The sequence below is a fragment of the Lichenostomus cassidix genome, chromosome 3, assembly GCF_008360975.1.
Source record: "Lichenostomus cassidix isolate B80296 chromosome 3, HeHo_3.0, whole genome shotgun sequence".
NCBI lineage: Eukaryota > Metazoa > Chordata > Aves > Passeriformes > Meliphagidae > Lichenostomus > Lichenostomus cassidix.
In genome coordinates, this window is record NC_139483.1 from 56,087,416 (window position 1) to 56,195,793 (window position 108,378).

The 108,378-nt window shown below is 36.8% G+C and overlaps 2 protein-coding genes across 3 annotated transcripts in view; one reads left to right on the forward strand and one right to left on the reverse strand.

Moving 5' to 3' along the window:
- Positions 1 to 7,477, reverse strand: part of PLG (plasminogen) — a 24,415-nt gene extending 16,938 nt beyond the window's left edge. For both annotated transcript variants that reach the window (XM_085055884.1, XM_085055883.1), the window contains exons 1-3: positions 7,321 to 7,477; positions 3,960 to 4,095; positions 1,477 to 1,583 (exon numbers count right to left, since the gene is read on the reverse strand). In XM_085055884.1, the coding sequence (XP_084912010.1) occupies positions 1,477 to 1,583; positions 3,960 to 4,095; positions 7,321 to 7,369 (292 nt within the window). In that variant the 5' untranslated portion in view covers positions 7,370 to 7,477. The remainder of the gene's footprint in view (positions 1 to 1,476; positions 1,584 to 3,959; positions 4,096 to 7,320) is intronic.
- Positions 7,478 to 21,326: 13,849 nt separating this feature from the next.
- On the forward strand, positions 21,327 to 103,238 carry AHI1 (Abelson helper integration site 1). The gene is made up of 25 exons (XM_085055887.1): positions 21,327 to 21,413; positions 25,994 to 26,065; positions 26,893 to 27,014; positions 30,295 to 30,905; positions 31,361 to 31,518; positions 31,816 to 32,029; positions 32,946 to 33,132; positions 34,642 to 34,737; positions 36,187 to 36,369; positions 37,312 to 37,449; positions 38,069 to 38,201; positions 39,174 to 39,297; positions 41,445 to 41,674; positions 42,715 to 42,818; positions 43,647 to 43,765; positions 46,675 to 46,805; positions 48,023 to 48,163; positions 48,919 to 49,121; positions 57,479 to 57,596; positions 78,725 to 78,783; positions 84,241 to 84,306; positions 86,599 to 86,761; positions 88,148 to 88,245; positions 98,472 to 98,551; positions 102,095 to 103,238. Exons 2-25 carry the CDS (start codon positions 26,056 to 26,058, stop codon positions 102,330 to 102,332), a joined length of 3,726 nt encoding a protein of 1,241 aa, XP_084912013.1. The 5' UTR covers positions 21,327 to 21,413; positions 25,994 to 26,055; the 3' UTR covers positions 102,333 to 103,238.
- The last annotated feature ends 5,140 nt before the right edge of the window (positions 103,239 to 108,378 follow it).

Genomic DNA, 108,378 nt, shown 5'->3' on the forward strand with positions numbered 1-108,378 from the left:
CTCCTGATCACAGTAAGCAAAATCAATAGTATTACTTACATATGAGTTACTCATTCAGTCTTTTAGCTTTGCTACTTGTTAATTGATCCACTCGGTTTCCCTTCTAAATAGGAACTGCAGAAGATTTCTTAGTATTACTTAATCATGATTTATGGAAAGTCCCACCTGCTTCTGGGTATAATAAACGAGCTAATGTTCTAAACATTGAATTACCTACAGAAAAAATTCAGCTAGCCATAGACTTCAGATAATATCAGGTTGAAAAGGATCCTCAGTGGTCTTTTGTCCAGAGCCCCAGAAATAGCACACTCAGGTTCTAAGGTGGATGAGACTGCTCAGAGATTTGTCCAGTCAATATCTGCAAGGGTGAAGGCTCCACAGCCTCTCTGGGCAATGTGATGCAGAACTTACTCACCTTTCTGTGAAAAATTGCTTTCTTATATCCACAATGTCTCTACAAAATCTCATTTGGATGTTCAGCTGCAAGCCAGCTGAAGCTGTTGAACTACAATCTAAAATCTCCTTGCAGCTGCTATACACATGGCATGATCTCATCCCACAGGGAGGGATAAGGGCAGATTGACAGAAAAGATGCAGTTCTCCAGACCTCTCGGGCATTTACTGTGTAGTTATTGTGATTCTTGACTTCTGGTTAGAAACTGGCCCATCGAAACAATTGCATGATTTTCAGCAGCTGAGAGCTTGGTTCATTTTAGCTTTTGATGCACCTTTCTTTACTGAAGGAGACCAAGGTCTTGAGTTAATATGGTTTCCAATTTTTGAACATTTTCAAATGCATGAATACTTTTTTTGAAGTTACGAATCAGCAAATGGTCAGAGACAATGTTCATGAAGTCATTTAACACAGAACAGTAGTAATTCTACTCAAAGTTTACCACATTATCTTATATCTGAATGATCCCTACAGAGATCTTTTCTCCCTTGTGTATCACTAAAGTCAGGGAAGAAGCACAATGAAATCTATGTTACATTAAAAATAAACCACATTCTTTCTTCCTTGTGTATAGGTAGAGCTCCATGCTTGATCATGTAATTCAAAAATAGTCTTAAAACCCAATTGTTTCCTTGCAACTGGCATAAAGTGATAATTTTTAAAATGGGATAAAAAAATTGGATAGCTGTCATTTCTTAGAGACAGACTTCCCACTTTCAGAAAGAATTAAAGACCAAATATATTTCTGTCAAATAAACCTCATCTATGACAAAAATGTTCATAAATAAAATATACACAAAAGGGGAATACAAAAATTCATCATTATGCCATCATTAATTAATAATAATTAATTACTTACTATTAATTATGCCATCAAAATAAGAACAGGATAAAAATTAATTAACCAAAATTAATAACTGATGTAAAAACATCATATAGCAATATACAAATACTATAAATATTGATCATTTTTATGTGAAGTACAGCCCAATAATATAAAAAAGACATAGACATAGACATACTTCTTTTTTCATAAAGAACTGCACTTGCTCTTCTGAATACCATTGCTGTTTTGGTGTTCTCAGTCAATGTTAAACACTGTTGGTCTTTACTGGTAAATAAGAAGGCCCTGTTGAAATTAAGAGGAGAGAGCAATGTAAGAAACAATATCTGAAAATATGCTTATTTTCCTGAACACATTTTTGAGTATTCAGTTATCATTTTACCAAGAACTACAGTTCAGTGATATTTAAGACTGAGAAATCTTTTCAAATCACTGAGTATTGCAGCTCACATTTTCAATGGTGGTTTTCACTTCTAAGTGTTCATATCAAACTTAGGTGGAAAGGGAGCTACAAGAACAAAGGGATATGTAACAAGGAATAAACAGTTTATAACCTGCCAGAGGTTCAAGAGACCACATTGGTGGGGATATATGCACAAGGCACCTTATATAAAATATATTAGTGGTCATTCAAGGAGTGAGACATTCCACAGCATGCAACAGTTACCAAGGAGCAGGTAAAACACAATCCAGGACCTTAAATTATCTTGTGGTAACTGTTCTGAATCTTTGCACATGAAGCAGTGTAAGCATTTTGTAAGACATAACCTTTTGCCTTTTCAGCAAGTGCCTACACTGTAAACTGCAAAACTGAAGCAGATGGTGTAGTCTTTACAATAGCATTTAAGGAAACCTCCTGACAGGCTAACTAATTCCTACAACTGGCTTTTCAGAGCCAGGAAAAGAGCAATAGCAGCATGGCATTCAGTGGGTAGATCCATACCAGGAAAGCAAATACTGACAAAGCACATTGTGCAGCCCTGCAACCAGGTGGCATAGCCCCAGTGTGCCTGTGCTTGTAAATTCACACAGCCTCTTCCCTCAGGAGAGGGATCACATCTGGACTCATTGCTGGCAACCATACCCATCAGGGGTCTGGAGAGCACTGCTTGTCCTGGGTCAAAATTACACTGGGGCTGTTACCCCCAGTTAAGCCAGTTAAGCTGTCAGTAATGTTAAATTTGTAAGTAGAGAAGTAACTAAGGAACACAGCCCAATCCACCTCTAAGGTGGGATAACAAGTCTGAAGTATTGATCTGAGCAGATTGGTCTGAAGAACTAATATGAGGATGCTGCAGTGCTGGCCTGGTCTTAAAGCTCTGCCTAACACCTTTCTTCCCTCAAATCCTTCCTGCCAGATTGCACCTGTTCTTGCTTGACTGTAATAGATCTCACATAATTAATTAATGAGGCAATAACCTGATGTTATTCCAGTGCCAGGTGATGGTAGGCTTAGACCCCGGCGCAGAAGCTAAGGAATGATACTGTGTCTGAATATGCCTCAAAAGGGAACAGTAATTCCCTGAAAACTGTAAATGTATAATCTGAATATATAGACTTGACTTCTCTGCCTTCCTCCCTGTTCTCCTGAACCACGTGCTACTGAATCTTTGCCCTCTGTGGTTTTCAGAGTGAAGCTGGATCAAAGGCAGTTGTTGGTACTTCACACACTCAGCACGCCTGTCATCTTTCAGGGTTACACCTTTTTAAAATAAGTATCATTTTCTCTTTTGCTTTACAACACAAAGTTACAAGATACATTTAAGAAGTCAGCACCAGTGTACCCCTGCCTTGAATAAAAGCACTAAGTAGAACCAAGTGCTTGAAACAGCACTGCAGACAATCAGTTTGCCGAGTTCAAAAAGGTGTGCTGCAGATGTGGTAGATTGAGATCTCATGAAGGCTTGAAGAGAAAGCCCCTCTGCCCCATATGTGAGGACTGTCCCCCACCTGAATGGATCTCTCTGCTCACTGCTCCAGTTTCCTGCCATACTGCTGGAGCTCAATGGGCTCTGAGACTTTGGAGCAGGAGATAAAGAAGCCTTAGCCTCAGAGCAATAGGCTCCACAGGGGCAGGAGACTGAGCAAAGAGCAGGGGTACAGACTCATCAACACCTTTCATGCTTTTTAGCCCCTTGAGCCTGGTTAACATAAGTGCAGAAAGGGCCAGGCTGAAAGTAAGCTTTAGAATCATTGAGGTTTTGGCGTTTCTTTCTTAAGGTAAATAGAAGTTACCTAAGTCCAACTTCTAGTAAAACACAGAATAATGGTTTTATCTGCAAGATAGCTTGTGCAATGAACATAAGCAATGCCATTATTGCTTCCTAAATTTCCAAGAAATTATGACTCTTTATTGCAGAAGGAATGCAAGAGTCTTGATAAAACCATATCAAGTTGGTTTGCAGTATGTCAAGCTATGCATCAAGATACTGTAAATATTTTCAATAAAAATTCAACACAACTTTTTTAATTTCTCTATTTCTTCTGTCTTCATCTATATGTCCCAGGCATTCTGTTTCTACACATTTTTTGTTTTTCCAGCAAACCTCAAACCCACACATACTCACAAGGAAACTTCTGAAAGTTCAGACTGCTGATAAAAAAGGCATATTGTTCCATCACCTTCAACAAAAGATATATGTGGGAACCAGTAGAAATTACCTGCAGGCAAACTTGTCTTCATTTTCACATTTCTCCGCACATTCTTCTTCACTATTTGCTCTATAAACTTGCTTCATTGGGTTGAGCAACCAAGCTCCCTCTGTTTTCACATATCGGTCTAGGATGCTTCCTTGCACTAAAAGAAAAAAGAAAGAAAGGTGTGAAAATGGGAATGATGATATCATTTATTCAAACTCTTACATTCAATTCTTTGTCACCTAGTTGTGTAACATCATCATTTAGGTGCTGGAATAATTGGGTTAATGGTGACAAACTAAGGGTAAATCTTCCCTTCTTGGTATGGTAAAAGGTAGCATCACTAAAAACACAGTGCAGGGCAGGACAGAAAAATGGCTTGAACAGTGCTTTGTATCATACTGAAAGTCATAACAAGTAACACAAACCCATGGTGTGAAGTGATGGGAGCACAGAAGATGACCCAAGGAGCAAAAGAAAGCGAGGTGTTTCAGAAAGAAAATATTTGGCATGCCTACTTTGGAGAAAGTGGAGAAATGGGGCTCAAGAAAGATGTGAAACAATGTTATTCCATTGCTGTCCATCTATCCACATGGAATAATTTCAGATTTATCAGTCACCTCCTTTTAAAGGCTCTTACTCTGGCAAGAAACAAACCATCCTCAGACCCTGGGGTTGTCAGATGTTCAATTTGTCATTTTTGTAATAACACTGTACTGAACTTACTTAATAATCATGGTTGCAGTTGTTGCCCTTCATTGCAATGAATTAATGCAAGACACTAAACTGGTAAATAAATTAATCTAACAGCCTCTGGACTACAGCTGCAAATATATAGGATACTAAAAAGTACAGCTATGTTTAATGGTAAACTCAAAAAAATGAACAGTCCTCCTTGTAAAGGACTCTGCCATTTAGTATGCTCCTGTCACAGCTGTGCAATCTCTGAATTAGTGCACAGCACTGTGACTTTCATGGCTTCCAGCTGCAGGGTCATGGAGTTGTATGAGTCCTGTGATTTTTACAGTTCCTTTATCAGGGGAGCATATGACTATTCTGATGAACATTTGGAACCAGAACTTACCTGTTCTGTAGGGTTTCAACCCCAAACAGACACCCTGGCCCCTGGCCATCGCAGGACATCTCAGTCCTGCTCTGTGTTTTTGCTCCTGGCCTTACAGGAGCAAATCTCTGAACAAAAGGCAGGCAGGGGATGAACCAGACCATGACTGGCATCTCAGGCAAACCAGCAATGCTGCAGAGAGGAACTTCCTGACTTTCTCTGCCCCCTGCCTGTCTCAGCCATGGGCCAATGCCAGCTGAGGGACAAAAACCCTCCTTGCCCCACTCAGACCCGTGGCCTGTGACCAGGGGCTCCCCTGGGTTGATCAGTGATGTCTTTCCAGCTGAGAAAGGCAACAGCTCCTTCTTTCCTCAGTAACACTCTTTAGTGTGAAGCAGACCCATATGCATCCTGGTATGAAATTCCTTCACCTGAGAGATAGCTTAGCCTGTAATTAGGTATTTTCTTAAAGATCATTTTGCACCTAAAAGTGGGAGCTTTTAGGGAAAGGGAAAAGAGGGATAGGGAAAAGAGCCAAATTATGCTTCCTCTCACACAATTGCAAAAGCAGAGAAGTTACTGAATGTGTTTTTCTGCATGTAGAGAGGGAAGAGTTCATCCCTAAGGGCTGGCAGTTACTTTAACAGTATGCATGGAACAAAAGGATAACTGCTGGAAGAGAAAAGCATAAGTGAAAAAGAATACAATGAAATTTCATGTGACAGGCAGAGGAATCATTGATTCCACTAGTTATTTCAAAACAAAAACATTAAGAAGAAATTAGTTTTGAGAGAAAACATTAAACTAGGTTAAGACAATGTCATAGGGATGCTGCAATGCTCTCCACAAGGAAAACGAAAACAAGTAAAGAATTCCTGTTATGGTACAGTTTCCATGCAAACTTAATTCTGTTCTGTTTTGACATTTTGCAGTAATATTGTCATTATTATTATAGCATTCGATTTTAGAAATATTGACCAAATTGATTTGGGTCATAATATTTTTTACCTTTTATCTTATATTTACATGGCAGGGCATAATACCTTAAGAAAAAAAGGAAGGAAAATATGCAATCTGAATAAAAATGCAGTAAATTTTCATGCTACCATTTTCCCTCCATCTATGGTATTTTACAGTCTCAGAAAGATATGTAACTACCTTATTCAGAAATGCAAATATTTACTACCATTTTACAAAGGATTTGCAGACAAAAGTATAGCATTTCAGTTAAAAGTCCAAAGTGTATATTTTTCTCCCCCATATAAAATTCTTACTTAATTGAGAAAGGTATTTAATTTGAATAAGGCTGTTCTTTTGCAAAAACAAAGCTTAGAAACTAGAATTTAAACATACAAAAATTCTTAGCATTAAATAACAGTTAGATTTTTTTATGCTGGGGCATGTCTCTAGTATTTCCAGCTAAAATCTACCCATACATTTTCCTAACTGTTACCTTCTCCTATGTTTTTAAACTACACATGTATAATGTTTGTTTATTTTATTTCATCTTTACATATGCATTAGCACACTCATACATTATTTTTTACTGCAATCACAACATACTGTGTGGTTATACAGATGCCTGGAAGAAGATGTGTGGTCTGAATATCAGTTCATTGGAGTTTAAGATTTTCAGGACAGAGAATATTGATAGCTATGAAATTCATACAAATATATCTAAAGAGCCCAATTCAGTTCTTGTGTGTTACAAATTTTTTGGCACCACATTGAACAAAAATATCTTTGCATACCAAAAATATCACAGAAACTAACACTGATCAGATTTGGTCTCCCTATCGCATGGAAAGAAAAATTTACCATTAAGAACATGGTCATGAAAAAGACTGAAGCTGCAGTATAGAACAAACTTTCCTTTCCTTTGTGATTCTGTTTTGCACAAGAATTTAAAAAAAAAAAAAAACAAACCCAATCAAAATAAGGATCACAGTAGTTGGCAATAACGTAGAAAAAAATCCCCAAACCTAAGATAAAAGGCTGCTGAGACCAGAGACAGCCATGTCTTTGTACAAGCTTTTTACAGGCTGCTTCCCAAAGTTGTCCCTGTCTCTGGCCATGGGAATTGTTTGCCAGGAGCCATTAGCTGCCCATGCAAACACCAAGGCTGCTGCTTTTCTGGTGTCTCTACAGAACACGGCCCTGGAACAACCACAGCTCTCACTCTATTCAGCAGCAGCTCTTGCTGGCCAGCAAGTCCCAAATCCATCACGATCCAGGGAAATTGTGATGCAGGGATTTGGGGACCTACCTTGAAGTGTTTGGCCCCAGTCTCACCTAGGCAAGCAGAAGGCAAAGGACTCTTACCTGAGCCGAGAAAGAGCAGAAGGAGAAAGGAGGCTTTGCTAATCCCCATTTTGGACCAGCTGGAGGTTGCTGGAAGTCGTGTGTGTCTGTGCTCAAAGTTTTATTGACTCGCACTGGAGTGAGGCAGCATCAAACAAACAAGGCAGGAGGATTAAGTTAATCATTCTCCCATGCTGTTCCCCCCTTGCTGTGGTGTGGCTGTTCAAACAACCTTGAATTGGATGGATTACCAAATCAGATTCAATCATTTCTACTGGATGCTATTAAATGCAAAGGCACTTTCTTGTTTTGCAGGATATGTTTTGTTCTCAAGTGGTTATGTCTTCCTCTAATAGAGAAAAGACAGTAATAATGTTGCTGGAAAGCATGGGAAATCATGTGTCCAGGCAGAATTTGAATTTCTCTTGACACTAGAGTCCCAATAGTAAATTCTGCCATGCATACCTGTATTGATTTCTAAGGAGCAACTATTTAATCTCATGGTAAGCATGATTATAAGACTCAGATAATATTAACTCTGTATAATAGTTTGGTTTTACTTCATTATTAAAGAATTCTTTCTCTGCTCTCTCCTTGACCTACAGTTTTCTTTTTATAATTTTTTTTTATTTGGGAGTAGGACTTAATTTTAATTTCATTTAAACTTTAGATTAAGAGGATACTCTAAACCTTAAACATTAGGTTGAAGAACAATAGGTAGCAATTTAGTGTTCTCCCTTACCACACACTTAACTTCACACTGCATGCACAAACTCTTCCAGTGAGGGTGTCAGACTTTGCTCATCTGTGTGTTATCCTGATTTCAACATCAGCTCACTCTGCATTTCCTAAGCACAATTTACCTTGGAAAAGTTGCACTGCAGTATCATGTCATGGTTTCTCTTGCATTTTAATTCTGTGGTGTTGCTTCCAAACAGCTTATTGAATCAAATGTGCTAGTGACTCACCAGAGGCAGGAGCGGGATGAATATTGTATGGGGAGAGCAGACTTGAATGGACACTGCTGGATCATGCAATTCACTCTTCTGCAACTGAAGGCCAAGAGTTTACAGAATCATGAGTTGCTTCTAAAAACTAATGAGGGCTATTAACTTCTTAGTCATCCTGCTTGCTTTCAGTAGAAGTTGCATTGTGTTGAGGGCTTGGGATAAAGCTAGGAGTGCAGGAGTAAATATGTGAGAGAGGCATTCTAGCCTGAGAACCAGATTTTCTTCTATTTTATTGATTATGTGAAAAATCTAAAGCTGATCCTTCTTGTGGTCCTATGCTATTTTTCTCCTCTTGGGTAGTATAATACCATGTCATTTGGTTGTTTCCTGTGCTTGAATCTCTTTTAATGCAGCTTGTGAACAACAGCAAAGTGTGGGATATCTGTAGAGGCTTGGGACACCATTGTTAGTCTAGGCAAACAAAGTAAATGGGCCAGGGAGAGGAGCTGATTGAAGCTGCACTCAGCTCAGGGAACACTTGAAAGGTGACAGGAAAAATGGGTCGGAGATAATGCAATTATATGTGGGATCTAGCTTATCAGGTTTTAGGAGCCATTACTCATTGGGAAAGAAGGATAAAACAAAGGAGCAGCATACAAAGAAACTTTACTAGCAAGCAGGTTTTTGAGAGCTGTTCAAGTCTGGTTTAACCCCATATGTTTTTAAAAATTTTAACCCCATTTTCAATTCTTGCTCCAGATCCTGGTTTCCTTGACTCCCTGGCTACAAACAGCCTCTGCTTGCCAATCTCTGTGCCTCCTTCCCATCATATATTATCAGATAGTGGGCTTTTTCCTTACTCCAATGCAAAATTTGTTTTCTGCTCATTCCTGCCCTCCCCAACATCTTTGGCACTGTCCCCATTTTTCTTTATCCCCCATTTCCACTGAGGTGCCCCTTGGGTTACTGTGTTACAGTGAACATCTGGTTGTAAAAGTCCAAGAAAAAAAGCTGCAGAAGTGGGTGAGTGCAGTTGTTCCTCCTGCATGGAGAGGTTTGAAAGGCTGTGAATCTTAACTGAGTTTGTAAAACTCATCAATAAACACTATGTGTTAGAGATTTTAATCAGATTAGCTTTTCCCACTGATTTTCAAAACCAAAGAAGCTAATTGTGGTAGCCAAAGGTCTGTTAACACATGTCCAGGATAGTTTGGGATGCATCATGTAAGCAAACTCTTTTGCAAGCTTTCTTCATGTTTTCAGAGTCTATGCTTCTTCCTTACAGACTATAGCAATTGCCACTTTTAGGCTTGGCTCTGGCTCTTCTCTCAATCTCACTGCCTCAAATCTGATTAAAATGCACCTACATTGGTGTGGATGCTCTGAAGAAAGGAAAGAACACTTGTACTGCCATTTCATTCAAAGATGGCAATGCAGATTTGAAGAAATCTTATTCATCTCTGTCTTAATGGGTCTGATCCTGGAAAACCAGACTTGAGAATATTGTCAGCAATTGTTTCTGGTACATAAACAGTCATTCTATAAGTTTTCCACGAGAAAATGACGAAACAGAAGTGTCTTTCATCTGCCACACTGGCATTCCTCACTGTTGTCTTGTGACAAGGATGTGACCCATCAAGGCATTGTGCTTGAAAGGCTCTCTTGTAAACTGTTGATTTATCCTTTTGTGCCTTTCCTTCTCTCCTCTTTTTCCTCATGGATCCACACAGTATCTAAATCTCTTCCCAGTTCTGGTCTTGTGGTGTTTGTTCTCATTTATTTGATCACTGTGAGGCCCACCCTTAGGTGGAAGTTTATCAGATCTTATTTCAGAGTCAGGGTACATTAGTTAGCACAGTGGTTAAAATATAAACAATGTAGGAGGATTTTTAAATAGAAGTTGACCCTTGAAATTGGGTTTACTGTAAGTTCAGAAAAAATAACCCCACAAAAGAAATTGCAAACAATGTCAGAACACAGAGCACAATTTTTTTTTTAATAAATTCACTTAAACATAAATTCTCTAAATTTCAGAATCAGAAATTGTCAGAAAACAGACACTTAGATATCACTTGCCAAGAGGAAAGAACCAAAGGAAGGATTTTGTTATCTTCGAAAATCTTCAAGGCAAGGGAAAATTTCAAAAGGCATGTCTAAGGCATTGCACATCCACAAGACCAGGGTGAGCATGAACATACTGCTCCAAACAGTAATGCCATGACATAGAGCCATGAGCACTGGGAAATAAAGAAGGTATTTTTACTGTCTTTTCAAACATAACCAGAAAAAGCAACAAAAGTAAGACTTACATAGCCCTGATTCACAGAGCCAGAGGGAACTTTGGGCAGCAACCCCAGATGGGTAACGTGGATGACTTCTAACAGCAGGCACTGCTGAATGTAAGGTAGGGAGGAGTTTGGGAGGGTGAAAGGTAGCCAAGTTAAAAATAAATTCTGTCCTTGCTCTGCACATGAAAGAACACAGAGGGCAGAACACCAGGTAGATAAACTCATCTCTGCAATTTCTGGCCACAGATCCTAATGGATCCAAGGAAAGGAAAGTGACAATAAGGAGATAGAGGAAATTTTTCCAGCAGTGAAAGCTTCTATCTTTGAAATGTTCATTTGTTCTGGCTGCTGCCAAATGTAAGAAACCAGCAGAATAAAGTCAGATAGACAAATGAGAAGAAGTTAGGGAGTGAGCAGACTGTCATCTTTATAGTAGAAAGATCTAAAAAACTGATTACTGAGGTTTCTGCTTTGCTGGAAAAGTGTCTGGAAATACAGGGACTGCGCAATTGCCTTTAACAGAAGTTTGGAGAGCATTAAAGCCACAGACAATCTGACTGCCAGCACTTAGCACGCAGTGTGCTACAAGACTTTGTACATGAGGGACAACTGCATTGTGTTGCTGCTAGACAATAGAGTAAAATCATTCTTTGTTTCCCAGACAGAGGACATCAGAGAAACCACAGCTAAGCTAAAGGGTGATGGACAGCAGAGTGACCCTGTGTGCAGGTTTGAGTCCTACTCGAGTGTCCCAATATGCAATGCCCAGCCCTAGCACTGCTTTAGGAAGTGGTGCAGCAGAACAGCTGTGGAGACCTACTGTAGCCCACTCCATGTTTCTGTTAGGGGGAGCACATCCCACACCAAAACATGTCCTTCCTTGATTTTGTTATTCTCCTGTGTGACAGCCATACTGCTGTCACCACTCTGCCTAAAGAGTGCTACCCACTCTTTACATGTGGGGCTGCACAACACAAACAGAGAAGCAGCACATAACAGGGCCTGAAGCAATCCATATGTCTGATTTTCTTTTTAGTTCTGTGTTCTTGGAAGAGTCCGTAAGAAAGTATCTGTTTGTATTCAGGCTCCTCAAGGACTGGTGCATGCCAGGTCATGGCTACACTTTTTTTGTGTTTAGCAGCTGAGAAATTCCTGTCTCTGCTGTTCCAAGTCACAGGACTCAGCTGTGATTGCTGTTCTGGAGACCATGCAAAGGCAGGGTCGATGAACTCTTATCAGTCCTTCCTCTCACACCTGATGGTGCAACTTAACCCTTTGTGCACTCTGTTCAAAATGTTTGGAGTTACTGGAGAGTCCTTCCATGAGGATAAGGCGATTTGGGAGCAGAATGTGGAAGAGAAAATGAAAAAGAGAAGCATAACCATTATTCCACTTCTGGTTTGAAAAGCAGAGGAGAGACTTTGTGGAGAGATTTTGCCTTTTACCCAACAGTGGTCCAAGTGCTTCCAAAGACCCCTGCAAATGTCTGCTTTTGTAAGGTGCTGTTCTGGTCTTTTTCTACACACTTAGGGAGGTATATGCAATGATCAGTGCTGCAATGTTTTGTTTACTGATGGTTCCAGCTAGGGACAAAACTAGCTGTCTAGAAATGTCACTGAAATAGGATGAATGTTTATAGTTTCTTACTTCTATGGCAGTTTCAGAAAAGATGGACAAGCCACATCCATTTTCCACACAAAGTGTATGTTGAAATTTCCAAGTGCATTTTCTGCCTGTCACTTACATGCAGGTTTATTTCCATGCTTGTTCTTGGCTCATTAACTTGGATAAAAGAGAGATGTTCTAACCAGTTTAATCTTATTGAAACTAGGTGCTAAACGGGTAAGGCAGCAAATGATGTCAATATTCCATTCAGGGCTGTGTGGAATGGGATCAGCTCAAGACACTTGAATGAGTGAGATTTTCAACAACATGTCAGCAAGGTGAGAATATTACCTTCAGGTTTAGTTCAATATTTTAACAAATTGCATTTGTGTGTGTGTGCATTCATATGTGTGAGTGTGTTGATGTCTTTGAATATAACCTACTATAACATCTTTGGTTGCAAACAGTTTATGAAAGTGTTTATGACAGTTCCATTTTAATGGATGTTGTACAAAACCCCTCTATTCTTTAATCATTTGTATGTTCTTATGCAAAAAGGCTTTGTCATTGTATTCCACAGTTTGCGTTTGCTGAAGACAACACTGGACAAGTTGCTTGGGTCTTTATTTCCTGACTCTCCTGTAAACTCCCGTGTTAAGATCAGGAAATTTTGCACTAGAAATCATGGAAAATTTTACTATCAGCTTTATAATTTGCTCCTGTTATATTTTAATTCAAAGTAAATTTCTGAAAGATATTCCATTTATATGTGCCATGTGTCCCAAAGACTGCAGCATATCATGTTCTATTTTTGCCACAGAAAGTGCAGAAATATAAGATTCATCACAAACAGTGGGGTGGAAGGTGGATGAAAGTGGGGTAAAAAGTTAAAGAGATGATGCTCTCAGCAACTGGAATTATCTTAGTAACTTTTCCCAAACTTGTTTTTCAAACTTTACCACACCTTCCCTAGTTACAAACTACCCATTAATCTTCTGATATCTTGTGTAAGATACCTTATTGAAAATAAATGCTTTTCTAGCACTTAGAAAGCTTTTGAGTTTTGCAATTGTCTGCAGGCTTAAAATGCAGGAAAAACAAAATCCAGTGGTACTTCATTTAATAGAATGAGGACACATAGGTCACCAAAGCAGACCCAGACAAATGAAGTGAAGAGGATGGTACTTGTGTGCCAAGGATGCAAGTGCTGGTGTTATGATCAGAATCAAGGTCCAAGTTCCTACATTCTATACAATGTATTGATGCAGTCCTAGTAGTAATGACACAATCCTAGTAATCAACTGTAAATATGAAAATATGTTTATTATTTAGGCCCATCAAAAGGCTGGAAAATGCAGGAAACCTTGCTGGAAGTATCACTACGTGCCTGAATTAGGACAGACAACTGATAGTAAATCAGTAAATCTGCTAGAGAATAGATAAAACTGCAGTCATTTTCTCAGGTGGAGAAAATAATGCAAGATTTCCAGACTGTATTCTCACAAAACCTAAAAAACTATTCCAAGTCACAAAATGACACATAGAAAAGACTCAACTATGGAATCAAGTCAAAGAAGATTCACAGAATATTGCAAAGGGAAGGCCTGACAATCTTCAATTCCTGAGAGCATCCTGTAGCAAAGGATGGACTGTTAATGAGTCACACGGACTTCTGGGGAAGAAACCTGATTTCCAAATGTGATGCATAATAACATGAAAATTGTTATACTGACAGTGACACCAAATCTAACCAAAGAGCATTGAGAAGTACACCGAAAAAGTGTCCAAGGAGATAAGCCTTTTTTAAATTTTAAAGTCAAGAACAATAGCCTTTGGTTTACATGAAACAGCAGCAGTATTTCAGTGACAAACATGTGGGGTTGTTAGGTTCCACGGGGAGTATGCTGCACATCTGTCCTGTTGTGATCTGTGCCTTTCAGGCAGAATGAGCAAAGCCTCTGCAGTCAACAGCATCACCTAGGGGGGCAGATCCCCAGCAGGCACAGTTCAGCATCTGCAAGCAAAAGACAGTATCAAATCCCAGAAATTTCCATTTGACAGTGCCCATAGGACCTGCAGAATATCTCACAGGAACCAAAAGAAACAGGAACAATTTTTGGGTCTGGCCAATTATTACAGAGAATTGGTGCCAATGTTTTTTTAAAGAACAGCACTACTGGCAGAACTTTCAAAACCAAGAGTACATGGGGGATAGAAAGCAAGTGCCAGATGGCAGCAAGCCGTTTGTGGGCTCTGTGAAATGTTGTGCTCAACAGGTTCTGAAAGCATCCAAATTTGCTGAGCATACTGACCTCCAGAAAAGCCTTTGGGGTTATAGCATAACAGGAGAACTAGGGAGAGACACACTAAGTACCATACTTGAGCAAAAAACTGGTACAACTAGGGATTGTACTATACTAGTGACAGAGCAAGGGCAGCTGTTTTTGAGTTGACATTTCATGTTTGAAATGCTCCAGCCTTGTCTCAGTGGTTGATTACTGAGGGAGGTAACTGGTTGATTAATGGGGAAGGTAACAATAGGCTGCAGAAGTGGCTGTAGGCTGAAGCATGGTCCTCTGTAACAGCCTGTTCAGATGATCGCATAGAAAAAAGTGGACAAGAACCACCACCATTTCCAGCTCCCCTGGGTCAGAGTAAAGGGGTCTGTGGTAGTGTTGAGAAATTGAGAAATTCCACATCAAGGGTGACATGCTTTAAAAAGGTAGCCTGTTCTTATGGTGGTGGGGATACAGAGCTATGGGCAGACTGAATGGAAGGCAAGCAGGAGCTTGGCGAGGGGAACAATATTCAGGACTTGGAAGGAACCCAAGAAAAAGGTTTCCAGTCAAGAAAGTCTGTTAAAGAAGAGCTATTCAAACAGTATCATAAGGAGCTAAAGAAATTTATGAATGGATCAGAATGGAAGCCATAAATCATTGATGATTATCAAGGAGTAAGCAGAGAGCCTGCAAATATTTTATTTTTTTCTATCTGAAGCTTTTAAAAAAATTCCTAAGTTTTCGCAGAGCCTGAACTCTGTAGGGTTCTTTATAGCAATAATAAAATACCTAAATACTAGATATAGATTTATAATATACTTTATATCAGGCATTCAACAGAAAGACTAAAAAAAATATAGATATCCTTGTTCAGATTAGAGATCCATAGCAGGTGTGCATTTCTTTCATATGTAGGTCAATGCATATTCTATTTGGAAGTGGTATGTTTTTAAGTTTTCTTCGCTAGGGTTGTGAGAGTGGCTGGAACTGGTCTCAAAAAGAAGCAGACTGACTATATATTCATCCAACTCCTGGCAGCTCCTACACCAGTCCAGCTTTCCATTTTCTTACCCAGGGCAACAGCTGGGTTTGGCTGCTGCTTTGTTATTCCTGGAGCTTCTACAAGAAAGGGAGGCAGATGCCAGTGATGGGTACAGTGTCAGGCCTGCCTGATTTGGAGTAAAGTTCCTTGCACAGGGAAGGTCTTGTACACAGACACAGGCCAGCTGCTTGCATGCAGCAAGGACAAAAGTGGGTGTTTGAACACAGAGGAAGCCACTTTCATGAGTGGGACCATGCCTCAAAAGAGAGGGGTGAAGGAACCTTACAGCTGCTGCCACATGCAACACGCTTGACTTACACAGGTACAACACAGACACTCTAGCAGACTGTAGCAATTGGTCAGGTTGGCTATTGCTTTGCAGGCATTATGCCCAACCAGTAATGGTATTTATTTAAGATTCTTATGAATTATTATGTAATTTTGAAAACAAGTTGTAAAACCATACTCAGAATGTTTCTGACACATGGTCTGCTTTTCAGAAAAGTTAGCCTGCATCCAGATTCAGTGGGAAGACACTGCATTCTTGATCTAAGAAACAAAACTAGGAATTTGGACAAAACCAGGATTTGATGGCTGGGTACAGTCCAGTCCCTAAGAGGTGACTCAATGTTGGAAAAATCTGTTCTTATCTTTGCTGACCTGAAGTCCTCCAACTTCTGCCTAGGGAGGAAAAGAGAGTATAAAGTGACTCCTCTGGTAACGGAGACACTAAGCATACAAACAGCAAAATAGTGACAGGAGTAATACTGTAACTACAAAGGCCTCAAAATGGGGCCGACACAAGGGTTTGAGAGTAAAATAATTGGGAGGGGGAAAAAAAGTTGTTTCCAAGCATCCAGGCCATTCTCTTGGTCTGAAGATCTACCAGTCACAGATGTGGGTACAGCCCTAGATGACTGTGAGACCAATTACACACAAAAAATATATCCACTGACCTGCTTATCCTGAGCTTATTTTTACCTCATTGATGTTACCAAAAATAAATCCACCACAAAATTCATTATTTTTTACACTTCCATTCATAAATTCAGGGTGATACATATTTCATTTTCAAGTACAGAGAATACTATTAACCATAAGATAGGGTTATTCAGGAGATCAGTTACTCTTTATTAAATCTTACTGTATAGCTAATAAACAGCCCAAAAGGAAAATAGTTTAATTATGCAAAAATGCACTAACCGTACAAGGGGAACAATGGTATTTTGAAAAGCTAAAAAGTATCAATGTAGCACTTAGTTACGGGAACATTCTAGCTCCAATAGCTAACATTTTCAGAACACTTCAGAAAAATTAGACTTAATGACATGTACTGTCACACTGCCATCCTGTGGCAAAGTAGTAAAAGTTTTCTGGGAACATAAGAGTTTTCCAAATGATAAACTGCTTTGAAAAAGATTTAGCATTCTTGTTCTAAGGACAGGAAAGCTCTAGTAGAGATTTAGATATATCCCAGGAGATGTTGCTCAATATACTCTAACTCTACTGAAAACACAGTAAAATATTTCTTCAGAGGGTTCATGACCTTATTGTCTGGACACACAGTTTGAACCTGTGGCTTCTGAAACCTAGTTTTCTGGCAGTTAAACTGAATGAGTTTACCTTATTTTCCTCATGATGCAAAATAAATGGATATTCTAGTACATCGAACATATTGGTAAACAATCTGAGATACGAGAGAATGTTCACGTGACTCTCCTGACTCTCCTAATAACTACATCCATTTAAAATGAAAAATAAAACTGCTTATTAAAAATTTAGGAGTCTTACATTTGCTGTTAATACAGATCCCTAGGATTGTGCCACTTCATAATTCCAGCCTTCCTTCAAGTCTCTGCATTAATATGATGACTAGGACTTGATTTCCTTAAAACATTTTAAAGTCCTAAACTGGAAACATGTTCAAAAAATGAAGAAGGAAGTAGGTTTCTTTAAATGTTTTGCTGAATTTTAATGTAAGATTTTTTTTTTTTTTTTGCTTTTGGCCTACAAGTGAAAACTGTAGTAGACTGTGAAAATTTTTTTCTGTTATTACAGAATTTTAGCTTTGGGAGAACTGCCACCCACAAGAAATTGATAATACACAAGAAAAATAAAATCCGTGGTCATAACTGCTCTTATACCTACTCTGGAGAAAACTTTGAGAAGGTAAATATGGCTCAACAAAGTCAACTAGGATAAAGAACATTCTTAAACACATGTAAAAGCTCTTTTCTGGGAAAGGATTACCTATGTGCCCCTCTAAACTAAGGGCACTCACTTTAGGACTAGGAGACGAGTCATGGATTGAACTATCACGGAAATCTTTTCAGTTCAAAGACTTTCAGATCTCTGAGAAGATTCCACAGAAATTCAGATGTCCAAATAAACACATACATACATTTCTACTGGCAATATCCACATATTTGGGGCACACCAGCTTTCCAGCATAGTTAGTCCTTATGACTTGTTTTCAAAGCACTAGGAATTTAGCATACAGGATGCAATAATCTCAGGATGCAGAGCATCTTGCACAAAAACTGGTATCTAATTATTAAATAAATTGGTGATTGACTTTAATTTTTGACACTTCTTTTTTTAATCAATATCATACATTTAAAATTCTTCTTTCAGTTGCCCCATAAATTACTCAAGCTTCAACTTATGTAAAACAATCAGATAGTTTGCTCTGAGTACCAAATACTAGAAACCCGATAATGTTTTGCTATCAAGAGAAAGATTACCCATTGATCAGTTTAACAATTAACTTCTGCCAAAATATCTCTGTATCTTTAGAGCTCTCCGAGTTCTCCAAGCCCAGATCTTGTTTCTATTTTGCACACTCGAATGAGACCTAGAGGTTGTCCGTGCATGTGGCAGATTTTACCTTCTGAAAGACGGGCTCTGACAAGAACCTTGATCCATTCTTCATCATCCTGGAATTCCTGTAAGATTTTCAGAATACATCTGATATCCACAAACTTTCTACCTGTACACTACAATATGTCATCTTTGTTCATGTCCCTTTCTACTTCCCACACATCCCAAATGTAAGATAATGGGAAACCTTCTCTCTACAAGCCCATGCAACTGAAAAATCAGGTGAACACAGTGAGCATATGCTTTTGAATCCACTGAAAAACTCCACGCATCTATAATTACTGTTCTGTGTTTTTCAAAAGTCGTGCTTTCCTCCTTCTAACAGAATAGGAATTGGACCATTGTGTCTGCTTATGAATAGGATGTGCTGTGTTTGGAGCATGTTTTCTTTTCTTTGGCCTGTTCCGTATGCCATCAAAGTACAGACAAAACTCATCCTGTTATTCTTTAGGTGCTGCTCCTGACTTTCATTGCCATTGCAATAATGAGTAAAGTCCAAATATTTTTTTTTTAAATTTCACTGTCAGGAAATGGAAAAAAATAGATCTGTGACACTGAAATACATATTACAACATCTTTAGCTGTAACGAAAGTGTGATTAGCAGCCCCAGGAACTGCTTAATATCAGCAAATCACGTTATGTACTATGCAAAGTACATCAGAAGAAATGTAAGACATAGGGCCTCATAAGAAGTAACATGGGGAGGAAAAGTCTTCTTTAGATCAGCGTGTCAAACCTTGGCTAAGTAGCTTTCTATATAGGACATTTTTAATTCCAGACTTGTGATTTTTAACTATTACAGGATAAAACTACCAAATTTAATACAGACTTATCAGTTTTATATATTATTTATAAGAACTACAATACTGTCATCTGTCTGTACCCCCAAAAAACCCAACTAAACAAGTCAGCTAAAGAGGTCAGATGTATTCTCTGACATGGAAAATGGGCCTGATCACTACTTGCTTTTAAGTCTCAGACTGCACAAACACCTGGTGTTTTTCAAAGGTGTAATGGTCACTGAAATCTTTAAGACATTCTTTTGAAATGAGTGCTCCTGGAAACTTGACACAAGCTTGTGCTAGTAATAGAAAACCTGTTAATGTCTAGTGCCAGGCTTATTTAGAGGTCTTTGCAGCCCATTACTGCTGCTGATAGGTCAAATTACACAACATCAAATCTGCTTTCTATGCCAATTAAAAACGGCTGGTTTTGAGTTTACCATTACTGAGCCTCCCAGCTGCCATAGGCCACTCACTCTGCCAGGCTCAGCATTTATCGAAGCCCTGGCGACTTCCGTACTCCTACATTTTGACAGATTTGAAAAAGTAGGAACTTTCTTCGGTTTTCCTTTCAGAAAAACCATCTGGCAACAGCCTCTACATTTACCATCTAAGAATTAAAACCCTGGGATTTTGTATGGTGGACACCAATCCACATCTTAGGGGGTAACCATTTTGTCACGTTCTCTATGCTAAAAGTTGGGGCTAGAATTTAGATTAGAACTTTTCTGAAGCTGCTAGGCTACAGACATAAAGTGTGGCCTTTGACTAGGATGTTTACCTTATGACTAGATAATTTTAAGTGTCTTGGTTACTGTGAAAGCTAGCACAAGATCAGTCATCTAATTATCCATCAGATATAAACATAACAAATAATGTCACAACTATACAACATAGTAAGGAACATCTGGATCTCTAGTCCAATCTCCTGTTCAACACAAGGCCAACCTGAACATGAGATCAGGTTGTTCAAGGCCATTATGTAATGGAGTTTGGGGTACTGCCAAGGACAGAGATATGAAAGAATGGAGATATACTAAGGATAAAAAGAAGTACAAGAAAGGCTGAGGCATTGGTTTTTGTTTGTGTTATGCCAAAGCAACTCAGGAAAAAGAAATATCCTGACCTATCGGTTGGATGCATGTAAGCATTTGAGAAAGTAGAGGACAGGTAAGTACAAAAAGAGATAGTAGTGCCTGTCTCTAGTAACACTTGAGGAACAGGGAAGCAAGGTTTCAGCAGGTGCATTCTTTTGGAAGACAGTGTAATTCATTGATGGAATTTGAGGGCCACAATGCTTGGGAACTATGTCACAAATTCAGGATCAAAGGCATTTGCTCACCTCTAGTTTGTGCAAATTGCTGTCAACTAAAGGTTAATTTTACTCAACTTTATTTCTGAGAAGAACTGACCACATTCATCCAGTCTTGCATTAATTTCTAAACTCTTCTAATGCACGAGAGACGTTTGACATCTACAGTTTTAATCAATTTTTACAGAGAAGAAATGAACATACAGCTTATCCATGACAACAATGGTAAGTTTATTAGCTAATTATCCCTAAGAGGGAAAAAAAATCCCCCAAATCAGTGCTTAAATCAACCACTAAATGAGAAAAGAAGTTTCTCCAGTATATGTGTAGCTCGAGGACATCCATTTGTGCTGCCCTTTGCAGAGAGCTGGTGTCCATTCCAAGCACTCGCCGTTCGTCCTCCTGACGCCAGCAGAGCCCATCACCCGGAGACTTTGTTCTTCCGCAAGCAACTTCTGACAGTCTGATCTCTGAGAGCTAATATGTACTTTTGACACTTAAAAAAAAAAAATGGACCATCAGGCATCCGTGGGAGGGCTTCCGTTTCTAATGCTTTTCACTTTTTTTTTTTTTTGTTGTTTTGTTTTCATTTCCTAAATTCCAATGTCACGTTTCCAAACACGTTTCCGTAACCATCTCTGCGCAGAGCTGGCAGGCGGAAGGAGGCACCGCCGAGCCCAGGGCCGACACTCCGCCGCGCCAAGCGCCCTGGGCTCACAGCGCTTTGCCGCCCCGGGCGGCGTGAGGCGGCGCGAGGCAGCCCCGGCTCCCGCGCCCCGCCCCGCCGCCCTGCGCCTGCGCCGCGCCCCGTTTCCTTGGCAGCCGCGATTGTTTTGGGCGGAACCACCCGCGCGGCGCTGCGGAGGGGGGCGCGGGGGCAAGGAAGAGCCCACTGGCGGAAGGCGGGGGGGAGGCGGGGCGGCCGCAGTAGCCGCCGGGCCACGTCGCGGCCGCCACGGGAGCGGACGGGCCGAGGTGAGCGATGCCCGCGGCGAGCGATGCCCGCGGCGGGGAGCGGGGCCGCGCCTCGGGCCGGGCCCCGCCGGGCGTGTGCCGCCGCTCGGTCCAGTGCGCGGCCCCGGGGGCGGGTAGGACTGGGTAACGCCTCCCGCCGCTGTTCCCTCCCCCGGCTCCCCTTCCCGCCCCGGGGCGGGGGGCTCGGCACGGTCGCGGCCGCTCTGGGGTCGCGCCGGGACCGCGGCTGTTGGCGCGCGCGGGCGGGGATCGGGAGCGGCGGGAGCGGCGGCGGGAGCGACAGGAGCGGCGGCGGGAGCGAGGGCGGGCTGGGCGGCAGCCAGCGCGGGCAGGGGAGCGCGGGCGGGCTCGGCGCGCTCCGGGAGGCAGCGGGAGGGGGTCGCGCACCTGGCGGAGGTGCCCCGAGTAACCCCCGAGTAACCCCCGAGTAACCCCCGAGTAACCCTGCCGGGCAGGCGGAACGGGCGGCCTAGCGCGACCCGCGTGTTGTCACTGTCCCTGTCTGGTCCCGGCGAGGCGCGGTGGCACGGGGCAGTGCCGCGGGAAGCCGTAATCCCCAGATCGGTGGTGTTTCCCCCCCGCTCTTTACGGGTGTTATAGTTCACTCGGGTGACATTGCGTGGGAGTTTATAGTGAACATACAGTGCTTCTCCATGCCTGGCACCTCGGGCTCCGAGGCGGGGATGCTCCCTCGCATGGGGAATGCGCGTCTGGATGCACATCACATCCGCGTTGAATAATCCCGTCGGTTAGTCCCGTTGTGGGAATGTTCCTTTATCGCTTTTAAATGTACCGCTGTTCTTCCCGGCAAAGCAGAATGTCACACTGGAAATTAAAATACTTAGGGTGGTCTCTTGCTGAGAGCACATTTTCATGATTATCATCTAAGATAAGGCAGAAACTTAAAACTTAATAAAGTCGGCTGCATTTCCTTACGTAAAACTGAAGTCCTAATTTTGCCATTAGGGCAGACAGAGTCTGTTCGCAACTTTCTCTTGATGAAAGGTGCCAAATTTCTCGGGGAAAAGACCCAACAGCTCCTCTGAAGTACAGCTTTCTGATATATTAGTACTAGAAAACTGAGGGTAGCACCAGCTTTTTAAAACCTTTTTTTTTTTTTTAAATTAGTATGAGCGCAAGGTTTTTACAGGCACATCTAAACTGGTGGAAAACTACTGCACTTTTATTAGTGTTTATTTGGCATGCAAGGACAGAGGTGTTTACTTCGTCTGTCAGTTAAAGCTGTCTGTCAGTTTTCTGGACTAGAATACTGAATTTTCATTAATAAAACCAGATAGGTTTTTGATGTCAGATTTATCAAGAGTGAAGAGGAACAGATTCATCTCAGTGTTACTTTGCTGTATAATTCTGGGTTGAAGCTCTTTCACATCTCAAAGTAGTGATCCCTACATGTAGCTTAATTAGAAACCTACTAGTAAAGCCCAGGATTTCTCTCTATGATCTAAAAGGTGAGAAGTAAACAAAGCCTGATGTTTTACTTGTTTTCAGCCACTGAGGTTTATACTCACTTATTTCAACAAAAAGAAATGAGGAATTTAGTTAAGGAAAATCTTAAGTGTGCAAATCTATTTTGAGAGCTCCATTTCCTAAATGGTCATAATTAGGAAATTTGTCACTTCCTATAATGTAGTGCAAATTCTGTATGTTCTGCTCATTATAGTATAGGTTTGATTTATATGTTTTTTAATGGCCGGTAAAAGTGGGTTTTGTGTATGGTGACCTTTGTGGCATGTTTAGCATAGAGAATTATTACATATGTAGAATATAGCAACTCAGTGAGTATTGTAAAATATTGTGAAAAGAGCAAGAGTTTCATGTAGAATCACTTTTATTACATATAAAATGTTGGAGAAGAGCAAACTAAGTTATTTTCAGGAAAATATAGTAATTCTTGGAAATTTGGGCTTTATGAATTTATTTTCTGGTTTATTCCTGGTGGCTGGAATATGCCACTGTCCCAGGTAGGTGTTTTTGTTGGTCCTGTATTGTCTTATATTTACTAACATGGAAGAGATCCAATCTGATCAGGCAGAAATGCATTTTACAAAACTAATGATAACTGAGCTTTTTCATATTGAGGCATGGTGGTTGCTGAACTTTGATACATGATTAAATCTCTCCTATTTTAAGGTGAGATTACCCTAAGTAAACAGTCTTGTTCTTATCCTTGTTGATTAATGATCTATATTTACATAAGCCTGAGAGTTGCTTTAATGCACCATGGCAAAGATCATGAAATTCTAAATTGGAAATGCATGTTAAATAATAGCACTGTCATTAGAGGACTTTATCTCAATTTTACTGCTACAACAGGGTAGACCCTTACTGTGTAAACAGTGATGCACTCATTGGTCAGTTTTGGAAATTATGTGTTTTACAGTGAGTGCTTGTAGACGTGAGGTGAGCCTAGCCTTTGGTAAGACTGTTGTTCCATTATAATCAAGAGTATCTGCAAAATTAATTTTTTAACCAACCTATGGGTTGTTTGGTTTTTCTGGGGACTAATTTATTTAACCTTTGACCAGAAACTTATTTCCATATGTAGAATAGGCATGCACTTTTCTCATTTTGCTTTTGTGCTCTATATTGTCTCTCATATTTTTTGCTTTAAATTTAAGAGCACTTAAGTATTTAATTTCTTGTTTGTAATTAGTTTTTGAGTGTTGAGTGTTGAAATCACTCACCTAATCATAAGATAGTTTCCCCTGTTCCTGTGGTCCTCAGCCAATGATTAAAGTGATAGAATCTGCTGTATTTTATAAATGTATTTAATTTTCTACTCTTCTAAATTGTTTCCTATCCAATTGTGAATTGGCTACTTGGAAAGCAGCACTTAGTAACTGTAGCACTTTTAAAATTCCCAGTTGGTGTAACTAAGTATAAATTGTAAAAGCAGTTTTATTTTTCAGTGGTGTCTTCTCTTTTCATTTATTGTAAGAAGTGTTATTTTTAACAGTTATTGGCTTAGTTATGACAGTAAAGCTTTGCTTTAGGAGTCAGAACATATTTTAGGTGATGAAAATATTACAACCTCATCAGTGTCATTTTGAAGCATATTCCAAAACAGCACTTTTTTTTTCTGTCAATGAAGTCCATTTGGCTGTTCTTGCTCATTTCAAACATCCGTAGAGATGTTGGATACTTAGTATAAGTGCTAAAGACATGAAGTAAACTAATTACTCTTGGCATCTGACTAATCAGCTCCTCTATAATCCCAAACCAACCTGAACACTTTGCCTTTTTTCCCCCTAATTTGGTTTAGTTTGGATAGCCAGCAGACCAAAGCACTGCAAGTAATGAGCGTGAAATGACCTGAAAGTAACAGGCCTGTGCAAGCAATGCTGTGAAAGAGATGAGAGAGATAAGAGGGTTTCATGTGCAGAACTTGGGGACCAAAATGTAGCCTTAGCTCTTTCCTGAGCTGGTGAGATGTGTGTGCCCAGGACTGATTTTTAATGCTGAGGCCAAGTGCTGTGTTTGGCTCACTTCACTGCTGATGAACTCCCTCAGCCTCAAACCTCAGTGGCTGCAACTGCGTATTCATAGTGATCCATAATAACTCCTAAACTGTATCCAGGCATAGTCTGGGTGAGTGGTAGGTAGCTTGGACCAAAATGGTGCAAGAATAATGCAACCACACATCCTGGCAGTATTTAATGCTCTGTCTTAATTTGTTAGGATCCCTGTAGTCTGGGTGTCCAGTGAACGTGAGTTACTGGTGCCTAGCAGGAGGTGTTAGCTGTGGAGAACTTGGAGCTGTTCCCTGATGGGCTGTGGGGGACATAAGTACCATGGCTCATTGCATGGAATGCTAAGGGGAACATCACACCTTCATAGGAACCTACGTTTCATTAGTTCCACTGTTTACAAAACAGCTCAGCTCTTTGTATTAAAGTTTTTTTGTAGAACAGTCTGAATTTTCTTGATGAAAAGATAAAGCTGTGTAATATTTTTATTTGCCTTCAAGCTTTGTTTTGATTGCATTTGCAGGCTTTCCTCCACAACCAGGAGGGCCTAATATTTTTTTTCTTTAGAGGAATGAGTTTCATGTAGTTGCTTGTCTGCATTATGAAAAATACGAATGCTTTATGTAAACATAAATATTTAGAGATTTATAATAAAGTTAGATTTGCCGGCAGATATTACCCTTTGCATTGAAAGCTATCAGCTGACTACAATGTGACTTCCTCAATGGTGCTGTCAGGATAGGAATCTGATTAAAAAAGCTTCAACATAAATCGTTTCATGGGTCATTATTATTTAAATAAACTGTTGGCTTTTTTAGAAGGTTGAAGGACTGCAGTGCTCAATTATTTTGTTACTGCCCAGAAATATAGCTAATTAAACTGCTGTAGTGTTGTTTTTTATTTACCCTCAAATAATAAGTATCAGAGCTGGCATTTGATAGCGGAAAACTTCTTATAATTTGGACAAATAGGGAAATATTTATTTCTAAATAAAACATACTCATCCCTAGTATTAATTAACACAGATTTAATTATTAATTTCAAGTCTATAGACCACTTATGCTAATGAAAGTTGTTACATACTTTAAATAGAATGGTGAATTCTGAGGAAGAAGCAGCTGTTGTGTTGAGCCGCTTCTAACTGAGGACTGAAAATGCGAGCAGGTAAGGATACTTTGTGTTTGATTTCCAATACATATTTTATAGTTAGAACTAGATGCAAATGGTAGAAGTTATTTCTCTCCTGTATAAATCTTTAGTGCTGCATTGGCTCCTTTTTGAGTGCATGATTATAGCTGATTTTCAAAGTCGTGTCATTTTTTTCTTTGAAATTCAGGGTATAAAAATTGTAGAGACAATGGTAAACATGCTGTAGCTGAGGATTCAACAGCCATTTTCAGTGGTGTGCCAGGTTGCATTTTGAATTCTTAGCTACAAATTAGGCATTGCCTGAGGGGGGCTAGAATACCTACTGCTTCAAGGGTTGAAATGCAGCTGGTGGCGGTATCATGATTCATAGAAAGGCAGAGTGTCAGTTCCTGGCTCTTACAGGTCTGTCTCAGGATGGTGCTTCTCTGGGTTCCAGACCCAGTAAGAAGAGCTGCTACTTCTGGAAATCAATGTGTCACCTCTGCTTAGAAAGAGGGAGAGCAATAATCTGTCCTCCGCTTTGGCTAGCCCAAGATTTGTGCTGATCCGATGAGCTTGCTCTTCCAAATGTGCTTTCTTCAGGAAACAGAGTAGATGGTGCTGACTTCAGCAACAAGTGAAAGACTAATGTGTGTGTGTGTGTCTGTGCAAAGCTGCTGAGTTATCCTTGTGTGGGTTATGTTGTCAGTGGAAATTCTTAACTGAATACTAAGTGAATTTGTTGGTAAACTTTCCCTGATAAATAATTCTCATCCTTTGCAATTTTAAAGCATGATTATGCGCTTTTGTAAGCAACAATGATTATTGAGATAGAAAATCATAATCTCGATTTCTTTTTGCAGTTGAAAGTGAGGCAAAGGCAAAAACCAAAGTCCGCTTCGAGGAGATCTTCAGACGCCATGCTGGCCTAGCAGATGCAAAGAAATCAAAGAAAAAGAAGTTTGAGTCTCAAGAGAGTATTGTGGTGAGTTAGAACACATGCAAGCTTTGTTTAGTTGCCTTCCTTAACAGGAAAAAATATCAGGAAAATGTAGAAAGGGGATGTAAACATTTAAAAAAAAAAAGAAATGTAAAGTATGTTTCTACATGTATCCCGTATCCCTTGTTTATTGTGGTGTGGCTTTTATTTTTTGTTTGTGTACCAGCAATGCGTCCTTCTAACTTGGAGGTATGCCAAAATTACATAGACTATAATACTGGTAAAAAGAAAGTGGCACATGATGCATGCACTCGTTTACTGTCCACCAGTATTTTTTCATCCATTCCCTTTTTTCATAAAAGTTTTCAAATTCAGTACTCACTTTACTGGGAGATAATGAGATGTTTGAGGGCTAGGAGAATTATGTCTGTGAAAGGATTTAATTTTGACAGTATTAAGACTGTGTAATATAGGTATGTCTGTCCAATGCAGCTGTGAATTAAGAGCTGATGAGAAACTATAATAATATTAGAGATAATAATTAACTGTTAAATTTTCTACTTTATTTTTTTTTCTTTCAGTTTGATCCCAGTAATCAGTGAATTTTTGCCTGGACTGAGCTTTGTGTCTTGAGTGTTTCTGTGTTCACATGATGACTTTTTTAAAAGATTTTGACCTTAGCTTGTGACTTTGCAGATTAGGAAGGATTCAGTCATCCTGACTTTATAATTAGATGACATTTTTGTTTGTGGCATATCTGTCATTAAAATAGCCTTAGAAATTCCTCTGAGTTATGGTTCACACTGTAGTCTTGTTCCTGAAGAGAAGAATAAAAGTTCAATAAGAGTCTGTGTATACCTGATTATTGACTTGGAAGATCTGGAATTTGAAAAGAAAGCAATTTGCCTAGAGACAAATGTTCTGGGTTTTTATTTTCTTCCTGATAGGTTTTATGTTTTCAGTCTTTTTTATTACAATTGTATCCACATCAGATTTTGGAAATGAATGTTCCTTCTTTAATACTCATTTAAGACAAATTAGTGGTATTTTATGTAGTATCATAAATCTTACCTGTAGTTGCATATATTAAGTATATTCAGAATAGATATATTAAACTTAGTATTGCTATTTGGTCTTAGATTCACAATTTGAAGTTGGATTTTGTGTAGATTTTTAAAAATTCCTTGATATAAGTGGTATTTAGTCAATAGTCTATACAAAGAATCAACTTGATGTCTAAAAAATAGCTCAGAGCATTAGAGGGTTGTTTTTCCTTTTATGCTGGCATATGTGTAAGTAAAAGACTAAATTCTTCTTCAGTTAAGTTTACTTTTTTATGAATTGTGAATTTTTAATTCTGTAATTTATAAGTATTTTGGAGTATATAATTGTATGTTCATATGCAATTAGATATTAATCATAAATATTTTAAAATTGGTTTCCATTCCAGAAGTCTCTGACATGAAACACTAGTGTTTTGAAGTTAGGTAGGAACACTTAAAATCACAGTGACCTGAATCAAAACTTAGTGGTATGCAAGCAAATTAAGAAGCATTTTTAGGATCAGTGTGGGAGCTCAAATTTCCAGCTTTATTGAAGCTATAGATTTTTACCAATCAAAGCACTTAAAAACTAAGAGCTTGAGCAGGACCTGTGATGAAACATATTACTGACCATTTGGAGTATTTCCTTAAAGCGTGGCAACGTTGCAGGAGCTCAGGGAGGTATTTTCCATGCTGGTTGCATTCAAGTAGAAATTTCTGTAAAAACTTCATGAAATAAACAGTCATTTCTCTGTAAGAAATAAATGTGTGTGGGAGTGGAAGAGTAGGTAGATGGAGGAGGTTGGCTGTTTTTGTTCCCATTTTCTTCAGTTCATATGATTTAACTGTATAGTTTCACATATCTTGAAATAATGTGAAGTTTGTCAGTGATGGTTAGCTTCATGTCACGCACTTGCCATAAATGGTCTCCCAGCTTTGATCAGAAACAGGTCATGGTTCAGAGCCTATTTCCACTTGAAATGTTCCAGTCTGCTTCCTTCCTTTGTCTTTGCTGTAGCCTTTCTTAAAGATTAATAAGACTTTTTCTCTTATAGTCCAGTGTTTCTTTGAAACCTGAGTTAAGGAGCTGCAGGGGGTTGCTGTGGTTTGAAATGACAGAAGTGAGGCTAAGGAGAGTGCCTGCCCGCTTGCCTGCTCTGCTCTGCGTGCCCATTGCCTGGAGAGCCTTCCTGGAGAGCAGGGGAGCAGTCTGGATGGAGGAGGAAAGGTTGATACCTGTAGGGCAGGATGAGCTTGAAGCCACAACTGATAGGAATGAGGGGCTTGTAATAGAGATGGAAATGCACACCAGCTGTGGCCAGTGAAAGCTCTGCTTTTTCTGGTCAATAGCCACTGGGGCAGTGGGCGTGAAGCCCAAAGGCATGGTGGAAAAAACAAAGAATTGAGACAGTCAGAAAGTGAATTTGCTAACATCCCTTCTAGGGCAGTCACCATATTTATTTTTTACCAGTTGTGCCTCCTATTACAACTTGTTAGAATGAGGCAAGCCTCAGATTGTGCAATGTCCAGGTACATTAATCTGTCTGAAGTCAGCATGAAAATGATTGAATTTATTCGGTTCCATCTAAAGTCTGTGGCAGAAAAGGGGCTGTTTAAAAATGTGAAATTTTCTACCAGATGAAAAGGAAGATCCACTTATGGAGGCAAAAATTTCTTCCCTAGACTGTAGTCTGATTAGATTACCATATTGGGATGGACAAGCATTGGTGACTCAGGTTTTGTATTCAAGGCAGGGACTGCAACAGATTTATTTGGTTTGTATGCTGAAAGGCACTGAATAGTTGTTGGTATTTCCACTGGATTTTACCCCTTTGTTTCTTGTGTGTAAAATAGGAGAACTGATAATAGTTGACTACAAAATTGATCCACACATTTTCTCAATGTTTTCTGTCAGAATTTGATAAAATGAAAACATTTGTTTTTGTGCTGCATGTAGTCTTCAAGTTCTCCGTAGTGTAAAACACTGACATCTGTTTGTGGAGTAGACTTGTTGATTTCCTTCTTAAGTTAGATATACATAAAAGTCATATGAAAACATAGTGAAACATTTAGGATGAGGTGCCCAAACACCAAATTTTTTTTTTCAGTGAGAATTGTCTTTTGACTTTCAAACTTTCACTTGTCAAATTGAAACAACAAAATAACTACGTTTTTGCTTTAGTTTTAATTTGTATGTTGCTGAAGGAATAACATAAAGTGCAATATTTATCCTTAGAACATGATTTTTGTACAAATATGTTTTATGTTCTTTTCATTTATAGCTTGATACCTTTAGAAATAATATTGATCTATCTAAGGAAAGTGTAAATGATGAAGCAATTATAAACAACACATATAATCCTGAAGTAGAGAGCCCCAGATTTACAAAAAATAAATTGAGAGAGAAAGCATCAATTGCAGAGAAAATAAACAACGATGTTGTTAGTGGAGAAGAGAACAAGCAGCCGAAGTCGAATAGGAAGAAAAAGAAATCACTGTTACAAGACCAATTTAATGAGGAGGAAGATTTATATGAAGCTAAATTGGGGAGTTTTGAAAAAAAGACTAGTGATTTTCCAAAGAAGAAAACAAAAAGTAAATCACAAACAGATGTACCTCATCAAGAAGGTGATGGAAAGATCAAAAATTTCTTGACTGAAGTGAGAAATGTAACTGAACTAGAAGAAGAAGAGCAGCTGATTCAAGCCTATCAGCTGCATGTGGCTGAGGAAGAGGCAAATGCAATTAAAAAGAAAATGAGGAAGAAACTTAAAGAACAGATGTCTGAATCTACCTCCACTGTTCAAAGGCATGAAGTTGCATTGAATAATGAAGTGGGCAAAAAGAAGAAAAAGAAGAAAGAGCAAGCAGTTTTAAGTGAAGCTGAAACAAGGTAACTTGACAAACTGTACACTGTGTGTCTGTGAATCTTAAGCAAAATATTTCATTTTAAGATAGGCAGAAGCTTTCTGATAAATTGTTCATATTTTCTAAGTCATTGACTGGATGATTCTGTTATGAAAAAAATAGTATCAAATCCTTTCTCAAAAGGCTGTCATGATTAATATTTAGTTCACAGATTCTTTTTAACTTTTTAACTCTTAAAATAGTTTTGTGTATGATTTTTATTAGTGGTAAGTGATGGCCCTGATCCAACAAGAGCATTAGTTTAACTCTATTCACATAAATGGTTCTGCAATTGTCTGGGAATTAGGGGGAAAGGAAAGGGGGAGAGCAGTGAAAATGACAAAGGTTACAGATTTTCAAGTGGATTAATAATGGCAATGAATAATTGTATCAATATATGCAGTGGACTGCAGTTGCTGACAGTGTTCCATTACCTTGCAGTGCAATGTCCCTTTCTGAGCTGCTGCATCATCCAGAAGAAGGTGGCAATGAGATTCAGTCACTTGAAAGAGTATTTACATCAGAAGGACAGAAACTGGAGGAAAACATGGATAAACAGAAACCTAAAGCAAAGAAGGTTAAGAAGAAAACCAGAAAAGGTCTGCCAACAAATGCTAGAATACTGTACTACTTTGCTGTGCTTTTTTTTTGCTGCTACAGAAATATTTGTCCATAGTAGTAACACAGAAGTGATTGAGCTGTTTGAGTTACTTGTATTTCTTTAGTTACTTAATGGTACTTTTGTTCTTCCAATGCTGAGGCCAGTTTAGGTGAGGAAGTTTATTTGATAAGTCAAAAATCTTGAAAATTGATTTACTATAAATAGTTTTGAGTTGAGACATAGAAGTTACTTTGTTCCAGTAATGTCAGTTTATTTATTTTGCTCCATTTTCTAGAAGAAACAACGGAAGTTGCTGCAGAAAATGAGGAGGAAATCAAGGATTCAGAAATTTCAACTCAGTCTAAATTTGGTTATGGCGATGATCTTGTTTTGGGAGTTTATATCCATCGATCAGATCGACTTAAAATTGATCACTTGGTATCTCATCCTGTGGTTAAAATCCATATTGTGGATCAGAGAAGTGGCTTATATGTTAAGAGGGATTACAGGTGACTTTTAATAAACTGGTTCTGTTATCAGTGATTACAATAAATAGGTATATTCTTCCCTAGAAAATTAAATATGAAAATGAAAACAATGGGGAATTTCAAGCTTGTGTAGTTGTTCATTAGTTTCTGCATTGGTGATAATGTGTATATATATACCTACAATAAATGACGGGGATATTTTTCTTTTCCTTTTGGCACTTTTAAATGCTCTACACTGCTGTTTTACTCTGGAGACTCTCCAGGGAAGTGGTCACAGCACCAGCTTGTCAGAGGTCAAGAAGCATTTAGACAAAGCTCTGAGGCACATGGTGTGACTCTTGGGGATGGTGCTGTGCAGGGCCACGAGTTGGACTCTACTCCTTGTGGGTCCCTTCCAAATCAGCATATTCTGTGAATCTGTGTTATTTGCAACACGGTTCATTCTGTATTCTTTCCAGAGACAAAATTTCGTCATTCTCAAAAACATGTAAAAGCCAAGATTAGAATAAGTAAGGAAAATTCTTGTAGTATAAGTAGCGTCTGCCTTTTCTTTGTTATTAAGAACTTTTAAAATCCTTAAATGAAGGTTAGTTCTTTATATTTCTAATTACTTCAGTTGCCTATTTCCACTGTCATTATGCATAATGTTCCTGAAACAAAATTTTAATGGGGCTTAAGCAGTAGACTCCACCATGATAATTTTGCATAAATTTGCTAATAGGAACTTAATTGTTGGGATTTTGAACTTGAGCCTGTAGTTTTCTTGTATACATTGCAAATTGTCATAAATTTTGGGTGTGTTTACAACACATGTTTTCTAGAATCAAACAAATAGTGCCTTACATATTTCTTGCTTTCAGTAACTGAAAATACAGTTTTGTTTGAGGTTGTTTTTAAGTGCTCTAACAATTGTAATTCTTTTGAAATTTTCAAACAGCCAGAGGGAACTTTCATCTTGCGAACAAGAAGTAGAGCACATTCTTCCTATTATGACACAACCTTGTGACTTTAGAAAGTCAAAATCAACAATTCCAGAGTGGGAAGAGCAAGTAATATTTAATGAGCGTTTTACTTACTTTATTCAAAACACTGAGGAAAACCCTCAGGTTATCCTGTTTTTTGAGGTAAGAGTAAATATTTTGCATCTAATTTATGTACATTCTAATTTTTGATTTGTTTCTTCAACAGTATATATTTGACTGATGTTAGGTGTTTTATTTCAGTTAAGCTGGGTTAATAGCCTAGCTTTAAGACACAAAATCAAGTGAAGATACCAAGAAGTGGGGGTTTTATATAGAAAAGGATTGTGTTTTGATGGTAGTAAGGAGTACTAAACTTTCTTATATCAGCTCTCAAACTTCTGGGAAAGGCTGGTAAGATATGGAAGATACCACTCTTCTCACTTTCTTGAAATCTCAAAAGAGGTTTAAGTACAAGAAACTCGAAAGGTAGAATTTGTCTGTGTGGTAACACCTCATTGTATCAAAGGGCAAGCTATTGCATTGTTCCCATTAACATTTTACACATCTACCTCTCCTGTCCCAGTCTTCATAAAGTAATTATTAATTTATCCTCCAATGCAATTATGTTTAAAGCAAAATTTTAAGTTATATATTCAATGTAATTTTGGGCTTATGTATTTCAATGTCTGTACAGAGAGATTCTGTAGTATTAACCTCAAAATGGGAACCTAATACAATAAATATTTCTTCATTCCTCTTTTTTTTCCCCTATTTTGAATAGGTTGAATATGGGTTGAATAAACTATATGTTTATTAATGTTTTGTGATGGTTATAAATGAACACATTTATAGAATTAAGAGTCACTGGTTGCTTGACATAAAACTAATTATAATTGTATGTAAAGATTCTTCATGGAAATTGTGCTAACGTTGGGACCAAAAGTATGATTACACTGAAAGAGGGCTGTTTGACTTCAGTGTGATTTATGAAAAATCAATCTGAAGAAAGTATGATTCTAGGGCGTTTTTTGTATACCAGGTAAACTTCCAGGAGTAGCTAAATAAGAGAAAATTCTGGTCCCTCTCTCATGGGCAAATGAAGACTCTCATGGGCATCCCTGGAATTGTTCCAGGCGAGGTTGGAAGGGGGCTTTGAGCAGCCTGAGCTAGTGAAAGATGTCCAAGCCCATGGGTCAGAACTCTGTGATCTTTGAAGGTTCCTTCTAACCCAAGCTATTCTATGACTGACCTATGACAAAACTGATAAAGCTAGGAAAGGAAAACTGACTTTTTGACTGCCATTTTCCATCTAGATTAATATGCAGCTGGTTTCAGCTGTCAGATTTGTGATCTATGTGATTTCTGAGCTATTAAGAAAATTACACATTGGTTTTTCTCTTTTATTGAGACATAATGGGAGCAAGAATAGAATTTTTAAGACTAGACATGTTCTTTTCTAATGCAGGTCATAGTCATCACATAAATGCATAAGGATCTGTTATTCTTAATTTCATATTTGTGTGGAAGAAGCACTGGTTTTGTAATTTCTTAAATTAAAATTGTTTAATTTAGTGAATTGCATCAAGCACATTTTCAGCAGTTTGGTTTATTTCATTACTGTGAACTATATATTCTTTAGAAATTCATTTATATTGCTGCTGATACTTCTAGGTCCTTGATTCTCCAAGAATGCATGAAGTGAGAGCCAGCTCTGATGTACAAATTCAGGAAGGTTGTTACCGAAAAGTTTGTTGGGCATTTCTAAAGGTATTGTAAATATTTAAATGAAGAAACAAAATTCAAAAATCCTTTTCTCTGAAAATCTCTAACTGTACTAAGTGGAAAAGCATTTTTTAATGTTTTCAGCAAGAGATGGAAAAAAAGTCTTTGCTTGCTTGGCTGTTCTCTCCTTTTCCTCTTCTTTCACCCCATAAAATCAACACAGTAACAAGCTTAAGATATTAAAGAGTATGTGCTTTTCAAGAAAGTATAGAATGTGTAAGATTTTTGTTTATTCATAAAGTATAGAAGGTTGTTTTCTTTTAGGGTTTTCTTTGTGTTCATGGGATTGTGAAGAAATGAAAAATCCACTAGTTTCTATACCTCAGCTTTTCTGTTTTCTAGTGGCATTTTCAGTTGTCCAGTGTTTGAAAAGGCTATTTAACCTGATTATAAAATGCTCCTTTTCAGTTGCAGATTTTGAAATGCTGTGGTAATTGAGATACAAATGTGCCAAATGTTAGGTATGGGTAGTTTAGCCAGCACCTTTCTACCCTTTTAAGAGAGACCTGAATGTGTCAATTTGTTGAGAGCTGAGGATTGTTTATTTACACCTACTCCTGTGGGTGGTAGTCATTGACAGTCATTGAGCAGTTCACAACATACAGGAAGTGTGAAGAAATACAGGAGAAGATAATGGCCTGCAAATTTAGGTGAAGGGATGGAGACCTTCATAGCAGTTCAGTACAGAGATTCTCTTGAGCTCTGCCCAAGGTGAATCTGCCAGAATCAGGGGTCTGGTATCCCATGTCTGGGTGCAGAGCTGGTGGGGGCTGTGCATCCAGGCATTCAGTACAGCCTACTCCTGAACAGAGGGAAGAATGAATTTTCAGCTCATAAATATGAATGAAATTGTTGCCTGTTCTTCCTTCTTACTGCATCTGCCTGCATTATCCTTTCATCTGTATCAGTCAAAGTAGAAATGTCCTGAATCAACATTGATCCATGTTAATGGCAGTAGGTACATTTATTCTTCAGTTCAGTAGGGAGGATTCTGTCTCCTCTGAAGTTGGAGAGGTTTCTACACTGTGGTATCTTCTGCTCTGAACCAAAGCCTTACCAATGCTCTTTGTTGTAGCATTCAAAGAGGACAGATTTGGAAGAAGCTGTTTGTGGATTGGCAGTCCTTTCAGAATTGGTTGATTTTAGCAAGTAGTAATTTTTAAAAAAGTGGTACTGCACAGGTATTCCCACTTACAAGATATTACTGCTGGGAAGCATCTTTCAAAACTAGGCTGCCATCTGAGCTTTAATCTTAGTAATTTGATGCTGGGGGTATTTAATGCATGCTTAGCTCATTACCACTTTTACAGTTAGTATATTTCTGCAATGAGAAGTGGATTTCAAGAGTTTATACTGTAGTTGAGATACTAGAAGTCATCAATTACTTTTATGTTAATTCTTTTTCCTCTTTCCTCTTTTTAATCACCCTTCCAGCTTGTAGGTGCTAATGGAGTTCTAAATGTTGGTGGAAAACTTCGTCTACAATTATATTACCCACCTTCAAGGACCAAGTCACATTCAAATGTTGAGGTTTATGACTGGTGGGCAAAATGTCCTAGAAATCGTTACCCATCAACTTTATATGTAACTGTAAAAGGTCTAAAACTGCCAGATCATGTAAGTTAAATATATAGTATATAATTATATTTGCAAATATGCAGACTTTTCTGTAGGAACTAGTACCTAGGTAGAACATGTGAGTCTGTGTTCATATGCATGTATATAAAAGCTGTGCTTAAATGCAGTACATAAAATATGTAATAAGAACATTACATCTCAAGATAGGTGTTTCAAACTCAGCCCTTCATAGGTATCTTTTAAAAATAGGCATACTTTCCCACCTACAACTATGAGTTTTTTACCACTAACAGAAAAATTTCAGAATGAATCTTCATTAATGAAGATTATTGTTCCTTCTTATTTGCAGAAATGCCATTTTAAGTCACTGGACTCACACAGATGTGTAAATTCTTTGAGAAAAGGTGCAAGTTACTTAACTTTGATTCCCTGCGCCCTCTAGCTGTATTGAGCTGTATTTTTTTTTCAAATGAAAACTGCTTTAAAGACAGGCTTACGCTGGTATATGCTGAGTTGGGCATTCAAGATAGAGACGGCATTTCCTTTTCTATGATGCAAGTACAATATTGTTCTATTATATAATTTCCCATTTGTATTTAGAGCTGTAATAATACTTCTGCTCACTTTTGTACAGTCATGGGTGATCTGCCTGATGAGACGTGGACCTTCTCAGTAGTACAGTGCAATAGTAGAGTAATTCTAATTTTCACTGACCTCAATAGTTACTAAAGGTATCAGTTGTTTGAAAAACATGTGGTACCATTTGATTGACACAACTTTGGAAGCCTGGATTACTTTCTGACTTCCTGGTTACTTTAAATGACATTTTGCAATGCAGTTTTCATGTATTAAGCTTTTTCCAATCTCTGTTTCAGATGTAAAAATGCAAAGCATTTTAAAGTACCTTTTAACCTTTTCAGGAATTACATTGTTCACTTCAAAAATATTTTTTCCCTGATACTTAGTTTTGTTTTCCTTAAGGTTGGTCCTTTTCACTCTATGGCAGCTGTTCAGCAGGAACAAAGTAATACAGCACTGTCTGATCTCGAGAGAGAAGGATGTGAACCTTCTTTAAAGGAGAAAAAGGAGCCATTTAAATGGTCCAGATTGCCTGGACAGGTGAAGTATTTTTCTTTGAATTTTAAATGAAAATAATTTAAATAATTTAAATGTTTACTATATTGTACTAATTTTCTTTTTATAAGTATTATGAAGCATGTAATTAATTAATTTAAATAAGAAAAAATTTTAAACAACACATAAAAAGCTCTCATAGATAGCGTAGGAGGCTTAATCTTAGCAAATATGGTTGATTCAACCTTTTATGACCAGAATGGCCAGGTATTTTTATCTGCAGCATTCTCTAGGAATTTGAAAGAGTAGGGTTATTTGGGTAATGGAAGTAAGACAGGAAACCAGTTCTCAGATTTCAGCTTGATTAGAAATATATTTCCTTGACTTTTTGTTTGTTGAAGACATTTTTACACTATAACAGAAAGAGTTTACATTGAAGCCCCACATAGCAACTGTGCTAGTTGTTTGTAATAATGGGACAGAAACAGATTCCTGTGGCCTAGATTATGCTGCAAAAGTGTCTCTATTTATAATATATTGAATTTCTCTTTGGAATTCCATTAAGATGTTACTAGCTTTCTAGAACTTCTTCATGTCAGGGGTTAGAGTGTGTTTTACACTTTGGATAGTTGATATTCCTACCAATTCTTCCCTGAAAAGCCAGGCTTGCCGCATTCCCAACAAGCACCTGTTTTCCCTGCGAGGTGGAGATATGGGCTGTTTCTGTATCCGCTTCTCTCATGATGGGAGAACCCTGGCAGCAGCATGTGCAGGAAGGAATGGCTATCCCATTGCTTGTAAGTTTAATTACGTTTTGGCTTTTTGTTTATAACCCATGTATTTGGAAATTAAAGGTTAAGGGAAATATTTTTAAATTCTGCTTTTTTAGAGGTTGTGGTTTACAATGGTGATTTGAAAACTGTTCTGTGCGTTAAAGAGCATTGAGGAAAATGCTCTTTGTGTGTTGATAGGGCTGGAACTGGCTTTTCATTCATAGTTACATATGCACAGTTTAATGGTATGAAATGACGCCGTTTCAGCCCAGAGGCCTAATGGAAATACTAAATCACTTTGCAGAAGGAACATATTTTATGATGATAATGTATTAAGGGAAATAACTTTTTAAGTCTCCACCTCACACACTTTTCATGTAGGTTTTTCTCCTAACCTGTCTTGAAAGTGAGATACCTTAGGAATGTTGTCATCTCCAGACTACTGGAAGCTGCTGTCTTCCGTGGTCCAGTTCAAAGTACAAACATTCCTTGTTACTCAAATTTGGGACTACTTCATCATGATTGCTTCAACTGCATGGCTCTTAAACCTTGCATAAGAATTTTGAGATTTAGAGAGAGCAGTATTTTACGTGTACACAAAGCAAGTGTTTAAATGCAAGGAACAGTAAATCTAAATTCCTTGATTTCTCTAGCCCCAGAAAATTATCTCAGTGTTAATATATTTCTAAGATTGGTCAAGTAGTTGTCAAAATTAACAAAGCCCACAATCCTATTCTGGTTCTAACAATTTAAAGCAAGTAAGGTGTTTCTTAAGGGGTGAGACATTTGTGACATCTGTGAACCACTAGATGGAAGTAGATGCTTGCTGTCCATTCATATCTAGCAATTATTTCATCCTGTTGCCTCAAAATGAGAAGATGAAGAAAATGAGTAGAAAATCAGCCTAAAATTAGACTAAACTTTAGCTCTAGTAGGTACATCTATTTGACTGCAAATGCTTACAAAACTTTTATTTTTCTATTTGAACTTCCCTAGTGTATGAAATTCCTTCTGGACAGTTCCTGAGAGAATTTTATGGTCACCTTAACATAGTGTATGATCTTTGTTGGTCAAAAGACAATCAATACCTTCTTACAGCATCCTCTGATGGCACTGTCAGGTCAGTATGATGAGATGTTCTGGCAGATACCATCAGAAGTTGAAAAGAAAGTGGTCCAATCCAGTGTTTTGCTACAAAGCTGTGCTATAATGTTTTAATTAAAGATTTGATTATAGTGTGACTACAATAATATAAAAATTGTAATTGGGTTAATCACTTACACTGTATTTCCTATTTCTAATGTATTTGTATTTGAAACCAAAGCTTTTCCAAAACCTCGAGTGTCTGAATCTGCAGTGCAGTGAAAAACTAAAAGACTTTTTATTTCAAGAAGACACTGAGACAGTTGTAATATTCTGTTCCTGGAGAATGTGCCATACTATGAATGCAGTATTAAGTTTGCAAATTTGAACATGAGGCAGGAAATTGAAAATTTAAGATTCGAGTTATGTGTGTAAATTTGTCACACTGCATATATGTATGTTGGTGGTGTTCTTTTGGTTTTTGACACTTAGCTTAAATTGCTGTAAATGAATTTTTGATACTGTTATTTCTTAAATTGAATCCTCTACAATGAAAATGTACTTCAGTACAGTGTTAATGTTAAAATACTGATCTGTTCAGGTTTAAAAACAAAACTCCTCAAAGCTGTAGATTTACATGAAAATGTGGCTGTGACACAGTACAATTTTATTGTGAGCAACTTCATTGGTTTTCATAGAGCTTTTTTTTTTTAGCTCTTCAGATCCCTATCTCTTGTTTCTGTTATGCAACTCAGTAATGCTACAGGCAGTTGCATGATTGAAATGCCAGCAGAATTGTAAATGATATATTGTATGTGTGGAACTGTCCTACATGTTTTTACTGCTTGTATGTAGGCATAAAAAGAGTCTCTTGAGAGACTTTGGCTTTTTTTTTTTTTTTTAAATTTGGGAGTGGATTAAGTAAGAATTTTTTTATATTGAGGTAAATATCAATTTCAATCATTTTTGTTGTCTATAACAAGGCCGAGCTGTTCCTCTGTTTTTGAATTTGTGGCAGCATGTTGAAACTGCAGTGGTCTGCCTCCTTTTCTGTGTACTATGCACAGTCACTGTACGAGTTACTATATCCTGTAGTTATTGTGAGTTGCCTTCAGCTTCTTAAAAAGTCTCAGCATTACTTCCGAGTCATTGTCAGTTTATTACTTGGATCATCTCTCATACAGTGTTCTAAGGCAACATGAAGGTAAATTCATGAACTTATGTGAATTCTTCTTTATACAGTGTTTTTTGTTATCCTCAAGTCTTCCCAAGGTTTAGTCCCACCTTATTTGTGAGCAATAAATTAATTTTTATGTTGGTAGATCAAAACCATTCTCACACAAGGTCCTTGTGACCTTTGTGCATCAAATTGCAAATTAATTGCTGTACACTAAAGGGTAGCAATTGTAATTAAGTCATGTCTGAGTAAGCTTAGAATTCTTCAATAGCCACCAGAAGTGGTCACCTCACCTGGAAGGGTGCCACTAAAACAAGTCAATAACACATTGTAACAGAACGCTCTGTCTAATATGCTGCCCACCTGAATTTATTCTTTGTGGACTCATCTTTGGGGATGGCTCACTAATAAAATGCATACCATCAAATAGAAAACACTAAGAAAAATACAGTCTTGCAGCTATGGATGGCAAAGGATAGGAAATAGATTAATAGTAAGAAGTAAATTTATGTGATGAAAACATCCTTGAGATCATGATCACTGTGTGGCTGGTAATTATTATTTTAAAATTTTCTGGAGTTTTATTTATATTTAGTGGTCCTATATGTTCCTTTATGGGTTTTCTTGTTCTAATGTTTTTTTTAAATGAATGATACCGCAGAAGAGCTTAATTTAGTTATAACTCCTGAAAGAAAGAAACTAATCCTTTCCATGGAATTCTTTATGAGTATTTTAAAATGAGAAATATATCTATTAAGTGAGTAAGTAGTCATTAACTTACTTTGAAGACCAAATACTGTGTAAAGTAGTACATTTTTTAAAATTCCTGTTAGAAAGTACCATATTGAAGGATTAAATAGAGGTGGAACAAACTGGTAGGATAAACAAATGTTGTGAAGTGTTTGCAAGCATTTGCCTCTAGAACCAGTAGCACACAATATGGCATCAGTTCTACCTGTGTGTGTGATTGCTTTATGCGGTAGAAATTCTAACTTTTTTCCTTATAGAATGTGGAAAATAGAAATGCAGGCAGCATCTGCAGTGAGAGTTTTCCCTCATCCTTCATTTGTCTACACTGCCAAGTACCACCCAATTGCTGACTCGTTGGTTGTGACAGGATGTTACGACTCAGTGATTAGAATCTGGAATGCAAATGTGGAAGAAATCCATGGACAACTGCTTCAGGAGCTTGATGGTCACAAAAGTTTCATCAACACACTTTGTTTTGATGCAGAAGGTATGTAGTTAGTATTGCTTTTGGCAACAGTTGTCTTTCCAGTTGAAGACCAACTTGAGTGTTACTAGTTTTCTTTACTTCAAAGAGGCAGTGTATTCTTCGTAGAAAGAAATTATTTATTGGGAGAGTGCTTAGATACTGGAACAGGTTGCCCAGAAAAATTGTGGATACCCCATCTCTGAAGGTGGTCAAGGCCATGTTGGTCAGGACTTTGTTCTAGTGCAAGGTCTCCATCCCCATTTCAGGGAGGTCAGAACTAGATGATTTTAAGGTCCCTTTTAATCCAAATCATTCTGTGATTCTTTGAGAAAGAAAATGAGATCCTAGTAATTAGATTATGAGAAATTTAACACTAGGCTTGAAGAAGTGTGAAGGTGATGAACTTTTCAATACTGAGAGTAGGAAACACGGAGAGAAAAGGACAGAGGTTTGGCCATTGTGAGTCGTTAACTGGTGGGTTAACAGCTGAAAGTGAATGATGACATACTAGGATAGAGGAAGAGTTTAAAGTGGATGAATATTAAAGGTACTTGGAAGTGTTTGATTTTTTTTCTGGTAGTGGTGACATCAGTAATAATTAGGTGGTTCATTTTAGTCACTGGAGTAGGTACTACAATGAGGAAAACTGTATTTTTATAAAGAGATATTTGTGCTTAAAGAACAAGTGTTGGAAAACAGTATTTGCTCTTGTTCAAGATTCTCTTCATGAATGTATAGGTAAGTATCAAGCTATCATGTGAAGCTCATTGAGCTGCAAATGCTCACTTTTTGCTGGTTTTAGAATATGAATAAAAATGAAAAAAACATTAAAAATATGTTCTGCACCTCAGTATTGGATGTATATGTTAAATCCAAACTTATGGTATCATATTATGCCATGCAATATGAGCAAAATGCATTTGCAATGAGTATATTATAGCAAAAGAGATGGAAGAATTGGTATTAGCCTATTTACAAAAATGATAGAAGAAAAGATTGCTTCTTGTTTTCTATATTATTTTTTGTGGGTGGTATTTTACTTATAAGACATTATTTTTCAGGGCATCACATGTTCTCAGGAGATAGTTCAGGACTGATAATAGTTTGGGATACGCCTGTCAAAGGAAGTTCTCAACACCTTTTTCAACACTGGAGGATCAATAAGGTGAAAAAGTTTCTTAAACTAGCATTGTAATTTTTATGTGAGCTGTTCCAAATCTAGTAATTTGACTTGATTTTTTTTTATAATTACCTTTTGTTTAACTGCAGAAGTGTATTTTCTTAAAAAAATACAGAAGAACTGTACAGAAGAACTGTACAGAAGAACTGTACAGAAGAACGGATAGAATGTGCTGTAATTCACTGACTTAAATGTTTTAAATTGTTTTGCAACTTAATTGAGTTGTACACTGGAACTGGCTCCCGAGGGATGTGGTCACAGCACCAAGTCTGAGAAAATTCAAGTATTTGGACTCTCAGGCACATAGTGTGATTCTTGGGGCTTTTCTATGTAGGGTCAGGAGTTGGCCTTTGATGTTCATAGCGGGAACCTTGCAACTAAGGATATTCTAGGATTCGTGATTCTATAATATTTTTTTTCCATATAAAACTTGAAAATACTTGAGATTTCATAACACTGTATTAACAGGTAAATGCTATTGCATTAGGTTTGTTCTCTAGAGACAATAATAAAACAGATCACAGGCTTTACAAATCATCTTTGTTCATACCTTAGAGGCCTAATGTTCAGTCAGCATTTCTGTCATCAGCTTAGTTTTTTGAAAATTCAGTCACCACAGAATCTGCCTCATGGTTATAAAAAGTTAATGTCTAGGGTGTAATGCCTTAATATAGGATCAAACTTTTTCTCTAACCAAATAGAGTTAATTGAGCAGAAGAAGGGTAATGCAAGCAAACACTGAGCAACTGTGTGAAAACACGAGTTTTAAAACATAAAATGATATAATTTTATTTATTTGCCATCTTTCTGTAGGAAATAAAAGAAAATGATATTAAAGGAACACCAATAAATCATTTGGAAGTGCATCCGAATGGAAGGCGTTTATTAATCCATGCCAAAGACAGTACCTTGAGAATTATGGATCTCAGAATGTTAGTATTTTTGGTGACAAATGTGTATTTCCTTTCTGTTTTAAAATTTATTTGGGGAAATAAAATACCATAACGGTATTAGCTGTGTAGCTGGGGAGGAGAAAGATGTCCTAATGATCAAGGATAGCAATGTTAGGGTTAGGAAATGATTTCAAAACACTGCTATATTACAGACCTTTTGGGAGATTTTGAGTAAGTCTTTTAGAATAGAATATCTAAAAATTACTAGAATACTTGTGAGCCTAGAGTGGCATGAAGAATACAATGTTACTCTTCTAAAGATTGAAATCCCTTTTAAAATGCGATCTGGGCATGAAAATAGCTTGGAAGTGGTAAAATTTGTGTGTTAGTTTTTCAAGACTCTGGGGAGGATATTTTGATGATTAAATGGAAAATGGTTATCATAAATACTGAAAAACGCAGTGATGTACATATCATGGTGGATTAAGCAGGCTATGAGATATTTTTGCACATTTTTGATTATTTTCTCATTCTTAATAGTTATGAACAGGATTCTTTAATGATAAACAAATAAAAAACAAGGAGATTACATACTCACTTGAATTTGGTGTTGGGAAATGACCAGTTCAACCCAACAGTCAAAAGCATGTTACTCATAGCTTTATTATTATTTCAATTCCCTCTTGTCCTTTCATTGAGAGGGAGTGGGAAGAGTCACCAATCACTTACATATGTTGATAAGATGCACTTTTATGTTCTGTTCTGGAAAGTCACATTAAAGATATGAACAACTTTTCTAGATATTCCATCCTTAATTTCATCGATTTCTTTCGTCCCCTCACCACACAGAAAATTATCCCTGGAGGTACTTAAAAGACATGTAGATGTGACACTTAGGTGCATGGTTTAGTGATGGACTTCACAGTGCTGGGTTAACAGTTGGACTTCATCATCTTGAAGGTCTTTTCCAAACTAAGCAATTCTGTTATTGTATTGGATTGAATGTTTGAATTAGCTGAAGGCTTTATGGTGTTACAGTGCACTTTTCTCTTTTGCTGTAAATGATAAATTTACACAAATCAATTTTTACAATGACCATGCTAGAAGGCTAAACTATCCACTCAATCAAAGCATGAAATTGGCAGATTAAGAGAGGGAACCTGTAGTTTTTAAGGCAGTGTTCTGTCACTCCTCTTTCTAAAACATGCAGAAAGTTTCAGTTTGAGAGGGAAAAATTGACATGCATATTAATCTTTAAGGAAAGGTTTAATATGGGGTGCAATTTCACAATTATTTTAAGCAAGTTTATCCATAGGACATACCATCTCCTGTGATCTCCCACACCTTTGGCCATGTATTCCTAGCATCTCATTTTTTATCATCTCTAGAGATCTTTTCATGCAGGCTAGGTCAGATCAGTGAGCTGATCCAACTAAAAATTAGCCTACAAATACAAATGATTAATTTTCATTTTAATCAGCTATTTGATCAAACTCATCTGATAGCTGCCCAAACACTAGAAAAGAAATGAGGGAGAGCCTGGGAAAATAAGGGTGGAGAGGACACCATCAGGACTGCTACTTTGACCACAGCCCACAGTTACACTGACTTAAATCTATCAATAAACCACAGGGTCAGATACCCAGCAGTGATAATTTTACACGTCAGCATTAACTGTTCATTCCCTGCATGAGAAAAGAGGGGGTGGAGGTCACAGATGAACACAATTCACTTTGATTGACAGCTGGTTGCTCTTAACTTTCCTCTTTCAACTTGCTTTTTTGATCTTTTTGGATAATGCTGCTGTCCTGTCACTTAGGTATGTGATCAGGGATTTGGTTTGGTTCAGTCCTCTCCTCAGGGTTTCGTATGAAGGTTAGTTTTACATCTTGCAGAGCTCTTCTGATGACATCTCACAGATACTATCTTTCTTATTTATACAGCCAAAACTCTTATTTGGGGTAATATGGTCTTGCACTGGGATCATTAAAGCATCCTTTTCTCTTACTTGCCAAATAGAATTTCATCTAGACTATATTTATGCAGAACATTGTTTAAAATAATTTTCCTGTCATATTAAATGCACTTCACTTCTCCCAGCATACCTCCATTGTTTCTGCAGTTGTAAATTTGAAAAAATACTGTCTTCTGTCCTTGAGGGCTGTGGTGGCCTATTGCCATTCTTCTTGCCTCAAATTCTGCTTTGTAGTATTGCTGCTGGGTTAGTCTCTGTGTTTAACTTTGATATCTTTCTAGGCTATGCCTTATGTTTGAAATAGCCTCTTACAAGCTGATTTCTGCTTCTTTCCACCCTTTTGTGGATTCTCTCCTACTTGATGTCTACAAACGGTTTGACAGTAGATCGTTATTACTACACTGCCCAGTGTTGCACTGAAAAAAGATTAGGATACCTAAGCTGCAAAATAATATTAAACCTATTAATAGTACATTATTAAACATATTAATAGTAAATTGACATTTATGTCTGAAACTTGTTGGTTCTACTGTTGGTTTTCTAGCCAAAGGGACATTAGGCTGAAGAGCTGAAGAAGCTGCTAGATAAATTTAAGCACTCAAGCTCAAGAAGCATAATGAAAACTTATTTGACAGAGCTTGGATAATAGTGCCAATTTCCCTGTTTTTGCAAAGCCCAGGATCAAGATAGTGCAAATTACTGCATCTGTATCTGTTCTCTAGATCTGAGGATTTGCTTTTTCTGCTGAAAGACAAGGATGTAAGCTGTCATCTATACTTTCAGGTGCATTATGAAGGTCAGGGAAAATAAAGGTTAACACTGCACTCTGCAAAAGGTGTGTGCTTGCATATCTATTTGGGATGCCAGATGCATTGATTTTTCTGAAAAATAAAGGGGGGGAACTGACACTTAAAAAGTTACATTGTCTGTTCTGAATGTATCTGCTATATTTGCAAACTTTCTTTATCTTTAGCTTGGCTACAAAGAAATACGTAGGTGCCACAAATTACAGAGAAAAGATTCACAGCACCTTAACACCTTGTGGTACATTCCTGTTTTCAGGAAGTGAAGATGGAAAGGCTTATGTTTGGAATCCAGAAACAGGTAACAAATTATTTTATGGTCTTAAACCAGATTGTCAAATCAGAGTGGGAAAGGATTTTTTAACCTTTATTGAAACACTTTTGATATGGGATAAAACTTCGGTAAGATGTTCTTAAATCCTGAAGCTTTAGCTCCACCTTTTGAGCAGCTGTTATTAATCTCTGAGATTTAATTCTCTAGAGGAAATTGCTAGTGGTAACATTTGTAATATCCAGCATGATTGGAGCACCTGAGGCTCAGCTTTACATGTCGTGAGGATCTTGAAATGGAATGAGCAAAAAATGTTTTAGATCAGAGAAGTTTCTCTGTTGTGTTGTTTAAATTTGAGAATCAGGCTCATGTTGAGAACCACTTCATCTTTGTAATGGGTGCAGTTTCAAAATAGCTACCAAAATATTTCTGGAAAAATGTGATGAAAATGTAGGGTAGAGTTTTCTATCTTCTCGTACAGGAGTTAAGAGACAAAAAGAAGAGTAGAAAGTGGCAGAATATCATTTTGGATTTGATTACAATGTTTTCTGCTGTCTGATTATGATCTAAATAATTTTTTGAAAGAAAAGCAGTCAACTTCCTAAAACTGGTAGATAACTAACAGATCTGTTTTGAGTTTCTTTCTCTGTTTCCAACTACATTAACTTGCATCTATGCCACAACAGAGTTTGCCTAAAAACTTTTAACCAAGTTCCTCCCTCCTTTTATTATTTTTATCAGAATGCTTTTATTGGGTTTTGACTCTTGTTTACACACTGTACTTGTATTTATAGTGCTATCAGCTGAAGAGCTAATTTTGTTTATATTTTTAAATTATTCTCTGCTCCACTTTCCCTCTTATTGTCAGTATTGTATAGGTGAAATCCACAAGTAAGATGGCTATCTTTGTACAATGCAAGCACAAACAAATACTGTGGAACGCCACCTTTCCAGAACTTGCTTATCAGAACAAGAGAACTCAGCTAACCTGGTGCATCCTCTGGCATTTCCTGCAGCTATTGCAACAGCACCAACTTTTCTGACTTATTGAATAACTTAAAAGCATGCAATGTTTCCTTTGTTTTATGCCAAAATACTACTTTTCAATCAGGAAATTAACTGAAGAACATTTATTTACAGTAGGATACACTGAAGTAATACAAGCTTTAACCAGCTGTTATTTTGCTGTATTAAATATGTTTCAAATATGTTTCCATGGCATTGATAAACCAATTTCACTTCTGCAGGAGATCAGGTGGCCATATATTCTGAACTCGCCTTCACATCTCCACTTCGTGATGTTGCCTTTCATCCACATGAACACATGGTGTCTTTTTGTGCCTTTGGTCAAAACCATCCAATACTTGTATACATTTATGATTATAAAGGTACAGTACAAATTATCTTGATACACACCTGCAAGTGTTTTATTTTTAGAAGTGATTTGTTAGTATTTGTACGTTTTCAAGGGGAAAACAGTCCTTTGATAACAATGCTTATCTTTTTTCTGGGAGATACCAAAACTGAATTGAATGTTATCCTGCACAGCTTGCTCTATGTGATGCTGCTTAAGCAAGGGTTTTGACCTAGCCAAAATCAGTAGAGGTGCGTCAGGTTTAAATGTGTTTTTGTATTTCATATAAAATTTTGTCAATCAGTGTGTCCTGTGCCTTTGTAATATGTCTGTCAACTTCTGAAATATTACTTAAGTATAATAAACTCACTTGAACTAGACTGGAAAAATGTGAAATGTACCTGGATTTGAACTCAGTGCAAACTTTATAACTTTATTGCCTTTGAAAAATTCCTTTCTCTTCCCACTCTCTCCCCGCACCCAACACCAGTATTTCTGCACGATGATCACTGTTGTTTATAAGCAGTACAAAAATTCCAGTTCTGTATGAAAGATTACTGAACACAGATAACAGAAGTGAGATATTGTGATCAGAAGAGGTTAGGGAAAAATTGGGCAGGAAGGGGAGAATTTCATGTCATTTTCAGGTTTTCTCATAGCACTGTTAGTACAGATTCTGATTGTATTTGACTGAAGATATAGCTGGCAAAATTACTGTGATCCTTCAATTTTTTTTCCCGTCACAATGTACTGCTTCACCTGACACATTAATATTGGTTATTTCTACAGTTGCACAACAGGAAGCTGAACTCGTAAGAGATCTCAGTTCATCACTTTCCACAGCTGCACCAAGAGGGCCACACTTCTTTAGCCATTTTTCTGAAATCCCTGTACAAAATAGCTCAGTGATGTCTCCGGCAGATCAGTTTGTCAGTGTTGCAAGAGCATCAATGAGAATGCAGAAGGTGAAGCAAAAACTTGATTCTGTTCTGGTAAGTCAAATTTAATTAATTTGAGAAGTATATAGTCTTCCCATATTCTGAGACTGGTATATGTAAAAAAGCATATATAAGTTGTCATGGCATCTGGTCTTTAGAAATGAATACACCTCTCGCTAATATTAATGCAGGTGTAAGTAGCTCTTTAGTATAGAGTAATCATAAAAAACTTATTTTTGTTTTCCAAGTACTGATGACAAGTGGGTTTTTTTTGCTAGTGCACATTGCTGTTCATCCATTTATATGAAATCATAGATCCATAGATTATTATGGCCGAGCTCCCTATGGACCTTAAAAACTGTATGGCATAAATGGCAGGAGTTTCAGGGTGCTACAGGGCACCCTGTAGCTGTTTCAAGTCAGCTCTGTGAAGGACAGTATGGACCTACTGCACAACTGAAACTGGAGCCAAACAGAATAATGGCACCTTTGAGAAAACAGTCGTAAGAAAGGCCAGTACCTACTACAGACAGGAGACACCACAGCAGAGGAGAAATGCAAAGGAAAATGTGTCAGGGGGCACAAGTGAAGATACAGGAAGAGGGATGTGAGGAGGCACAAAAGAAGGCATAGAAGGAGGCAACCAGGTGATGCAAGAGTCACAAAACAGCACAGAAATGGAGGTATGGGGAAGATAACAGAGTAGGCTTGAATGGAAAGACAGGAGATATATGAGGACACAGAAAACACTGCTGGTGGTACACGTCTGAAGGGGCTGCAACCCATGGAGGAATCCATGCTGGACAGGTACAATCCTCAAGGGGGTTTTGTCTGGTGGAGGATCCATACTAAAGCAGTTGAAAAGAGCAAGAAACAAGAGTCAAAAAGAGCAAGTCACTATGCACTGACTTTACTGTCCCACCCATCCATTGCCTTTCCTAAGGGACTGAGTGTAACCTAATGACAAAAGCAAGGAGACTGGGGACTAGAAATGAGGAAAAAGATGTGTCTGAAGTGGAGACAAAGAGGGATGAAAAGTGTTTTCTTTGGGTTGGTGTTTGACTATTTGTCTTGTTTCTCGATACCCAAATCAGTAATTAAAGCTTTTGTAATTGACAGTAAATTTAATTAAGTTAAATTCCCCAACTTGAGACACTTTTGCATACAACAAAAATACAGAATGTTCCTCAATAGCACTGTGAAGTTATAATTACTTTTCACAATGACATGAACTGCATTTGGGTTTGCACTTACAATTTTTCATTTCAAGGTACTTTTGAGGACATATAGATTTCTTTTTTTTTTAATGTAATTTTAGGTTTTGTCTGCATTAACAATTAGTGAATCACAAAAAAAGCAGATGAATAGATGAAAGCAGTTTTTGCTGAGGTTGCTGCATTTACTGTCATCATGCTTTAGGGGTTTACTTTGGATTAGATTTAGTCTGGTTCTCTGGCTTCAGCATCCACATTAGGCCTGAGCTTTGAAACGGTCTGGAAGAAAGCTATCCCACAGACCTTTGATTTCTGAGCTGTGAACTCCCAGTGAACCCCTTCGTGAAACACCACGTGGTAGCTCTCATGGATAACAGTAGCATGCTGCTTCTACCTTTCAATTACATGTAGTCTGACACAAGGAAACAAACCTTTTTTCTGCTTTCTGCTTGTTCTGTTCCTACTCATCTACAAAGTGGATGCTGCTGCCTTCAAGCTGTTTATCAGAGAAGGGCACAACAGAGAGAGAATGGAGCATGTAGCCTTGTGTCTGAGACAAGTACTCCAGGAAGATAATGCAGAATAAATTTTTACTCTTCTTGATGTCTGGTCACATGAAGAAAAAGATGGGGATAGACAATTGATAAGAGTCGTTATCATTGCAGCTGTTTACTCCCAGATTAACAAGCAGTTCTGGACTGTGGGAGACAAATCTGGTTTAGAAGAACCATGTAGATGTTCTATGGAACCATGTAACTAGATGAAGTAGATAAGCTTACAGCTGTGTTTGAGAGAGTAACTTTCAGCCATTGCAGTTTTGTAACTCTAGATTCCCATTGACCAGTATGGAATGAGTAAGTCCAGTGTGAGCAGTCATGGTCAGTATTTTTGACAGCATCCTTCAAACCCTCTACCCATGTGGCAGATGTCAAAAAGGTCATCTGGGCCTTCTCACTGTGTGAGTTTCCAAACAGTACAGGATGGTGGCTGAAAGAATCCACAACCAGTTTGGTATCTGTCACATAAAAGTAGGGATCAAAAACACAGAGAGTGCTTCTTTGCTGGTCTTTATGAACCACTGAGATGTTGGGGAGGAGACTTCTTTGAAAGGAGTATTGATGCCAATCTTTTCAGTGAGCCAACATGAGACTCAGGACAGCAGTAGAACCTTTTCAAGAAGGGATAGGATCATTTCTTGCATGTGGGTGCAGTATTGCCTGCCTGATTTATCACATTTTGGACAGCCCCAGAGTAAAATATGTAACATTAAAACTTAAAATTGTTTTAAATTTGATTAAGAATTTTTACTCTGTGTGGGTTTTACTGAGTGGTTATTTAATTTTGTTTCCAGTATTACCATATTACCTGTCTTGTCATAAATGTTGGTACAGTTACAGAGTAGTTACTTACAGTTTGTTTTGTCCCCGCTGAACAAAGTTGAACAGGGCTATCTGGGTATTGCTGTTTTATTAGAATAGAATTTTAAAGCAGAGAAGGCTGGATTCATTCATGTTAAAACCCAGCAAATTACTCCTCCTTCTGCCAGCTGGCTGCTTGTCACCAAGGTGGGGAGAAAACAGCTTTTATTAGAAACTTTTAATAAGAGAAAATACCATAAATGGTTACTGAGTCAATTAATAACATTGTTGACAACTTTGTTAATGGTTTTTGGGATTGTGATAGAGTTTCCTGCAAAATGAAGAACATTCTTCCTGCCTGAAAGGAGGTTGTGGCAAAGTGGGGATTGTCCTCATCTCCCAGGCAACAAGTGACAGGATAAGAGGAAATGGCCACAAGCTGCATCAGACGAGGTTCGGGTTGAACATCAGAAAGAATTTCTTCACTGTAAGGGGGGTTAAGCATTAGAACTGTCTGTCCAGGGAGGTGGTGGAATCACCATTCCTTGAAATGTTCATGACTGGATTTGGCACTTAGTTCTGTGGTGTAGTTGACAAGGTGGTGTTTGGTCAAAGGTTGGACTCAGTGATCTTGGAGGTCTTTGCCAACTCAGTGATTCTATGTTGGCTGCAGAAAGGAAATGCATCATGGCTCAAGTAGTAAGAGACTATAAATTGAGAGTTAACGAATGATATACAAGATAAAAACTTTAAGGATTTTGTAATTAGGTTTCACAGATTCCTTTTTTGTTAGTTGAGTTTTTTTTTGTATTTATTCACATAAAAGGTATAGAAAATAACTTTTTGCCTTAGCATCCATAAGCTCTGTATGTTCTGGAGAAATCTAGTCAGGGTTTGTTTGTTTGGGGTTTTTTTTTACCTTTCTGTGTTTATTGTAACATTACAGTTAATCTCTGGAATAAGCGAAGGAGTGTTTGTCAATATAAATTTGTTTATAGTTTTACAGTTTTTGTTTGAGTGCATAATTTTAAAACCAATTAAGTGAAGTTCAAATCTAGTTATTTTTTTTTATTATGGGAATAATAATGAAATTTTCACAGCATATGTATATATCTTTAACATCTCTGTGGAAGAAAAAATTCTACCAAAAAGGTATTTTTATATATGATAGGAAAAGCCTAGAGTATAGCCAAATATTTGGGGGAGGATGTGGAAGTGGGGGTGGTTTGGGGAAGGGGGGGATTGATAAGAAGTCTGAGTGGTTACATGATTACCTGAAGCTCTGTGCTGTGTCTAGAGTCATAAAGTCCTAATGTCTTTTACCAGCAGGTACAAAGGAATAAGTTTGTATATGTATTTGACAAAATGTGAGTTAGAAGAATTTCTGGTGTTTTCTTTTTTGAAATAGAGAAAAAAACCATAGGACAAGTATCTTTGGGTGTATTTTTTGTGTGGAACAGGTTGCATCCGTTTTTCATTTGCACAAAAAAGAAGACAATTTAAAATTAACTACTGAAGTAATGGATTTTTTCCCCCCTTGTCATATGTTTTTTTGATAGCATTAATCATAACACGGGGTCACAGTTTACATAGGAACCTGCTTGGCTCTTACTAAACAAGACAAACCTAATTTTTACTGTTATTGGTGGTGAGATTGCCCATTTCTGCTAGGATATGTTTATCTAGGCATGTTCTTAAAGTGAAATGCCAGTTTTATCCAATCCAGGAAAGGTCAGTCTCTTTGTGTTTAATGGCTGAGTCCTATGTATAACTGAGCCTTTATTTAAGTGTTTTGTGTCTTGTGCAAAGAATTTTGTGTTCCATGTGGAAAAATGAAAGAAGCTTACTATTCCAAATGTTTACAGTAATCTCAATTTCTCCTTATTTTTAAAGATAAGAAAAGAAAAAAGGAAGAAAGCTTTTGAAGTAACATGTAATTGAAATGCCAGAACTCTGGCAGAACTAAGGAACTGAATATACATAATTACTTTGTGATGAGAAATAGCATCGGTAGACAATGACTAAACTGTAGGATCAAGCCCCTTTTTGTGTCAATTTTCATCTGTGTGCTCTGGTCATTTCTGGGCTTATATGGGGAGAAACAGTTGAGCAAGCACCCGTTACAAGGAGTGCAACATATTGCTATGTAGATGAGTTCCTGTTCTGGGTAATCAGAGTAAGAGGAGTGTAGGAAGCATCAGGGGAACATACTTGCTTTGGATTCAGTTTTGCCTGTGTGTGGGGATAACTTCAGTGTAGGTGTGCTTGGTTTTTCTACTTAGTCTAGACCTATGTGAGAGCAGAACAGATTATCTCTGAGTGATTGCAGGACACCTACCACAGTAGAATCCCAGCTTTCATTGGAATGCTGCTGTCATAGAAATGATTGTACTTTAACATAGATGTAAACATGATTCTAACTTACATTGCAAATTTAAAAGCTCTAGTGCTGTAGTCCTACTTTAAGCATTATTGCCTATGTATTTTCTTCTAACATTGACAAAAATATCAGAGTTTGTGTTTTGGGTTTTTTTTCAAATTTCAGATTCAGCTTTTAAATTTTGAAGAATAATGTCTTAATGCTTTTAAATTGTCTTCAAAAGCAGTGTCCTAGAGACATAAAGTTTCAGAAGAAAAACCTAAACTAGGAGATTAAAAAGTAATATAGAGCTGACCAACTTGATTTAGCTTGCAAGTATATATGCAAATGTTGATTATATTGATTGCAAAGGTCATGAAATTGCTATTGTCACTTTTTCGAGTCTTTGAGTTTTCTATTTTTTGTCTCATGCAATTCACTTTTAATGTGAAAACTACTGTCACTGAAAAAAGTGTATTTGCATAATTTGGATAGAGCTGCCCTAACACAAAAAAAAATGCAAATCATCTTTGTTTAAACTTGACAAAAATTATGTAGGTATATTTTTTGTGATGAAAACTCTTAGTTTTACTCAATTCACAATAGTAATAAACTCTGATCTTTGATAAAGCTGTGGTTTGTGCATGAAGCAAGTGGAGCCTGTTGTGAAAAATAAGCAAATTGATGGTTGACTATCTTAGCCAACTTTGCTCGTTGTTGTAAAGGGATTTAGCAATGCCTTCCCACAGCATGCATTTCAAAAAAAAAGAGATTGCTTCATTCTGTTCTGTGAGTCGTTTTATGTCTGCCTGTTGTAGGAGAATTAATTATTTTTCATAGGATAGTGTACTTTACCTGGAAACAGCTGTGCTTGAATCTCTAGTCCTCACTTATTAGCTGAGTGGTTCCCATTTCTGTTACAATGTTGTGCCTTTTTTTCCTCTTGGGGCTTGTTAGAAATTTAAATAATGCTTGCGAGCTAGTGGTAGAAAGGTCATTAAAACTCTGGTTTTGTCTCTACTTCAGATGGGCAGTCTTTTTAGCTCACCTGAATTCAGCTTCACTGTCATCAGGGGGTGGAATGAATCACTTCCTGGAAGACTGCTTAGATTTAAAACTTAATTTTTAATATCCTTTTTATTAAATTTTTTTAAATCTTATTTTTTAAGGCCTTGGAGAAGAAGGAAGTATTCTAAGAGAATTTATGCTGCATTTTAGAACAGGTGATTTTCTTAAATCTTCAGGACCTCACATTCAGTCTTCTCCTATGTGTGTCTGTTGCATTTGATTTCAAAGCATGCTGTTTGGTGCATGTGGTGAGAGTGTTTGCATTGTACAGCAGGAAAACAAAGAGAAGTGAATTAAATATTGTATAGGAATAATTTACATAGAACACCATATCTCTTCTGTAATTCATTCAAGGACCAGAATCAAGACAGGCTTATCTTCATAATTTTTCCTTTCAGGATGAACTGGGGGGCATCTGTTAGGTGCTAGTTTTCAATTGTTTGCTCTGCCCTGTTGATTTCCAAAGGCCAGTATATTCAATCTGTCTTCATTTCCTGGTATTACCTGAAACCTAATTTTTGATAGCAAATTTGAGAGAGACTTCCTTTACAATATTTGACTGCAAAACATATGTTTGTCTAATGGTGTAGTATGCACTCTGCAAGAAATTCACGCAGAGGGGAGATCTTCTCATTTATATAGGGAGAAAGGCTCTCCCTAGAGCTTACAGTGGATTAAAGAACATGAATATTTGCAGAACAATGATTTTTTTTCTGTGTTTGAGTAAACACGTAAGCTAATGGCTTTCTACCATTTTTTTAGTACCAGAGAAAACTTTGTATTAATGAAGCTTACTTGCTTGCATATGTAAATGTAAGAAAAGCAGATTGATTTTGTTGTTGCAGTTGTTCAGAAAAACAGGTCTTCATTCTGATAACATTTCACAGTTACTGTTTACTAGCATTCATTTAAATTTGCACACTGTAGTAAAATCTAGAAGGTTTAATACTCATTTTTAATAATGTTCAATGATTAACCTGATTTTCTATCTTGCTTTTCTTTCTACCAGCTTTGGAGTATAGTCATTACAATTGCGTGCCTTTGCAAGAGTTACTTGATAGTCAAAGAGAGTTTTTACTATAAACTTGCCTCAGTAGAATTAAATCCTTATTCTTGTACAAAAAACAGATATGTTAAGATGAAGGTCTAGTGTAGTGGTGCAGAGGAGATGGTGGCAGATAACCTCTGGCTCAGTCAAGTAATTCAACACACATTTTACTGCTGTATTACCTGCATTCCAATACCCAGATATTATTCATTATTGAATTGAATAATATTTATTGAATTACAGAAATAATAGTTATAGAAAATATATAATTTCTGAGATAATCGCTGATTCACTCTGGTTCAACTGTCTCCTTTCTTTAAACAGAATTTACAAACCAGTAGTTTAAAAATTTGCAAAGTATCACTGGCCCACAACTGAAGTTTAAGGTTCTGATCTGAAAATTACTGAGGCCAAAGGAAATGCTCCACTGGTTGTGAGCTTTTTGTTGGATTAAGTGACCATACGCATTTATTCTATATGACGAAAAAGCTTGACTTTTGAAAGAGTCAATAGTTATGTTGTCTTAATGTAAATAACTCTCAAGAATTTTATCATGTAATTCTATTTTGCTTGAAGGAAGTTACAAATATTTTATTTAAGGCCTATTTTTCCACCCTTTTGGCTGTGTTGAGGCAGTGAAAATGTATTTAACAAACAGTAGAATTCTCAATTGGAACAAGTAAAAACCTAAGATCATTAATTTTTTTTTATAGACTGTGTTGGATAATAAGTCAAGAGTAACATTTGGGAATGGCTTTTGGTTTGTAATAATTGTATGTATATCAAGAAACTCTATAGGAAAACAAATTTTAACTACTTTGTTGCTATAGAAATTAGGACTGGAGTTATTTTATGTGTAATTTGCATGTAAGAAGTGCCTGGGATTTTGGTGAGACTGTGCTTTATTGATTTGCAGAAATCACTTTTGTGCTAGGACTGGTTTAAGTTTGTTTTTTCATAATGATGAGTGTCTCTTCATGGATGTGGTGTAGTTTGAGGACTCAAAAATGAGAAAGTATTTTACATTTATAAGTTTATGACCATATGTAAATGTCTTTATACACATTTCTGGTTCAAACAATTCTGTTTCATGGTTTACACTCCTTGAGACTTAGTGTCCATAAATAAACACTCAGTTCAGTTTATAGCTGTGCCAATAATTTTTCAAGTCTGTATCTCCAAATACTAAAAAAAAAAAAAAAAAAAAAAAATTGAAGTTGTTAGTCATCATCAACTTGAGTTTTAATGTTTTTCCTGGAATTTAATAGTTGTTTAGAGTACGCAAATATTTCTCTTCTGGCTATTGCATCAGTAAGTGACCCAGGAAATTACACTTCACTTTCTGATTTGTCTTCCTATTACAGGCGAGCTCAAATCTCTTGCTTCCTGCACCATCATCTCTGTCACCACACTCCAAGCTAAGTCTGTCAGGCGCTCTGAGTACTCCACTGAATCCTCTGTGTTCTTTCACTACTGAAAGTGGTAAGTTTCTTTATTTCTTTACTCTTTGTAGGGGATGAGTAATAACTTCTATGAGGATTTTTTTTTTCTGCCTTTTTAAATTTTGCTGTGCAGCTCTTTCAGGGAGTAACCCATTTTTGTTGTATGTGATATTGTTTATAAAGTGCAGTGTAATACAGGCCAATAATGATGCATGTTCCTTTGTAGTGCTTTTTCTTTCTTTAAGCTGTGCACTTACTTATTAGTGCGGAAAGTTCCTAGAAGAAGATGAGATTGCCAGCTTTTCTTGATTTAATATTTTGATAATATTTGAATGCTTTCTTTAATATCTTAAAGATGGACACTCAAAAAAGAATGGAATTTAAAAGCACGTGTACAAATATAAGAACCATAGTGCTTGGTAATCTATTTGCAGTTGTGTTAATCTGTTTTTAGATTTTTTTGGGGTTTTTTTGTAAAAATATTTTACATTGAAAGATGGCGAGTAAAAGTTAAGTGATGCAATTATGCACATTTGTGATGCTTACTTTGCTCATAATATCTGTTTCACTGCTAATCACAGTATTTAATAATAAAATTTATAATTTTATGCCCTTTTTTTCTGGGCACCTGTAAAATAAGACAGAAAATTGGAACCTTATTTTCGAAGTGTTTTTGTTTTGTATCCTTGAGAAGAGTAAAAGGAATTCCAGAGGGAGGATGGAATATATAATGAAATAAAAACAGGTAATAGAGATCTAAAATGTAGATAGTAAAGATAGGAATAATCTCTATAATTATATAGAATTATCTCCTGAAGGCAGACAATTTTTTTTTTGCAAATGAAGGCATTATTACTTTTTCTTAGCAGCTGGGGAAATAGTCCTTAGCACGGGCTCAAAGATTGACCACTAGTCTCAGAATCACTCTTAATCACTAATTCACAATGCAAATGGCCAAACACCAATTAACTTCTGTATTTCTATTTTCTCCCATAACAGTAGATCTTAGAGCCAAAATAACATTTGTGTGTTGCTCAACAGATGAATGTTACTTCCACAGTGTGTAAATCTTACAGAGGCAGTAGAACACATGTGCTTACATATTGTGAATATTTAAAATAAGTGGACTAACCCTTTAAAGAACATTAACATATATTCTAAGTTGTTCTACATGGCTGTTCCTAGTGTTGCTCAAGCCAAGGAATTCCATTTTCTTGAATTTTACTTTATGGAGAAGCACAGATAAAAGTGTTGATGAAGACTTCCTAAATAGCATGAGCAGACATAAATTTATGTTACAGCTCTTTATGTACAATCCCAATGTTTTCATTTCCAAAACTGACTGATACTTCCAAGATGATTCACAGGTATAGCATATTATTTATACAAAGGAAGCGTAGTAAAAAAGGAAATATAGTAAAGAAGAAGCCATGAGAACCTCAAGATTTTTAGGGGGAGAAAACCATAAAAATACTAGTGTTCCACAATTGAAATACACTTTTCTGTAAGAAAATATTTTAAAATTGTGAATTACGTCTCTGTCATTTTGGTAGCCTCCAAGTTGTTCAACTGTGGTAGAGTTGTTTTCAGTGAAACATAAAATGTTTTACTTGTCTTATTTTTTTCATTCCCCGTTGGTTATAAACGGTGAAGAAAGGTGCTTATGTTAATAGCGCCTAACTGCCAGTTAAATTTTGCTTTTGAATGACAGAAAATCTGTACTGAAACACATCTATTAATTTATGGATTGTGCTGGAAGGACAGGACAGCTTTATTTTCTCTGTGGATTTTATATACACAATATATTTGTTTTTTGTTGTTAAGTTATTTGGGATGTTGCATTGTTAACAATTGCCTGTACTAGAGAGCCTTCATTTTTGTCCAACAAATGGTTACGTGTTCCTGAGGGTCATGTTGACAATTCAGTTCTGTCACCGTTTGCTGTGCATTCAGTGCTTCATAAATCAAAATGCAGAATTCCCACTTCCATGTGTAAACCTCCGTTAGCCATATATTTAACCATGTAACTTGTGTATGTGCATGCTCTCATAATTTGGTAAAGTAGTAGCTGGTGTCTTATAGTATGGACATACTATATACAGAATATATGCAACCCCTTCTTTTTAAAAGACAGTTTAATTGTCTAGGTCTTGCCTGAGGTAGGAAACAGTGGAAAAATTTTGCGTACATCTTTGTGATATATGGGCAGTAGCAGTAATACAGCAGATCTTTCCTGACTTTTAAATCTTTTCATATCCAGATGTATTTGCAGAATTATTCGCAGCACTTTAAATAAAAGTAATATTCACTCCTACGGATTTTAAATGTGTCTCTTCATTTTGACAAATGGATTTTGTATACCCTGACATATCATATGTTTTGGCTTTTCCTCAATGCATACTTTCACAGGTTTACAGGCTTTCATGAAGCCCCAATCTTATTCGTCTATTTACCTTCCCCACTTCCCTCAAGATCAGTTAGCTTATGGATGCTAGGCAAGACTGCCTGTGTTTCTAGCCAGTTTGCTCTAAATTAAGTAATTAATTGTTTAATCATCTATGAGAGCTTCAGTATCTTTCTCAATGGTAGAATATTCTTTATATGAGCTGAGTAAAGACAAGACCATGATATCATTGATATTGGTGCCCAACCCTCCTGCTCAAAGCAAATTTGCCTCAAGCTCAGGACTGTGTCCATTTGGATTTTGAATATCTCCAAGGATGGAGACTCCAAAACACCTCTGGACAACCTACTGCAATGTTTGAGTGTTCTAACAGTAAAGGATTTTTTATTATCTTTAAATGATATTTTATATATTTCAGTCTGCATTGGTGCATGAGTTCAGGACTTGGCATTTTTCTTTGTTGAACTTTAAGAGGTTCTTACTGACCTATTTTTGTGGCTCATCAAGGTGCCTTTGAATGGCAACATGTCCCTCAGGTGTACCAGCCCCTCCTCACAGATTTTTATCATCTGGAGATTTGCTGAGGGTATGCTCAGTCCTATCAGCCAGGTCATTAATGGAGAAGTTGAAGTGTGGACTCCAGTACTGATCTCTGGAGTGCACCACTGGTGACTGATCTCCAGTTTGATTTCATCTGAGTGGTTATGAACCTCTGATCTCTACAGCTCAGCCAACTTCCAGTCTGCTGCCCAGTTTACACAGTGAATGCTTGAGCTGTTTGTCTATGAGAACATTATGGGGGACAGTGTTGAAAGGCTTGCCAAATTCAAGGCTAACAACATCTACTGCTTTCCCATTGATGCTGTGGAGAGCTGAGCCAGAGATAAACTTTTATCAAGAGCATGATTAGAATTACTAGAAAAATGTAATGAATTTTGTCAAATAGTAATTACAGAATAGGTACCACAAAACAGATACAAGACATGGATCAACTTGTTTTTATGTGTTATGTATAAAGCATTTCATTAGAGACATCTCATCGGATTTAACAAAATTAATTAAAGAAAATATGTGTTGTGTGCCTTCCTCTCACAAAGATTGTTTTAAATTTGAGAGAAAGGCATGGAACTTAGATTTTCTTACTGTCCATCATGATAGCGTATTAGCTGAAATTTTTCATCGAGAGCATAACTCATTTTACCGTATCAGGATAATTTTTGTGTCTGCCTCAGTAAAGCTGCAGCTGTGCTGATAGCTGTTTCAATAATTTGAAAAATTTGCTAGAAGTTTGTCTTTGGAGAAAGTCACCCCTTTGAGTTTTACATTTGTAATTTAAATTCACAAAGTCTTATGGGTGTTTAATACTCTAAGGAATCTGTCCCTAAAAGTATGTAATATTTAATATTTAAGGTTGCTGAACTTTTTTTCTTTGTTCTTTCCTTGGGTTTTTTTTTTTTTGTGTCCTTCTTTCCTTTTATTTTTTTTCCTTCCTTCTTTCCTATTTTTTTTTCCTTCCTTCGTTCCTTTTTTTTTTTCCTTCCCTGGTAATAAAATTTGTTTAAGATCTGTCTTTGATAGTCAGAATTGAGGTTTTACCTCGCCTGTGCTATATAACTGTGTTTATGCTCATGCTTAGTGCTGGTTTTATCACACTTGGCCTGTAGTGCTGTTCTGCACTGCACTGTAGCATGATCCAGGACTTTGTCTTAAACATTCTCTTCCTTCTCCTCTTTATAACTTTTTCCAGAGTGACCCATTTCCTAGTTGTTATTTTTAAGACAAATAGGGAAATAGCAAAACCTCCAGATTTCAATTGCTCATTCTCTGTCAGACATTAAAATCCCTGCTGGTTTTTTTTGCCTTTCCTCCTTAAGACTGTGAGCATCTTTGGACAGTGAAATCACCTTCCTATGAGACACTGTTTTGCAGGTCTGTGGCATGCCATGAAAGAAATATCCGGCATCTTTGGGCTTTATTCCACAGTGACTCTTCAGTAACTACCACTATGTTCAGGACGTGCTTTCTAAAATAAGTTTGGGTTTCAAGTCATTGTAATTAACAGTGACCCTAATTGTTAATTATGTGGGAGATTGAAGCTCGACTATAAATACTACACAGATCTGTTCACTGAAATTTGGACTTCAATAAAACCAGTTAATTAAACTTGCTCTTAAAAATTAATTACGTATGTGCTAGAAACGTGATGGTTCTTGTATCTTTAAAGAAAATCTCAAAAACAAAAAACACAACACTTTGGCAGGGTTGAGAACAATTAGAAATTTTCTCTCCATTAACACAACTGACAGTAAAAGGTGTTTTCCACCTATATAAAATATAAGCTTCAAAGCACTCTATTACTCTCTAAAGATATTAAAAAAACTGACTTCATGTTTAATTCCTCTGTTACATTTGATATACTATTTAAAACTGCTTCTTTCAGTCTCAAGCAAACAGTGAAATAGACTTTTACACAGATATCAGAAATATTTTTGCAACAATTAAATGTTCTTAAAATACTGTTTTTATTCTGGGGGAGATTTAAAATCAGGAAAAGGAGGTACATCAAATAGCAAAATTCATGTTGTGGAGAGATACTGCAGAAACGTGTCAAAAGTTGCAGCCTCATATGTACGTTGTATCGTTGGTTTTTGGGATTTTTTTTCGCTATTTCATACTTTCTCCCCAACTCTGTAACATCTGTCTTCAATACTGCCACAGTCCTGGAGGAGTTGGATGGTTTTGTTTGGGCTTTTTTTGTGGGCATTTGTCATGCCTTTCACATAATTTTGTGCCACTCAAGGAAGAATGTCTGCAGAAAGCTTGTTCAGTGTAGCATTATTCTTTTCATCTCTTACTGAGAAACTCCTGGGGGAAAAAGACAAATACAAACTATAATTGAAACTGTATCAAATGAACAATTGAATTCAATTTCATTATTAGAATAACTTGTTTTTTCTAAGTTGAGAATAATCATTAACAAAATATTCCAAAGAGTTACTAAAAAAGGTGACAGAGTATATGTTAATTGAAGGGTGCATGTATGTATACCATGTAGTCCAAGTATAACATTAAATACTATTTGTAGTATCTGTTTGAAAGAACTGATTGAAGGACAGATGATGTCTAAAACAAACCATGTGGTACAGGCAGCAGCATTGCTGTCTTCCCCACACTGCTGTGTTGAAAATATGTAATTTTGACCTGGGGGGGACCATTTTTGTTTAGAGGGAATACCAGTGGGAGTGCCCATTGGAGAAATCTTTACTGGGATCCAGACCATGCAGGCAAATTGATTGGCACACAGATCACTGAATACATACTTTTTTTATACCTAGGATAGTACTGCAAATACTGTATCAAATTTTAATGTAAGAGTGAAATATCTTCCTATTCATTTTTTAAGAGAAATATCTTGAGTGTGTGTAAAAGACTTCTTTCCAAGAATATAAACGTAAGAAAAGAACCCAGTTTTATTTTGAAAGAATCTGGGTATATGTGTTCCCCATTAAACTGTAATGTGTGCTGCCTCATTAGCTCACCCAGCAGCTTCATTTAGATTCGCTGTGATGGTGAAAGCAATTAAGCCTGCAGGGCTGCACAGATCAGAACTGTGGAAATTGTGTAGCAATTTGCCATAGTATCTTCAGTTGCATTGATATTTTTCTTTTTATCCCCCCATCTTCGTAAAACTGGGGTGGGAGCATATTATAGTGAAGAGTACCAAATACATGCCTAAAAGTAGTTCAGTACCCACACTATTAGTTGAAAGTGGTTTGAGTGTAATACAAGCTGCTAGGAGGAATAGGTAATGATAGGAAACTAATTTTACTTCATTTATGAAGAAACTTATGAAAGGGAAGCAGGTAATGTATAATGATTTCACAGAGACAGTTTCTCGATTTCATTAGTAGTGGTGAGTCTGCTGGGGTTTTTTTGTGTCACTGATTGAGCAAACAATGAAGTGATGTTATGAGGCCTGTGCAAAATGGTTGTAGAAGTCTTTTCACTGGTTGCCTGATCTGTTTATCTTTTCCATTTATTCTTACTACTGCAGAGGAAGAAATGCTAGTTTTCTGTTCACTAAGGGATACTCCTAATGGCCTCAGTTGATCAGGTACTCCAGTGGGGGAAATATCATTGATTAGTACTCTGCTACCCGTTGTCTTTAAGTCTGAAACTGGATAGAAGTGCAGAACTATTAGTATGTCCTGTAGAGGTTCTGCCAACATAGGAAATGATACATGAGAATAAATGCTTGCAGAGTGGTTAGCTTCCTGCAAGCTACAATCTGCTGCTGGTAGATTATGTCATGTGTTTAAAAAAGGGGAATGTGCATTAAGATGAAAGAAATATGTGCCTAATACTTTTCTCTCACTTCTCAGTTATTTTTCTGGTTTTATGCAGTTTGCTGTCTTCCTGCCCTGTCACATTTCTGAAGAACTAATTCTGCCTGACATATTTTTCAGAAATCGAAACTTTAAAAAATTTTCAAGAGAACTGTTCTGATATTTTTATGGGGATGGATTTTTTTTTCAAATGTGACCTTTTCATTTAATTATTCTAATGGGACACTGATACCAAAAATTTAAAAATCTTGCCTAGTATTTTCTTTTGCATTTCTAAACGAAGAAATATGAGTTGTTTTCTGTTATTATGAAAAGTATCTTACTGCAACTTTGCAGAATTCTCACATTTTCTGTAACTTGTAGGATGTGATTTCTTCTAACTCTGTGGCTGGGTCAAGTATGTAGGTTTTCTTTCTTTTGGAAACTGAATTACTTAAACATCCCCACCACTACTTGGTGTGGATAACAATAATGAAGAACAGTAGCACTTTTTATGTGAGTAAACTTGACTTATTGTAGTCCCTTGGTTTTTGAGTATATTATTCTGTTGTGGGTTTTTTTCCTCCTATTAACCAAAGATAAACATATCTTTACATTCATTACAAGCCTTTGTTTTAACTAAAGAGCACTGCGTAGTCACTGAGAATTTATAATAATGGATTTCATTTTAGATCCAGTTAGTAGATTTTCTCTTCATTTTTCAAAAGATGGTAAGAGAACTAAGTAGAAAGAAATCACCAGCTCAACCCCACAGATCAGCTCTCAGCAAGAGCCAGTTGACATAACTACACTGATGTTTTCTAAAAATATTTTTACCATAAGCAGAAGAGCATTAAGTCTAAAGTGCTTTTTATGTATGTCTGTTTACTTAAATGGGAACTCCCCTGGGAAAAATGATCATTCATTTTAAGATATTCGTATCTCTCACTTTGACTTAAGGGAAATGTGTAACAGAGAAGGGAGACAGAAAATAATCTTTTTTTGTTATTATTTGCTTATAATGTAATGGAAGAACTCAAAAATAAAGCTTACAAATATTTTTCTCAAAGTTAGTTTTCTTTTAAAACAAAGGGAACATCTATCACAGGATTTTAATGTTATTTTTTTATACCTGGTTTTTTCATAAGCTGCTCTGCTGTACCACTTACATTTTGAAGTAGCTGTGACTCAGTTTCTTCAGGGAAAATAGATTACAGAGGCTCAGGGTGTTCTAGCTTACAGCTGACGTTGGCAATAAATAAAAATTAAGAATATCAGGACACACGTATGCCTTCATCATGGCTTACAGGCAGCTCAGGCCATTCTGAAGGGAAGGACCTTCCTCAGAGCTCTGTGACCCTCCTATGCTGCCCACTTCATTGGACAATGTCAGAGTTCTGGCTCAAAGCACAAATACAAGACCTTATTTTAAGGTAAAATAGCTGGGTGTTTACATTTATAAAATGAATAGTAAAAATACTATTTTAATTTGAAAACATAAGTTGTATAAATAGATTCATCTAACCACAAAAATGTTCCAACAGAATAGTAAAGACACAGAGACATAACCATTAACATTAATGACAATCTAGTTGTTCTGTTCTAAAAGTTTGCTTATCCAGTTTCTTCTGTCTGATTGATAAGATGTTATAAATGTCAGAAGAGTTTGTATTTTTTAGTTAAACGTGCTAGAATTGTTTATCCTGAGATCAAAGATACACGTTCCTTTATTATATGTTCTTTTTCATGTTTCTTCTAGGTAAGTTAATTAAAATATTTCTCTAAAAATTACACTAAATACAGAGCACAATAACAGCAATCTTTGAAGATTCCAAAAACTTTATCTAAAGAACAGCATTTATATTTACTTGAAATTGGTGTATGTTAGGGTAATTACTGCTGAGCCTTCAGGCTAAAGGAAGTACTCTCAGCCAAATTATACAAGGGTGTGGATTAAATGAAGCATTACTCTCTGTTTGGCAGCAGTGGCTATAGATTGCAAAATCAGGGTGTGACGTAGTACTGTGGAAAGTCTCTGCCAAAAGTGATTTGGCCTAAGTGTGCCCTTACTTTCTCAGTTATGTGGATCCTAAAACAACTGAATCTCATTAATTCCTAAGTAGAGCGGTCCTATTAACTGTTTTCACTTTGAGCTTGTCTGTAATTTTGGGCTATTGAGCCGTGAGACAACATGCTTAAATTAAATTTCAGCTGGTCACAGAGGTGAAAACAGCCCTTCTGCCAAGGACTGTACAGTAGAGTATCAGTTCTCTTGTCCAGCAGAAAGCTCAGGACAGCAAGGATGCTGTCTGCACAACAATAAGCATGAGTGAATAAAATGAGAAAATTGGGCCCTCCTTGTATTGCTCCAATCCTTCTGTCCCTGTCATTTCCAGAGGAGCTGGGAGGACTATGCAAAAAACCCAGTAGCAGCCATGGGGCACAGGAGGGAGAAACCTCCATCTCCCAGGTGGAGACCAAAGTACTTTGACTTCATCTCTGGTTTTGACAAGTTAGCAAAACCCAAGTAAATTAACAAATAAAGAAATCTTACATTATCCAATCCCATTTGGGTACACATGTGTACTTTTTCCACTGTTATAAAAAGCCTTTGCTAATTTTGTTGGTAGATTTTTATGTGTGAAGCAACTAAACTTCCATTGATTCATATGCAGCTTGTTACTCTCGTTGCTGAAGCACCAATTTCAGTGAGAGCAAACTTCCCTGACATGATCCATTCTATTAATATAACACCTTTAAAATTAACTTGGGGTATATGTGGTCTACTACATGTGTCTGCAACAGGCTGTGGTACCAATGCAGTTGGATCATTGTAGTTTGATACTGACCATGTTGGTGCTGTAGAAGCTAATGATACAGGATGGTGGCTCTTACAGCACACAGTGAAGGAAGAGACTGCAGAGGTTCCTTTCCCATGTTTTCCTCTCACAGTTAAGACTCAGTTTCTTCAGTTTTTGCTTCCTTAGGCCAAGAAATAAGATTCAAGTGACAAACAGGCAAACTCAAAAAAACTCTTTAGAGTCTTCCCTGCTGACCTGACCCCAGGCTTTGTTCTAGCTTGCTGGACAGTCCCTTTGCAGAAGGCTCTTACTCGACTGTGTAACAGATAGTGTTTGACACTCTCTATCTCATCTAAAGATTGATTCCAGCACACTGCATCCCTATAAGATTCTAGATATAACATCCCCTTTTCCTATCCTATCAATCTCTCCTCCAGCTGTCTATCTGTGCTTGCTTCTGGTGCCTCATTGATTGGCGTTTTTTACAGATTAGCTGAAGGGTGTTGCAGTGGCATATGTTGATAGAGGTCATTCTGGAATCCTTTCAGAGCCTGCTGGTCAAAAGTTGCAGACTGCTGAAGCTACTATGCCAAATAATAAAATACAGAAAATTGGGGCTTCCTTCAAAATATCAGTTGAGCATCTTTTGGTTTGACAAGCTGCCGAATAGCAGAAAATGCACCTGTAGAGCATGATATTCACTTTGTGAGGTGTTGTATTTTCAGGTGAAGACCCTAAACAGATTTCATTTTCCTACTCCTTGCAGGTTTGAGTTTTCATTTATAGTGGTTACATTTAAGCAGAGTTCACCTCTCTAATAAAAAAGGATGGTCCTTAAAGGATAGGGTTGGTTTTGGTTTTTTTTATGACTCTCAATTCAGAGCAGGTATCCATGAGGTGTGTCATCTCTACTACTTGTTCAGGAGAACATTGTAACAGAGTTATGCATGTTGCTAGTTGAAGAACTTGTCTTGTGAGCCAGGTCCTAGCTAAAACCTAGTTGGTATTTATCTCATATAAGGACTCTAAGCATGCTCTTGGAATTTTTTATTTTCAAAACAGTTCAAAATACAAGTTCTGAATATATATATATATTGATTAATTAATGGTAACTTTTCACCTTTTGTGTCCAGCAGTTCAATCTAGTGTATGTTCTGCCCAATTATATTTGCTTCAGATTTGGCTGCTTCTGCATAAAAAACAGCAACAAGAGGAGAAGAAATAAAATTGTTCTATTGTTATTTGCAAAATTTGGAATGTAGTGCCCACCTAATGAACATCTATAATATACCACATCATGTGTACCTTGATAACAGTACTTTATTGGAAAATCATCTTCCTTCTGATACAGAGCATAAAGGAAACTTCCATCTTTTTTTTTGCTACTCACAGATGTAAAGGATCTTCGGCAATTAAAACTGTGGTTTGAATTAAGGCTCTTCCTGCAAATCAGCTTTTCTTACCAAAACAAATAATTTTCAGAGTAAGTTCCAGGAATCATTCAAAGAGAACAGGGTGTGTCCAGGATTGTCTGTATCACCAGTTCTTGAGTTAATAATTGGCACATAAGCTTGTGCAAAAACCATCTAGGAAGGTTTACTGAACAAGGCTATTAAGACATATGCTTTGAGACTTCCAAACTTAAAGAGTGTTGCTAGACAATTTTCTATGTTTTTCAGTTGTTTGGTCCTTTTTAAGAAACAAATGTTTGTAGCAGTTGGCGATGAAGTTAGTTTTAAAGAAACTCAGATATCATTCACAGTGCATAAGGCATAGAAATGGGTGGTTCCTTTCAGAATAGCCTATGGAGAAGAATTTCCTGTCCTTGAATATTTAGACCTTAATCACCTTCTTATTTTTTTGTCTGGGTTTTGGGTTATTGGAGATGCTGTATGAGCATAGTCAGTAGTGATTTTAGCTGCAACTGGTAGTCAAACCAGAGAGGATGGGTCATATAATTAAGCTTACGTGTTAAAGTACTGCAGTATTTAACAGTTTGGCACTGTTAAAAGTGTGGCATGTCACACACCGCCTGTGTTGATATGTGATGATGTGAAAAAGGCCAGTATGGTATTGTATCAAGTACTTAATCAAATTGTATTTCATGATACTGTAAAAAATATTTAGTCAAACTGTATTTCTTTATTCATTAAGAATTTAATTTTCATTAATATTTTTGTTTACAGTTTTAGCCTTGCTGTGCAAATAGTCTTGCTTGCAAAATTCCTATACAAATAAGACACAAATTCACTGGATAGGACTTACTTCTACTTTCTGGCTTGCCACTGAGACAGTGACTGTCTTCTAATCCCAGCTGCAGCATTTTGTGTTGCTGATTGAACTTTGGAGAAAATTCCGTTCTCTCCAGGATAATCTAAAGTTTTAGAAATGTGGTCCATGTGCCCGAAGCTGGGCACAGCCCCTCTCTATGAAACTACTTGATTTGCCTTCTTTTACCTCTCCTCATAACAGGTACCGCTGTGTAAATGAAAGGGAATATTTCCTCCTAATTCTGTTTGTTGCAGTTTCCATGCTTATTTTTTTGTATATCTCCTATCTAAGTCCCAAAAATTCTAAAAATCCAGTACTGTAAAAAGTTGCTGTTGCATTCTAGAAAACTTTGCAGACCTTGTAGGTAAAGGAAACTGAAAAAGTGGTATCACTGAAATCTGTGCCCAGCTGGATTTGCAATGTGTTGCTTTAATGCTGGACTTAAAATTTCAGTATATTTTCCTTTGCAGCAGATGATACCAATATTAGTCTCAAGTGCTTTGTCATATGTTATTTACAAGGAAGTATATTCAGATTTTATTACCAAAGTTATTTTAATACCCTTTGCAATTGGATACTGATTAGAAAGAGGCTTACTTATTCATACATGTTCTAATCACTGATGTGTTGAAAAACTCTGTCTTGAAGTAGTTTGCTCATAAATTGTCTGAAAACTCAAAAGTGCATGTGGGAAAACTCTCAGGTGATAATTTGGTTTCACCACACACATATTTTCATGAAATATCTGACCAGTCTATTTTCTGAACTACACAATGGAAAGCAAACTTGGGGGTGTATTTTAAAGACATGATCTTCTATTTCTGAATATACAGTAAAGAAGTGTGTTTGCTGTGAACTTTTTCCCTTACTCTCTTGATTTGAGACCAGATAAAAAATTTTATGTAATGGTTTCCTGATATAGTGTCTGCCAATGGTCCTGCATTTTTCTGGCTTAATAATGAATGAATTGTTTAGTTTTTAATGGAATTTTCTGGTAATACATTATCAAAATTAATATTCAGTACTGGCTGAAAGTGCAAATGTCATAGAGAAAGTAGTGGCTATTTTGGTCATGATAAAGACCTGAAATATCAAGCTGACTTATTTTTTCCAGCATATTGCACAGGATGTTGGTGATACTATTTTACCTTGAATGTAAATGTTAGGAAAATGCTACGTAAGTTCTTCAAGCAGTTACAAGATTTGAATTTTTTAGATTTTTAATTTCTGGTCAAGATGCAATTTGACATTATGAGGCTCACTGGATAATACAGAAATTCAGTAGTTTATGCAGCAACTGGTTGTTTTTACTTGGTTGATAAGACTTTGCATTGCACAAATGTGTTAATAGCTGATTTTGAAAAGTATTCATGGTATTCTAAACATATTTTCTTACAGCTTTCCACTTGTTGAACAGCAGGCTAATTTGATATAAGTAACTCTGAGTAACTAGCCATTGCTGAGTTTCTGTTGTGGGAGGAACCATGAGAAGTAAATTACATTGTTTTCCTTCCTTGCATAATTTTCGTTCTTTGTCTTTTATCTGTAGTCAAATATCTTTTTTTAAAGACATGAATAGACTCATGAGGGCATAAGGTACTTGACTTTGAGAGTTAGAGAAAGAATTAAATTCTATTTAACTGTAATCCATAGGAATTGCCTCTATATGAATATAAATAAAATTTACCTGTACTACATATTTTTAGAAAACAAATAAGCATAAATCCTGCTTAAGAGCTCCATTTCCTCTGATTCAGGGAGGGTAAGTTAAAGTAGAAGGAAAAATATTACTAAACCCAAAAGTGAAGGTTGCTACTTCAGTGTTGGGCATCCACAACTCCAAGGGACTGCAGTTTTTATATTTCAGGAAGTATTTTTTGATAGGCAACACCACAAGTTACATGTAATAGAATACAAAATAAGTTTCTTTTCAATTTTACTTTAGTTTGTTTGCTTTTAGGTAGTCCAGGTGAGCTTAGAAAAACTAATTATGACTTTCTCAGGATATCTGCAGTACTAGAAGAAAAATAACTCTTATTAATACAAAGTATGCGTCATAGTCTGCATTTTCCTTACATCTTTTTTATCTGCTATCTAAAACTTGTAAATAATGCTGCCAATCTGATTTCAGAAAGCTGATTGTATCTGTGCAGGCTTAGTGATGTTTGCTGTAGAATCACTTTCTGTTCTCTGCAGTGTAGAAAGAAACAACTGGATACTATAACCTCTGCTCATTTTCAGTGGTATCCACTGCCATTGTGATGTAATGTTAGAAGTTGTCGTAAATTAGCACATTCCTGATTAGCATGAATTCAATAAATGTTCTTTACTTCAAAAGAATGCTTGGGACACGTGCTACTACTTGCATTGTTTATATATGGTACTGTAGAAACTTAACATTTGCAAGAAAAATGTGAGATGATGGTTTGATAAGATTACTCAGAAATAATTAGGTGGGTGTGTAGGCTGCTAAATGTATTTGATTTTAATCTCTAATTAAGAAGTTGGATTTTTTAATTGTTTTTGTGATGCAATAGTTTTTACTTCATTATGCTTTTTGCAAATAGGGACCAAATTCTGCCTCTTCATTGTGCCTAAGTACAGAATAAATGTTTTCAAATGAAACTCAAAGCCAGTGGCAGACTATCTCTATAGTCCTCCCCCTGGAGCATTATTCTCAGAGCAAACACATATATATGCCCTTGTATACCTTTAACCAGGAATGAAAATGATGGCTAACCTTGAATGAGTATCTCTATGCATTCTTTTGGCTGATGGGAGATATAATTATATTGTGGGATCTGGCACTGCCAGAAGCATAGTGTTTTCATGTTAGTGCTGTCTGATGCTGAGGTCTCTTATATGAGGATTGGAATTGGTTGATGTTACAGCAAAGATATCTCTCTGTGGATCTACAGGTGTGAATTTAAGCCTTGCTCTGTTCCACTGCTCCAGTGTTCACTTAACTCTGCTGCAAGGACAAGCTACTTGGTCACTTGGGCTGTGGAATCAGAGACAACCAGATGCATTAACAAGAGACAACTGCATCAGTCCTTGGATAAAGAAGTTACTGTGTTAAAGTACACAAGACCAGTTGTATTTTTCAGTGTAGGAAAACTGTAACTTGCTCATGGTTTGGGAAGGAGGGTTCTCCTAATACCTGCAGTTGGGGCATCCACTGGAAAATCACATGCTTTGTTAAAGAAGTTGCAGCACTATGTATGGAACTGCATGGTTCTGAATTATGTAACTCCCTAGAGTTCTTTTTCTAGGTAACTCTTTTTAATACCAGTATATAGCAAACAATTGGTTAAAAAGGTAAGCGTGGCTTACTTTTTTATTGAAAGCTTATCCTTCTGTACAGACTTTTCTATATAGTGTAGTATTTTGAATGGCAAACAAAGCCTGATCTATTGACATAATTTCCCAAGATTATTTTGTTAGTTTCCAAGTTTTCATTGTATTAATAGGAATGGGAAAGGGGAAAAAAAAATTATGCTTTTCCATCTATCAGCAAAACTGTTTTGGCTTAACTTGAAGTGGTTGGGGTGGGGTGGATTTGGGGTTTTTTTATGCTTTAGGATTTTTGTCATTGCCATCTAGATCAATCTGCACTAACTGAATGAGTGACATCTGGCAGCAGTAGAGCTGCCACAGTTTTTCTGTCTCTTATTTTTCTGAAGTGTATATAGCATGTAAACAACTCTGATATCCAACTGGCAAAATAAAGTAACAGAAATTTCTCTATATAACTTATAAATAATGAGACAGTAAACAGAGAGGGATTCTATTTGTCCTATAGATTTGGGGATTTGGTTTTAAGTGGATAGATTTAGCTTAATAAATTGGAACTCCATTTGAAAAAGGAGAACAACATTGAGAAGATAGTTCAACCTTTTCCAGATCTCTCATAGAAGAAAAAGGTGGGGGAAAAACCGAGAGAGTGCTAGTAATGGCATGGACTGACACTGAGTAGACTTACATCAGTGCAGAATACACTGCAAGAATCTTATGGGGCTTTGTAGAAGATCCTAATATTGCCATCACCACACCTTTGTATATGCCCTTAAATACAGCATGTGAGAACTGCCTATATTGAGCATATACATTTTAAGTGGTTTGCAAGATCACAGAATCACAGCATTGTTTAGATTGGAAAAGGCCCACAAGATCTTTGAGTTCAAGCTTTACCAATAACCATGTTGTCAACTAGACCATGGCACTAAGTGTCACAGCCAGTCATTTCTCGAATACTTCCAAGGATGGTGGCTCCACCACCTCCCTGGGCAGCCCATTCCAATGCTTAACAACTCCTTCCATGAAGAAATTCTTCCCGATGTCTAACCTGAATCTACCCTGATGCAGTTTGATGCTATTTTCTCTTGTCCTGTCACTATGATACAGCTTAAACGTCATTGAAACAGTTTTCAAAACACTTTGGTCCTATCAATTCTCCTGTTCAGTCTGGAATATCTTCAAAATCATAGGTGCTAGACTAAGTTATGTAGATCAGAGTTGGAGGTTGGCTTTCTCCTACAGCAATGGATAATAGTGAAGCATCTGCTTTGCAGGTAAAATAAAAAGGTGTGCTTGTGTTGAATGGGTGCATCCACTCCTTTCATTTTATGTGAGCTGCATCTGAAAATGTTTGTGATGGGTTGTAAATGTATTTGTGATCCTGTGTTCAAATAAAGGAAAACAGGTTCTTTCCCAATATATAAACAATCTTTTTATTTAATGAATTCTGTTTGATCTATTAGAGCATAATTGGTTTGAGGATAAAGTCTTTGAGGGAAGGTTAATATGTATTTAGATCATTACAAAATTATCTTCATTCCATTACTTTATGCATAGTTTGAAAAATGAAATTACAGAAATAGCTGAAACGTTTTACTTTGAAAACCTCAAAACATTCCTTTGCAACCTAAAGTAGAGATTGTACTGCATACTGAAAGACCCTTTGGTCACAAAGGTCATACTTTTCAATAAGTCACTGTGCTGAAAACATGATTCTGTTTACTGGCAACAGTTTTAAAGCCACGGAAGATGAGTAGCAATAGGAATGAGCTGATCCACGCATACTCATCTCATATCTGAGTTGACTTTTTCCAGTGTTGTTATTTAATCGGGTGTATTTTAACTACGCTGTGTTGGAAGAGACCATGATATAATTCATAAGAATATTTGCAATAAGAAATACCATTTCCTAGAGGCATTGTTTATTTTCATGTCTTTCAGGATTTTTTGTGGGTTTTGAGACATTAGCAATTAGTATAAACTTAAAGTAAAACTCAAAAACAGAATAATATGTAACTGGAGTAGGTAAGATGTTTTTTTCCTCTCTGTATGCTTTAGAGGTTTTTGTCACGGAAATGTCTGAGTATTAACTTTTTTCAGTTTTCTTAGATACATATTTGTTTTCCATTCTGTGATTTTCTGCAACTTTTCCAGGATGAACTTCTGGATGATTTCATTGACTATAGACTCCATGTGAATGGAATCCTTAGAGATTCGTTATGCTCAAATACCTTGAGTAATTTAAAAAAATTGATTCATCAATAATAATTTATCAATTTCAGAAAACAAGAAAAAGCCTTCTTTTGAAAAGTTCATTAAAACATGAGTTCTGTAATGAATGTTCTCTAAGCCTTTTTTAAAAGGGCATTTTTTCACAAGAACATTTCACATTGGGTGGGTGTAGACAGTCCAGTGGGATGATAGTAGAATTATGTGACTCCCTAGAAAGACTTATTTCCCTGTTCTGCCTCTTATGCTCTTAGATTAAACAAGTAAAATCACTAAAGATGCTGTTATTTAAAAGGAAGTGTTCTTAATTATTCCAGGTACTATTCTGGAATAGTACTGTTGCTGTTATCAATTTTTATATAAATCAAATCTGTTTGGAAGTGAACTCACATGCTCTGTGCATTTCAGTCCAACTATTTAGAATTTGATCACCTCGCACTAATGTATTTATCTAGACCAGAGGATAGTTTTTCAGTGAAAGCTTGCAATAAAACTGGGAACTTGGTAGTACAGACACATTTTGGACACATGCTCACATGCTTGGCTTCACTCTTTAGTTGCAGTTGTAGGGGCAGAGAATATATTGCCAGAAGTGACCGAGGGGAACTGAGGATACACTTTCAGTTCACTGTTCAAATTATGCAGGAAACTACTATAGTTTCAGACTCCTCTCAAGGCAGACAGATACGTTGGTTTTCAAGCCAGTTCTTTGGTAGTCATTTCCCCAAAGTCAGCATATGCTTGGGCTCACAATGTAATTGTAACAACAGGATTGTGTGGACTCTAAAGAAGAGCTGTCCTGCTGTTATTTTGTATCGATGTGAGAATTCTGAGCATTTGAGGAGAAGCATTAGCATCTATCATTTTGAGATGCCTAACATTGCAGCTAGACATTAGCAGTAAGTTCTTCTAGAAATAATATGTTATTTTCGTCTAAAATTCCATATAAAGGAAATAACTGAAGAATCAATGCAGAGTAATAGGAAATGCAGTAATTCAAATGTTGATGATTTCATAGGGAAGATTAGCTTCTCAGGATGTATATGATTTTGAAGGTAAAGACAGCAGATGCTGTTAAGAGAGAAGATTGTTGGAGAGTTCAAGTAAACCCTCTGCGTCAATAAAAATGCTTCTCCAGTAGTGATTCTGAAGCATCCTTAAGATACACGGTCTAGATTAATGTGGGTATTGGGGATTTTTCAGGCTTGACCTTACAAGGGATTTAATGACCTTTCTATAAGCTCAGACTAAGTGAGAGTCCCAGCAGGTCACAGTGTCCTGTAAACTTAATTTTTAGATGAAGTGGAAAGGTCCTTCTGGAATCCGGACCTCCGTTTCAATATAGTAGTTGAAAAGCGTGTACAGCCTGGGTGAGAGAACCAAAGCAAGCACTGCTGAGGCTGTTAGTCACACCTGCTTGATGTCATTTACATGCTTCATCAAGCATGGAACCATAGCAAGCCCATAGCTGTGTAACATTGCTTTAAAATTCTACTTCTTCATTTGGGGAAAAAGGGATGGATATTCGCTTGCTTGCTGAATGGACCTTGTTTTGTGAATGAGGAAGACTTGAACAGGTTTTTGTGTTGGTTTGAATTTGCTTTGTTGGCTTGGGATGTTTTTAATATGACTATTTTGAATGAGGGGGCTACTGAAGGAATGCTTGATAACTAAAAACGACTAGCAGATAACACTGAAGACTAGTTTGGGGTAACCAATAGGCATGATCATAGAGTATTGGGACCCAGGTGTGCTGTGGTCTGTTTACACCTCAAGCAAAGTGATAAGAATTTTCTGTTTGTTTTGTCTCTAGTCATGGAAAATACTGAGTGTAAACCGGTGCCAGCTTCTAGAATTCCATGCAGCACTCCCTATATCTTTGAGTTGCACATCTGTCTCTGTCCTACACTTGCAGCACAGAAGGTCGGTGCTGCCCTTTATTGAGGCTTAATTGAGAATATCAGTCTAACCCTGAAGTTTTCACCTGATAAGCAGCTAAGTATAGAGGCTGCACAGGAGTACTCACATCCATAAATGCACAGTCCAGGAACACTTGGAAATCATGTGTACTTTCTGTAGAAAAATAAGAAGGTCAATGATGTTACTGATAACAGTGGAGTTTAATGTTGTTTTTAATTAAACTGGAATATTTTTCCAAATAAACAATTGTTTTTATCAAATACTTTAAATCTCTTTTATCTTATATGGGTTTGTATAAATTGGCACAACACTCCCATGCTCAAACTGGCTGTCTAAAAAAAATTTTTGTCATGCAGACTTTTTATTTGTTTTCACTTTGTTTTTTTTTTTAATTCAAAGACTTCATATGACATTTGTATGCAACAGTATATCCATATGTATTATCATCTCTGTAGTATCGGGTTTTGTAACTCTGTGAGTATGTAGATAATAATATCAACAGGAGTAATATCCCCACTGACTTTTGGTATTAGTGCTGAACAATTGTTTCAGCAAATAGCTTGTTTGAAAAAAGGTTGCCTTCAGGACTACTGTCTTTGAGTACAGATTGAATTCAGGAAATGGTTTATATTCTCATCTTTCTGCTTAAAAGAGGTGGAAGAAAGTAATAAAAGGCAAAGTAAGCCTTTCAAAATTAAATATTTCAGAATTTATACAAGATTTTTTTTAATTTTTGAGACCAAAATTTTTTAATTCATACATGAAGTTGAACTATCCATTATTGCATGCATTTAGGATTTCTCACAAGTACAAAATTAGTCACATGCAGATTTGCAGGAACATGGTCTAACTACAATTATTTGAGCTTGCAGCTTTTATTCTAGTTAGAAATATCTAAATATCTTAATGATAAAGCATTTATGAGTAAATCTCTTGTGAAAGTCAAAACCACTAGGCTTTAGAAAGTATACTGTAGGTGGAGTTCTGCAAGCTTCCTTGTGGAGCTCTGCCAGTATACGGGAATCTGAAAAGTCCGCTTTATTCAGATACTGGACTCCTCAAAAGCAGACTTTTGGTGTGGCAAATGAAAATGAGTTTTTAGAACTTACTTCTCTTTAAAAACAAAACTTGTTTCAAAGCAAGTGTCTCACAGAGAAAAGCCAGTGAACTTAACTCTGTGTTGCCTGGGATTTCTGTACTTGAGAAACTGTTCTCCAATGAAGTGGTAGCATTTTTCACTGTCATGTTCAACGATTTTCAGAATTTTTTTGTATCTTTTCTTTTTAAGATGTTTTCTTAAGTATACAGCTGAGGAGACCAATAACAAAAAGATAAATCCATAGATGATGAAAGGATTTTCCTGAGCTTAGTAGTTAACATAATAGTTTGAAAAGAAAAGAATTTACAAGTACTTGTTCAAGTGTGCTATGTAGAGAGTGAATAAAATAAACAGCAAGATGTGTTGTGATAGGAACTCAGATGATCAAAGGGAACTACTGAATAGGAATAGTTATTCTTTCAGATAAAATAAGGAAGTAATTCCTTTGTGAGTTTTTGTGATCATTTCTGTTGGAAAACTTTGTATGCATTACTTGGAAATTCAATGAAGAGAAAAGCAATACAGCCTAGATAATAGTGTCAGCTTTGAGCACGAGGTGGCATGTGGACATAGCTTGAGCTACTTCTCCAAATCATTTGAATGGAAATATTGGATTAGTTAACCTTGTGTCAGGTCTGTTAGTTAAATAAACCCTCCAACTGTTCCTGACTGAAGGATGCATAGTTGTGACTGAAAGATGCTGCTGCTTTTCATTACAATTTTGTCAAACATATCCTGCTAACATAATGATTTTAAAATAAAATGGTTTATTCGATGGAAAAGGATAACAAGCAGAAAATTCACAGCCTTTTCTTTTCACAGGGTGCTTCAGCCCAGTAGGAAATCCTCTTAGTCAAACACTATTGGGTAGACTACAGACGGTAAGGAATTCTCTTTTTGCATTTTTTTTAAATTGATGTTTAACTATAAAATGTCATTATTCCCAAGTTCTCATTGTAGAGAGGTGTTTTTTTTTTTTATCCTGTCTTTATTCAAAAAAGAGGTGTCTTCAAACCAATTGTCTACATGGTCAAATTAGCTTATGCTGTGACCAGCTGGTAGTGAGATCAGATATCTGCAAATCAAAAGCTTTATATTTTTTCATGATTTACTTTTTGTTGTTTAGAAATAAATAAGATAAAATCACACTCTTTTGGTTTTTTATTTTTACCAAGAAAAGAGGTATTAATAAGTAGCTGAGCGAAAAGCTGAGACAATAACTTGGAATGAAATTCTCTGCAGCACCATTTTTTCACTGTTTACCCATACTTCATCTTTTTGTTACAAGTGGAATCACAGCTACCTCTTTTTTACTTAATTGCTTATCTATTAAATATTGATTGTAAACTTCTACTAATTTTATTTGTTCATTTCTTTATTTCTGGTTTGCTGATCACTATGCTAAAAATCCAACTGAACCTGTAATGCCATTAATTTTAACTATACATTTGATGAACCTGTATTAAAGACAAAATGTATGGAGGAACTAGTGAAGAAAGAACAAGTGGTGCTTCAGAATAATAAATGGATTTGTGTCTCTATGAAGCTGGGCCTGTTGTACTGGAGGTGTTAATTCTCCTGCACCCATGGACAGAATGCCATGGTTTCATACTCTGTTGTAATTGCACTAATTGTAATTTTTGAGAGAAATGTTATAAATGGACATAAATTTACTTGGATCATTAGTAGCTGTTTTACAGTTTCAGTTTGGGATTTTGTTTGGATTGCTTTTTGGATTTTTTTGGACCTACCTTTTTTAACAGATTCTCTTAAGACAGTTATGGAAAGCTTGTAAGATACTTGAGATTCACCAAGAAATTTTGAAAGCTTGGTTTTACATTGCTGTTTTGTTAGTTGCTAAATAGTTCCTGTTTTCATGTTTTCAATTTTTTTGCCATCAATACCTAGTTTTTTAGGGAGAAGTATGAATTATTCAACCAGTACTGTAGTGTTCTCCACCACAATAAGGTTGATAAACATTTTCAGGATCAACTGTTTTGTGAAAAGCTAGGTAGCATCTAGTTTAAACTAGTTTTTTCTGAGAGCGCTGAATTAAGGTTTTGAATATGTTTGTTACATTTTCTGTTATAAATGCATTAATATATATAAGTGCAGGTTAACCAAGTTATTAATATCAAAAAAGTAATGTAATTAGTAATGACAAAATAATTGAAGAGGTTTTGAATCATTTTGGGAGCAGGAATATTTCAGATGCTTTTGAATTGATCTTTTTTTCCTTTTTCCTTTTTTTTTTTTTTTTTTTTTTAATCCTTGTAGGCTTCACTGCAGCAGCTGTGTTTGCATTTCTGATTTCTATTTGTACAGTACAGGTTTCAATAAAGTGCAGCCTCGTGCAGCTTTGGTCTTTTTCTTCCTCTAGGCAAATTATAGATTCCCATGCTTATTAAATATTGAAGGGCTGTAATCAAATCAGGACTGTAGTCATCTGAAGCCTAAGGAAGTAACTTCACAGTGCCTACAGGCAGATTAATTATGCCTGAAGAAGAATATATCATTCTTAGCAATTGATAAATCTAGCATAATTTTAATTTAGCTATTAATACTAATATTTGTACTTCTGTTTTCCTTAGACTAAATTTGTGGTTAGGTGTCCTGAGCATTGGACCTGATTGGACCAGTGAACAGAAATACCAAAGTGCTAACAGTATTCAGCTGTTTTCTTCTAAGTCTCATCTTATTTAGCATTTAATTTAAAACTTCTGTTACTGTAGTAAAGCAATTGCATAGCATTCTTAGGGGAGGAGAGAATTAAGTAAATTTCTAACCCTTTGATTCTTAAGGAAAACAATTGATCAACAGTAAAATCTCAGATTTATTCTGTACAATTTTAAAATGTTTTAAAAATTATCTTTCAAGCCAACCAAGGGTTTTCAGTCAAGCTCTGTAAGTTGATCTTTTTTCCTCCTTAAAAAAAAAAATAAAAGCCAAGAAACCACCATAAATCAAAAGCAACAACAACAACCCCCACCCCAAAAGTGAGCAGTCTCAGAATGTAGGCTCTTACACACTGAGGCACAGACTTACTGGACAGACAAGAGAAGCTGTAATACACATTCTTTGTGGCTTTTCTGGAGTGTCTACATAAGTAATATTCCCAGTTTCTCTTCCATTCTGGCAGATAGCAGGTTTGGGGAGGTGGAGTAGAGTGAAGCAGTGCTGCTGTGAAGCATCCAGGAAATAGATGTTTGTCCTTCTTCATGTCCCTGAGTCTGTCACTAATGGTAAAAGGAGGAAGAGTGGCTTTGGCACTGTGTGTATACACATTAGGGTTCACCCTGTTATGTGTAGGGTCTGCCTAAAATTATTCTTAGAAAAGCTTCTTTTCCAAGTGTTGTTATTAAGAGTTAATAGCTAATTAGAAATGGGACTTAATCTGTATGTTTATTCTGTTAAAATGAAGAACATGTTTACAAAGGAAGAAGCATATGAAACTGTATGGATCATTAGACTTTACATTTTCTGTATTTTTTTCTTTAAATTTTGAAGTTGTGTTAATTGAAATATATTTGTTCAATAGTAGAAATGAAATCCTGAGATTTTAAAAGAAAAGGCAGCAACAAGATATCACTTGTTCTTACTCAGTACTCCTTCTCCTAAGGGAATGAGTGCTGATGCCCAGATCCTGTTGGCCACTATACATCTGCATCAAAAATGCAAAAACTTTGCCTTTGCACAATCACTGAAACTGACCCATTACAAAGAAACCAAAACCATTTTAATTAGAGCTATTATCAGGAATTGATAAAACTTGATACAACAATGTATCAGGTTGCTCTCACCTGCAGTGTTCTCTTTTGTATCAGTGTCTTGAAACATTTTTTTTTGGTGTTCAGTTAGAAATGTGAAGGGTATCTAAGTGGATTAGTCATGGATAACCAGTGTGATAGTCCATGGTCTAGAACTCTGCATCGACTGATGGATGTATTTATCTTCCTCTGAGGATGTACCTTAATGCTGAAAGCTCTTAAGACCTTTGTTCAACCACAATCAATGTGACATGGAACGCTTTTTCAGCAAGCATTTTGTTTCTGTTTCTCACAGATGGTCTGCTCCCAAAAAGACCAACTCCTCAGGACATAGCTATAGCCCCACATCTGTTCCAGTGCAAGAAAAGGATTAGCTTTTTTCCATCCTCCGTGGAAAAAGAAGGCATTAATATTGTACTAAGAATGATATGTTCATACAATTCAGTATGCCTGTTGCTTTTTTGAAATCCTTAAAACGTACCTTAATCTTGTGTCACAGCATTTAAAAAGTGATGCTTCTAAGCTGAAAGGCTGGTAGTTTTTTTGGATGTTTCTTGCAGTGTAACTTTTAGTTGACACTGCTTGAGGAATGGCGTGACACTGCTTGAAGAAAGGCATGGCACTGCCTGAGGAATGGCATGGCATGCCAGAGCGGCTCTGCTGCCTTGCAGTAGCTGTGTTTGTTTTAGGCAGCTGTGGCAATTGCCCTGGACAGCTGGAGGTAGAGGTGTGTGCAGCTGGTGACATACTCAGAGTGTCCTTTTAAGAGGCACCTCTTTGGATTGTTGTTGCCTTAAAAGTTTAAGGCAGTGTCTGAGAACATTCAGCATAGTCTCAGGGTGACTCATAGATTTTAGCTTGTTATTTCCAAACAGCTTGCTCTCTTCAAGCTCTTCTCAAGTGTTTGAGAGCCACATAAATACTTTATTAAAAAAAAAGAGACAGACAGATTGAGACACAAGAATGGGGCAATATGAGTACCTGAACTAGATACCTAAATAATACTGCTAATAATTCTGATGAATCATTTTTGAGCAACAGGAGGCACTCCCATCCCACAGGCTAAGCACATTGCCTGCATAGTTCTCTTAACCTTGAGAATGGAAAATGAGAATTAGCTGAAACCTGTACAGCAGTGCTGACTACCAATAGACTACTGAACAAGCTGTGTACTCTGGACTGCAGCTCCACCAGTCTTTCTTCAAAATTTGTTTATCAAATAAGGCAGTTACACTTATTTTTTTTCCTTCTGTGCAGGATTATTATTCAGAGCTCTTTAGGTGGTAGGCTTAGATGTTTTGGTAGATGTTAAGAACTGAGTGCAACTGTTCACTTTTATACTGAGTTCCTCTATAACTACTGTGTGTCTGTAGCTTCTGTGGCAATACCAAAACAATCTGGAGACTGTATTGAATCTTTGAGTTTAGGATAGTCAGTGATTTCTTTCCCGTATGGGATAAACCCAGCTAAATTATGAACACTCAGGGCAAGAATCCCTGTTCTCAAGAATGCCATTTATTCCAGTGAGGATTTGCAAGTATTTTCTCTGTAATTTGTAATGATGTTCCTTGGACTACCATAATAAAAAATTTAAAAAACCCAAACATTGAAAACAAAAAGAACAATACATTTTAGATATATTTTTTAAAAGAAGAACAGAAAGAAGTTCGTGCCAAAGATAGATAAAGGAGTGGCTGTAAAGTATGAAAAAGGTGAAGGCTATTTGATATGAATTTTCAAATTGAAATCTTTATAATGTTGTTTATCTGTTAGAGGTGGAAATGTTGTTTACTTCACAAAGCTCACATTTGACTATTCTAAAATGTTTTAATTGCGGTGTAATATTTCTGTTTTGTATGGTAGCGTGTATTCTTTCAAGCACACAAAATTGAGGGGAAACTGCTTTCCCCTTAATGAAGATAGACCATTGAAAAAAATTAGTAACACCAGTGAAGGACTTCCAGATCTGCCTTTGTTTTCTTAGTTGTTCCTCTGCTAATTTTCGTATGTTTTCTATTCTAAATCTGCTTTCAGCTTAAGCATGCTATTATTTTACAGAAATCAAATTTTTTTAGGTGCAGGTTTATCCTGATGATTACATTATATACCTACTATTCTTTTGAATTCATTGAAAATCTGAAGAGTAAGTGGTAAGGATAGAACAATTATAATTAAATGGAAAGTATTGAGTGTTAAGACCAACCTGTAATTCTCCATTATGTGGAAGTGACATTTTTTACATACTGGTTCAGAGGTTAAAGTTCACTGCAACAACTTCTTAAATACCTGCTGTAGTGTTTGCAATGCAAACAAACTTGGACTGCATAGTCATCAGTCCAGTTGTAGCTTCAGTGTGATGTACATGCTTGAAAAATTTAATGTCTTTTTCTAAACATCTACCAGCCAATAGCCAATATTACTCAGTGCTGTTTAACATCACTTCTGCTTTTTCTTTTTCAAAAAAATAATTTTGTTGTAGATAATTCTTACTGTCTTGCGGGAGAAATGAAATTACAATCATAGCTTAGCAAAATGCTTCATATTAAAATTTAAAATAATTTATTCTTCTAGAATGATGACAGTCTGACTGCATTGGGAGTGGGAGGAGGAAACAGTTGTCCACCCGGGCAAGAGACAGTGAGTATTATATAATTTTTTTGCAATATCTTCTGTACCTGTTATACTGTATCTGCTTTTGAAAGCATGCCCTTTTTCTTAGCATGATCCCAAGGACATTTTTGTAATTCTTAAAAAGATATTCATAATTGGATAACTACATTGCTGCTTTTATATCACTCTTGAAAAACAATTTTGTAAAATTTTGTTGAATAGTTTTTTTTTTTTTGGTTTGGATTTGGACCCAAATAGAATTTGACCAATTTTTGAGTATCACACCAGAAGAAAGTCCACTGCTTCAGGTGTAGTTGTGAGTGGTTTATATTCTTCTTTGGCTCTGCATTTCCTATATCCTGTTATGGTCATTTTTCTGATCATATGTCAACAGAGACTATAATGGCAATTTCCACATTTTATTTAAATTGTCAAGCTTACTAAACTAGTTGTATTACAGGACACATTGGTATATTAATTTCTTATTTCTAAGAGACAGACAGTGGGACTTTCTTAAATGGTTTGAACTATTTGTGGCAGTTTCCATGTGACTGAATTTTTGTAATTTTTTCCCAAAAATACAGAATTTGAACCAGAACTGTCTTACAAAAGACACTGCAAAACAAAGTAGTTGTTGCTCTGCCTTTCATTGTTTTTCATGCTGCCAAGTAATTAGTGTAACATTCCTACATTCCTTTTTGGGTTTTGGTTATTTTTACCTTAAGTGGCCTCATGGTTTTCATGAGGTTGTCACTTAATTAATGTGGGCACTGTTAGAGCACCTCTTACTGGATGTGATCATGGTGCTCATTAGTGTGGTTTAGCTTGGTTCTGTTCTACAGTTCATGTTTCTGTACTGTCAACATCACCTGTAATTACTGTGTTAGCTTTCCTAATGCAGGGAGGAGAGTTATCATTAAGGACATTTCATTGTTTGGCTTCTTTATGTAAGTTCAGAACTACTGCATGCATATTTAGATAAATTTCCTGTCTACTGAAACCTATGCTGAAACTAATTCTTTGATGCTGACCAGCTCACAAATTGCCACATAAAATTTACAATGGTAGAATAATTTCCATCTTTTCCCATTCATAAGTGATTTAATTTGTTTAATTGGTGACATGGAATTATGAAAATACAAGTGACATTGGCTATATTTTTACACATGCAACTCACAGGTGATCTTACTCAAAGCAGAAATAAAAATGTAAAAAGCGCAGTGGAATTCAGCAGTCTTAAAATTTAAATGCATGCATGAGTAATAAAAAAGAAGGTTTTTTCCTATCCCTGTTATCATAATTTCACTGTCTCCTTCAATCCTGTTAACTCTCCTGTTGCTTCTAATGATCCCTGTTTCTGACCTCTACTTACAATTTTGTAGAGGAATATGTATTTAAGATTGTAGACAGGGAAACAGCATTCTATGTGTAAAATAGGTCATAATTTTGCTCTTCACTTATGATGAGGGAAGTAGGCAATTCCCTTATTCTTTCAGTTCATTTGTTTTCCTTTCATGCTTTTCTGCTCAGAGTTCACTAGGATAGATTTTTGTTCACTGGGCATAGGAAATAAATAAGAAATTGTACTTGATATTTTCATATTCAGAGTAGAAAAGAGGCTTGTAGTAATTTATTATACGTAATATAATAAATTATATGTAGTATACATGGTGCTGATGACTGTTAGTACTCTTTTTCATAAAACTATTGATACACTGTATTTCACTGTCAAATAGACTTATTACATGAAATGGAATATAAATATATTTTTTGCAGATATTTATAAAATTGTATATCCAAATGCTTATTTCTAAGCAAAACAAAACAAACAAAAAAGGAAAAAAAGAAAAAATGGAGCGATCAAAGCAAAACTTTGCAATGTCTTTTGTATTAAATTTTTCCTTGGATAAAGCTGTCATACAGTTGAAGTATTTATTCAAACACATATGCTTCATGAGCACACAGAGAATGGGATCTGAAGGTGGTGTAACAATTCTGAGAAAGTGACTGTATGAAGTTTTTTTTTTCCCTTTTGCTTCACAAGCAAATTGCTTATAAAACTAACAGCTGCTGTTTTGAAGCTAATCTTAGTGAATTGAATGTTCTTAACCATTTCTGCAATCCCACAGTCCTTTATCTTGCCTCTCCTGCTGCTTTCCCACCACCCCTGATCCCATTAGCAAAACTTGAGGCTGCCTCAGCTTTTACCAAAGTGCAGCTTTGGTTTCAGCTGCTTTTCTGCAAGAGGAAGTGAATGTTGCGCTTTTTTCTCTGTGGCATGGTTGTGATAAAGCTGTGGTGCTCTTATCTCTCTTTTAGGTAGTGGCTCTTTATGACTACACAGCGCATCGATCAGATGAGCTAACCATCCATCGCAGTGACATTATCCAAGTGTTATACAAAGATAATGATAACTGGTGGTTTGGCAGCCTAGCAAATGGACAGCAAGGCTATTTTCCAGCTAATTATGTGGCTGGTGAAAGTAAGTTTACTGCCGTCTTCCTGGTATACCGGTGTGGGTTTAACTGATGCTCCAAGATTTTACCCTGCTGTTCTGCTTATTGCTCTGAAGATAGGAATTCATGTAGTACACATGTGGCATCATGATGACTTATTGTGGTGCAAAAATTGTATAAAGTTAGCTAACCATTGCACTTGGTTAAACATTCCAGCTTATGTAGCACTGACTTAATTATCTGTCAGCTGGATTGATCCCTTGTCTGTTCTAACATAGATTCAGGCCCTAGCTTGGCAATGTTTTAGGACATATCAGAGCATTTCGCAAACATCTTGGCTTTTTTCTTAGGCAATTTCCATTAGATCTAGCTTTTGTACAAACTCTTAATTTTCCCCCTGCTCTACTGGAGAATGTTCCATTCCCAAATAACTGGATTTCAGTGTGAAGTTCTAAAAGAACAGTAAAGGTTAAATCTCTCATCTGAGCATTGCACTTGCTACCAGGTCCTTTTCATTAAAACAGTTTTGATTAAACTGATACAGACAAACCTAGATGAATCTGAACAAATAATATAGGAAGCATCCTACTTTGTCAGCTGCTGTAAAAATATTCAGTGTGCTGGCATTTGTAAATATTCAGCTTGTGGACACAGCATGTGGTTGCATACTACAAGAAATTCATTTGCCTTCCTAAACTATCAAACTATCAGTTATACTGGTATTTAGAAATCTTTTAACCCAACATTTCTCAAGATGGTTTCCCCCATTTTTTAGTTCCTCCCTCTGTCTTTAAGGTGAAATCTAGTATTTTAGCCTCTTTCCTAAAAAGCATTTGCACAAAACATTGTGCTTACTTGATGAAGTTAATTAAAGTTAGATTTACTACTGCCCTCCCATTTTGTCCTATCCTTATAAATCCAGTGCATTTTTCCTGCCTTTTCTCCTTGCAAGATGACCCACAGAGTAGTCTGTAGGAAGAATCTTCATTGATGGCCTTAAAAAAATGTTCTGGGAAAAAAAAAGGAAACAAAATTTTTGAGGCAATTGTCCAACTGTGCAAAAAAATCTCTGGTAAATAATTTGCTATTTCAGTTGGTGACCATCTTATTGAATCAAAAGAAATGTTTATAATACATTTGTTAAGTATCAGTTGCTTGCTAACAGGGCTTTATTCCTAGGTTTGAATGCTTTTATCCAATAACCAATATATAAATCACACTTAAATCTAAGCTTACTAGTATAAATAAAGGTTTATGGGAGAATTTTTATAAATTCTCATGCAACATTTGGCTTCCAACATTTTTCACCTGTTTTAGCTCACATCCTGTTTTTGGCTAGATTGTAATGTCATGGTGGTTCACAAAATTCTTTCATAGCTCTAATAATGGCGAATTATGGTTCCTCTTTTCAGAAGAATATGAAGAACAATCTTCAGGATTAGTACCAGATTCTGCTCCTCTCCTACCAGAAGGATCAACAGAAGCAGAAGATTCTCTAACACTAGATAAGGTAATAATTTGAGAAGGAAGGATTCTGTGAGTAGTGGTAGGTTGTCTTTTGTGTGCTTCGTGGACCATGTTAATTTTTGATCTTTTATTTAAAATTTTTTTATTTGTAGACCTCATTCCAGGCAAGCAGGTAGATTTTCAGCAGAAGTTTAATATTCATCCTGTGTGGAATCAGCTATTCCATCATGTGGCAATTAAATATTCCACTTACTTGCACCATTGCAATGAATGGCAAATCTCCCACTGACTTCAAGTTTACAGAAGTTATGTGTGCATAAGTATTCCTGTTTCTGTGATTTTAGTCAGAATATACAGTATGCACACAAGAACAAAGAAACAGGGCCCAAGTTTTAATTCAGGGGGAAAAAAAACTTTTTATTTTTATGGGGGGTTTTTTCCCTGATCTTTAGAGAATCTGATGTGTGCAAAGCAGGCCAATTGACTCTCCCCTCTCCAGGAGATTAGGAACTTTGCATGTTTATGCTTCCCTTCTGTGAAATAAGACTAATGATTGTCTTAAAACTTGGAATAATTTGTAGAAAAAAAGTAATAAAAATTTGTTCAACACCTGTTAGAATTTAAGAAATTTTTATTTCAAAGTGTTTGTATCCTTAATAAGTGTGCTTTCCATAACTGTTCATTTACTCAAATGGTATTAACACAACTACTTAAAAAGTGTTGTTCAGATTTCTTTCAAATTATTTGACTTTCCATGTACTTTTCTAAAATTGAATGTTATATTCTGTGTCTGATTTTCATTACTCTAAACATATTTTGTGTTGCTTAGTTACAACTTTTGGGGACTTTTTTCACATGATTCATCTAATCTTTGCTGCACAGTGTATAGAATCATAGAATTAATTAGGCTGGAAAGGACATTGTAGTACTCAAGGCTATTTCTATTGACCTTTTTTGTGCAGCAAAAAGTTTTTAGTAGGTGGATATAGAGAGGTAGCATTTAATAAATTACTGAGTACAGATTAGTCACTTGGCAATCTCGTTGAAGCCAGCTGTCTTGTTGAAGCCAACTGCTATAAATCGAATTATTAAGTGTTTTGTTCCTAGCTGTACTTGGAAAATGGAATTAATCACTACATGGACTAGTAATAATTAAGCTGAAGGTTTGTAGCTGAGAAACTCCTAGCCAAACCATTGTCCAGGAAATACGAGGGTGCATTACTCCCAGACACCTCTGTAAAGGCAGACTCGAATAAATATGGGAAAAATTACATTACTGAAGATTTCTTTCATTTATTGTCTATATTTCTAGAGGCAAGGAGGGTATCCCAGAGGGAATATGTTGCTTTAATCACCCAGATTCACTCATATCTAGATTAGAAGAGAGGGAAGTGCTGAAATACCTAATGTTATTAGACTTGGTCATTGTTATCCACATCATTTTTTTCTGTTTTAATCTGGTAGGAATCTATTCAATTTACTGTATCAAAATACCACCAACTACTGTTACTAATGTTTGCAACCCATATTTGTTATTCAGCTTTGTAAGAAGCAATGTTTGATTACTTTTGATTGCTTAGAATTTCTCAAGTGTCTATGACATATTTTTCTAACATTAGTTTTTGTATTGCTAGTAGTACTTTTTTTAGTAACACTCAGTTTTAATAGTATTTGATTAAAATGCTCTTTCCTTGGATTCTGCTTTTACCTTGAGATATATTAGCTACATATTTATTAATTAGTTGGAACTTTGTAGTAGTCTATATAATAGCTACAAATATTCAAAATATATAATGGATCAAATGTACAGTAACAGTCCAAAACCGAGCAAATTCATTGCTTTTTATCTTGCACAGCAGCCAAGGGCACTACAAAATCATAAAGAGTCCAGAGAAAAGTTATGAAACAAGTCCTGGGAAAAATTATATAAGAGGATATACATATGAGATTAAACTAGCAAAGGATGAGCAGTGGACAGAGCATATAAAATAGTACCTGATGTGAAGTCAACGCACTTTTCTTTCTTTTTTTTTTCTTTCCTTCTGCTGTTAAACAAGGTCAGGTAGCATTAAGGTGGAGTGGAAGACATCTACTATCAGTAGAAGGAAATTTTTGTTTATGCCATTCTTAGTTACCCTGGTGAGCTCAACTACTACAAGACACTCTTAAATGTGTGTACTTAGGGATTAATTGCTTTAATAACATGTTTTAGGCTGAGGTAATGGTTGAGATTTCAAAAGCATCTGAATAACTGGGAAACACAATGTGGCATTTTTTTTTCATTTCAAGTCACATAATCACTGTATAAACTATCAAGAAGATAGTGAGTTGAATCAAATGATGAATCAGATCTTTGTAAGACTTATGCTGCCTTGAAGTGTAATAGGTTTGCAAAAGCTGCAGAGTTCTGCGTAGAAGAAACAACTTGTCATTCAGCTGTTTGCCAGAATGAATGAAAGTTGTACAGTGCTTTGGCTCTAGGCAATACCAAAGACTTCTGAGACAAAACTGCTAAGATGACCAGTGAGGGGGCTCATCGGTTATGGCAGTTCCTGTCTTGCAGCAGTGACACAGCAACTTTTCTTCCTATTCCTTTCTTTTTTTTTTTTCTTTTTTTTTTTTTTCAGTATAAGACCTGATGGAGTGAAATGCCAATTTTCTTTACATGGAGATAAGAAAAATCATTACTTTGTGGATGATCACTACAAAAACATATTACCATGTGTTTTGTTGTTTTGTTGTCATTGTTTTCTGGTTTGGTTTGGTTTGGTTTTTTTTTTGCTTTGGCAGACAAGCTTTTATTTTTTTTAATCCAAAAATATTTATTGAGTAGGTAAGCTGTTGCTTAAGTTGTTGACACAAGCAGGAAAATATAACTGAATTTTTTTGGTTGTGTTTGTTTTTTGGACACAAGCATGTTTTCCCAAATACTTAGTTATACCTAGGTCTGCTATATCTGTTATTCTTTCTGGGTTTTTTTCAGGATCACTCAAATGTTTAGCACTGTTAAAATTGCAAAACAGTTACTGTGAAAATCATCATAGCAATTACTTTTGAGATTTTGCTACTGTTCAAGACTAAATAAGGCACTTAAAATGTTGACTGTGACTATGGTTTTAATTACTGAGAATACCAGATAGTCTAATTAAAAATAGTTTTCCAGCTGCAGATATTACACATGCATATCTAGCTAATCGCCAGAGATTTATGAGTGAATAAAGTGGAATTATTAACATTAGAAGAGGGTGTAATACTCAAGATCCAATATTAATCTTTGCAAATAATTTTTAAAAAAGCTTTGGTTCAAAGAACTTTCTTTCAAAATACTTTCTACCATCAGTTTTGCATTCATAACATAATAGTTTTATGCAAACCTTGTTTTCCTGCCTTATGAGTTACTTAACTCCTGAGCCACAAAATTAGGTCATAATCATCTTTAATTACAACATGCATGTAAACTGCCAATAGAAATTTCATGGAGTGAAGTTCTCACTGCACTGATGAAGAATTCCAAGAAATAGAGACAGACTTATCATCTGATTGCTCAAGTAAATGCGTTGTTTTCAGGTTCCTTAACATGAACCTGAATGATGAAGGTGGAAAAGGATAGGAGTTCAGAGAGAGTTCTATTAGAAACCAGAATGTGGGTTTTGCAGAATTTTGGCCAATCAGAAACATTTCAAAGTCAATAGAATGTCTTTTAATTGTGTTTTTAGAAATTTTCTGCTGTCCATAAGAACTTGTGAACTTGTTTTATAATTTGATGGCCTGCCACTCACTACATAAAATACATGTAACTGGATTTTGAATAATAAGTATGTAATTCCATGGTTCATGAGAATAGTAGGAAGTAGTACTAGACAAAGCAGTAAATTTAAAACTTCCATTAAAATGTAAGAAAGTACTATTTCTATTATATTTGTCTTTGAAAAATGATGCCAAGATGTAAAATAGAAAAAAAAAAAAAGGCTTACTGGCAAGAACCACATTATTATTGCGCAATTTGAATAATCTACCCAAAGGTCATCAAAACTTGTATGTTTAAACATGTATATTTAAACAAAGTTTGGGATTATCACTCGTCACATAAATAATTCATGGTCTCACTCTTCTTCCCCTAGAGGAGGTTGTTGTCAGACTTTGTGAATACTTAGTCCAGTGTGTCTGAAACTAACTTGCCAAGCAATTGATGCTCTTCCCCTGGGCTTGACCTCTTTCCATGTGGGTATTTATGTGGGCTTAAAATTTATTTATTAAATCTAAAAACTGAAAAAGCACAGAAAAATTATTCCATATTTCCAAAAATAATAGATAGAAATTTTTCTATTAATTTCATCAAAAACTTATATTTTGTAGTTCGTGCTGTTTCTATTTTCTCCATTAATATTACCTAACATTACTGGGGAGCACTTCAGGCTGATTATCTTTTAGGTAAAGGAGGGGGAAATAGGAAGATGTGATTATGCTAATGAGGGAAACACTAAGGAATTAATACAATAAAACTCTTGCAGTGAATAGAGCTGAAGACTTGACACATTAAGTGTGTTCATTTTCAAGGTTCAGAGAGATAGCAGATATGAAAAAAAGTGATATTCAATTGAATTAGAATTTATTATAGTGAAGTTTGTAATTCTGGGCTTCATTCCTTGCTAATAAGATTACAGATCTCTCTTTCTGAAGGTAGATATCTGGGCTGACAGAAGCTATGCTTTTGTAGAATCAGTCTGTAAAGCTGTTTCCACATAAATTGTTGAATATCATTATAAAATAGATATATCTTTAGAAATCCTGCTTTCTAAATAGTAATGACTTTGATTATTCTTTAAGAAATCATTAATCTGAAGGAAATGTGACTATGGCACCATCTATGAGGAATGGGCCATTATTCTCAATCCTTACCCAGCATTAACACATTCAGCTTTTGAGTTCTTTAGTTTCCTATTTCTTGGTACTCTGTTTTTCCTTTAAAATGCAGTTTGTACTGTTCGAGTTTGAATCATAGAACATGAAGGGGTTGGAATGGACCTTAAAAATCATCTAGTTTGAACTCCCTCTGCAGGGACACCTCCCACTAGACCAGGTTGCTCAAGGCTTTATCCAGCCTGGCTCTGAACACTGGCAGAGTTGGGGCATCCACAACTTCCTTGGACAACCAGTGTTTCACCATCCTCACAGTAAAAAATTTCTTCCTAATATCTCACCTAAGTTTCCCCTCTTTCAATTTGTACCCATTATTCTTTGTCCTAGCATTACAGGCTGTTGTAGTTCAGGAATGGCACTCCCCAGTTCAGTGCCCCTACCGAGGCTCTCCCAAACTACACACCACTCTCTTGCTCCCTCTTCCTCTCCCCCTTTCCACTGCACTGGGATGGAGTTGAGAATTGGAGGCACTAAAGGTGAAGATCCGTGGGTTGTGATAAGAACCCACGGAAATTTACTGTAAACAGCAAATGAGATAAGAAAATGAACAGTAACAGCAGCAATATTAATAACAAAAGTGTACAAAAGAGAGAGTGATTCACATCCAGAAATGCTCACTGTGGAGTCTGCTACAGTAAATTAGTGCCAGATGGCTTCCCCCCACCAAGTTTCTGACTGGAACGCCCTTCTCCGAGAGAGTCTTTTTCGCCCCACCCCTAAACAATGATGTGAAGTCCTGTCACATCTGGGTCCTGGCCATACCCCCTCCAGCTATTCCACAAAACTTAACCCTGTCCCGGCTCAAGTCAGGACACAGACAAAGAGTCCCTCAGCGGTTTCATTGTAGGCCTCCTCCAGATACTGAAAAGTTGTTATGAGGTCTCCACACAACCTTCTCTTCTTCAGGCTGAACAGCCCCAACTTTCTCAGCCTGTCTTCATAGGGGAGGTGCTCCAGTCCTCTTATCAACTTTGTGACCCTCGTCTGGACTTGCTCCAACAGTTCCATGTCCAGAGCTGGGTACAGCACTCCAGGTGGGTTCTCAAAAGAGCAGAGTAGAGGGGCAGAATCACCTTCTATAACCTGTTGGCCACACTCCTTTTGATACAGCCCAGGATTTGTCTGGCTTCTGGGCTGTGAGCACACTTGGCTGGCTTCTGTTGCATTTTTCATCAACCATCATCGCCAAATCCTTCTCCACAAGGCTGCTTTCAATCACTTCTCTGCCCAGCCTGTAGGTGTGTTTGGGATTGCTGCAACCCAGGCCTTGCACTTTGCTTTGTTGGACTTCAGGAGGTTTGTACAGAGCCAGCTCTCAAGCTTCTCAAGGTCCCTCTGGAGAGCATCCCTTCCCTCTAGTGTGTCAGCTGCACCTGCAAGTTTAATTACTCTCTTAAGTATGTGTGGTGCTACTTCATTTGTAAGTTGGTACTTACGTGTTCTGTCTCAGAAAATATTTACACCTGTGTCTATAGTATTATTTGAGTCATTGAAAGAGAAGGTATCTGGTTCATAAGCCAGTTAATACCTGTTGAGGGGGAAAAAAGAAAAGATCAAATTTCATGCATAGACATTTACTGTAGGTGACCAGTGTGTTTAAAGATACGAAGAATCAGGCTGAGCCACTGAATTGGTTAAGCATAACCAAAAATGCTGTTGAGCGACACATATTACCTCAGGAGTAAGCTTAACTTCTCCCTTCCCCATTTTTCTCCTTGGGTCTTCATAGCTTCTTTCTGAAGAGAATTGAACTATTTTTATGCAAATGTCAATGCAAAACTGTGACCCCATATGAATTCCCAGAGGCCAAGGCTTCAAGACTGAAAACAGGTGTTCTGAACCATACTGCTTCAATCTGAAGTATCGTGTCCCACCTCTTCCTCCTCCTCCTTTTGTTATCCCTGAAAAACTCATGTAGTAGATTTGATTTCTGAGATGCAGTATTTGTCACTGTTAAGTCATGACTGCAGTTTTGACTCAACAGATTTTCCCTTTTATGCAAAAGATAGAAATTCATGACAATGTCTCTCTTGTATACAGAGCCATGGTTCTGCTAGACACTCACAACTAAGTTAATGCTGTTAGATGTAAGGGTGAGAATATGGGCAATCTGATTTAGATAGGCTTCTTTAAAAACACTAGAGAGGGGGAAAAAGCAATTTTAAGTTAATTACATTTTAAATAGGAAGGTGATGGCAAAAGAAATATGTAATTCTGCTAGCAAAGGTCTCTGCCAGTTGTTAGTTTAATCGGGAAATGTGTGGACGGGTGCAGAATAGCAGGAAAGAAAATTATGAGTGTGGTGTGATGTCACAACATTTCTCCTAAAGTTGACTTGTTAGAACAGTTTTGACAGGAGGCATTGACATAGCTTTGGGGAGTTAAATACATGGCTGGGAATCTTTTATCCATGGACTGCATAATAGAAAACAAAATACAAACTTAATACTGAGTGTAGTGTCCTAAAGATGAGTCTGAAAAGGCACAGAGACATGTTCATTCTTGCCATCTGTGATCCAATGAATTTTTAATTAGATCAAGTTCTGTAGAAACAATTTCTATGGGAGAGTTCCTCTTTGCAGAGTAGGCTATAGAGCAAACTCATTTACTGTCATGGCTTGAATAATCTGAATAGATTTTCTGCACCACTCTATTCTATCCATCTACCTCTTAGTCTGCCAGAGAACTGCAGACTGTCAGTCTTAGGGGCAGCTGTGTACAACCTAGAGGAAAGCACTACCAAAGACATAGACTAGGGATGAGACTTTGTCCCTAGTATTTCCTTAGATGCCCTCTGCTTCAGGTACTTGTAGAAAGTGTGTTCTGTAATACATGATTGCTCCCATGAGTTGCACAGGAAGGGTTTAGTGCTTGATTTACTGCTGTGGATTCTACAGCAGGGATCAGGAACTTGATATGCTTTTGTGTATTTTGCCTTTATTTGTGTTGCCTTGGTTGCTTCTTATGTGGCAGCAAGAGAGAGTGTTACGTATAAAATAAGAGCTGTAAAGCAAGCAAGCCTTTTAAAAAAGGAAAATACGTATTTCATTACAATTTTTATTTCTATGATCATAAAGCAAAAGAAACTTGAGAAAATCCTGGCACTACCCTAATAATTCTATATCAATATTTAAGCTCTGTGATCTGGATGAGTGCAATAGCTCACACCATGCCTGTTCCAATACCAGGTTTACTGAATCTTAGTACAGAGGCAGTGACAATTGTACAGAACTGTTTGGAGCTTTCTGGGAGATCTGCACATGCATAACAAATGTTGAGAGGTTTAGAAATAGACAAAGATGAGATCAAGAGCCTCCTCAGCTCCTCCATGCTCCAGCCTTCCCTGACTTGCTCCTTACGTTGACATGTCCTTAGTGAGTTCCCAATGTGTTACCACACCTCCTTAGCCAAATACCTTCTGTTTTCCCAGCCTCCACTTCTTCCTCCTGCTGCTTCATCCCCTTGTTTCACCAGCTCCTGCACTGCCTCCTTGCATCTGCCACTGATCCCCTCGTTTCTTCAGTACTGCTACTTCTTACATCATTAGGATGGGAAAAATAGTAGGCTAAGAGGGTAGGATGGGAATAGTAGTACTATTCCCATCCTACCCTCTTAGTAGTAGTACTGCTACTTCTTACATCATTAGGATGGGAAAAGTAGTAGGCTAAAAGGAGTAGGCTAAGAGGGACACAAAGGTGTGTGGGACAGACAAAAGGAGGTAGTGGCAGCGAGATCTGTTTCAAAAAGATCTAGTGTCTAGTTCCTTCTTTGTTACATGCTTGAAAGTTTGTAGGAATGAAGTACTGTGGGGAGTTGGGAGTCTGTCTCTAAAGACCTAGGAATTCTCATTAGGTGCCATGTGAGGTGAACACTGCTATTCAAATGTCTCCAATTGTGTGCTCTTCTTTCCTTGGTACTCATACTAAAAAGCTGTGCTTTAATATAGGAAAGGCTGTATGATTAGTTGTTTTTAAAACAGGTCATGCAAACTTTCAGTTAGGCAGGTTAATTGAGTGGATACTTTAGTCTTCTAACTGTAAAACAAGGGTAACTTTTTTGTGTTTAGGTGTCTGAAAGTATTAAAAATTTTAGTCTATTTTTTATAAGAGGTCAGTCTTCTGTAGTGGCACTTTAGGGAATTCTACTCTATTGTTCTTTGGAATGGTTCATATTTGATTATAGTATTAGTACAATGAGAAGATTCTGTAATATTTACTTGAAAAGGTGGGTAAAAAATGGTTTGACATCATTCACACAGGATTTTCTGAAAAAGATTTTGTTTTGACTGCAAGCAAAATGAATTCATGATTGTGTATGGCAAGGAACCACAAGGTTATAAATGCTGAAGGAAGTATTAATTACTTGGAGTCATTCCCTTCACAACACTCCCTTGTATTTTCATATCAGGGGTATTATATTTCCTTCTTTTGTGTTTACTTTTACCATTGACTTAGTCTCAAGTTTATTACTGTGTTAACAAGGATTTTGTGTGTGAAGTAGACAATTTTTTCTTCCAGCCCTGCCAATGCTACATTATTGTATTCTAATAGGCAGACTTTTGTCTAAACTAATCCAGCAATCTGTGTTTTTACAGCAGACTAATTCTAATGAGTAATGTTTGAACATGGCTGTTGTGGGATATGTAAGTGTATGAATTCAGTAAGTCAATGGGAGCTTGATCCTGTTTATTCTAAGTCAGCAGAAAAATAATATTAAACTAATAAAATAACCTGCCCCTGAAGACTCCGGAAGGGCATTCACATTTCCTTATGGGAATTCTTTCATTAAGTATGAGACCTGTTAGAATTAGAAGAGGTTTGTTTGTAGAGGGAGCAAGTTTTACAAAGACCCACTAATTACTTTGGAAATGAGACAATTTACTTTTCCAGATTTGGGGAATCTTTTTAGCCCTGAATTACAAGGTAACCTGGAGTGGTTTGAACTGCTTGTGAATGAAACTTGCAGGCTTAATAAAGACAGTTTTTTCTTGTGAAAACTATGCAATAAGAAGGCTTTTTAGCAGTCTGGTTTTCCACTTGTAGTAGCACAAATAACAATTCTTTTAAGACAGTGTGGGTTTTAAGGTAACTTCGAGCAGATTCATAACCTCTTGTTTCTACACCTACCTGAAAACTGTCTTTTATTTGCAAGTATCTGTTTTTTTATAGCAGGGCACTGTTTCCTTGTTTGTAACCACATAGGAGTTAACATTTTATGGCTGATAGACATTCTTTTTCAAACGAGGTATATTCTCTCCTTATTCAGGAAGCTGGTGGGTTTTCTATGCACATGTGTTGGCCCCGTTGTCTGTCGTCTTTTTACCTTCCTGCTTTTTTGTTTCTTTTACAGATGTCACCAGTCACCAGTAAGTCAGGGGACCTAAAATTTATCTCTAGACGTGACATGGATAGAGACTCACCTGCAACCCAGTAAGCAAGGAATGTTTAAAACAATTTGCTATGTTATTTCTGCAGCTGCTGTTTGAAAACTGAGAAATGTTGGAAGGGTTATTTTGTTTTTCAAGCAAAACAAGAAGTTAGCTTTAGGGTAATCAGTTAGAGGGTGTTTCACACCCAAAATGTGAAGGAATTAACATTCATATACATATGCACATCCCCAAAAGAACAAGGACTATAATGTACACGACAATCAAAATTCGGGGATATGAAGTTGCTCCTCAGCATCCCTTAGCTAGGTATTAGGATTTATTGCTGCAGACTGTGAACTATTTTTGCACCTTCTAGAAATTAATTAATGCAAATTACAAAAGGTTGTCACATTCTAAAAAGGTGCCAGCAGCACTTTTGATGGTGACACTTGCATTTTTTAAAATTCCTATCACTCTGTTGCATGAAAGCTGTAAGCAGATAAGATCTCAGCATTTTGAACAAGAACTTCCACAATATCTTCAGCTATTCCAACCATTTATGCTTCAAAAATTGATATCTGAAAATACTTCCTGTGTTTGCCATTGTATCTTTCACCTTAGCTTATTTCAGTAATCATTTTCCAGACTGGTTCCCCCCTCATATAAATAATCTGTGCATTATGCTGTAGATGCACATACTTACCTAATTTTAATCTGCCTTTATATCTTAATTTTATATCTCCAGCTGTATCTAGATTTAATAATAAATTGTGAGTGGAAAGTTTAACCCTCATGTATGATGAGGAATGGGCTGTACAACTACACATTGACAAAATTCAGTGTTGAATTTTGAGCACAACTATTCTGATAGTACATACATTAAGGAAGGAAATGCTTTAAAAGCACAGTTACTGTGACGGTTGACACAGTCTGTTAGAAGTCAGTGTCAAAAATTTGGGATGACTCAACTCTATTGGTAGAACTTCAGGAAATAATTATTTCAAGCAAATTTTCCAGGGCATCCACTGAAAAATGTGGGACCACAGATTTAAAATGTGGAATCACAAATGATTTAAGCAGGTTCAAGAATTTTGAGTCATACCAAATATGAATGTTCATTGTAATGAAAACTAGAGCTGTCATTAGATGTCACACTGAAGGAATAGAGCCCCAAAACCACTTCAATTACATTTCAAAAAGGTGAGAGACAACACCTACATGCCTGAGTCACTGGAATGTGCTCCCTCATTCTGAACTATAGGGAGCAGAAGCATCATGGAGATTCCAGCCTGAATTCATGCATGCTCCATGTCATAGCACTTCATAGCAGTGACCACGTGTACCAGGTTTTTTTTCAAAAAGGACTACAAGGTTGCTCCTTATTTTGAGAGCTAGAAGAGAAAAGGATCCTCTGACACTGCTGATGCCACTAGTTTGAAAAACTCTCATGTATTTCTGTTTATAGGTGTTTACACAGCACAGATCAGATAATAAAACAACTCAGAAACATGGCTGCCTATTTTTCATGAAAACTTTCACTTCACTGTTACCAAAAACGTGACCTGTCAGGGCTGTGACAGAACTCTTATTTTTTTGGCTCACTGCAGTCAGTGTGTCTTGAAATATCCTTAAAAATTCACATGCATGCAAGTGTTGCCATCTTGACTGGAAAAGGTTTGTATTTCAGCATCTAACAGTGATATCAACATGACTTGAGATCCAGTCCAAGCTGTACTTAAATAGTTGCTCTGCATACAACATACTATTATTTTTTAGTTTTCTGTGAAAGTACACTTAATATCCATTTCACATTGATGTATATGATACGAAGTTTATTTACCACATAATTCCTAAGAATCATGCGAGATGTGGTTACCAATCACACACTTTCAATATAGAGAAGTGAAACTTTAACACCTGCACAGCTCACTAAGCCAAATGAATGATTGCTGGTTTGCTTATTAGAACAGTATTGTTCACTATGGCCACAATTCCTGCTCTAAAAGAGCATGAATGGCAAGTCGTTATGAAATGTCTATCTTTGAGAATTTCTAGGTGGGAAATATAGGTTTTCAATAGGAAAACAAATTTTATACAAGATGGTAGTCGACTTTTTTCTTAGCCAAGCAGTTAACATGTCTTCTGCAGACTCCAGAAGAAGTAGAGAAAGGATACTAATTGATTTTAATCTAAGCTTTGATACATCATCACATCTGATGTTCAAATAATAAAAAGATGAAAACTTCTCAGAGTAGCTTTATGTTGGAAATAGCATAGTAACCTTACCCTTTGAAAATTAATTATTAGCTGCTGCTTGTCAGTACAGCCATTATCTCCTTAGATATGTTCCCACTGTATGGTTTTGTTGAGCTACACTAGGTAGTGCTCTTTGCATAACTTTGCACGAGACACAGCTGAGCACTCTGCTTGGTACATTGGTACTTATATCACTGAACAATTATGGCTTTGCACCCCAATTTCCTCATGCAGCAGTGCTCCCCAAATTATTCTAGGAATACTAACACAGAGAGTCTTAGACTCCAGAACCTTTTCCTTAGGATGTTCCAGGAGTACAGCAGCAGCAATCCACGTAATCATAAGTATACAGTTTAGCTTAAAAGAAAATTCCAACTACAGGGAGATAATCATCAGTTCATTAGCAAGGCTGATGTGTAAACATTTTCATCTATAAAATCTGGTTACATTAAGACATTATCATCAATACTGCAGCACTTGTAGCACCCTTTTTGTGGAAAAGACACATTACATTCTTCAGTCTTGATTCATCCATTTGCTTATGTGTTTCAGCAGCATTAAACATAACAGTTCAGATGATAAACCATGACCCTTTTGTGCTAAGCACAATACAAATTTTGAGCAAAGACAGTAACTTCCTTTGAAAGATTGAAGTATTGTTACATATTTATAGTTAAATAAAGTTACAACTTCTGCTAAGAGTGGGAATTCATGGTAGAAGTGTTGTAACATCTGCATAATCCATGGCATCATGTGCAAGACCAGTTAGAGGCACTAACTGGGATACAGGAGCTTGGCTGATCCTTTTGGCTCTGTATGAAGCCTGAAAAGCATAAATAGACATTAAAGTGATTTCTGACTGTCCTTGTTCAGGTAAATTAAAATGGAAAAACTAATCTTATGTACTTGACTTCTTTTCTTATTCTTGTTGCATAAATAAACGAGGAATCTCTCCTTAATTGAAAGTATTTTGGTGTCTGAGCTTAGGAAAGTGAAAAAAACAAACAAGTGCAATTGCTTTTATGAGAGGAGGAGACTGGTAATTTGTATTTTTTAATTACATCTGTTGTCTATTGATCAAGACAAGCTGATTTTTAAGATCACGAGCAGTTCTTTTCAAAGCAATGCTATGATAAAAAGTAGACTAGTGGAGTGGTCTCATATTTTGTCTTCATGGTTTTTCTGTCTTTGTTCTGCTGTGGAACAGTAGTTTTTGTAGTTGTTTCAGCATTGTGCTCAAGAGGACAGGCAGACAATTGCTCTAACACATCAGCTGTAGGTGGAAAAAGCTCTAAATTTGGGCTAACTTTGTGTTTCTTTTACTCTTTTTATATCCACCTTCCTCTAGAGGAACAAAGAAAAAGAAGAAAAGGATACAAAGGAATGAGAGAGAAAATCAGCACAACTTAATGAGTGTCGATACTCCTCTGTCATCAGTTACAGCTAATGGTGCTGAAAACGAACCTACATCCCGTGGGGTGGAATTGAAGAAGAAGAAGAAAAAGGCAGCAAGAGGCTCAAACTTAAGCACAAATGGAAGGACAAATACTGCCTTTGAGCCCGAATGCCATGACGCACAGCCATAATTTATTTCTGAATACTGGGGTGATGTTCATAACACATGTTGAAGGCTGCAATTATGGCCTCTCTTCTAGGATTAACAACAAACAAAGAAATTAAAACACTTAAGTATGCAAAATGGTACCAGTTGTGACTTACCAGTGGTGCAAACCTGTCTTGGGTGATTTTTGCCCTGGGTTTCTTGAAATCAACAGAATTTGGATGTTTAACTCCTCACTGGACTGGAAAAGAACGGAAACTGTCAAATACAATGTTTGCTGATTTAGTATCTGATTAAACCTTCACTTAGACATTTATGTAGGCTGTAGATCAATCCATTGGAAGCCGACAATCAAGTGAAAAAGTGTGAAAACAAGCCCAACCACTACATAAGTTATTAAATTAGCATTTTAAAGTGTGCTGTAAGTAAAATAGAAGAGTGTTCAGAATGGTAAAATACCAAAGGACTGCTGACGTTAAGGTGTACCTGAAAACAGGCTTTTAAAAAATATTTTTGATGCCAGCTATTTGTTGGGACTGCATTTTGCAGCTCTTAAGGGAATTGTGGAGTAACTAACTATGCAACTACGCTGTCTTCAGTAGGACTACTTGTTCTTATCAAAATAAGTGTTGCAAATTCCAGGCAGTTACGTTTTTCAAATGAGGTGTGCTGCACATAGTAAAGATTCATTGCAGTTTGTTGTCAGAGTTCCTGGCTGCTTTGGCAGCAGTCTTGCCAAATATACTTTCTTTTGTCTGAATGAAATATTTCATATCCAACTATGCTGTTTTACTTGTAGTCCTTATTCACTTGTGTCGTTAATCTATTTTTTTACTTGAGTATTATTTTGTGAACTTTTACTAATGACTTCCCTAATTATCTATGGTGTTAAATAATTTATATTTTATATTAAACAAAACACTTTCTATCAGTTAGCGTTGGTATTTTTTTCTGGCTGATGATGTCCAGTTTATTTTTACTCTGCTAGGAAATTCTTTCTCCTCCCCCTCTGAAGCAATAAATAACATAAAATTAGAAAGCCCTTATTTAGTAGACAGGGCACTTGATTCCATTAAAAAAAGAAGTGAAAATAACAATGCTGGGCACTGATGTGTGAAATGCACCCAGATGCAGAGAACTAGTTGCTGGATATTGTAATATCTTCCTTGCACATGTTTTAAAGCCAGAAAAATCTGTAAACTTTTTTCTTTCAAGTAAAGCACAGCAACAAACACTCCTTTTCTGCCCCACTGGTAGTGGTTATTTGCCAGCAGTCCTAGCTTTGCTCTGCCTGGAGTGTGTGTGTGGAGCCCTGCCCTAAATGGGGCTTACATATGTCTACTGGAAACTTAGGAATGTCTCTTTATCCATTCAGAGCTGGTGTAAAATTACCTTGGTCCTGGGGCTGCCTGATTCTGTCAAGGTTCCCCACCTCTTATCTCCCTGCAGCATATTTCAGCTCATCATCCTATCTGACATGTGGCATTTAGAGATCTTATAAAGGAGAAAAATCTCGACATTGTACATTTCTTAAAATGTCCTGGGTCACGTTTAAAACAAGGGCAGAGCGTGACATCAGGCTCCACGTCAGGGAGAGCTGAGCAGTAGCCAAGATCTGGGAGCTCATTGGAAAGCATTGTAAAATGTTAATTTGGCATTGTCGACACTGAAGACAGAAATAACACTTCAGATAAACACCACAGAGAGATGGTAGTTCTAATCAAAGGCACAGCACCTCCTTTCATGCTTGCGAACTAGGGCTCCAATTATGTTCACTGCTCTGAAGCTGAATAGAGCTGCTTTGCCACACTTTCCAAATTGAGAGGAGAGGCAGCAGTAGTATCTTCCAAGGCACAGTTCCAAATAACAATTAAGCAGAAGGAATCAGATAAGAGCCAAACATGAAAATGCAGGAGTTGAAAATAAACTTTTCATAATGTTTTCTTGTAATTGCAATAGCTTTTGTTTTGCTTCTAGTTTTTTTTCTTCCCTACCACATGGTTGGTTAGAGACTTCTATTCCTTTATACACAGTGTCGCTGGTGCTAGTTTTCTACATTGATTTAACAGAAAAGGAACAAAAATATCTGAAATTTTAAAAAGTTTGTGATCCTTCAGTATTAAAATTAGAACCTTCATCCTAAAGTCTCTTTAATAAATTATGAGCGGGGCACAATGACAAAGTTTTTACCTAGTGTTCAGAAATGTGGCTGATACATTCATTTTAAGAAGAACTATGTTTTGATGTTACTAGAATCTTTATTCTTCAGGCATTGCTGTTGGGATTTTAAATTTACAAAAAAGAGATAGAACTTTTAAACAGTTTGGATTAGTGCAATGGTTTATAAAGAAAGTTTTAATTTGAAAAGTGTATATAATGCTTCTTGTTTCTGTGTTAATGCAACCTTGATATTTCTTAAAATCACTTTATAGTGAATATCATGTATATTTGCTGAATATTGTCAAAGTACTTAGAGGACCTAAATTTCAGTAGAAGAAAAATTCCAGAAGGAACTTCCTACTGAAAATTTTCCCTTTTTTTTTTTTTTTTTGGATTAAGAATAGTGAGTGTTCTGCAAAATTACTCCCTAAACCATGATGTGTGAATTAAAATGCAAGAGTTATAAAAGTCTCTGTGAGACTTCCTTAGAGGGTGGCACAAGTTCATTACTGGAACAAAACAGATAAAATGTTGTTTTAAAAAGGGTGAATCTTAGATATTTATAGCTGCTGGTGATAGCAGTGTCGTAGGTCTTTCATTGTTCTGGTGTTCGTAGTTTTGTGTGTGTGGTTACACCATGCAGTTGCTATTATGTTTTTATGATCTGGCAGAGATATCGAGAACTCTGCAAAAATCAACGCAGAAGAAAATGGATGGCCACGTTTTTCCTGTGTTTCCCAATGGCCATCAAATTGCATTTAGTTTTTTCCTTAAAATAATTTGAGGAACAGACATCATAAAACATAATAAGTGTATTTGTAGCATCACTTAATTCAGAAGGCAGTAGGGGATGGATCACAGTCAAACAAGGGCTAATGAGAACACAGAGGAACATGACAACCGAAAGTCTCTGTTGACTAGTGAACTAAATCTGCCGGCTGGACGCAATTGTCTGATGGAGAATTGAATGTCAGGATCATTTAGGGTTAACAATGGCCCATTACAAGCAAAAGCAGACAGCTATGAAAAATAGCCGGCATGGTAGCCATTCTGCAGGGACCGTGGATGCAAACTTGATAATGAGGCACTTCATTCACTGCATCCTTCTGCTCTAATTACTCAGGTGAATAGGAAACACTTTGTTTAAGGCGGGAACAGACTAAAGCAAAAACACTTGTTTGGTAAACACAAAGAGTGATGGGGTTTTTTAATGATCCTTTTCCAGCACATATGAAATTAGTATGTATGCAGTGCAACCTATTTTATGGATGTGGAAATTGGGAGGGGGTAGAAGTATTTTCTGAGTAGTGGAGGGAGGCCAGGAAGATTCATGTAGAGGTTGGTACTCCCAGGTTTTCCCTTAGCATTCTGTCCAATGTCCATACAGAATATTTTGGACAAATTAACTTACAGATGTACACCTGCACTTGTAAAAATATACTGTGTTAGTTCAAGGGGTTTTATTGCTTGGAGTTTAGAATACATGCATTAGGAACAGAACTGCTGTGTGAAGGGAATAGAAACAAGAGGAGGTCTGAGAGAGGGAAATAAGCAACTTGAGAAGAAAGCTGCTGCCTGGGGGAGACTTAAAAAAATGTGGCAATTAGAAATTGGAACTTAAGAAGAAGGAACAGAAGATAGCATGTAGGTGTTTTATAGCGGAGCTTTGGTTGCTTCAGTCATGTTTTTTAGACTTTGGAAATTCATATATTTAACCACTTCACTTTTTAAAGTTTGTTTTGTACCATTTACAGAAGCTTTCTGGATGAACTCTCACAACCCATGAAGAGCATTCTGTGTCTCTCCAGTAACTCTTAGCTCAGTAGTGTTCTGAGCTACAGCCCCAAAGGTTCCACATAGTCTATGACTTGCAGAGCTGTTGGGATAGATTAATCTTTCATTCCCTGATTTCTGGCACAGGTCTTCAGAAGGCACCTTTATAGTTGCTGCCTGTTGCAATAGGCACCTCTGCCTTGATTCAGTCCTCTCCACCCTCTTCATGTGGTGCAAAACAGCTACAGCAGAGATTGGAACTTCAGACCACCAAGAGTCAAGCTACTCTTTTAAGCATTTCATATTGTATGATCCTTACACAAGGATGTGTTCTGCTCACAGAGGTTTTGGCAAGAGTTATGTCTTTCGTTCTTCTGTTGTATGCAGGTTGCTTGCTGCAACAGACCTTCAGAATGGTCTGTTCACCAGCAGTGAGATGTTTCTGCACAGTCACAGTCCTGCAAGATGCTCGAAGTAGATGCATCACACATGATCCCTACACTCAAAGCTCCAGCAAAGTCAACAAGGCTTTGAGCCACAACATCATGGCTGCAATTAGTGAATACTAGATCTAAAGGCTGGGAAAATATTTTCTATCTTGCAGTCACAGATGAAGACGTAGGATTGGCATTTAATCTAAAACTTCCACCTTATTATTTGTGAGGACTTTGTCAAGCCAAATGAATTTGCAGTGTTTGGCTGTGACAAGCAAGTTTACAAGTCCTGTGTAATGCTCAAATGCAAATAATCAGCAGAAACTGCATATGCCACTTTTAGCGGAAAAAAATGTTTCCACACCGGTAAAGCAATATCAGTAAAATCTATGCTCTGAGCAGACTTCAAATTTTTGTTGCACTTATATCTCCTGCAAAGGCAGGGAGTATAATAAACTAGTGTGTAGCAGCTGTAAATTTTCTGAGGATTTATCTAACCACAAATACATCGAAATGGGGAAATAGGTCTATATTAAACTGTGCAAGATGCTGCTGGAACTCAGCCACTTCTGCAACATCCTGTAATTAATTTATTATGACAGGTCTGGCAAACTGAAACACCCAATACGCTTGCGACAGACTGTTATGATATAGCTGTTTGAAAACTCTGTAGTGACATAAAATGCAGGTATTAAAGGAAAAAGAAAAAAGAGGTAGCCCAGTATTACCATTATTTCTCTATTATCTAGAAATTTTTCACCAGACTCACATTCGCCAGCATCCTGGAGAGCACATGGCAGAGTCAGTACCTCTGCCTGCACTGACTGGAAAGGAAATTGTTGCAGAATATATTGGCTTAGATCCTACAGTTCTGGGATCAGAAGGAGAGTAATGAAGTTCTAGGGACATGCTCAACTGAGGAACTACTTTTCACACATTTTCTGAGTCAGTGTAGGCCTAGCCATGTCTCTCAGTGATGAAGTTAATAAGTAGAGCTGGTTTAAATTTCTTCTTGGTCAGTCCATATTTGTTTCCTTGCCCGTGTTAAAGACACTTGGTTTTGTTTAATAATAGTGAAAGAGTTCAGATGAAATTGCCTGTGAGTTGCAAAGAGTACAGATTTCTCCGAAATCAGTTATTTAATGTCTCTTGCTGCTCTAGTTCTTACAGAGGTGCCTTATTCTAAGTTCATTGCTTCAGCTCTCAGTTAAATTAAGAAATATCGAATTTCATCTTTTTCTGGGGGTTATCTTCAGTGCTGACTATCCTGCTAATAATCCACAGCTAAACATAGTTGATTCAGCTCTGCGCAACTGTATAATTTGACCAAAATCCTCTTTCTCCTTTCCCAAATTTTTGATAAGTAGAATAGGCTGGTTTGCTTCCTTGCTTGCACTGTGTTTTAATGTGCACAAGTTAAGCCTTTGCATATCCATTGCTGTAGGTGAGCTGTGCAGAGTACATGCAAGTAGTTATCATTATAAAGTGTTACTCACTTGGCAGTGCTGTTTTATTATGCACTATAATTATTATTCCCTTAGTTCCACCTCAACGTTTTTATTTTGCCATTGCATCATCAGCCAGCTTTTTTACAGTGTATGTCATCAGGATTTTGACACCTTTGTATAGACTGTATAAAGCAACTTGATGTTGTGTTCCGCATTCATTTTAGTGCTTGATGGGGATATACAATCATGGGTGTAA

Bases quoted from the DNA above. Each gene is read 5' to 3' on its own strand.
- AHI1 (XM_085055887.1), top strand. The intron at 34,738-36,186 runs GTATTGTAAATA...TCACCCTTCCAG, and splicing joins TTTGTTGGGCATTTCTAAAG to CTTGTAGGTGCTAATGGAGT. The intron at 36,370-37,311 runs GTAAGTTAAATA...GTTTTCCTTAAG, and splicing joins GTCTAAAACTGCCAGATCAT to GTTGGTCCTTTTCACTCTAT.